At 40.4% G+C, this 120,973-nt stretch overlaps 1 protein-coding gene across 2 annotated transcripts; it reads right to left on the bottom strand.

Annotated features, from left to right (window-relative positions):
- Positions 1-11,228: 11,228 nt before the first annotated feature.
- Positions 11,229-117,628, bottom strand: synpo (synaptopodin). 2 transcript variants are annotated; one of them, XM_088343482.1, is made up of 4 exons: positions 117,518-117,628; positions 42,860-43,954; positions 20,040-21,979; positions 11,229-15,266 (listed from the first exon to the last, which is right to left on the bottom strand). In XM_088343482.1, the coding sequence occupies exons 2-4, from the start codon at positions 42,996-42,998 to the stop codon at positions 14,031-14,033; spliced, it is 3,315 nt and encodes a 1,104-aa protein (XP_088199608.1). In that variant the 5' UTR covers positions 42,999-43,954; positions 117,518-117,628; the 3' UTR covers positions 11,229-14,030. The 2 variants fall into 2 exon arrangements, with proteins under 2 accessions (XP_088199608.1, XP_088199607.1); XM_088343481.1 differs by lacking the exon at positions 117,518-117,628 and adding an exon at positions 49,761-49,878.
- Between the last annotated feature and the right edge of the window lie 3,345 nt (positions 117,629-120,973).

Raw genomic sequence — 120,973 nt, 5'->3', positions numbered from 1 at the left:
TGAGGATAAGCGGTGCAGATAATGGATGGACTAGTTTCCTAGAGAACTTTTGAAAAAAACAGCCTTATGTGAAACGATGCATTTCAAGTAGAACTTGCACTTTGGTAGATGTTTTTTTTTGCATTTGTGATGCCTCCAATATCTAAACAATGGTTTCCATAAACAACGCATGGGCACTGTGCTTGCAAATTAACATTTTACTGCATAAACACTGAAGGGATGCATTAACTTTGCAAGGACTTTGCAGCGCCTAATGTTTCTGGTAAATTGATGACACAATCTCAGTCACCATGACGATTGCGTTCCCCCGGGCGACCGCGTTCCTGCAGACGTGCACGGAACATCATCCCTCTCTGACCAAACCATGACGCTGAGACTTTGTCATCTTTTTTTGAAAGAAAAAAGCTCTTTTGAAGAGTTAGCTGCCAGTATCTGCCAATGTCTCGTGACTCATGCTCGCCACATAGGGCCACATACACATTATCATTTGCCGGATATAGAAAGTGGGTTCCCTCAAAGCCACTCCTGCCATCTAATGGTGATTTGTCATACTTAAATCATTCCCAGAGGCTTGATACTTACCAATGAGAAAGCACCAAAACCTTTATAATTCAAATAAAACGGTAAAAATATATATTTTACAGTTTGACACTAAGGGACAATGCTTTTGCAAACATTTATTTATTATGGAATTGAATAAGTTAAGCTCCTCCTTCTAGTAAAGAGACCTTAATCCATTAAAGGTGGCATTTGTCAAAAATTCAAAAATACTACTAAAGTAATGCTATACTACAAAATACTGCAAAAAGACTACAATGATATTACAAAAATACAAAAGAAATAAGAAAAAAATACTATGATGGAATTACTACAAAAATACTACGATGGAAATAAAATACTGCTTTGCAAATACATCAATTATATTTCTGTTGAAATACTAAAAAAAAACAATACCTAATGCTATGATAAAAAAACAAATAGAGAAATATTACTACAAAAATACTTCTACAAGAGGTTTACAACAGAAATACTGCAAATTACACCTATAGCGGTACTAAAAAAATGATCCTATGGAAATATCACAAAAATACTACAAAAATAAAACTACAGTAACCCTGCAATACAAAAAATACTCATGCCATGTAACATTTTTACATTCTTATATGGAAATACTACAAAATACAGCAGAGCTTGTACAACAATAAAATAAACAATACTACACTAATACTACCAAAATACTATAATCACTTACCTGTCAAGCTCCAGGGCTCCATGCCCTTACAAATTGTCGTATTTTCCCTTACAAAATACAAAATAATCTTACACTTCTTTTTTTCTGTCTTTTTTTCTAAATTTTTCCTTCCTTTTCTCTTCCTTTTGTTTATTTTTTTCTCAGCTTTTCACTACTTTTTCATTTTGGTATTTTTTTCTTTTTTTGTTCTATTCCCCCCTTCCTTTACGTCATTTTGTGCATAATTTTACATAATATTTGGTCATGTTGGGATGAAAGAAGCAAAAACAACCCGAAGAGCCGTTTAGGACCCGAAAGAGCCGGTTCCATTTAGTGAGCCGAGCCGAAGAAGCCGGTTCCCTGACAAACTCTACTAACTTTACTCAACTTCGTTCTCCTTCGAATCGACTTCAAAATACCGCATTTAGGACACAACGTCAGGGGAACCCGTGTATTTTTACTTTCATGCAGTGTAACTTTGACTTAAGTCGCTTCTTAATTAGTAATTTTGAGCCCTCATTTTTGTGCGCTGGCTAGATTTTCTTGTGCGCTGAGAATGTGCGAGCAGTGGCCCCAAGTCTACTTTTGCTTAGGGCCCTATGAAGGCTGGGGCCGGTCCTGCAGTTCTGTGTAAACCGTTTCCATCTAACTGTGAAAGTGTGAAGAAAATGTCTGTTGTAGCAGCCTGTTATTGATTCCAAGCACTCAGAACGTTGCTGCTGACCTCACTTAAGCCGTCATGTCCCCAAGAGCAGCCTCTTGTGTCTCAAATGGTTCTCTGCCTTTAAAATGAGTTCCTACTATTTTCCCCGTTTGAATGAAAACAACTGGAATAGGTTCGATTTGTGGCTCCTGTTGGCATGTAATTATTGTGTGCAATGTCCATCGCGTTTACGCCTACAAACATAGTTTTTGTTCGGAAATCTTGGCAGCCAAATGTCATTACACTACTTTTCTCAAAGGGACCAAACTGCACCAGTTTTCTTTCGTTTGTTTAGCCAACCATTTTAAACGTTTTTTATCCTGAGTACCTGTAGCAGCAAGATGGCGGACAGTCATGACAGCTTCTTCTAGGTGAGCTGGATGTTAAAGAAATACACATTTCTTGGCTTAACAAGTATTTTAAAAATGTAAATTTGCATGATAGTTTGTTTATTTTTTTTGCTTGTTACTAAAATGAATATTTTTTATGATTTATTTGAATAAAAGTTTTTCTTTTTTTCTTTTTTTACCACCAATAATACAGTGTCCCATTAAGGCTGGGGTGTCAAAAATGCGGTCTGGAACAGTTGCATTTTTAAATATGTCCACTTGATGTCGCCAAAGCCAGGCACCACTCACAAAGCAACTGCAGCTTTATATTTCTCTTTCTTTCACTCTTTCTTCTATTTCTCTCTCTGTCTCTTTTTCATCTTTTCTCATTCTTTTTTTCTCTCTTCCTTTTTTTTATCTCTTTGGCTCTCTTCTCTTTTTCTAACTATTTTTTTTCAAAGCTCTTTTCTCTCTCTCTCTCTCTCTCTCTCTCTCTCTCTCTCTCTCGTAATCTCTCTTTTTATCTCTTTCCTTTTTTTTCTCTTTAGTTTTCTCTTTATATATTTCTTTTCTCTCTCCTTCTTTCTTTCTACTTATCTCTTTATTTTTCTCTCACTTTCTTTCTCTCTCATCCCCTTTCTTCACCTATTTTTCTCTTTCTTTAGATATCTCTTTCCCTCCCTTCGTCTTTTTTCGTTCTTTTTCTTTCTTTATTCCTCCTTAATCTACTTGTCCAACTTGATGAAAGGTATTTTTTCTTCTTTTTATCCTGAATTTGACACCCCTGCATTAGAGTGAATTCAATATGATATACACAAATTTAATTATCTTATTCTTATAATACTTTTTTAAAATAAACGATCGCTCTGTCTTTTGAATATGCTAATGTGAAAACTGTCCAGACACTTAAGGGGACGGCTCTTCTTTCTTACCTCAGCCCTTTTTCCCTTTCAGTTAAACTGTATTGTGAAGTTGAGGGTTTTAAATTAATTTAACTCTGCATCTTGATGAGCAGAAAGAAAGAAATACAATATTAACAACAACTATTTACATTTTCCAAATCCAAATTCAGCGCAGTTCAACTTCGCTGCAAATTATAGTCGACAATGTTTTTTTTAAATATTCACCCAAAATAATATTCACCAAGAAGATAGTATGTTGACTATTTTTTTGCACTATGATGACTATTTTTGCACCAAATGCATAATTGCACAAACCATTACGATACCAAACTGTATGTTAGATCCTACATGCCGACATTTCTTGTGTAAATATTGTGTAAATTATAACTATATACCTCCTGTATCCTCCTTGTTTTATAACCTTATCTTCTCTGTTCCTTTATCTTCTTGGCTTTTTTACCTCACTGTGAATGTGTGAAACTGGAGTGTCATGCCCAATTTCGTTGTCACAATATGTTAACCCATTTTGTAACAATGACAATAAAGGTCTATTCTATTCTATTCTAAACCAATGTATACCTTTTCAAACAAGTGTTCTTCCATGTCACCCCAAGTGATCGTTCGAAATGAAAAAAAAAAACTGATGTGTTTGAATTTCTGCTTAAATCCTACAGGTGGCAGTCTGGGAACCTGAGATGAATGTGAATTTTGAAACTGGGGGGCTGACATTTTGGCAAAGCAAGGGACGAGGTAGGTCAACAACTTTCAAATTAAAATAGACGCCAGTGGGCCTGAGAACCATTTATACGTTTTTCGTATGCAGGTTATATTCCTACTTGGCTAACTGAGAGTGGCAGATTGGAGCTTTTCCGCCGTGTCTAATTATTCCAAGCAGATCCATTTGATAATTATTAAGGGGCTATAAATTGCCTTGGGAGCTTATAATGGCCCAAGTTAAATTGAATTAACTATCTCAAGTCTGCACTAAAACTTTTTTTAAGACATGGTTTACGGGCAGGGCCCATTGGAAGCAATTTACACCTTATGAGTTTTTTTTAAGAACCTCGATTGGTCTTTAAAATGTTGTTTTTCTTTGCAACATAATTAAAACAAGCTGGTATGTAGCGAAATACATTAACATGGCTTTCCTTGGCCCTGCCTCACTTGTCATAATTGAAAATATAAAATTAAAAACACATTAAAGGGTTAGAGTAATCAGTGTTAAACGTCTTTCTCATTTAACTTCACAATTTTGAGATTTTCTTTTTCAAAATCAAAGGATTTTCACACTAAACTGTGAATATGATTAGTACTGTCATGATTACTGATGGGACTCATCTGTGCCCTCTCATTCGGCGCCAATCGTCACGGGTTTGAACTCTGTCCTGTCAATCCCCTGTTGTCAGTCCGTCTGCAAACCTCAGTGTATACTAGGCAAGCCTTTTTCCACCCTGACTCCCACCTGTCCCGTTTTTGCTCCCGTCTGTCTCCGGCTAAGACCCATTTTGATCCCGAACCACGTCTGCTCTCCCGTCCCAGCTTACGACACGTTTCTGACCCTGACCACGTTTTTAACTCTCCTGTCCTGGCTATCGACCTGTTTTTCCGTCCTTGACACCGCCATCGCTCGCTACAGAAGATCCACTTCCGTGTTTGGATCACAATCTGATCAGAGAGCGACTTGCTTTCCGCGCCTAGCGAACGCCGGATCGTGGGCGCAGCCCTTCCTTTTTCCTTTGATAAAACTTGTGAGAAACGTAACGCAATTGGGTCCTGTTTCCGTTCTGGTCATGACAAGTACGATTTCTCTGTAATGTAGTATTGTGCTGAGTGAGGCATGCAATTCTTTGGCCTCATGGCAGAGGGCAATAGTGATACCAAGGGTGCAGTGCACACCTCAGAATCAAATAACTCTTAGCATTAGCAAGTTAACAGCAGGTCAAGCCATCCAGTTATTATTTTCTCATTGATTTGCAAGTTGTTTTCATAATGGAGGATTACGTATCTTTTATTCAAAAGTAGCAGTGCAAAGACTTCATTTATAAGTTAAGACAATAGAATGTTGTTTTTTCCTATGCTACAGTTTTTATATTGCGGGCATGCTCTGCCAATCCTTCAACATCTGCAAAAAGCTCCTACATTTTTTTTCTATGAGACAGGTGTGGCAAGCGCCCTCTTCTATGCGGCAGCGTGTTGGGGAGGCAGCGTCATAAAGAAGGATGCCTCTCGTCTCAATATACTGGCGAGGAAAGCGGGCTCTGTTGTAGGCACAGAGCTGGACAGCCTGACAACAGTAGCTGAGAGACGGGCACTGAAAAAGCTGCGGTCAATCATGGACAATTCATTACATCCACTACACAGCATTATATCCAGACAGAAGAGCAGCTTCAGCGACAGACTGCTGTCACTGTCTTGTACCACGGACAGACTGAAGAGATCTTTTCTTCCTCATGCCATGAGGCTCTTTAACTCCACCCGGCGGAGTAAAGGCCCACATTAAACCACAACCCCCACATTGCATATTACCGTATTTTATTGCAATGTGTATTCTGTGTAGCACTATCTAGATACTCTATATAACAGGCTACAGTGGGTATTAGCACGTCACATTGGGTATTTGTATATTGTATTCTTTTTGCTTTATTGCTGTATTCTCAGCGCAGGGATGCTGCTGGAAATGTGAATTTCCCTGCGGGGATGAATAAAGTATCTATCTATCTATCTATCTATCTATCTATCTATCTATCTATCTATCTATCTATCTATCTATCTATCTATCTATCTATCTATCTATCTATCTATCTATCTATCTATCTATCTATCTACCTACCTACCTACCTACCTACCTACCTACCTACCTACCTACCTACCTACCTACCTACCTACCTACCTACCTACCTACCTACCTACCTACCTACCTACCTACCTACCTACCTACCTACCTACCTACCTACCTACCTACCTACCTACCTACCTACCTACCTACCTACCTACCTACCTACCTACCTACCTACCTACCTACCTACCTACCTACCTACCTACCTACCTACCTATCTATCTATCTATCTATCTATCTATCTATCTATCTATCTATCTATCTATCTATCTATCTATCTATCTATCTATCTATCTATCTATCTATCTATCTATCTATCTATCTATCTATCTATCTATCTATCTATCTATCTATCTATCTATCTAATTACAAGTAAAATGTAGGCTTATTTATTGGTGAATCTGTCTGGGCTTCACCAGACAGTACCTCACTGCACGTCACCGGACTCACTACTTTATTATTTATTTGTTTTCTAGACGTCGTGCATGTATTGAATATGAGTTACTTCGAAAGGCGATCGCATAATTACAGAGTCGCCCAAAAAGAACTGCTCGCAAAAGTCCAAATTACGAGTGTCAGCAGTTCTCGGCCTGTCCAGAGTCCTGACGAAAGCAATCCATTGACAGCGATATCTTTAATCCCGTAGAAGGTCAACACCCAGCAGGTGTCTGTGCCTCTCAGAAAACACAAGTTGCTAATGTGTGGCGCTTGCTGACTCATGGTGTGAGATACTGTAGCTTTCAGGACGCAGGCAGAAACCACAAGGTGTTGATTTGAAGGACACAACCCATTTGGCAGTTAACTCCATTGGCCAGACATCATTTTTTGAGACTGCCAAGGCTGAATCACTCATTTTTAATCGGGGTGAAATAAAAAGTTACACAAGTGCGAATGAAATTGCTGATTAACTCATTCAATGCCAGGCGTTTTCTCAAATTGGAGGAGCAAGTGGCAGCCAGTTTTGGCCATTTTGACTTATTTTTGAAGACCTGAAGGCTGATTGAGCCCACCTGCCTACAGCCCGGACAGCTGATTGGCTGTTGCTCTCTTTTTAAACCCCCGGCTTCCAAGAGGAAGCCGTAAGATCGTTATGCGAACTGTTGCCACCAGCTCAGTAAGCCTTTTCGTCCGACTCCGTTCCTGCCCTGTTTATCCCTGCCTGACCTTCGTTGCCAACCTGTTTCCGGACCTGACTTTGCCCCGTTCTGCCTGCCTGTTACCTGACCTGTCTTGTCCCGTTATCTGCCTGCCTCCTGCTACCGACCTCGTTTACAAACTCGACACCGACTTTGATCTCCGGCCCCGGCCAACGACTCGCTATTCCCGCCTGTCTCTGATCCTCCTCGCTCGACACGGAAGTACCACTTCCGCGTTCCTGCCACCTGCTACCCGTGTTCGTCGATCCGCGGATCGTGGAAGCAAGCCTTTCTCTCCCTCTTATCAATAAAAACTGAGAAAACGAGCGCTAGTGGGTCCTGTCTCCATTCCTGGTTCGTGACAGTAGTTTGCAGTGGTCTGCGAGACTCCTTGTTATTAGGGGCTATACAAATAAATATGACTTGACTAGCATAGGATATGTCAAAAGAAAGCTTCAACCCTCTTCTTTTTGTAGAAAAAAAAATTCTTGCATGGACAACTGTTTAGTGAACAAGAGTTGAAGGGATTCCAAACAGAACTTTCCTTTCTCGCTTTTTCTTGCATTTGCGATGCTTACAATATTTAAACAATGCATTCCATAAACAACACAAGTGAACTTTGCTTGCAAAATGACAGTTTATTGCAAGAACACTGAACTAATGCATGAACATTTCATGATCTTTGCAAGAACTTTTCGTGTTTCTGGTGAATTGATCGCACGATGTCGGTCACCATGCTGATCGCGTTCCTTTGGGTGATTGCGTTCCTGCAGGCGTGCACGAAACATCATCCCTCTCTGACCAGACAATGATCATGGGACTTTGTCATCTTTTTTAAAAAAGGAAAAAAGTTCAGTTGAAAAACTGCCAGTCTTTATCCATGCTTCACGAATCTCACCACACTGTCTCATTATGCCTACCCGCGACATGGGCCGCCTACACACACTCATTTGCCGGATATAGGTAGTGGCTTCCTCGACGTGTGGACAAAGATCTGATTAAAGCTACTCCTGCCATCTAATGGCTATTTATCATACTGAAATCAGAGGCTTGATACCTACCAATGAGTAGCGCCAAACCCTTTTTAAATTACAATACGGGATATTGTCACGGTTGCCATGGCGCCCAATTGGCCCCCGCCGTGTGCCGCCAGCTTCTGTCACGGTTGTCATGGCGCCCAAATGGCCCCGCCCGTGGGCGCCAGCTGCAGTTTGTTGACAGATTGGCTCCCTGTCAGTATTTAAACTCTGTCATGTCAGTCCCCTTATGTCGGTCCGTCTGCGAATCTCCGTTTTTACATGGCAAGCCCTTTTTCGTCCGTCCTGTGTTTTTGCTCCTGTTTTTTTCCCCACTACGATCTATTTGATCTCGACCACGTCTGCTCTCCCGTCCCGAATTACGACCTGTTTTGATCTCGACCACGTCTGTTCTCCCGTGCCGAATAACGATCCATTTTCTGACATCGACCACGTTTTTGCTGTTCCACCCCGGCTACTGACCCATTCTTTTCCGCTCTCGACACCACCATCGCTCGCCATGGAAGTCCCACTTCCGCGTCTGAGCAACCTACACCCCGAGACCAGCGATCTCCAGATCGTGTGTGCACTCCTTTCCCTTCTTCCCAATAAAACTGTGAGAAACGTTACACGAGTGGGTCCTGTCTCCGTTCTGGTCGTGACAGATATATGCCAAAAAGTGAGCAAAAGACGAGCAAAACATGAAGTCTTCGAATGGGCATGAAAGGCATTGGATTGATTTGTGTGTACAATTGATTGTTGCAAGTGCTTTATGAATATATATCAAATAAACACTGATCAGACAGATAAGATGGCCCAAGACATTTAAAAAGGATTGTATTTATTCATGTATAACACACTCGCTTACCCTAATATTTTATTAAAAATGATAAATTTTTCATTTTTTTCTAGCTTGAAGCATTATAAGTGACAAACGTTGTTGATTAAAATATTTTCTTGACATTCTAAACTATAAACACAATACCAACAGAAAATTTCCAATGTATTTATTTCGTGTCAAATTATGATTCATCATCCGCTAAATCAAAGAGTTTTTTTCCCTTGACGTGCTTTCTGCCTTGATTTATTTTTTATTACAGGACGACTTTCTGTTTTCTCCATCCTCATACAGTACATTCCTCTCTTGTACGGTGAATAAAAAGTGTGTGATTAATGAAATAAAATCTAAAGCCTTTTGTTTTGTCATCTATATTACTTGTGGTGCATTTGTTAGGTTTGATGCATCCCATTAAATGGAATGATTTGCGATTGAGGTCAGTGATATTTTCAATTATTGCACAAATACGGTGTGTGTATCACGCGCACCCAAACTTTGAGTTCTTTTCTCAGGTAAAATACATTATACACGAATAAATACGGTAGATAAAGCACCTTTAAATTGATCCCGAAAGGCACGGCAAGCCAATGCAGCAATTTAAAGAATGCCGTAACCACACTCACTAATGATTTTTGCAAAAGCTGCAGGATAGCAATGTTCTTTTTGGAGAGACCGGAGAGCAGGGAATTAAAATAGTCTAAACAGGAGCAAATAAAAGCATGCATCATGTTTGTCTGAGAGAGAATTCTTCATATAACTGAACAACAATCGTAGTTATATTTTTGATATCCGCAGTGCTCATCCTCAGTAGGGTTGCGGGGGTGCTGGAGCCCATCCTAGCTATCTTCTGGCAGTGGCCAGGGGACCCCCTGAACTGGTTGTCAGCCAGTTGCAGGGCACTCAGGGACAGAAAACTCACTCGCTCATACAAACCTAGGGACAATTTGGACCGGCCAATTAACCTGACATGCATGTTTTGGGAAAGTGGGAGGCATGGGGAGAACATGAAAGTCCAGGCTAAGATAACTGGACTTGAACTCTGAACCTCCGCACCGTGGGGCTGCGCGCTAACCATTCACCTGCCGTTTTTTGACATGAGTAATAAAACTGAGCTCAAGGTAAAAAGTTCTTAACACATTGTTAAGGACTGAAATCTTGCAGTTTTGGTAAAAGTTTCTCTCTCAGGATCAATGTTTAAGATTGTTGGCTGGGGCAAAAGAAGGTTTATGTTATTCACTCATTGCATATGGAATGTTTGTATACAGTACTTTGAGATCAAGAGGTTGCAGGTTTGATTCCCGGCTTCTCCGTGTTATATGTTGAAGTGTCTTTGGGCAAGACACTGAATCCCTATGCCCCCAATAAGCAGGTAGGCGCCTTGCATGGCTGACTAATGTATTATTGCAAAGGTTGTACGGCCTACAAACGTCATCTGTTTTTACAACAATTCTTTCACAAGATTTCCATTTTTTTTTCCTGGTATCTTTTGTCGCATAATACTAACATTTTGGAAAGTCGGTTGCACGATACACAACTGTATTTAATCACATTTTTTTAGTGGAAGTGCAATGTTCGCAACAAGATTGACTTGGTATAATTGGAAATTATTTGAATGCAACACAAACTTTTTCTTCTTTTCCCTGTTTTTTCTATATTTTTTTTAAAATCCCTTTTAAAAAATGTCATTGTGTTTATTTTTTCCTAGCTGTTACTTTTTTCTTTTCGTTCTCTATTTCCTTTTTTCCTTTGTTTCTTTCTTTTCTTTTTTCTTGCTTTTTTCTGAAATTTTCTTTAGTTTTTCTCTTCCTTTTGTTTCTTTTTTCTCAGCTTTTCACTACTTTTTCATTTTGGTATTTTTTTCTTTTTTGTTCTATTACCCCTTCCTTTAAGTAATTTTGTGCCCAATTTTATATAATATTTGGTCATATAGGGATGAAAGAAGCAAAAACAACCTGAAGAGCCGTTGAGGACCCAAAAGAGCCGGTTCCTTTTAGTGAGCCGAGCTGAAGAAGCCGGTTCTCGAAAAACTCGAAAAACTCACACACGCAGCTGAGAGGGAACATTGTGCTGGCTAGATTTTCTTGTGCGCTGAGAATGTGCAGGCAGTGCGCGATTGCGCACGCACGCAGCTTAGAGGGAACACTGGATGTCACCCCAAAAAAGGATGACATTTAGTCTCAGGCCCAACCATTGTAAAGTCACACACATCTTTGAAATCTCATATAAAGCATTTAATTATTTGAGTGTAACAAGAGCACATCACATACAATTTTCTGCATCCTTGTGAAGTTTACATTCATTTCAGTAAATGCATTCGAAAGCAAACAGTATCTAAATACACTATGTTTCGCTGAATATTGCACTAAAAATTGCAATACGCCTTGCTGTGAAATATCATTTTTGACATCATCTACTGTTCAAAAGTTTGGGGTCACACAGCCAATTTGGTGTTTTTCGATTAAAAAAAGTCACAGTTTTATTCATCTAATGAGTTGAGCAATGTGTGTTTCTGTGCCTATAACTATCTTTCTTTTGTTTGCCAGTCTCAGATGTTGACACTGCTGTTTGTAGGTACTACTGTATTTAACCAAGCTGCTGGTTGAGAACCGGTAAGGTGTCTATTTCTCTCACAAGAAACTCTAATTTACTTGTCCTCTTGTATAGTTGTGCCTCCCACTTCTTTTCTACTCTGGTTAGATCCGGTTTGTGCTGTTCTCTGATGGGAGTAGTACACACCGTTGCAGGAGATCTTCAGTTTCCTGACAATTTTTCACATTGAATAGCCTTCATTTCTCAGAACAAGAATAGATTTTCTGGTTTCACACAAAAGTTCCCTCTGTCTGAAAGTTTAATCACACCCACAAATGGTTCAGTCTATTACTCAACTAGCCCAAAGGAAAGTCAGTAATTTTCCTTCAAAAATAAGGACATATATATGCGACCCCAAACTTTTAAACAGTAGTGTACACTTCAGCAATTTGTGATTGTGCGATTAACGATTCACATGTACTATGTTTACATGCAGTCAATATTTGGTTTCAAATCTGGTTTCTGCTACGCGTTAGGATGAGCCATTTAAAGGTAATCTAGAATATTATTTCAGATTTTGAAAAAGTGCTTTTTTATGTGTTGTATTGTGCTCTCAACGCGTGATTTTTTTTAATCCGAGAGGGTTATTGCAGGGGTCTCAAACTCAATTTTCTGGGGGGGCCACCAAACCTAGGGTGTAGTTGAGTTTGGGGCCAAATTAGGTTGTCCATTAAAAACAAAAGGTCTGTTAAAAACCTTGCACTGTTGAATATGTTTTTTTAAATTCCTTAAGATCTAAAAATTAAAAAAATTATGAGCAATAAATTAATCCCCAATTGTCTAGGGCTGCACTTAAACAGGACAGTGCCTCCTAGTGGTAAAAATGTAATTCATTAAAATACAGAACATTTATCTAAAATAGATAATACAAACATATAAACATGCCTTATCTATAATAATTGTAAGTCGAGAAATTTGCATTTATTTTACATAACGTGAACCTCACTTAGAGAGACCTAACATGATTGTCATCTTGCTGCTACGGAAAGGCTGGGCAAAATAAAAATGGTGATTTATTGTCACTTTGAGTCTCCACGGTTGTTATTCCTCCTTGTGCTTTTTAGCACTCGTTTTCACATGCATGACAGAATACAGCATTATCTATTCGTCAAATGATACACGGGGTCCCTTTAACATTCATATCAAGGTGGGGGTCTCAAACTATCATCCTAAGGGGCAGCAATTGGCCCCCGGGCTGGAGTTACTGACTGCATCTACACATAGTATTTGTGTTGCATAGTAGATTAAGCGTAAATAATCGATGTGCCTCTCATTGAAAAAGGAATGGTTTAAAAGTGTGTTTTTGGACCTGTAAACATTGATTATAACATTCAAAACGTAATACTCAATCATTGCAAATGAGCCAAGAAAGCTGGTCTGCTTGTTGTGAGACTGTTAAGTATAACATTCATTCAAAGTGAAGTAAAAAAAAAAAAAAAAAAACAATCTTTGGTTAATTAGCATTTTTGGTATGCCTGAAGCTTCTAAGCCACTGCAATCGTTGATGTAAAAAGCTTGTTCTTGTCAATGTGAGGCCAGAAGTCACACTTGGTACTAATTGTATTATGCATTATGAGTAATGAGTTACAGTTTACTGGTTACTTCAATCGAAATGTAACTTAGTTACCCTCCAGATTACTGACACCAAAAAGTAGCGCATTACACTGAAAGTAACTGTCTCGTTAGAAACCGACGCCCTAAAATTGCCTTGAAATAGCCACATATTAAAAGGAATAGAAGAAAATGTGTACACAAAGCTATGGAAGCAGTGAATCCTTCGTATTTATTGACTTATGGAAATCTTGAGAGTTTGCAAACGAACACTTTGCTGAGACACTCCATATCTATTTTGTGTCAATCATTCGAAGATCTCTTTCTCAATTTCTGGCTACTGTACAACACATTTTACAAATAAAAGCACTGAAATTTAGCACACATTCACCGTAAATTATGTTCTTACTTTCGCCGCATTGATTGAGTGTGTTTGTCTTTCCTGTATAAGCCTCAGCATCCATCCTGCTTACCATTTGCTACATGTGACACACAACCTTAAATGTACATAGAAGCTGACGCTTCTTTATTGTCGTAAATTTGGCTTAGAAGCAAGTATATAAGGGAGGGAGAATATCTCCGTAAGGAGAAATTCAGCGTTCTCATACTTTGTGCTTGAGACTGCACCACCATAACTGTATTCAGGTGTACTTTGTAGTTAAATGTAAACATGCCCATCCATTGATACTGGGGATACAGAGGATGTGGCAATTTATTATCCAGGAGAAATGCAGTAACGCTCCATGTTGTAACGACGCATTAGAGTACACATTACAGAGAAAAGCAGTTGCGTTCCAGGAACGCCTTCCTTTGTAACGCGTTAATCCCAATACTGATTATGAATTTTGATGGCTTCGGTCTCTGTTTACCATGTTAAAGAACTCCTAATCGTGACTCCTTCACAGGTCAGTTGAGATGGTGCTTTTTTTCACCCTCAGACTGCCACCCCAACCACGGGGACAGGTGTTGTAAGAATGCACGCCAGGTGAGCGCAGGCCAGAGTCCTCAGACTCGACGGACGCATCAGAGTCAGTCAGAGAGCGTGCGTTGTAGAACCTCACGGGAGAACAGATTGTCGGAGTTGCCGGGGGACTGGTGAAGGTCGGAGATTGGCTTCCCAGCGGTCGTGACGGGAAGGCTTTGTAGTCATATCCGTGGTGCAAATATCCCACAGGTGAGATTGGCAAGCTGTGACTGCTCAGTGCACCTGGAGATGGGCTGTTTTTACGTTTGGCTGCGTTAATGATGTTCTTTGCCAGAAGTCGGTGGTTGGCTTTGGAGTCTAAATGATTATTGATCGGGGACATGCAACGGCTGTCCTTGGTTAGGGTAACAGGAGAGGAGGTGGAGGATACGGATAGTCGGCGAAAAGAGGGGATAGACAAACTAGTATGAGAAAGTGCAGGAGATTGTGAGCGTGAGCCCCAAGGTGGTGAGACCGGGGAGGTCGTGGTGGGTGTTTTGGAGAGTTTGGAAGGGTGGACAGTGTGGCTCATCATCGGCGATTGGCACCTCGGACTCCAAGGAGGGGAACAGGGAGGTGCGAATGCGGTGGTTGGTCTGGAGGAAGGAAGTGATGATCGAGCGGAATTGTCTGAATTCAAGGTCACCATAGGAGATTGGCATCTTGATCCCCAAGGTGGAGAGATTGTGGAGGTGTTTGTGGAGGTTTTAGATAAACCACGTGAAGCATTTGAGGACTGTGGATTGACTACCGGGGACTGGCATCTTGAATTCCAAGGTAGAGAACGAGAGGACCCAGCCGTTTGTAGTCGGAAGTCTTGACGAGAGGAACTGGTGGATGACTGAACACTTTGGGGTACCACCATGGACTGGCATCTTGAGCCCCAAGGTGGAGAACATGGAGATGTAGAGGTCTGGGCTGGCTTGGTTTTGGAAGCCGATGAGACTGTGGAAAGCTGGATATTTCTATTGCTCGTAGGAGATTGGCATCTTGTAACCTTGGAAAACGGAACCGGTGATGTGACGGATCGGCTGGAGGATCCCGAGGGGCAATTCCTTTGAAGACCGGACCTCCATGTTGTACTGCCAAGACAGTCAGGGCTGCTGAACTTCCTCGTAAGGCTCGGCCGACTCTCGACGGGGGGTTCAGTTGCGGGGCATTCCTTTGGATTCTGTTGGACCATAACAAAATGTTGCTTTTTACTGTACAATCCAGAATACAAACGCTGGCCAATTTGGCAGAGCATACGCTCTGCTTCATTGATTGTTTTGTTTTTTACTAGCTCATAAAGACATACATAGAAAAAACAACACAGGGATTCCCTTTAGCCTGAATAATATTTATTCTAATCACAGCAGCATTAAGGTCATAGCTATGATTCTTAATCCGTTGCATGTGTTTGTTGACTACGCCTAGCCAATAGCCTACGCCGACCTAGTTTTATGCTCTCAGGTTACTTTAAATACAAGTGGCCTTTGCAAGCAGGGATTTGAGGTTCCTGGCTAAACAACATGAACTCGCAGTGAACACATTAAATCCTGGAACAACATGTCAATAAAATGATTTACAGAGAATTTTAGATGCTTATTATAAAAGTTAGCATTTGATTAAAAAGGAGTCAACGTGGTTCCCCCTACCTGTTCTGAAAATAGCTCGCCAAAAAAAAAATGCTTTTTGGGTCGTCCACTGAGTTTATTTAACCCTACTTCCAATAAATAATCCATTAATAACATAGTTACAACCAAGTAATTACATAATAGGTTGTTATTTCAGAAATGCATATTAAACTGGTATCCCTTTTCCTTAATTAGAAACAAAAATAGCTCTCGGCTTGAAAAAGGTTGGAGACCCGTGATATAGAGAAAATTACATTCCGCTAACAACGTGACAGGAAAAATAGGATTTAATACATCATCTTATTAAATGTACTGGTAGTTTCTAAGGTATGAATGATTTACATAAATATGTTTGTAAATCATTTTTTCACGACAAGGAATGGTACCAAACACCTAATATACAGTTTTCTGATATACTGTATGGTTTTTATTTCTGTACACTAACTGGGCCTCACAGTTTTAATTTTAAGGTATAAAGTAGTCAAAATATTTGATTTGGAGTGTATAAAATATATATGGTTTGTAGCAGCTAACCGTTTGTATTTATTATAATTATTTAAAATATATATATATATATTATTATACTTATACGTATACAGAGACCCCTCGCTACTTTGTGCTTTGGTTATCGCTGGTTTACGGCTTCGCGGTAATAGGCTTTCTATCGCCGACAAAGTTGGACCTCTCCTCCCGCTAAACCTGCTCAGGTGCCACATGCGGGTCTTAAGCACTCCTTTGTGGCTCCTTGCCTCTTTTTCAAAAATATTCGATTGTCAAAAGATACAGTATGGTTTCTGTAGGACAGAAGTAGTAGGTAAATGCCGTTTTTAATAATGACCACATGATGGCGGCAAAGTATTATGTAAAATGAAGTGGATTGGGTCCTTAATTCATAAAGCTGTGCAGGGAATCAACAGAATTCTTTTCAAAATTGTAATTTGACAGTAAAAACTTTTTAAAGTACACTACTTTTACAAGTACCGGGTACATAAAAAAAATGGAGTTTTTTACGTTTTGCAGGGCATTCTGCCCCTATTAACAGGGATAACTGAGGTAATACAGTATAGATATATGTATATTCTTTTGTGTCAAATTACACAACAAAGAACCATATAAAGAAGAATTCATTAAACAATTTGTAGTTTACATCATTAATTTTTGTCCAACCTAAAGTGTTTTTAGTGTCAGCAGAAAAGTTGCGCATTCATTATAAGTAAAAGCAAAGAATAAAATTGGAAAAAGGAGAAGAAAGTCACAGACAAGTGAAAGAATAAAGTTTTAATCAGAGAAGAAGTACTTCACCTAGGACACAATTATAACATAATGTAAATTAAGGTTATGATGTAGAACAGACATGCAAACTTCTATGGAAAGTATTTCCAATGCCGACTTGTTTCTTTTGAACCAAGGAAATTCTACAATTTTGGCTTAAATTCATGAATATAACGTAGATGCAGCTTCCAGGATGAAGTCAATTTGCATGCAGCCTGCAGATGGCAAACATCAAAGAATTCAAGTATGCAGCACAATTTTCATCGGGGGAACAAAATGGCGGCGAGAAGAGCAAATTACCCTTAAGACACAAAGACATAAAAGGAATTCAACGGCTGCATTTTCACTTTAGTGAGAAGCATTAAATTGTCAATTGCAGCTCATAAAGCAGATGCCACATCTGTCAAAGTGCTTTGTAACAGCATCACTCTCTCGGTAGGATAACTAAAAGACCGTGTGGACCCCACAGCCGGGGTTTGAGGAACATTCGATTCATTGTGTTTTAAATACTCAGAAACTGACGATATTTGGGGGATAAAGCCTCTTGCTGCAACCATCACAGAAACTCCTCCGAGCATATTAACACATATTTTTAACTCAGCGTTTTGCCTTAGGTGTTGCCTGAGGAGATAAGCGACTGGATTTCCAATTGAAATTTGCATTTTGTGAAGAAAAACACACGTAATGTCTGGCATCATTTATTATTTTTCCAAATGCAGTTATCCCTCGCTGTATCACGGTTTACTTTTTGCGGTTTCGCTCCTTTGCAGATTTTCATTGAGCATTGTGATCCATATTCCGAACAGCGGAACACGCTCCTTTTCTGCCTGTGTCTGCTTGTGTAGCAATACTGTTGCAGTCTAAGTTGTATGCGAAAGGAAAATAGCTTGATTAGCCTACATTATGTAGGTGCAAATCTTTTAAAGTGTCAAGTTTCTTTTAAAGCCGTCATGTTTACTAATACCAGAACATCTTAATTAAAGTAGTAACAGACCACCAAGGACAATTTGACTTCTATGAAAACAGGTTCCAATCGTATTATTTTTCTACATACACACTTTTAAAGGTGTAAAAAAATACTTACTTTCAGCTACATCAATATCTAACTTAATCTATGGTACAAAATACGCTCATATTTGTTTTTTGATGATTACCTTTTTTTTAAATACATTGCTTATTCCTGATAGCAATTCAATGGGATTCTCCATTAACACAAGGCCAGCAAGCTTGCACATACTGTTTAAATATTGCAATGTGTCACTGCCTATATTTAATCATGTTTTTTTATGATTTTTTTCATTTATAACTTCTGCATGATGGCTACACTCCTCACATTTAAATGGTTATCTACTACAAACTATATGGACTGACTGGTGCCGGGCACAAAATGCAGAGAAAGATGCTTTCTATCGCCAACAAAGTTGGACTTCTCACCATGCTAAAGTAGTGGTTTTGTCATGGCTGCACGGAAAGAAAAAAAAGTCTCCTTATTTATTTTCCCTTATTTATTCATGTACAGTAGCTATGCTTTTTTTTAATCTAACAAAAACAATGTCAAACACGGCTGGATCACAGTGGTGAGATCGCTGAATTCTAACTGCTAAACCCCCTAGAAATTTGACATTGGAAAAGGCATTAGATTTAATTTCATTACTCTATTTTTACACACGGTGCAATGTTGTTCAATGTTGTAACGGGGAAAGGTTTAGCCAATACAACGTTGTACTACAATAGTGTGATGGTGAAATGAAATGCTTTTTCCAACATCATCTATATCCATCGTGGTCTAGTGATTACACAGTTGATCTAAGCTTATTATTATAATTATGTTTAGCTGTATTATTATTTATGTTATTATTGTGGTGGGCTGCAAAAATACTTTCAGGCATTAAACCAGTCAATGGTACGGAAAATGTTGCAGACCACTGTGCTAAAGAAAGGTAGAAGCAGTTTTTCCATAATGTCCACATGGTGGCGACAAAATATCATCTGAAGTAATAAAGTAATGTCAGCCCCTTAGTGCAATACAGTATAGAAGCAAAATTATTTTTAAAATTGTAATTTTAATTTGACGGTACAGAAGTAATTTGGTTTTAACGAATAATAAAGTATTTTATAATCAAATAAATAAATAAATAAAGGATCCTACTTTGTAGATTTTGACTAACATAGGTTCGTTTACAATGCAACCCCGCAAAAAGTGAGAGATTGCTGTATTTCAGGGCTATGATTGCCAATTACATGGTTCATACGGGTGCTCGAAATCATTAAAAACGCTTGAATTTTTAATGTTGAATGAATGTTGTATTTTAAAGTATTGAAAAATGCTTGATTTTTGGGTGAAGTGCTTGTGAATGCTTGAAATTGTTGCCATGTTTCTCAACAGGTCTGCTTGACAATCTGTCTGGTTCTTCGCTTTGCTATTGCATGTTTTCTTCCCTTGTGATTAACGGCGGCTGGCATTAGTTTGTATGGCATTGTCCTATGAATCGGGACAGAGGACAGGTGCGTACTACACACTATGAAATGTGCATTAGTGCAAAAATTACATATCAATTTTAAAAATGTGTTATGTGCCATGCAGAAAATTAAGGTAGCGTTTCCAAGTAGTATATTGGGGAAAAACTTCCTGCAACTGAAAATATTACTGTCATTTTTACGCAACACCTAAATGTCTCCAAAAAATATATTCCCAATTTACTCAAGATCTAAAAATCACATGTCTTAATAAATGCACACGCGAGATTGAAATTCACATTTGAAAATCGCAGTTATTTCATATTCGCCTCTGCAAAATACATGATTCACATTGGATTTCTTCCCTTAATTGTAGTGTAGTAATTCAATTTTGGCCTTGAAAGTCCTTAAGAAAGTGCTTGAAATTGGCCAAGAAAAAGGTGTGCGAACCCTGAATTAGGAGGCTCTTAGAGAAAAGAGGAAAATGAAAGAAAAGTACAAGAAGGTGCAGGAAAAATATGACTTCTTTAGAATTTGATTCCCAGTTGTTTCAAAACGACCGATAAAAAACGTTATCAAAAAATAAAAGGCCTCCACACCTGTGCTTCAATCCCGGCTTTCTTGGCAGAAAACCTCGGCCTGGGTGCCTGAATCCCCAATCGATGCGATGACTCGGATCCCGGAGAAAAAGCCGTTGACGGTTTCTCACATTCTTGATATGATGGATACTCTACTCTTGTGATGGAGCCACCAGAAAGCTCCTGAGGTTGAGACTGCGTGCGAAAGAGAGTCTGTTTGGAAAAAGACGGAGGGAGCATCTGGTTTTTGGACTGTGGCGCTCCTTTGGGGAGGTTGCTCAATGGGTCCTTAACTGGTTTGAGGATGAAAAGTGAGGAGTTAAGCTGGTAGGGTCGGTGTCTCGACAGGTCCATCTCTATCTTGGAGCAACCGTTCTCGAGGGGAGGTGTCTCTTGGAGTTGTGTTGGTGGAGCCGTTTGTCTTGGTTTTGGCTTAGATGTTTGTTGGGCTTGCATGTTTTGTGCAAGTTGTGCACACATATCCGAGTTTCTCGCAATAGCTTTGACCCTCCCAGGCATATTTGATGGATAAACCCAAGATGGCGGCAAAGACATCGTTGGAGACGGGGATCGAATATTGTGACTTGCGTTTGGATTTTCGACGACATATTTCTCCATTCGAGATTTGCGCCTGGCAAAAAGATCAACGCCTTTCCCTGATGCGTCGTTGAGGGTCTGTTCCGGTATATGTTCTTCCTTTGTGTAGGTTCTAGAGCTTTTGAGACAGGAGGTCCACTCTGGAGCTTGAGCTTCTTCGGCTGCTTGGTCCTCTTTGGCAAGGAAGTTAGAAGCTTCTGCACCCAGAGCTAGTAGTTCCTCCTCTGATGCGGGTTCAGGAACCGATCTTTGCCTCTGTTTCTTCTTTTCGTCCACTCCTTGGACTAGAGAAAGCAGCTCAGGATTCGGAGCTACAACGTTCTTCTCTTTGAATGTGAACATGGACTTTTTAGTTGGCCGTTTGGCAACCGTGTCCTCGAGTAATCCTGTTTTTATCGGTGGTGTTGTCATCGACTTTCTTTCAGGAACAAAAGTAGAGGGCTTTAAGGCTGTCGGGGGTCCATAATTGTGAAGAGCTGAAGCAGCATTCTGAGATACAGTGAAGGCAGGGGGCGGTGGAGGGTTAGTAGGAGACATGACAGGTGAACTGAAGTAATCGGTCTTCGGGGGCTTGTTTGTGAAGGCTGGTAAGGCTGGTGTGGGATATGCAGGAGGCAGTGGAGGTGAAACGGCTACAGCCTTGGGAGCCGTGAAAGCAGAACGAGCCGGGAGGTTGTCCACTACGGGACTTGTCACCTCCTGAGACTGCACTGTCAGTGGTGAGAAGAAGGGCCTGGCAGTTCGATTAAGGATCTGCGTGGGAGGTCCATGACACCCATTAGAGAGCTTCTCAGGAGGAGGTGATACTGTATGATTTCCATTCATCCCTCCTTCCTTCTCCATAAGGCTCATTGCAATAGGATTGGTATTTTCTCTTTCAGGTGGAAGCTCATCCTTCACGTTGTCTTCAAGCTCTTTGTAGACGGAACCATTTTCCTCTTCTTCTAGTTCCTTCACGGGGAGAAAATGTCTTTCTTGGATCACGCTGGACTCATTGTTGTTTTCTTTGGCGTAATGCTCACGTTGATCATCCATATTATCACCTGCTTCTTGTATACTCCCGACAGGCACAAATGGTGGGCTGGTAGTGCAATTCTTGTAATTCAAGTCTTTGTCCTTTTCCTCGCGGCTTCTCTCTGCCCGGGTTAGTTTGCTACATGACGGGTCGGCTTTCAGGTCTTGGTTGGACTGCACTCCGCCGCTTTCCAGTGTGAAGGCGCTGACCCTTTGCCTGCGCCGGTTGAAGAGTTGCACGCCTCGGGAGCTGGAGCTTGAAGGGACAGTGAGTTGAGCCGCGATGATGTGACTTCTCAGGCGAGCCTCCTTTAGCTCTTTCTCAGATAAGCTGACACTTCTGGTTAAATCTAGACAGAGGGGAAAAAAGGGCGTTTAGTTTTAAACCAATGCAAAATCTAAACCACAACCTGTATTATTACAAAAAAAAAAAAACAGTTTTATTCAATAAAATATCTATGGTATTTACCGAACATTAAGGTGTACCTAAAAAGTGTCGAGAAATTTGAAAGTGCGGCTTATAATCTGTGTTCTTTATATACCGCAAAATGAGGTGGATACGATTGGAAATGCATACTGTCACGGTTGCCATGGCGCCCAATTGGCCCCACCCGTGTGGCGCCAGCTGCGGCTAGTTGACAGATTCGCTTTCCGTCTATTTAAGCTCAGTGCTCTCACTCTTCCTTTGTCAGTCTGTCAACGAACCTCTGGCTCGCAAGACGTGGGTTTTGACTCGGTCCTGTTTCCTGTTGATAATAATAAAAATAATAATAATAATAATTTCCTTGTATTGTCATTCTGTGTAACAATCTACACAGAACGAAATGTCGATTGCACCTGACCCGTTGTAGCGAGCCGATGCAGCCGCAGCCAACAGAGGGCGCCGCCGACCACTTTTTAAGTCTTAGGAATGACTCGGCCGGGGCGCGAACCACCGACCTCCCAGTCTCAAAGCGGGCGCCTTACCATCTAGGCTACTGAGCTGGTATTTCCTGTCCGGTATTGTTCCAGCTTATTTTGGCTTGTTTAATATAGTTTTCTAGTTTCGTTCCCGTCTTGTTTGTCCTGTTTATTCTTGATATCCTGTTTTGATATCTCCTGTCTGTCGCTTCCTGTCCGGTATCAACCCCATCCTTCTGATATCTGCTCGGGCAATTGCTACCGATAACGTCGGCCTCTGGCTTCCTATCGTTCCACGCCAGACTGCTGCCTAACGTGCATGACTCCCCATTTCCCGTAAAATAAAAGGCTTGTGAGAGAAACGTCACGCATTTGGGTCCTGATCCTGTTCCGGTCCATGACAGCATACAGTATATACACGTGTGTGTTACAACGCAAGGTTTTTTGGTATGCAGTAATCCCTTGTTTTTCGCCGGGATTGCGTTCCCAAAAACTCCTTTGATAGTCAAAACCTGCGGAGTAAAAACATTTATTTATTGATTAGATATCAGCAACATAAAATATATACAACCAAATAAAACTATTGATCTACAAATAAAAACACAGAACACAGAATTGCAGTTGAATAAATGGTCTTAATTACAATTATACAATAGTATGACAAAATGGATGGTTTCTCCTTTCAGTGAAAGAAAGCGATGTAGAGAGCAGCCAGCTTGATGCACGCTAGCACCGTGCATCCTCGGATTGAGCCAGGTCTTCGTGATGATTCAAATAAAAGAGTCACAAATGTAGCGGTTTCCCACAAGTTCTAGCTCCAGGTCATCCGTTTTAGGGGCAATGGATCTGGCATCGGTGAGATACAGGGTCTGCAGGGGTGGCTTTTCACATATAACGTAGTAGTAGGCTAGACCTGCTGCCTCGCTTTTGCGTTTCCTCCCAACGCCGCCAGAGTGTTTTTCCAGACCCGATAACAATCCACAGAGGACCCGGTGGTGACCAACATTTTGAATTTATTTTGAAGTACTAGCTGTCGCTTTTTTTTAGGCTTTTGGGTGGACTCATTGACCTGTGCGCCTGCCCTGCTGTTTAACTGACAGCATGCACCGACCTACCACAGTCGCACACACAGTCACCCCCGCCCGGCACACATACAAAACCTTCTGCAACCTGCTCCCCACGATAGCATTTGCTTGGTGTTGTCTGCTGCAGAACAAATCACTCAATGAAAATCCACAAAGTATCGAAACAGCAAAAGTAAACCGAGATACTTTAAGGGATTCCCGTTGCATATACCTGTAATGTTTTACAATTTTGGTTAGCGACATTTCTCGACTGATCGAGTGTTGCTCTAATTTATACCGTAATCCAGGAATAAATGCGCAAGGGTATACATGAACAAATATGGTAGCTCTTACTGTACCTTTAATTCCATGCAGTGCGCCTTATTCATGAAAAAATATATGACAAAAGGCTATTTTTTGGGGAGGGGTGGTCCTTATGTTTGTGCCTCTATAGTGTGGAAAATACGGTAATGAAATCTCAAAAGACACGTTGAGCCGAATTTGAAGGCCAGTGGTCTCCATGTGATTTGAAAGGGTTTTAGAAAAATTATAGTATCGGGCTTTCTCCTGCTTGAAATTATGGTTTGTTTCCCAAGCTTTTAAGTTTCATTCCAAGCTGCAAAGTTATTTCCTCTGCAATCTGGTCAAGTCCCTCCCTGAGCATTCTTCCATTGCGGAGAAAACCCCCTGCTTAAACTTCCAACATGCCTAGTTACAGAGACACATAGAGCTCAAACTTGACACGTTTTTTGCCATCTATTGTTTAAAACTGGGGTGCCAAACCCATTTCAGTTCGGTGGCCACATGGTAGAAAAAAACACTTTCACAAAGGCCGGACTGGTGGATTGAAGAGAAAGAAAATGAAGAGAGAGAAAGATGGAGAGAGGAATAGAAAGAGAGAGAGGAGGGAAGGTAGAAAGAGATAGAGAGAAAGAGTGAGAATGACAGACAGTAAAAGGGAGAAAAATAGACAGCGAGAGAGACAAAGGGTAAGAGAGAAGAGATAAAGGAGAGAAATAGATAAAAGAGAGAGAGACTAATATGGAGAGAAAGAAATATAGAGAGAAAGAGAGATATAAAGTGAGGAGAGAAAACAAAGAGAGAAAGAGAGATATAGATAAAAGAAAGGGAGAAAGAGGAACTAAAACAGGGGAAAAGAGAACGGAAAGTGGGAGAGAAAGAAGGGTAAAGACAGAGATAAAAGAGCAAGAGAGACAAAGAGAGAGAAAGAGAGAAAAAACAGACAGCTAGGCAGAAAGATAGAAAAAAAGAGAGAGAAATAAAGAGAAAGAGAGAGTTCCTGAGGGAAAAGACAGAAAGAAAGAGAGACAAGTATAAAGGAGAAAATAAATAAAGACAAAGGGATATAAAAGAAAGAAACTGAGCCAACTAGAGAGAAAGAGAGAGAGGAGGGAAGGTAGAAAGAGAGAGAGAGGAAGATAGAGACCGATAGAGAGAGAGAGAAACAATAATAAGGAGAAAAAGGGAGACAGAGAGAAAGAGAGTAAGAGAGAAGAGAAAACAAAGAGAGAAATTGATAAAAGAGAGACAGAAAGAAAGAGAGATGAAGAGAGTAAGTTAGGAGAGAAAACAAAGAGAGACAGAGAGGTATAGAAAAAATAAAGGGAGCGAGAGAAACAAAAAGAGGGGTAAAGAGAATAGAAGGAGGAAGAGAAAGAGGGCTAAATACAGAAATAAAAGACCAAGAGAGCCAAAAAGAGAGAGAAATAGAGAAAGAGAGAGAGTGACTGAGGGAAAATAGAGAAAGAAAGAAAGAGAGACAAGTAAAAAGGAGGAAAGAAATAAAGACAAAGGGATGTAAAAAGAAAGAAGAAACAGAGCCAGCTAGAGAGACAGAGGGCGCAAAAGACAGAAGAAAGAGAGAGAAAGACATTAAGAGAGAAAAAGAAAGGATGAGGGGGTGAGAAAGAAAGAAAGAAAGAAAGAAAGAAAGAGGAAGAAATCTAGCTCCAGTTGCTTTGCAAGTGGTTGCCTGACTTTAGCGACATTAAGTAGACATATTTAAAACGGCAGCTTGTTTTTCTCTTGTGCTTCTCTCAACGTAGTCTCGTGGGCCAGATTAAAATGTTTGGTGGGCCTTATCCAGCCCACGGCCTGCATGTTTGACACCCTTTGGTTCAAAACAGTAAAAAAAAAATTGAAAAAAGGAATTGTTTGAATTGAATGAATGGTTACTGGTTCTGATATCAAAACGTATTTTTCTCATTCTTGGGAAAAAAAACCTCGGGTTGTTCCTATGACAACCGGAGAAAGCATGACTCATTCTTTGTTTTGCACATTGATTTATTCCGACAGCGACATTATTCTTCATAATTGTGTGTCATTCAAACATAATTGCAAATTGGTCAAAACATCATTTAAAACATCTCAGCCATTGGCATAAAGTATCGGGAAGCTATTCTTCAAAGTTAAATCTGTTTCAGTTATCTAAAACCTTCGTCTAGATATGTTTTTTTAAAAATTGGAAATTTCACGAGATGTATTTTCAGGGCTATTTAACTCATGCAATGCCAGACGTTTCTCTCAAGAGGAAAGTGCGGGTGTGTTAAAGTCAATCATTATTAAGACTATTTCGTGGCCATATTTACCCAAATAAAATACATATTTATAGTTAAAATCGAATCATACCAAGAGCAGATTTCCTCACGTCCTTCATGTGATGTTGTTACAAGGGAAAGAGACCCCACCCACAACGTGGGCGTGATTTATTATACTTCAGGGAGAAAGTTCACATGAGCATTTCACAATAAAAGAATATAAGATTGATAAACATACAAGAGATGCAATTAGACTGATTATTGAAATGTTACTTCATATGTGTGTGTGTGTATGAGAAACATTGTTTTTATATTTAGTAATATAAAAACAAGCTAATTACCTTGAGACAGAAATTCAAGAGATTTACATTGAAAACCTGACAGCTAATTTGGAACATTTTGCTTTATTTTGAAGGCCTGTAGCCATAAAGATATAGGCTGCTGTATGGTGGCAGTCAAATAGCGAGCGAGCCTCCATAAACAAATTTGGGAAACATAGCAATTGCTAACTTTTAGCAGCTCAAAAATTCCTCAATTAAATCGGACTAAGGAAAGTCTGAAGAGTGATTATTGCGACGAAATTGTGATCACCAGCCGGTGCTTCGTGGATTATTATCGGGTTCCAGAAGCGACTCGGGCGGCGCAATAGAGGTGTTCCTGATCCGACCTACTGCTATCAGCATCTAACACCTCTTCGAAGCCATTGCTGCGGAACCTGTATCTGGCCAACACCAGGTCCATTAGCAATAAAACGAAGGACTTGGAGCAACAACTCGTGTGGAACCATCATAGAGATCTTTCCCGATTAGAGGACACCCTATGCTAGCGCGCTGCTAGCCTGCCGCTCTCTAAATTGCTTTCTTACACTGAAAGCAAAAGCCCTTCATTTTGGTTTATCTTTTGTATAATGACTATAAATCATTCAATCAACTGCTATTATGTGTTGTGTGTTATAATTTGCAGATCTATAAATGTTATTTTGTCACGGTCATATACTCTCAGTCGCTAATGGCGTCAATTTGAGGTCAGTTGAACCCTTTGGGGGCTTTTATGAAAGTGCAACGCTACTTTGTGGATTTTCCCTTTTGGGGGGCCGGTTCTGGTCCCCATTAACCGCAAAAAATGAGGGATCTCTGTACTCGTTTCCAAGTAAACTTTTGAGAAAAATGTCTTTTTGTGAAAGAAGGAATTTCAAGCAGAACTTTTACTTGGGTGCTTTTTCATATATATAATTTCGAAACCTCCAATATCCAAATAATGCTTTCCATAAACACGAGGGCACTTTGCTTGCAAAATAACATTCAATTGCAAGAACACTGAACCGAAGCATGAACTTTGCAAGAGCCTTTTCAGCGCCCAATGTTTTCAGTGACATGATCACATGATGTCGGTCACCATGGGGATTGCGTGAAGAAAACGTCATCGCTCTCTGAGCAGACGACGACAATGGGACTTTGTCCTCTTTTTTTGTAAAGAAAAAAAACTCATTTGAAGCGCTAACTGTCTGTACTTATCCACTACTCTGCTACTCTTACAAGACTTTTTTCACTACGCCTACTGACCACATGGGGCTCCCTTTACACTCTCAATTGCTGGATACAGGAAGCAACACTAGGTAGTTGTGCTTCCTCGATTTGTGAACAAAGCTCTGACCACCTGCCTTCTAATGGTGATTTATCATACTGAAAACATTCCCAGATGCTTGATACTTATGGATCAGCTGTGCCAAACCCTTTATGATAGTTTTGTAAAATAAAATTAAATTAAAAAACACAATGATTCTGAAAACATATTCATACGTTTTCACATTGAATGAGTTAAGAGTTAAACTCAAGCCTCCACAAATGGCTTTTATTAGGCACTATCTTTGAATAGTTTTGGTCGAGGGAAGCCATTAGAGTAGGGGTGTCCAAACTTTTCATAAAGCGGGTCAGATTTGGTAGGCTGAAAATACCTGAGGCAGAATATTCAGCCTGGCATTCTTTGAACAGTGTTTGATAAATTCACCCTCCGTGAAAGGTTTGCAATGCTTGGCGTTAAGCGTCCCGACCTCTTAGCTCGCCTTTGTAGCATTTTCATCTGACAGACAGGGTCTCGTGAAAAACTGCTGCTGTGCCGTTAGATCAAGTCAAGTCACATTTATTTGTACAACCCTTAATCACAAAATGTCTCAAAGGACTGCACAGGCCACAATTACACCATCCCTGATCTGAAACTGACATGCGGGCAAGGAAAATCCAACAGTTTCCAGTTTCTTCACCTTTATACAGCGTTTGTTTGAAGTTTGCTTTTTGTCGACAGAATGTTTCATCTGGCAGTGCTTCTTGATATTATATTCTTTGAAAACAGCCACGGTCTGGTGGCAGATTAGCCAGTTGTTTCAAAATTTGGTGAAAAAACTACTCCAATGTCCACTTGTCCTGGAAGCGGCGGCCCTCACAGTCAACTTTACTTTTTTATTTACAGTCGCTATGTCAGAAAAAGGGTGAGCTAAAATTTTTACAGAAAGCCAAGAGAAAAGTGGCAAAGGGGCTACTGCCATCATCTGGTGAAATGGGGAACTTTTTTTGGTAGCATTTTATTTTATATCATTTTATGACTGAGGCCACAGGCCAGTAAAAATTCGATCACGGGCCATAACTGGCCCCCAGGCCGGAGTTTGGAGATGATTGCATCAGAGCATCGGAGCTTGAAATAAAATGTGCTCACTGCGAACGTTTGCCGTTAGTGGGAGCCAGATTAGTTATCAGGTAACATGCAGGTGCAAATTCAGGCACATGATATTCACATCAACAACTTCTTAAAATAAATGCAATCCTCCTAGCAACTTGGTCTTTTTCTTTTTTTCATTGCTTAAATCAGAAAAAACTTCACTATTCTACCTTGGAGACAACCAAGTTTTAAAGGGAGACTGATTAATATTCATTTATAGGACTTAGTAGAGTAAAGTCAAACTGTTTTATTTATATAATTCGAATCAAGGCAGATGATGCACTCCGACAACTTCTTGAAATAAATGCAAACTTCTTAGCAACTCTGTCTTTTTGTTTTTTTCAATAGATCATTTTGATAAAATTCATTTGTGTACCTTGGAGACTGATTACAGACGCTCCCCTACTGACGAACGGGAGAGGTTCCGGACGATCAGTCGTAAGTTAAATTTGTAAGTTGCTTCAGTGCTATATTTTCTATGTTTAAGGTTTCTATAAGTATGTTTAGGCTTGTATAAGTAACCTGTATTGTTTTGTACTAAAAAATAAACATTTCATAAAATAATATGAAAGCATGCTGGTTTAAGATCAGGTAATTGTGTAATGTTGTAATTGTAATCCTGTGCAGTCCTTTGAGACATTTTTTGTGATTAAGGGCTATATAAATAAATGTGACTTGACTTGACTTGACTTAAATATGCTCTATAAAGATAAATAAAGTTGAATTTAACTTACTATTGGAAGATGCGCTCCTCCTCAGTGTTAGAAGTGGCCAAGAAAAGCGATCCAACCATTTTCTCAACCACATCAGGCTTTCTTATTCCACTTACATTTCAAAAGAAACTGCTCACCTTTTCTTTACACATTACACCAAGCATATTGAATGGATGCTCGAGATATTATATATAAATATATATATATACATATATATATATATATATATATATATATGAAATGTTTATATATATATATATATATATATATATATATATATATATATATATATATATATATAAGAGTCAAGAACATTCACATTTACTACTCTTTATGGGAGGTTGATACAGAGGAAGGGATTCCCAGCCCCCTCGCTCAACCCAACTGATGTGTTGGGAGTCATTAGGTGACCAAAACCCCCAATTCCAACCCCTAATGCCTGCTTATTGGGGGTATTAGGGGTGTCTTACCCAAGGACACTTCGACATGTTACACGGACGAGCCGGGATTCGAACTGGGATCCCTTGATCCCAAGCCGAGCGCTCTACCTCCTGAGCTACTGCCGCCCCTAGATGGCTTGAGATATTAAACTATAAAAATGTCGAAGTTCTTAGTGCGCTGGAGATACAGTATATAATGTTTACACACAACTGGTAGTAGGATTTCTTCTTCGGGGTGGATGCTGGGTGAACTCTCACAGCGCCACACGCCGGTAGAGGCGAAAAGAAGCACTACAGTACTGTCCTCTACTCGGAAAAAGGTGCACACAATACAAAATCTAACTTACAGAAATGTCCGGATATTTTTCGACATCCCGAAAAAAATGTTCGTATCTACCGTTTTACGTAAATCGAATGGTCGAAAGTAGGGGAGCGTCTGTATGACATTTAAAAATGAACAACGGAATCATTTTCATCATGATTTAGAGTGAAATCAAACTGTTTCATTTATATAATTTAAATCCAGGCACAAGATATTAACATGATCAACAGCTTCTTAAAATAGATGGAATCCTCTTAGTAACTTTATAGTTGTTTTATGGCGTAAAACAGATCAAATTGATGAAATTACCTTGGAGACATAGATAAACGTTAAAAAACGTAAACTGATTGATGTACTTTTATATGATTTAGAGCAGGGGTGGGAAAATATGCTTCCCCTCAGGCTTTTTCATCAGGCCCACCAAACGAAAGTGGTTGAAATATAATAATATATATAATGGTAAATAAAGTACTATTAATAACAGTCTACAACAAAAATACCACTACAAAAGTACTACAAAACTAACTACCAAATGTAGTGCTTTAAAACAGGGACCTAATATATCATGTGGCTTTTACTACAGTAATACCAGAATACAAAAATACTACTACATAAATTTTACAACAGAAATACTACAAAAATACAACTACTGTTAGATTAAAAAAATGCTGAATAAATACGACGGAAAAACTAAAAAAATTGACAAAAATACCTCTACAGAAATACTACTAAATTACCACTACGGTACTATCATCATACATTTGTCACGGTTGCCATGGCGCCCAATTGACCCCGCCTGTGTGGCGCCAGCTGCGGCTCGTTGACAGATTGGCTTTCCGTCTATTTAAGCTCAGTACTCTCACTCTTCCTTTGTCAGTCCGTCAACAAACCTCTGCCCCGCAAGACGTGGGTTTTGACTCGGTCCTGTTTCCTGTTGGTATTTCCTGTCCGGTATTGTGCCCGTTTATTTTGTCCTGTTTAATATCGGTTTCTAGTTTCGTTCCAGTCTTGTTTGTCCTATTTAATTTCAATATCCTGTTTTGATATCGATCCTGTCGGTCCCGTTGTTTAATATTGGTTTCCAGTTTTGTTCCCGTCTAGTTTTTCCTGTTTATTTTCGGTATCCTGTTTTGATACCAATCCTCTCTGTCTCGTCCTGTCCGGTATCGAACCCATCCGTCCGATATCTGCTCGGGCAATTGGTATCGATCTCGTCGACCTCTGGCTTCCTATCGTTCCACGCCACACTGCTGCCTAACGTGCATGACTCCCCATTTCCCGTAAAATAAAAGGCTTGTGTGAGAAACGTCACGCATTTGGGTCCTGATCCTGTTCTGGTTCATGACAGTATTACTTTATTTGCCTTATTTTCTTATTGTTGGTGTCGTCTTAGGAGCTTCGCGAACAATAACAAAAAATACACTTCCAAAAATATGTATATACTGTACTACAACAGACATCTTACGACAGAAAAATACTACCACGGAAATATTACAGCTGAAATTCAGCAAAATACAACGACAGTAATACGAAAAAAATAAACTTACTTTAGCAATACTACAGATATGTTATAGAAACACAACGAAAATACTGCTTTTTGTTTTTAACTTGCATCCCTAGCGGTCTAGTTGTTAAGTGATGGCTCTCTCCCTGCCGCAACACGTGTTTGATTCCCGTTGCATACCAGTTTTTGTGACTTGGGTCAACCATTGCATAAATAGTATACCCTAAAACCTCAAGTAGTAATAAACACATGTAAATTCTGTATATGTTTCCTGTTTTAGCCACCTCATTTTGCGGTATGTTAGGCACACTGGGTTATAAGGCAAATTGCTGGCAATTTGGGGGTTTTTAGGTACGCCCTATAGTCTGGAAAATACGGTAACTTATGAACCAAATGACAGCAGAAAAATCATCAAAATAAGTCAACGTTGTGGAATTTTTTGCTGTCGTTTTTTTCCCCATCAAAGTCCCGTGGAGACATATTCTTCAGCCAAGGGAAGGAGTTTGAGTCTAAACTTGGACTTATCAAGTTTCTTACACCTTTTCATGGCCAAATTCAAGCACTTTTTAAGGACTTTCAAATCCATTTTTTGAATTCTCAAGTACCATTAGAAGAAGAAATCCGGTGGGAATCATGTATTTGGTAGAGCCATAAGTATATCTGTGATTTATATGAGTGATTTTTAATCTTGCATGTGCATTTGTCAATACATATGATTTTTAGATCTTGAACAAACCAAGAGTATATTTGTTTTGAGACAAATCTCTCCCCATTAAGTTGTTGGGTAAAAAGGACGGTAATATGTAACTTAAATTTTCAGTTGCAGAAAGTTCTTACTACCTTTTTCTCGTGGCCCACAGTAAATGTTCATAATTGATACGTAATCTTTGCACTAATAAATATTTAATCCTGCCCTGTTTAGATGGCTCAACTCATAGGGGGCGATGGTGCTTTATAGGACAAGGCCATACAAACTAATGCAGGATGCTGTTAATCAAGAGGGAAGAAATGCAATGGCAAAGCGGAGCCACCAGAGAGCAGTATTAGCGTTATTTTTAAGCAGAGTTGTGAAGCATGGCAACAATTTCAAACAATTCCTCCCCCAAATTCAAGCCCTTTCAATATGTGAAAACACTTATACCATATATAGAGTGCACTGGACTATAAGGTGCACTTTTACATTTCTGACAAATTTGTGGTTTTTAGTTGCGCCTTATAATCTGGAAAATACTGTTAGTTAGGAGCTAAATTACAGAAAATCACAAAATAGTTGCATTATTTTGCCGTCGGTTTTTGAATCAAAGTCCCGTGAAGACTACTCTTCAGCCAAGGCAGAAAGTTGGAGTCTCAACTTGGACAAATGGATCGACTTTCTTCACGATTGAAAAATGTGACAAAGTTAAAATCCAGGGATAAGTCTCCTCAGCAGTTTCTCTTCCTATGGATGATTTTCTCTCCCTTACCTTTCACGTTAACAACTCCGCCGTTTCGTACGTCCCAAACGGTTTTTCCCTTGCACCGTATCTGCTGGCCTCTCACACCCCTTTTCCCTTTCTGTAGTGCTGCACAAGCTCCAATTTCCTTTTCTTCGCGCGTCCAGAGAGGGAGGGTGTCTGCAGCTGCAACTGGAACTCGCGCCGCCTCGCCTGTCTGCCTGCTGCTGCTCTGTTGCACTACTTCAAATACACATTCATTTCTACAAGTGGAAAAAAAAACCTCAGCTGGGTTTATGGCTTCTGTAGAGAATCTACGGACGTCAGCGCGGACTTTTTTGGGGAATTTCGTGAGAAGTAACCAATCTGTGTCAAGCGGCGTACAGTGCCTAAAGAAAGTATTCTCACTCACTCATCATCTGCACCGCTTATCCACAGTAGGGTCGCGGGGTGCTAGAGCCCATACCAGCTATCTTCGGGCAGTGGGCAGGGGACACCCTAGACTGGTTGCCAGACAGTCGAAGGGCTAAAGAAAGTATTGTTGAGGTTTTTGTCATATTGCTACATTTCAAAGATCAAACTTGTATTTAAAAAATCTGAAAATATTTTTTTCAAAAATCAAGAACGTGTGAGACACACTCGTGAAGTGGAACCAAATGGTTTCAACATTTCATATTCATGACATCCAAAAAAATGAAGAGGAGATGTTGTGAAAAATTGTCCCCCTGTTCTCTCAACTCAGCCAACGGACTTCAGAAGTCCATCCATCCATTATCTGCACCGCTTATCCTCTTTAGGGTCGCGGGGGTGCTGGAGCCCATCCCAGCTATCTTCGGGCAGTGGGCAAGGGACACCCTGAACTGGTTGCTAGCCAGTCGCAGGGCACACAGGGACAGACAACTAACTCGCTCATTTTCACCTAGTCAATCAGCCTGACATGCATGTCTTTGGAATGTGGGAGGAAACCAGAGTGCCCGGAAGAAACCCACGCAAGCACGGGAAGAACATGCAAACTCTGCACAGGAAGGTTGGTAGCTGGATTTGAACCCATGACCTCAGAACTGTGCCGCACACGCGCTAACCACTGCGCCGCCGTGCTGCCCGACTTCAGAAGTTCCCTGATCAATTTTGAATGATCCACTGTCGACCAAATGACTTACAATGACAAAACAGTGTGCACCGGTGTGACATTTAGTCTCAGTGAATGTCAAAATGAATGGAGCAAACCTACAAAGACCTGAACGTCCCTCTAAACCTTCTGCCCAAATAAGGAGAAAACTACTGAGAGAAGCAACCAAGAGCCCCATGATCACATAGGATGACCTGCAGGCACACACAGCTAAGGTGGGGCAATCTGTGCAGATGACAACTATTCGTCATACTCTGCATAAATCTGCTCTTTATGGAAAAGTGGAAAGAAGAGAGCCGTTTCTGCAAGAATAGCATAAATAGGCCCGTTTGGCATTTGCAGGAAGTCATATGTGAGACACAAATAGCATGTGGAAAAAGGTGCTCTGGTCAGATGAGACCAAAATTCAACTCTTTGGGCTGAATGCAAAGCGTTACGTTTGGCAAAAGAGTAACACTGCACATCAGCCTGAGATCACCATCCCCATTGTCAAACACGGTGGTGGCAGCATCATGCTCTGGGGTTGCTTTTCTTCAGCAGATGGCAAAATGTATGGAGCCAAATACACTGAAATTTCTGCAGAAAATCAAGTCTGTAAAAGGGACCTGAAAATGGGCCGCAGGGTCCTAAACGTAAAGCAAAATCTACAATGGAATGGTTTAAAACTAGTAACAGAACGTTATAAGAATGGCCAAGTGAAATCCTGACCTCAATCCTCTAGAGCAGGGGTGGCAAACAATATACTGTGGCTCTTTGCCTCGTTTCATGTTTAGTTGTTTTCCCCTTTTAAAACACACTTGAATCCATCAGAGTTACTAACAAATAATAAATAATATTTTGAAATTAATGTGGCAGATTTGTTGGTTTTATGCTGCCCCGTAGTTTACGTCTAATGCGGGTCAGTGAGTGGTGTGGCTCTTTGACTCTCACGGTTAAAAATTCTGGCTCTCAGTGTCAAACTTGTCCGCCACCCCTGCTCTAGAGCATTTGTGGAAAAAGCAAAAAAATGCTGTGCACAAACAATTACCATTAAACCTTAAGGAACCTGAGCTGTTTTGTATAGAAGAATGGGCAAATATGTCTGTTTCAAGATGTGCAGCAGGAGGTTGTACAAAGTATTGACTCAAAAGGGGGCAATATTTTTGCAATGCCTACTTTTCATTTTTTAAGTGTATGCACAATATAAGATGTTGAATATTTATTTATTTTTTTCTCTCGACAACGACTCCTTTTGAGCTTTTTATCTATAAGTTCGAAGCCTGAAATATGGCTATCCGTCCCAAAGTCACGGGGCGGGGGGCAGTACTTTTGCAAGGGACTGTATGGACGTCAGCACAGAATTTTCTTGGGCCTTTTCGTGAGAAGTTACCAATCTGTGTCAAGCGGCTTAGCTCAGTCTAATGTGGAGTGACAGCAGAAGAGTGTCTGAGCCTCGTTAGAAACTGAGATAGTCCAGTTTATGCGCGTATGGATTAGAGAGCTTGAGACCACAGAGCTCCGGTGGCTGACCCCTGCACCCCTCCCTGTCCGTATGTGTTTATTATGCACTCTCCCTGAGAGTCTGGCCTCTTTGAACCCTGCGGGCATAAACTCCAACCTGCAAAGGCCGATAGGAATTTCCTGTCCCGTTGCGTAGACAAAACTCCGAACCCCTAGCTATGATATCAAACGGTCCACGCCCGATCTCTCTCATCACGTTCAATTTCACCAACATATCGGCAGTGTCGGAAGTAGGGCTACAACCAGCGTTCCCTCTAAGCTGCGCGCGTGCGCAATTGCGCACTGCTCGCACATTCTCGGCGCACAAGAAAATCTAGCCAGCGCACAAAAATGAGGGCTCAAAATTACTAATTAAGAAGCGACTTAAGTCAAAGTTACAGTGCATGAAGGTAAAAATACGCGGGTTCCCCTGACGTTGTGTCCTAAATGCGGTATTTTGAGGTCGAGTCGAAGTAGAACGAAGTTGAGTAAAGTTAGTAGAGTTTGTCGAGAGCCGGCTTCTTCGGCTCGGATCACTAAAAAGGAACCGGCTCTTTCGGGTCCTAAACGGCTCTTCGGGTTGTTTTTGCTTCTTTAATCCCAACATAACCAAATATTATTTAAAAGTATGCACAAAATGACATAAAGGAAGGGGGGAATAGAACAAAAAAGAAAAAAAATACCAAAATGAAAAAGTAGTGAAAAAATGAAACAAAAGGAAGAGAAAAAAAGAGTGAAAAATTTAGAAAAAAGCCAGAAAAAAAGAAAAGAAAGAAATGTAGGAAAAAAGTAAATAGAGAACAAAAAGAAAAAAGTAACAGCTCAGAAAAAATAAACACAATGAGATTTTTTTAAAGGAATTTAAAAAAAAGTAGAAAAAAAACACGGAAAAAAGAAGAAAAAGTTTGTGTTGCATTCAAATAATTTCCAATGATATCAAGTGAATCTTGTTGTCAACATTGTACTTCCACTAAAAATGTGATTAAGTACAGTTCTGTATCTCACAACCGACTCAATAAGCCCCCAAAAATGTTAATATTATGCGACAAAATATATCAGGAAATAAAAAGAAATGGATATCTTGTGAAAGAATTGTAAAAACAAACGACAATTGTAGGCCGTACAACCTTTGCAATAGTACATGAGTCAATTCATTCAAAAGTGAAAAATGATTTTGCATTGCCGGAAACTCAGCAAAATATAAGTTGATGTCAAGTTTTAGACATGTTTGATAATGACTTAGTTGCCACACTTGGGATTGCTGTTGCTCACTGTTGTTTCAAGCGTTGCTCACCGACTTTGTGTGAACGCTCAGACCCGTGGAAAATTACAGGGAACATTGGCTACAACTGACAAATATTTTAATATTCGATGAATCGATAAATGGGATTCGAAACAAAAAAAAAATCATTTTAATTTTCCTCCTATTTATTACAGGGTTTTACACCCTTTTCATGGCCAAATATAAGCATTTTTTGAGCACTTTCAAGGCCAATTTTTTTTTTTTTTCCCACCGTACCTTTAAAGGAAGAAATCCAGAGCAATCAAAAGAACGCTTTTTTGTTGTTGTTGTCGTCATCAAGTCATTTTTATTTGTATATGTAACTCATTACATTCACCTGTGCCCGCTCGTTTAGCGCCAGCTGCTGCTGGTTACTTGATTGGTTCCCCATCCTACTTAAGCTCAGTCCTTTCACTTGCCTGTTGTCAGTCCGTCACCGAAACTCTGTTTTCACAAGGCAAGCACTTTTGACTCTGACTCCCGTCTGTCCCGTTTTGTCACCCGTTTTCCACTCGTCCGTTCCTGATTTCCCTGTTTGTCTCCTGCTACGACCCGTTTTTCGACCCCGACCATGTTTTGATCTTCCGTCCCAGCTAACGACATGTTTTTTGACCCCGACCGCGTTCTGATCTGTTGTCCCAGCTAACGACCTGTTTTTCCGTCTAAGAACGCTACGATCTCCCGCTCCGGAAGATCCACTTCTGCATTCGGAACACGCTCCGATCCCGTGAGCGGCTTGCTTCCCGCGTCCAGCGAGCACAGGATCGCGGGCGCTGCCTTTCCTCTATATTTCAATAAACCTGTGAGTAACGTTACGCATCTGGATCTTACTTCTGTTATGGTCCTGACGGTATAGAAAAAAAAAGTCTCAAAGGGCTGTACGGAGCACAACAATAACAGAAAATAAAGTCTTTAAGCTCCAAAGATTGCAAAGAAAAAAAAAACAATAAAATATTGTTTTTATCCACATTTCAATGTAATCTGTATAGAAAAGTACAAAGAGGTCATTTAAACTAAAGTTGCTATCCTGATGCTAGCAAATACTTTGTGCTGGTTTGAGCTGTTCCTATCTATGCTGCTTTTTGTTGTTGACAATGGGCTGCTATAAACTGACATGAATTCTGCTTTCATTTAAGTAATACTCCATGGCCAGAGAAAAAAAGAAAACGTCTTGGGCAGGACCTAAAAATGGAGAAGTAAATCTTTGAGTGCTCCGAAACCAAAATGGATATGGACTGTCTCGGCTAAGTGTTCTCTTGCTAGCTCTCAGCCAAGAAATGTATAAATATATATGAACATATAAGCTTCTTCACCCCCACAGGTTAGTGGACGCATTTTCTTCTATTTATTTTATTACGTGGCTATTTTCAAGCAGTTTTAATTTCATTGAGAGTATGCACATTATGTGAATTTCCCTGCGTGTATGAATAAAGTATCTATCTATCTATCTATCTATCTATCTATCTATCTGAGAGCTAGCAATTAATCTATCTATCTATCTATCTATCTATCTATCTATCTGAGAGCTAGCAATTAATCTAGCAATCTATCCAGCAATATTTCTATCTATCTATCTATCTATCTATCTATCTATCTATCTATCTATCATTAATGTGGCACCAGATAGTTACTTTCAGAGTGTCGTTCTTTTTTTGGGTGTCAGGATTCTCGGGGTTAACGCAATTATTTTTTTAAATGAAGTAACCAGTAACTAATGAAAACCTCTTTTCAGTTACGCGCCCAACACGACTCATCGGTCCCCCCCGCAACCCCCCTCCTCTGCAGAGTAGAAAAACTCCCACACAGCAGGAGGGGGATTTTCAAGTCAGAGGGCTAACCGTGCATTTTGTGTATCAAAGGTCAGATTACTCTGTCGGATGTTATCTTTCATCAAGCGCCGGCCGCAGGCTGAGCGGGATGACAGCACCGGCCCCGGTGGCTGTTGTGTGAAGCGGGATGGAAAGACCGGGATTAGCGAGAGGTCCTGGCATCTCCTGGACTCGATGTGACCTAAAGTCCAGGTGAATCCCATTGGGGGAGGCGGATAAGAGTAGAACCCGGAGGTTAAAACTAACCGTATAGTGTTTCTGTGTCAAAGGTCTGTGTAGAGATGCAGCCTACGCTAAGCGACTCTTAAGAAGTGTTCGGTGATCTGTCAGAGGAAATATACTGTTTGTGTATAAAAAAGAAATGCAGCCTTGAATTTTCAAGAAGGAAAGATTCCTTGAATCCTCATCTAACCTATAAATATGACTTCAAGGGACAGTGAAAATATTAACATAGAGGGTCAAAAAAACAGCACACTGACGACAAGTGAGAACAACTACTGCAGTTTTCATTGCACTATTATTATTATATTATTATTCAGGGCACTCTCCATGCACGACCATGTAAATATGTTTTCCTATTGATCATGACATTCTTTTATCTTATTTTATTAAGTCTTGTCACGGTTGCCCAGGCGCCCAATTGGCCCAGTTCAGTGTTCTCACTCTCCGTTTGTCAGTCCGTCAACGGACTTCTGCCCTGCAAGACGTGGGTTTCGACTCGGTCCTGTTCCTGTTGGTGTCTCCTGTACGGTATTGTTCCCGTTTATTTTGTTCTGTTTAATTTAGGTGTTATGAGTGCTCTGCAGCAAAGAGCTCTAAATATAATGGAAGATAGAGCCATTGTTGGTGATAGGAATGAGTGGAGAGGTGTTGTGAAAGGATAGTGGGATGTTTGGACGAGTTCTAAGGGATGGGCAGGGCACCCGTATGATGCGGCAGGGGTAAACCAGTGAAAGCTGTCGGGCCCTGCTGTTGAATAGAAGAGTATGTTGTTTCACTCTGACCCGAGTGACATGGCGGATTTCTTGTGTCCCGTTTCATCTGGAGAGACGAAAGCATGACCAACTTGGATGTCGAGGTGCTTAACTTGTTTGGGCATTGGATTGGCCATGGTCCAAAAATTGTTGTGTGTGTTTTTTTGCTACTTTTTCCCTTTTTATTGTATTTTTTAATTTTATTTTATTGATATTTGTATGTGGTGTCTTGCTGTCGGTCACCCCTCTCGAGGGATATGACCAGGGTAGATAGATAGATAATTTTAGTTTCCAGTTTTGTTTCCGTCTATTTTTGTCCTCTTTATTATTTTCTCCAGTTTTCGTTCCCTTCTAGTTTGTCCTGTTTATTTTCAAAATCCTGTTTCATTATCTATCCTGTCTGTCCTGTCCTGTCCGGTATCGACCCCATCTGTCCGATATCAACTCGGGCAATTGGTTTCGATCTCGTCGGCCTCTGGCTTCCTATCATTTCACGCCAGACTGCTGCCTAACGTGCATGACTCCCCATTTCCCGTAAAATAAAAGGCTTGTGTGAGTAACGTCATGCGTTTGGGTCCTGATCCTGTTCTGGTTTTATTTAGTGTTTATCCTGGAGTACAGGGTCTAATCTTGTTGCAAACGATATTTACTACCTTATTATCAATGATTTTAAAGGACTATTCTATTCTTGTGCGTTTTAGCCTCTTGGTTGCAGTGTAGAGTCGTGCATGCATGCTGTAAACGGTTATAATGAAAAAAAGAAACCTCTAATTGAACTCAATTACAATACAGTAAGCCCTTGTTGTACCACGGTTCAAGATACTTCGCGTATCTTCATCGTGCATTTTGTTCTGCATTTTGATTGGCTGAAGAGAGGAAGATGCTTTCTATCGCCAACAAAACTGGAGTTGTCGACCTGCTAAACTCGATCTGCGGCCATATGCAAGTCTTTGGCGCTCCTTGGCACTTTTTGAAAAATGTTTGATATTGAAAAAATGGATGGTTTCTGTATGACAGAACTGAAAGTTAAATGTAGCTTTCCATAATCTCCAAATGATGGCGGCAAAGGGGATCGGTTCTTGATCCCTACGGTTGTGCAATAAAACAGTAAGATTATTTTTAAAATCCTAATTTGACAATGCAAAAGGTATTTATAAAAAAAAAACTTTTATAAAGTATAGTCTTTATATTTGTTAAACAAATACTTGGGCCTGTAAATTGGGTTAGTCCTTGAGTACTAATTAAATAATTCAATAAAGGTTTCTACTCCGCGGGTTTTGACTATTTCAGGACATTTTGGAACGTAACCCCTGCGAAAACAAAGGGATTACTGTAGTTCGTTTTTCAAAGGTTGTGAAGACATTGTCTCTTTTAGGAGTGTTTTCTTATCCGCGAGTATGTTTTTCCAAAGTATTTTTTTTTTAATGTGCATATTTCAAAAGAATACCAATCCCAAGATCGATGCAAATTCCCTGTGAGGACTTATCACAGCATTAGGCTAACAGTATTTTGAAAACAAAACATGAATTATATTGCTCTGTGCATTTATTTATGTCTTATAAAATACTTTTTATAATTATCTGCATCTATTTTCAGTGAATGCAATTGTTTTAGTTGTGTGTTAACTCAAACTTTAGTGTCATTTAATAAATAATAATAATAATAATTTCCTTTGTATTGTCATTCTTGTAACAATGTACACGGAACGAAATGTCGATACACCTGACCCGTTGTAGGGACAGTGTGTAATATTTAGCGCCCCTAAGTCAATTCAATAATAATCAAAAATACATAAACTATCCTATAAATCTGCATTTCTTTAAATATTCTTTGAATATTCGCTATTATTTGACATAACATGAGCCTCGATTAGAGGGAGCTGACAAATGGATAAGCCATTTTGCTGCTACGGGTATCCGAAAGCTGAGAGAACGCTGGGCAAAAATAGAGACGTTAAATGGTGCAGTTTGGCCACTTAAAATCTCCATTGTCTGTAACCTTCCTTGTGCTTTTTAGCACTCATTTTCAGTTGCCACATCTCGTGGTCAAACAACACACGCTGTGCCTGTAATAGAAAATGTCAACTCAAGGACAGTAGAATTTAATTTAGGGCAATAAGGAACTTGTAGATCAAGGCGCTTTGAGGAATGAGAATCAATGTAAACACCATCCATCCATTATCTGCACCGCTTATCCTCAGTAGGGTTGCGGGGTGCTGGAGTCCATCCCAGCTATCTTAGGGCAGTGGGCTGGGGACTCCCTGAACTGCAGTCGCAGGGTACACAGACAACTTACTCGCTCAGTCACACATAGGGGAGAACGGGGAGAACATGCAAACTCCACATGGGAATTCTGCGGACTTGAACCCTGAACCTCTGCACTGTGAGCCTGTACGCGAACCACCCATCCACCGTGCCGCCCGCAATGTAAATACTATTATTTTCATTCTATTTATTGTATGGCTTTGCAGCAGAGCCCTCTTTGTCAATTTGTATTCTTGGCAATGACTCAGTGTCCATATGGCCCCCTTCTTTACCATTTGCAGGAAGGTAATTGCAATTTTTTATAGTGCAAGCGTACCCAATCAAGTGTGTGACAGTGCAATGTTTTTTTTAAAGTCAAAGCCTCTTAAACAGCTTTCGGTCACTCTGTTGTAGATTCCATTGATTACATTTCCATAGCCTACGGGCGTGTGTGGGTTTTGACCGTCCGGGAACAGATGTTTCTTGAAGCATTTTTCCATCTCAAATTACACGAGAGGCGGACCTTTTGGTCTCTGACGTTCCTCTTCGACCCCTTTTCCTCCAAGTTTTTTTTTTTCAAACTAACCCGTCACATTTTCACTTCTCCTCAGGCGAGGAGAGAAAGCATAGAATGAAACAAACACTCACTTGTTTTGCCGCTCGTGTGTTCTTTTTTGAGGACGGTGGTTTCTTCGGTCATGCAGCGATGATCTTCTAGGAGGGTTTTGGAAAGTCCTCCTGGAGTCCAGACCTCTTCTCTACGCAGAGACTTGTTCCCCGTCTCCATTGTTACTCCAAGTTAATATCACTCTTCTGCAAGTTCTCTCTCTTGGTTTGGGTCCAGTTGGATCAAATCTCTCTTGGAGTCATTAGTGGTATCGAAGGAAAAAAGGGACAAGGAAAACAGCTCAGTTCTCCAATTGGCTACTAATGACCACTGAGCGAAATCTGAGTGTTTTCTTGTCTTCGACTCCAAAACGTTTACAAAGCGCGCTCTGGCTTTCGTCTTCATTAAGTCAAATCCCCAATCTAAGTGGACCTCCCTTCGGGGCCTAGGCAGCGCTCCCAAAATGAGTTTCAATGGACGACTGCCACGTAAAAATTGCACAATTTTGGCACGGGGAGCCGAGAAACGGCCCAGTCTGTTCTAATACTCCTTTTTTTCCCCCAGACGTTGTTCTTCCTCCGCCCTGCTATTTCTAGCACCAAAGCATTCTCTCCCTTCTGTCTTCATCCAAATCTCCCCCCTCAGATTATTTTTCTTTCAGGAAAGAGATCTGCTCTTTATCTTGGCTTTCATAACTCCAGAGTGACATGAAAAGGGAGCTGAGCGTAAGGCGGTTTCCTGCTGTTAGGTGCATGTGAGGAATAACAGTTCACTCTGCAAAGGTCATTCGCAAGATGGCTTCGCATTGAAGTTGTTCAGCGATAAAGAGATCCCGCTCTGCGGTTCGGATTTTACAGCCAAAAGTGTTTACAACAGACTGCTTGTTTTTCCTCTTGATGATTGGGGAAAGTACGTAGTCAGTGGTAGTTTGAATTTACCACCGTAAAGCAGTAAAGTGAATTGGGCTGTCTTCACTTTGTTTGTTTGTATTCTCCCCAGTTTGGGGAATGTTTTCTTTTTTCTTGAGCCTGTTTTGGCTTCGGACTGAAAGTCTTGCTGAAGGAAATTCGGTGCCAAAGTGCAAAAAGGCAACTTTATCTAACCCTTCCACGAAAACATGTCCTCTCCAAGGTAACCTGCAAAACAAAATAGAAATGTTTTATAGTTGTGGTAGAGCACCTGGCCCAGAATCTATGAGATATAAATTGAGTTATAACCTGATGTCAGCATTTGATTCAAAAATACATGAATACTGTAGATGTTTGACGAATTGACTTTCTCTAATCTCAAAATAGGAATGAACCCTCCTAATTAATCATTTTATGCAACTCCAGGAAAACTGAAGATTTTAGAGAAAGTTATTTGGTTTTATGTTGAACTAAACAGAACTTAAACACAGGAAGGTAGATTAAAGGAAAAAAATCTTAGTGGCCATTGTATCACTCTTTTTCTTTGTGGCCCCCAGGGAATAACAGTTATTTATACCTCTGCCTTGATGATATACGCCATATGCCATTCCGGGGTTGCCACCAGTAATATATAGGGCTGGCGGACCTCCTGGTTTTTCTAGTCCCCTAACCAGGCTATCGATAATTGATAATAGCTGACCAATGTGCTTCTTTCTCTGTTGGAAACCGAATTTGTCAAACTCATGGACCGTGGGCAAAATTTTATCAACCACTTCATTGTAACCAGCCTGCAATAGCTTAAAATGTCTGAGCGTCTAAAATGGTCAATAGAGTGCTTTGATCAAAAACTACATTTCCAACAATGCCCATCAAAATCTGATATATATTTGTGTTGTTGAGTTGGTTGAATTGCGAAATAAATTATCCTTAAAATGCTCAAGAATATTTTGTCATGTCTCTTCTACATATGAGGTTCATTTCTTCCCAGATCGCGCTCTTATCTAAAATTGCTCATATCTGGAGCAAATTTTCACGGTAAAAAATAACTGAAAAACAGTTTTTTTGTTCCTGGCCTCCCAAAGCATTGAAGTAAACCCTTAATAGATATCAATCATATCTTCCTATTTACTAAAAACACATGTAAATACTAATTGAACATTAAAATACAGTAATACAATGAATAAGATGACAATAAAATGACTTAAAAGACCGGCTTTTAGTGGTAATGTCTGGAAATCTTCATAACTTGGATTTTCTCTCGTATGTCGGGCAAAGTGTTTGCTCGAAAGATCTTGTATCTTGAATTACTCATAGCTTGTATGTAGAGGTTTTCACGGTATTTAATTTATAATGTGTTACATTGAAAAACTGAAGTAGTTTTTAAGGAGCGAAAAGCGATAGTCCAACGCGTAAAGGATGGTGTTGGCAAGTACATTACGGTGGGGTTCAGTTCATGTCAGCACCCCACCTCTCATTCCCCTTTATAAGCATTTCCCAGTGTTGAAAAATGTGCCCAGCCTTGTCGCTGACCACCAGGCTTGACAAGTTTTCTAGGGGAAACCCTGCCTCTCTATTGTCCCTTTGTGTTATCACAACTGCACCACAGCCCTCAGTGATAGCATAGTGTTAATAAGGATAAGCACTCTGCGATATGTCAGTAAAGTCATAACCTTGAAGACAGTCAAAACAAAACCCTGCCCGGCAACAAAAAAGCTGCACAGTTTGGCAAAGTGGTGCGATGTTAGCGAGAGAATGCAGATGAAGGCGGGTACTGTTTGGACTCCCTGACAACAGCTCTTTGAGTCTAGCAGATGTGTCATGGATTGAAATATCACTGAAAGACTAACATTCTCATGTCCATCCATGATTCCTTGTGGCATTGCTTCAAAGCTGGAGAAATGCACACTCGACTAATCGTAGCAGTATGAGCTTTTCATACTTGACAGCTGAAGTCATCCCTTCTCTTTTGCTTCTTTCTAGCCATCAATTACCTCCAACTTCAAAAGCTACAGCACTGTGCCAACCTGTGCAGCTCAGCAGTCACCACCCTGAGCTACCCGTGGCCTCTGTGATTAGAGGTAGAGGTATCATTTACAGTCTGGGGACGCTGGGGGCCACTTTGTTCATTGTTCTGTTCAGTGAGTGGTGCATCCACACGTGGACAGCCTTATAAACTGTAATTAGTCTCCTTATGCTAAAAGGTACGAAATGCATCAGTGGGCTGAAGATGCTGGCGGTATTATGATTCCCTTACCTGTATTATTTAAATGACTTGGCTGTACACCAATTTAGATGTGGGATATGATCTTTTCAATGACTAAGCCTTGAAGGTGTATCACCTGACATGGACAGAATTGAGACCCGGAGGGGCTGCTATACTTCAAGCTTCTACTGTACAGTATTCCATTAATTTTCATGGTTAATCCATTCCATAAATTCCACCCACATTGAGTGAATTTCTGTGAAGTAGACGTCATAGAGATATATGAACTCTAGTGTAACACAAGGGTGTCAAAGTCGTTTGAGCTCAAGGAGCGCATGGTAGGAAAAGCACTCTCTCGAGGGCCAGACTAGTAGATTAGAGAGAGAGAGAGCGAGAGAGAGAGAGAGAGAGAGAGAGAGAGAGAGAGAGAGAGAGAGAGAGAAAGGGGGAGAGACAGGGTAAGAGAGAAAGGCAGACAGAGAGAGACAGACAGACAGACAGACTGGCAGGCAGAGAAAGACAGGCAGGCAGACAGACAGAATGAGAGAGAGAGAGAGAGAGTAAGAGAGAGAGAGAGAGAGAGAGAGAGAGAGAGAGAGAGAGAGAGACAGAAAGGGGAGAGACAGGGTAAGAGAGAAAGGCAGACAGACATGCAGGCAGACAGACAGACAGGAAGGCAGGCAGAAGGACTGACAGGCAGACAGAGAGAGACAGGCAGACAGAGAGAGAGAGAGACAGACAGACAGACAGAGGCAGGCAGACAGAGACAGACAGGCAGACAGGCAGACAGACAGACAGGCAGACAGAATGAGAAAGAAAATTTGAGTGGAAAGAGACAAAGATAACAAAGAGAAAGAGAGAGGGATACAAAGAGAGAAAAAGGGAGAGAGAAGCAAGAGAAAGAGAAAAGAGAGAGAGAGAGGGCTTCACGTTTATATCTTTCAGGACCAAATTTCTGTTTTGTACTCGAAATACAAATTATTTTTACATTTGTTTCTGGTACCGTGAGTAAAAATGGTGTGATAATGAAATAAAATATAATGCCTTTTCATTATTTACCTGCATCATTAGTGGTTTTGTGGTAAGGTTTTTGCACTCTCAATCGCATTATTATATATTGTACGAAACTAATAAATGCGCAAAGTGTATACCCCCAACGGGCATATGCAAATACGGTAGCTCTTACTATAGTTTTAATTCCATGTGCCTTTTTATATGTCATCTGTATCACTTGTGGTCCAGTGGTGAAGAGTCGGCCTCCTCACCACTGTAACTCGGGTTCGATTTCCATTGCAAGCCAATGTTTTTCGGTAGATCAATCATTACACAAATGTGTAATGTAGTAACGCATGAATAATGGATGCATCTCCAATTTTATCCAACACATTAGGTGGTATATAAGGCAGAAAGCGTCGATTTTGTTTTTTTTCAGCTGCGCCTTAAAGTCTGGAAAATAGGGTAAAATAGACAAATCTAACTAAGCAATGGTTTTTCTACTTGAGGGGGTCACGACAGTCAACATGCCTCAGCTTGTGCCGGGCGATGACTGACATCTGAAATCATGGCAGACTTCCAATTATTCTTATGACTCCTCACCAAAGTATTATTTAGTGTCCGGATACCATGGGTGGGGGGAATAAAAGGAATCTGGTTTGCAGCACATTCCACTCCCCCTGTTCACAGGTGGTAAAGTTCTAGTGACAAAGATTAACACTCGAGGGGGTTGTACATCTTCCAGTGCCAAAAAAGGAGGCGTCAAAACGGGAAAACTGTTAAGACTTCAAATCAGTATTGGGATATTGGTTTATTTAGACGTACATTAGAAATACATACGGTATTCATTATATTTCCACTTCATTAGCATTTGAGGAACTATAATGACAAGACTGGTATCCCTCGTTTATCGCATGGTTACGTTCCAAAAAAATAACTTGTGATCGGCAAAATTAGTGATGTAGAACCATACAATTATTATACGATTAAATACACTGAAACCCAAGAACAAACCCTTTTTACAGGCTCAACAAGTAAAAGTACTGTATAAAACTTTATCTTCTTTACAAATAATAATAAGTGGGCCAAAACTGTTTAGCCAATCACAATGCAGAACAACATGCAAGATGAAAATTCGTAGCAAAACTATAAAAAGTTAACCGTGTTATAGCAAGGGATAACTGCATTGCAGTTTTTTTATTTAAATATGAAATTTTTAAACGTTATGAATAACTTACAATCCATTCATCCACCCATCCATTATCTGCACCGCTTATCCTCAGTAGGGTTGCGGGGGTGCTGGAGCCCATCCCAGCTTTCTTCGGGCAGTGGACAGGGGACAGAGATAGACAACTCACTCGCTAGGGAAAATTTGGACCGACCAATTAACCTGACATGCATGTTTTGGAATGTGGGAGGAAACCGGAGTGCCCAGAGGAAACCCACGCAAGCACGGGGAGAACATGCAAACTCCAAACAAGAAGTTCGATCTCATGACCTCAGAACTGTGCCGCACACGTGCTAACCACTGCCCCGCCGTGCTGCCCAGTTTACAATCCACACTGGTAAATTCTCGTTCTACTTATGGGTAAATTTTCTAAATTATTTTTAACCTCAAAAAGGCATTTCAACTATACGTGTTCCTCATTTTAATTTGTTTCCTTTTGTAGTTTTATTTTTTTATTTTTAGTCTTTTTTTTTATTCAGCCTGACAAAATGAGTTGAAATTGTTAATTGTGAAAAACCTATACATTTTCTGATAAAGAAGCAATTCTGCACTTGGATTAAAATAAATGTTTATCATGAGCGAAACTGTCATTATTTTACTATTTTGTATACAAACACATAGAGAACTTAAAAAATGCCAAATTGTTTTGCAGATATCATTTACAATTTATTTCACCTGAAAAATTAGTTGAAATAGTAATATATATATATAAAAAAAAACATTATCTAAAAAAGACAATACTGCAACTGAAATATAAAAAAAAACCTTGAAATTATCAAATCTATCTTGCAAATTTTAAATAAATATAATTAGTTTCACTGTTTTGTGTTAAAAAAACATAAAAACACTTTTTTTTAAATAATCAAGTTAGCTAAAATGATAAATGCCAGATTATTTTGCATATTTTCATTATTTACAATTTATTTTACCTGGGAAAACGAGTTGAAATTGTAAAATATGAAAAAAGAATTCTGTACTCGAAATACAAATGCTTCAAGACTATCATGCACATTTTTAGTCAAATATAATTGATTTTACTACATTGTGCAAAAAAACAAAGACAACTTGAAAACAAAATACTTAAAAAAACAAGTTAACCAAAATACCAAATGCCGTTATTTTATCTAAAAAAAGAGTGGACATTGTAACATTAAAAAAAATACTGTACTTGAAATAAAAATGCTTTAAATGAGCAAGACTATAATGCACATTTTAGATAAAAATAATTCATTTTAAAATTTTGTACAAAAATAAAACAATACTCAAAACAAGCAATGTATCCAAATTCAAAGGCCAAATTAATTTGCTTATTTCAGACAATATTTACAATTTATTTTAACAATTATTTTAACAGTTATGATTATTTTTGTAAAAACTGGAAAAAATATCCTTCAATAGAAAATGAGAATTGTGCATTGAAAGAGTTATTTTACTTACTTGAACAGTACCGTTCTGGTTTCCAGAGTCGTGCCATTGAGACAAAGAACCCTGCAAGTCCCCAATGAATTCCCAGATGTTTGCTATCTCCTCAAAACTTTTCATCCTTTTATTCCGATAAGCTATCCCCCCCACCCCCGTCAGCTCTCCTTAAACAAAAGAAAGCGACTTACCCCGTGAGGATAAAAGGAAAGTCCTGCAGGTAACAACTGTGCAGCGGTGTTACTCCTCGTTGTGAGGCCTTTGCTGGTCTGCTCCCTGCAGCTCACCTGTACTCTGCAGGGACTTTCTTCTTGAGGCAAAGTGGACCGGCCCCCTTTTTGCAGTTTCCTATATGACTCCGCACACACACCCAACCATTGCCCCCCCTCTCCACTCACTCACTAGTGAAACAGACGATGGATGGGGCGGGGTGGAGGGTCAGCTGGAACACAGAGGCCTCTTTGTCTAGAATCTTTCTCATATGGTTTCCTTCAAGCTTGCATACTCAACACATTATGCTATAATACTTTCATATTCAACGCTAGGATGCCGAGCACATCGTGGACCCTGCCTCCTTCCGTTTTTCATTCTTGACCCAGTTTCCCGCCAAATGCAAACTGCTCCGAAAAGAACTGAAATGGCAGGATTCATTTGAACAAGACATCGGGGAACGGGAAAGTTATGTAATTTAATCCTTATGTACAGGATAAGCATAGGCTTGCTTCTGTGAGATGGATTCAGGATATCTTGGACTGCGAAATCATTAGAATCTTACCTCCATACATTTTTGTTGTTTAAAATATGCCGTATTTATTCATCTATGAAATACTTGAGCATGACACTTTTTTTAAATAAAACATGAAATGAAATGAAATGATCTGCATTTATATAGCGCTTTTCAAGTCAATGACTTCCCAAAGCGCTTTGCAATGTGCTCCACATATCCCAATAGCGGCCTTGCAGCCATGTAAGTCGCTAACCTGCTTATTGGGGGTATTAGGGGTTCAGTGTCTTACCCAAGGACACTTCGACATGTAACACGAACATCAGTACAAAATTTTGTCTACCTGTAAGTGACAAACGTTGCTGAATATGTGCAGCCATTGATACAATCATTTATCAAACACAATATTAACATTTACAAAGAAAAGTTGGATTCGGGCAGCACGGCGGCGCAGTGGTTAGCGCGTGTGCGGCACAGTTCTTAGGTCATGAGATTAAACCTCCTGTGTGGAGTTTGCATGTTCTCCCCGTGCTTGCGTGGGTTTCCGGGCACTCCGGTTTCCTCCCACATTCCAACAACATGCATGTCAGGTTAAACTGGCCAGTCCAAATTGTCCCTGCGAGTGAGTTGTCCATCTCTGTGTGCCCTGCGACTGGCTGGCAACCAGTTCAGGGTGTCCTCTGCCCACAGCCCGAAGATAGCTGGGATGGGCTCCAGCACCCCCGCGACCCAACTGAGGATAAGCAGTGCAGATAATGGATGGATGGAAGTTGGATTCATCATTACATACAAAGACTTGTTTCCCTCCTTTTAGGACGACTTTGTTTCCTCCATTCTCCAACATTTGTCCCTGGTACTGTGACTAAAATGAGTGTGATAATGAGAAAATCAAATGTTTTTCCGTATGCCGTCTATCACTGGCGGTTTAATGGTAAGTATACAGACGCTCCCCTACTTACGACCATTTGACTTACGCAAAACGGTCGATATGAAAAGAAAATCGGGATGTCGAGAAATATACGGACATTGCTGTAAGTTAGATTTTGCATTGTGTGCACCTTTTTCCGAGTAGAGGACACTACTGTAATGCTTCTTTCCACCGCTACCGGTTTGTGGTGGCGCTGAGAGAGGTCACCCAGCACCCACCCCGAAGAATAAATCCGACTTCTATTTCCTAGTTCGCGTAAACATAACATGTACTGTATCACTAGAGCGCTAAGAACGTTGACATTTTTATTGTTTAATATCTTGTGCATCAATTCAATATGGTTGGTGTGAAGTGTAAAGAATAGTTTCTTTTGAAATGAAAGTGAATAAGAAAGCTTGATGCGGTTGAAAAAATGGTCGGAACGCTTTTTTTTGGGCACTTTTTACCACAAGGATGACCTCTTGAAGAGCATCTCCCAAAAGTAAGTTAAACCCCACTTTATTTATCTTTATAGAGCATATTATTTTATCAGATGTTTTTTCTTAGTACAAAACAATACAGGTTACGTATACAAGCCTTAAACCTACTTATATAAACATTCAACATACAAAATATAGCACTGAAGCAACTTACAAACAAATTCAACTTACGAACGATTGTCCGGATCGTTCGTAAGTAGGGCAGCGTCTGAACTGCTCTTTCACAGTCGCAACCCATGTTGAATTCCTGTTGCATCCAAATTTTTAGTGATTGTGGTCAGCAATATTTATCGACTGATCAATCTTTGCACAAATACTGTTGTTAAATTTGGAGGATTATGGACCCCTACGGGGAAGGCAGGAATTGCGGGCAGGGGTGCTCAAAAAGAAGGTTTTATTTGATAACAATACCAGCGCCAAAGTTGCAAACAAAGAAGTGAGCACAAAGCAACTAACAAAATGTCCAAGCAAGAAAACCAGAAACAAAAACCAAACCTGACAAAGTTTAAACAAAAAACAAGTACCACAACTAGAAATGGAAATGGAAAGTTAAAAAGAAACAGCAGAAACAAACACAAAACAAGCCTTTTAAAAAGGTGCAGGCTAATTGTGTCCAATTATCACACACATGTGCCCAGTTCGAAACCCGGTTGGGGTCCTCTGATGGTATGAGGTGTGTCAGACCCTAACAATGGTAATATATTACCATAAAACCTCGAGTATAACCTGCACCCAAAGGTAAAAAAAAAGCAATAATGCGTTTAACTCAAATAAATACAGTAATTGAATCCTAAATTGTGTAAAGAGAATAACCAAAAGCATGTTTCCGTGTGATACATTCAAGATCTGGGCATGAATTTCACATCAAAACTTCCAAAAATATTATTCTATTGGCAGAAATGTTTTTATTTTGAATTCTGTATGTTTTTCTTATTTGATTACCGTAATTTCGGCACTATAAGGCGCTCCTAAAAGCCTTTATTTTTTTCAAAAGCTGACCATGAGCCTTATAATACAGTGCGCCTTATATATGGATCAATATTAAGTCGCAAAGTCTTGCAACTAAAGCAAGCAGCCGCCGACTAGGTTTTCCCCGAAGGCGAAGTCGTCCGCGGTGTATGCTGGGATTTATATACCGGCGTTTCATTTCCTAACCAATGTGTCAATCATCATTTGAATCAGTCACTATTGGCTAAAGTTATTCGGAGATAAAGGGGGCGGATCCTTTTTATCATTTACAGGCTTGCATAGGCTAAAGGGGCGAAACAAAGCCTGCAATTGGCCGAAAAAGATGAATGTGAATCACACGTTGGTTGGGTTGCACTACGGCATAGAGAAAACATTTTTTAATATTCTGTATTTGTAAATATTTTACTCTCCTGGATTTACTACACTCACGGTTGTAAGAAGACCATGGTTACGTATCATTAATGAACGTGAAGGCTGCAAGAGAACTTAGGTGAGCTATGCGGATTTATATTTTCCCGGTATATTCTTTTAGAACGATTTTGATGTTTCTGTGATGAGTCTATTTTTAAACTAAATTCAATTCAAAGTGTTTATTGTCATATGCACAGTAAAGAACCCCGTTTCCCTGCACAATAAAATTCTTACTTTGCTGTCCACACAGTTGCCAGCAAAAATTAAAATGGAAACTAAGAAATGTTTGTTTGGTGACATCGTACGGACACCGCATCCGCACGTGTCTACGACACGTATTTGCTTCTTCACAAGCTTTGGGAATGTTAAGGGGGTAATAAGTTTGACTGAACTATCTGACTGTTTTGTCGACGTTCCCATTGTTGCGCCTTATAATCCAGTGCGCCTTATGTATGGAAAATATAGGACCAAAAACCATTTTTTGGGGGTGCGCCCTATAACCCGGTGCGCCTTATAGTGCGAAAAATACGGTATGTTTTTCTTGAGCAATTGATTTTCCTTGTTGAATCTGGCAAAGGGACGCTTGTTATTCTCATTTTTAGTATGTTTCTGCTTGGTAGACAAGGCAACTTAGCTTATTTTAAGGAGTTTTTGAGTTATTTAATCAAGAAACAAGATAAAGTATTTTATAATTCTGTATATGTATCGACAATATCACATACATTAAAACATTTAATGTTCACTGCCAAATGTTATTGCACTATTTTTCATTGCACTCTTGTTATAATGCACTACAGTATTTTTATTGCTCTACTGTTGTGATGTACTTATGATTTAGGTTCAGTCTTCAAGCACTACCTTGAAAATATGTTTACTTTTTTATCCCATTTTTCTCTTTTAAGTCTTATGTTTATCCTGGAGTGCCATGTCTAATCATGTTATTAACAATGCACAATGCATTGTTATCAATCACAATAAAGACAATTGTATTTCTATAAAAAGGAAAATAAATACTTAAATGAGCAAATGCTTCTGCCAGTAAGGTAAGAAGATGCTCATCTTTTCCCCTCTTCAGCATCTAATGTGCTAAATGCCTTAGTGAGTACATTAAGAACAATGACAATGAATGTTTGTCTTGATTCCGTAGTAGAGGCGCCATATGACTGAAATGTATTCCGTAACTGGTGCGTGAAATCCGGAGTGGGATTAGTTTATTTATGTCAACCTTAACCCGAAAACAGTAGGGATAATTCCAAACAGACCTATCGTCGTGAAAGACACACGCGGCGTGCAGGTTTTTTCCCGGTAATCTGAGAAATAACCGACAGATGTTTTGCACGGCGGTCTGTTTTAACCTCAATCCACTGAATTAAAACCTAGATGTCAATTAATCTTTATTGAAACGAATTGAGATTCATTGAAATAGAAACATTAGAAACACTTAAGGAGATTATACTTGTTACTACCCTGTGGTATTAAAACAATAGAAGGCTTTAGGATTTTGTATACAACATGCATAGAGAGTTATAATATACAAATATATATACAGACGCTCCCTACTCACGACCATTCTACTTACATAAAACGATAGCTACAAACATTTTTTTCGGGATATCGAAAAATATCCGGACATTGCTGTGGGTAAGATTTTGTATTGTGTGCACCTTTTTCCAAGTACAGGACATTACTGTAGTGCTTTTCTCCGCCGCTACCGGCATGTGGCGCTGTGAGAGGTCACCTAGCATCCACCCCGAAGAGGAAATCCGGTTTCTACTTCCTAGTTTGTGTGTAAACATACTATACTGTCTATATTATGTCTATACTATCTTCAGCGCGCTAGGAACTTTGACATTTGCATTGATTAATATCTCATGCATCCATTCAATTTCGTTGGTGTAAAGCGTGAAGAAAAGGGGAGCCGTTTCTTTTGAAATAAAAGTGGAATAAGAAAGCTTGATGCGGTTGAGAAATTGGTTAGATCGCTTTCTGTCGGCCGCTCTCATGGAGAAGGACCTTTTGAAGCTTATCTTCCAAAAGTAAGTTACACTTAACTTTATTTATCTCTATAGAGCATATTTTTGTCTGGCTTATCATTTTCTCCAATTCTCGTTCCCTTCTAGTTTGTCCTGTTTATTTTCGATATCCTGTTTCATTATCCACCCTGTCTGTCCCGTCCTGTCCGGTATCGACCCCATCTGTACGATATCAACTCGGGCAATTGGTATCGAGCTCGTCGGCCTCTGGCTTCCTATCATTTCACGCCAGACTGCTGCCTAACGTGCATGACTCCCCATTTCCCGTAAAATAAAAGGCTTGTGTGAGTAACGTCAGACGTTTGGGTCCTGATCCTGTTCTGGTTTTATTAAGTGTTTATCCTGGAGTACAGGGTCTAATCTTGTTGCAAACGATATTTACTACCTTATTATCAATGTTTTTATAGAACTATTCTATTCTTGTGCGTTTTAGCCTCTTGGGTGCAGTGTAGAGTCGTGCATGCTGTAAATGGTTATAATGAAAAAAAGAAACCTCCAATTGAACTCAATTACAATAGAGTAAGCCCTTGCTGTAGCACGGTTCAAGATACTTCGCGTATTGTCATCGTGCATTTTTGTTCTGCATTCTGATTGGCTAAAGAGAGGAAGATGCTTTCTATCGCCAAAAAAACTGGAGTTGTCGACCTGCTAAACTCAATCTGCGGCCATATGCAAGTCTTTGGCGCTCCTTGGCACTTTTTGAAAAATGTTTGATATTGAAAACATGGATGGTTTCTGTAGGGCAGAACTGGAAGGTAAATGGAGTTTTCCATAGCATCCAAATGATGGCGGCAATTGGTATCGATCTCATCGGCCTCTGGCTTCCTATCATTTCACGCCAGACTGTACGGTCAGAAATTATGTATGGTTTCGTTTCAAAATGGGGTACGTTTTTCAATATTGAAGGAGAGTTTCGAAAACGAATTGCAATGTTGGGTAAGGTTATCTAAGGATTGTCACTTTAAAGTAGGGTTAGGTTTCAAAATTAGGGTTCCAAGGAAGGGTTATCATTTCTGATTTGCACAGTCCTAAAATTAAACTATCCTTGTTGTTTATTCATTGAACACCAACTGACATTCAATACAAGAAACTAGGTGCTTCACAAGAGAGTTAAAGGTCACTGTAGGAGATAGATGCTCCGTAAATCTGGAGGCTTACAGCGGAAATGAAGTTTTAGGTGGAAGAAAGTTTTGTTGGGAAGGTCCAAGGGGGTTCAGCAAAATGTTTTAATTACCCCCCAAGCTGGCGGATAAGCCCGATTTTAAAGTGTGTTGCTCCTGGCTGTGGTTTACCCTGCTAACAAAAAGAAGGTTTCTTGAGGCCAACGTTTACAGGGACAAAAAAAGGGACTTATGCATATATATATATATATATATATATATATAAGCATTTCAATCAATTTTAAAACTATGATGGATTGTATTTATTAGATTGTTCTCTAGTTCTGCCATACTTAACATATTGTGCAGAAGTCTGGGGCAAGTATTACAAAAGTTCCCTACAGCCCCTTTTTAACCTCAAACGTGCAATTAGAACCATTCACAGGGTAGGATATCGCGATCATACAAATATTTTATTCCTGCAGTCCCCTTTATTAAAATTGGATGATTTAGTAATTTTTTTTACTTCACAACTGATATTTAAGGTCAACAAAAACACAGTGCCAGAAAACATCCAAAAATTATTCACTCGGAAAGAGGGAAGTTACAACTCAAGGGGCTGTAGTAAATTCTATATCTCATCGGTGAGAACCACCAGGAAAAGTATGTGTGTGTCTGTGTGCGGAGTCAAACTTTGGAACAATTAACAAGACGAGATTAAACAATGTCCAAATATTCACCTGTTCAAATCCAGATCCAAAAAACAATATTGGCAGAATACAGAGATCAAGAAAATAAGGTATGAGTGATACTAGAGATTGGAAATACTGTGTTTACAACTATAGTGAAAAAATGATCTGCATTTTTACAGCGCTTTTCAAGTCAATGACTTCCCAAAGCGCTTTACAATGTGCTCCACATTTCCCAATAGCGGCCTTGCAGCCATGTACGGCGCTAACCGGCTTATTGGGGGTATTAGGGGTTCAGTGTCTTACCCAAGGACACTTCAATATGTTACACGGACGAGCCGGGATTCGAACTGGGATCCCTTGATCCCAAGACGAGCGCTCTACCTCCAGTTAATCTTGTTGTTATTGTTACTATTATTATATCATAACTGTTATTATTGCTATTGTTGTTATTATCATTGGTGTCACAATGATATTTAGTGACTAGTAGCATTATAACGTGAATAGATGGATACTATGATGATTGGTATATTACATATGTGACTATTGTTATTATTAAAATTATTGATATCCGACCTATGTAATATGTATATCCATGAGATTTTGTTATCTTAGATACAAGAGGAAAGGAGGATTTGTAAAATGTATTTATTAGGGAAGATAAAGGGGTAGGGAAAATAAGCATCTGCTTCTGACTACCCCTTTTCGAACATGTTATCTTAACATTATTTTTGTTGCTGCGTCATTGTTTTTGTCCTGTTTTTATTTTATAATGTCCGAAAAAAAGTTCTCATTCATATATATATTGATATTTTAGTAGAAAAAGTAGGAGGATAAATAGTCAGATGGCAAATGCAGAAGTTTACAAAGGGATTTCAAAGCGCACAGTGGAAACGTTTCTTAAAGGCGAGAGCAGAAACGTCTTAATGACCCTCAGGCTGCTGGATAAGTCAACTTTGAAAGTATATTTCTTCCTACGATATTTCAACCTTTCATGAAATAGAAGGTCGCGCAAGGTTTAGCGGCAGATTTCAAAAGAAACGGCAGGATATTAGATGAGTTTCTCCATGCTCGGATTGAACCTATGGATAAAACACTCGCCCTCTGCGCCACCTCGTAAAAAAAGACGCGAGGAAAATGGTTTTGGCACGGCGTCTCGTCACACCTATGTCTTTTTTTATGGTTATTGCTTGAAAGCATCCAGCGACTCTGTTTTTCAGGAGTAGAGGTTGGTCTGTCGTACCATGCCTAAGGACACATGTGTCAAACTCCCGGCTCGCGGGCCACATCCGGCCCGCTGTGTAATCATATCCGGCCCGCAAAACCATTTGACATTATTGTTATTAATGGCCCGTCAATATGAACAACGCCGTCTCATCCCTGGACATCATATTCTGACGATTTAGTCACTGGACCTATTCCTTCATATATGACGCATACTATACTATATACCAGGGTTCGGGAACCTATGGCTGGCGAGCCATATATGGCTCTTTCTACGAGTACCTATGACTCAGAGACAAATTTAATTGCAAGCAAACTTTCTCCATCTCGTTCAAAACTTGAGCCATTGATCCTGTTCAGATACACGCAAAGCCAAACCAAAGCTGAATTGCAAAGAAGTACTTTTCAGAATATATAGGGAACGTTGTCATTACGATTTACAGTCAAGGTGTCACACAAAATAAACTCGTTTTGGCTGTACAACGCTAAAGAATTCTTTATATAAAAGCTCATTATATAATCTGTGTTCAGTGTTCAGATACTTTTTGATGAATCCATGGAACAAATTGTAAATACGCCAAAACACCGGAAGAGAAAGAAAGTTATTTTGATTGGGTGAGTGGGATGGATGGGTGGAGTTGTGCAAAAAGTGCAAGCACTCCCTCCCATCTCTCGCCCTACTCCGTCTGCGCCAAAGGTAAGCACATCAGGCTCCCTGTTCTCAGAATGTTGTGACGTTTTTACTAAATAATTTGTGTAGCATTTTCATATTTCGACTTTTGACAGGAGATATATTAAGGAGAGCAAAATCTTTTGGGATATTTAAGTTTTTTTTTAATATATACGTTGACATAGGAACAAAGGAATTTGAATGTTATTTTAATGTTAAGTTGTTTAAGTTAAGTCCTAAGTTGTATAATTTAACAAGATATTTTTATTTACAGCAAAATAATAAATACTATATAAGCGATTTAAGGTTTAAATTTAATATTCTTGTCTGTTTTTATTCATATTTATGTTTTAAAAACATTCAGTTTAAGTGTGTTCAATAAATGTTTTTCCTGGTTGGCCCGCGACCTTAAGTGTGTTTTGAATTTTGGCCCCTCGTGCAATTGAGTTTGACATCCCTGCTCGCTGTACAATAGCTAAATGTTGTTTTTTCTATTCACAACCTTGTCCAGCATACTAACATGCAAGCGAGGAGAAAATAACCCTTTCCTGCGTTTAATTTACAACATAATTTCTTGGTGTTTGCTTTTGCTTTATGGTTTCGGGTCAGAGTGACACAACGTCAATTTATTTCTCGTACTCATTTGCTTGCCTACAGCCAATACGTGTCACAGACGGATGACACAATTTTCCACACTGTGATTGGCAGCTCATTAATTAAAACCGTATTTAATGCCCTTGTGTGTATTATGAAACGACCCCCGGTGGTGTAAAAACACTTCATTTATTTGGATAAAACGCTAACGATTTAAATTTAAATTATATGGAAAATACATCTGCAGCTTCTTTGATGCCTTTGCAATCGTATACTTTTTAGTAGTTTCTCCCGCTAGCTTCTATAGTTAGCCTCTTACACCAGCTCTGACAACTAAAACCAAGAGAGAGAGTGAGAGAAATGGAGGGAAAGAAAAGAAGAGAGAGAGAAATAGAGGTAGGGACAGAGAAATGTAGAGAGGCTAGAAAAAAAAAGAGAAAGAGAGAAATGGAGAGTGGGAAAGAAATAGAGAGAAAAATGGAGAGATAGAGATAAAATAGAGAGGGAGACAGAAATGGAGAGATAAAGATAGAAATAGAGAGAGATAGGAATCGAGAGAGAAAGAGAGAAATTGAGAGAGAATGAGAGAGAGAAATAGAAATTGAGAGAGCGAGAAATAGAAATAGAGAGAGAAAGAGAGAGGGAGGGGGAAAATGAGAGAGAGAGAGATGGAAATAGAGAGATAAGAATATAGAGAGAAATAGAGAGACAATGAGCAAAATAAATCAAAATTGAGAGAGCAAGAAATAGAAATAGATAGATAGAAAGATATAGATAGATAGATAGATAGATAGATAGATAGATAGATAGATAGATAGATAGATAGATAGATAGATAGATAGATAGATAGATAGATAGATAGATAGATAGGTAGGTAGGTAGGTAGGTAGGTAGGTAGGTAGGTAGGTAGGTCGATAGATAGATAGATAGATAGATAGATAGATAGAGGGAGAAAGAGAGAATGAGAGAGAAAATGAGAGAGAGTAAGAGGAATAGAAATAGAGAGATAAAGATAGAAATAGAGAGGGATGGGAATCGAGAGAGAAATAGAGAAAGAGAATGAAAGAGATGGAGACAGAAATAGAAATTGAGTGAGCAAAAAATAGAAATAGAGAGAGAGATAGAAAATGTGTGAGAGAGAGAGATATAAAATGAAAGAGAAAGAGAGAGAGAGAGGAATAGAAATAGAGGCAAAAATAGAGAGAGACAAAGGGACAAGGAGAGAGAGAGGAATTGAGAGCATTGTCTTGTGGGTCAGGGGTTAAATCCCTCTTCAGGCCTGACCAGGCCCGCGGGGAACATGCTTGACACCCATGCTTCGACGTAATTCACAATCTAATATCATCACGCTGCGCATCCGACGGAACGACCTTTTAAATAACAGACACCCAAACTGTGAGGCGGACAAGCTAACCGCTAGCTACTCGAGCTGCCCTCCAACGGGACGGCAAGGGGAAGAAAAGGATAAAGTGGAGGGAAAAGCCGTCCGCCATGACGGATGGCTGCGCGGGGCGAGGAGATGAAAACGATAAGGTTAGATAAATACAGAGAGGATGACAGAAAGCAGGAGGGAAGAGGTCTTGAGGGAGAAGAAGTGGCAGGGATGTTACTCAAGAAGCCTTGAGCTGACGGATCGGATCAACGTCTTGCTGAGACCATCAATCAGCTCGGCGAGAGTGGAAGGCGAAAACAAGCTCCGACATAAAAATCGCCATCAACACCCGTTCAATCCCAAATGATACCATTACCGTAAATTCCAGACTACGGGCCGCTACGTTTTTAACACTGTGGCCTACGATACGTATTTTCACGCCCATAGGTGTTAAAAGGCACAGTCTCGATAGCTTGTTTTATTTTTGTATTTAACACACACTTCTATTCCAAAGCTTATGATTGATGCCCATTTCATATTCTGTATTGTCCTGTCTTTTTCCGACTGCCTGCCTGGTGGTGATATGAAGGAGAAGGACGATTTGGAGATGAGTCAGCGGACCAGCATTTGACCTGAAGCATGTGAACGCCCGCATGGACCAGCTGGCAGAGATGGAAAACTGTGTCATGGCCGTCATAGACTTTTTAGACTAGTTTACAGTCTGGGGGCATCGCTGCTGTCATACACTTTCTGGACACATTTTCAACATTGTTACCTAGTATTTACTATGCTTGTGTATAGTAATGCTAATTGTGATTCACCCTGGTCATCCTGGAAGGGGGATTACCACTTGTGAGGTCCTTTCGCAAGGCTTCTCTTTTTCCTCACGCTGAGGTTTTGAGTTGTTCCTTGCCCGCATGTTGGTTTAAGATCAGGTCATTGTGTCTTTGTAATCCTGTGCAGTCCTTTGAGACATTTTTGTGATTAAGGGCTATATAAATAAATGTGACTTGACTTGACTTGACTTAACACTACACAGGGCGCACCGCACAATCGTGCGGCCACTTGACAGCAACACATGCAAGCATACAAGTGTGCGGATTTAAATATACAGAGGGAGAAAACCTAACCCCTAAACTTAACCCTAAACCTAACCCCTAACTCTAACCTCTAACCCTAAACCCTAACCCTAACCTCTAACCCTAACCTCTAACCGTAAACCCTAATCCTAATGAATGCTCAAATAAGGTTAGTTTTTCAGCTTCCTCCACTTGCGAACCATCGATTCATACATCTTACTATTCTCTTGCAGCTACTTCGGTTCCCATGTTTTTCCGTGTAGCGTAGAAATCAACACATCATGGCGGATGAAAACAGAAAGCATTCAATGGAGGTAAAGTGAGGCTTTGGAATTAATTCATGTTTGGAGGGACAATTCTGTTCAGTAGCATAATAACTTTCAAATTGGGTTAGCATCCAAGACATGGTTCCTACAGCTTAAGACAAGTTAAATTTAAGACTTTTTTAATGACTTTGAAAATAATTTTAAAGACCAAGTTGTCCCAAAAAATAATCACAATTAAAACACAAAACAAACAACTTCCCTTCAGCGTAGTGGGCACGTGTGAGAGAAAGGAAGCGTGCTGTCTTGCAAAGCTCCGCCCACCTCTACAGCTCCCCTAATCAAATAGTTCTGTTCTGTAGCGTTTGTGGGTAATTACAGTTTGTTGTGTGGGTTTTTATCATGAATTGTCTCCACAGTGGACATACATTATTTAACGAGCTTCAATATAAAGGATTCTGTAGCGAAGAAAAGCGTAAACGGGGTTTGTTGGTGTGACAGATTGACCGTAAACTGCAGGTAAAACTGTGCCCTTTATTTATTGGACCGAACGGCGTTCATAATTAAAGTAGCTTCGGCCAAGCACGCACCAAACCCGACACTGAGCTTACTAGAATTGGAATGATGCGGTAGATTCTGGATAAGTAGCCTTTTAACCCAGAGCCATATTGACTCATGAAAATAGCCATATATGGCTCGCAAGCCATAGGTTCCCGACCCCTGTGTCAGACCCTGTGATCCAAGAGAAACTATTTGTGGAAAAGTCTGCTTTCTCTTCCCTCCTTCCCCCCTTTGCGTCTTACTTTTCTTGTGCAATGGCGTGACTCGGTGTGTGGGAGCTCAGGGGAATCGTTTGCAGACCTTCCTTGGGCTTCTTGTGACAAAAAGCCCGGCGGTGGAATTTCTTAAGCGATCTGTTTCGCATTGCCTCTCTAGTTTGATCCCTCAACATGGTTCCGACAGAAGTTATTAGATGTCGTTTCATTGATTGGAATCATACGCGGGCCCCGCTCCGTCGACCCAGGTTACGTCCCCGCGGATGTAACGGGATACAGTGTTCAAAGGCGAAGCTTCACGGAGAGAAACGGAGAGAAACGGATACAATCGTGCGTGTTTTTCCATGTTTTGGTGACTGGGGTACCTGGCGATGATTGTTGATGGTTTGAGATCCCAGTCGGTCCAAAGCTAGAACTACAGGCAGGCAGACAGACAGACAGACAGACAGACAGACAGTGCTAGAGCTACAACTATAGATAGATCGATAGAGCTAGAGCTATAACAATAGATATATCGACAGTACTAGAGCTGTAACAATGGACAGACGGACAGACAGACAGACAGACAGACAGACAGACAGACAGATTTGGGGCGGCAGTGGCTCAGGAGGTAGAGCGCTCGTCTTGGCATCAAGAGATCGCAGTTCGAATCCCGGCTCCTGTCGAAGTGTCCTTGGGTAAGACACTGAACCCATAATACCCCCAATAAGCAGGTTAGTGCCTTACATGGCTGCATGGCCGCTATTGGGAAATGTGAAGCAGATTGTAAAGCGCTTTGGGAAGTCTTGACTTGAAAAGCGCTATATAAATGCAGATCATTTCATTTCAACAGATGGAGCTAGAGCTATAACTATATATAGAGAGATAAATAGATAGTGCTAGAGCTGATAGATAGATAGATAGATAGATAGATAGATAGATAGATAGATAGATGTAACTATAGATAGACAAATAGTGCTAGAGCTATAACTATACATATACTTCCCTACTTACGACCATTCGACTTTCATAAAACGGTATATGCGAACCTTTTTCTCGAGATTTTTTTTAAATAAAAGTGGAATAAGAAAGCTTGATACGGTTGAGAAAATGGTTGTATTACTTTTTTTTGGCCACTCTCTAACACCTCTTAACTTCTTGAAGCTAAACTTCCAAAAGTAAATTACTCTTAACTTTATTTCTCTTTATAGGGCATATTATTTTATGAAAGGGTTATTTTTTTAGTACAAAACAATACAGGTTACTTATACAAGCCTGAAACATACTTAAATAAACCTTAAACACACATTCCATACAAAATATAGCACTGAAGCACCTAACGAACCAATTCAACTGATGAATGATCGTAGAGAAACTATCTCGTTCGTAAGGAGGGCAGTGTCTGTAGATATATAGACATAGATAGATATATAGTGCGAGAGCTATAAATGTAGATAGATGGATAGTGCTAGAGCTATAACTATGGTCGTTTCATTGATTGGAATCATACGCGGGCCCAGATAACGTCCCTGCGGCTGTAACGGGATACAGTGTTCAAAGGCGAAGCTTCACAGAGAGAAACGGATACATTCGTGCATATTTTTCGATGTTTTGGTTACCGGGGTGCTCGGCGATGATTATTGACGGTTTGAGATTCCAATCGGTCTGACAAGCCGGCCCTCTGGGTACTCGATATGCATGTTGAAGGCTAATTTTGTTCAGGCACGCTCGTGTTTCACTGTTTCCTGTGTTTATTTTCTGGAGAAGACATCTGTATTTCTCATAAACGGCCTCGGATTCGTCTGAAAATTGTAAAAATGTTTTTTTGTGGTTTTGGGTCATGGGTCTATGTGGGAGACACTGGAGGGAAAGTTTACTGTGTATTAAACAAAAGCTCATGCTACAGTCAGCTGAGTACTGTGCTCAACAACACTAGGACAATTTATTGGTGATGTATTCAAACTTTACAGTGTTTTTAATTTAAAGAACCTTTAAGATTGAAAAAAAGAGAAAATGGAAATATAAGACTTACAATGCAGTGCAGATAACCAAGCAAGAAGACTTTTGTCTAAGCTAGCAAAAACCATAGCTAGCTAGCTAGATGGATGGATTTAAATCTTGCTAGCTCTCAGATAGATATATTTGTAGCTTTTTAGCTCTGGACAGATGGATAGATGGATGGATGGAGAGAATGATGGATAGATGTATAGCTTGCTAGCTGTCAGATATGTAGATTCACAGCTTTCTAACTGTCAGATAGATAGATTAATAGCGCGCTAACTCTTGGATACATAGATGGATAGATAGAGGAATGAATTTATAGCTTGCTAGCTTTTAAATAAAAAGGTATATAGCTTGCTAGCTCTCAGATAGGTGGATAGATGGATTAATAGCTTGCTAGCTTTCAAATGGAAAGATTTATAGCTTGCTAGGTCTTAGATAGATACATATATCCGAACGGACGGATACAAATTTATAGCTTTCTAGCTTCCAGATAGAAGAATTTATAGCTTGCTAGCTTTCAGATAGTAAGATGTATAGATTGCTAGCTCTCAGATAGATAGATAGATAGATAGATAGATAGATAGATAGATAGATAGATAGATAGATAGATAGATAGATAGATAGATAGATAGATAGATAGATAGATAGATAGATAGATAGATAGATAGATAGATAGATAGATAGATAGATAGATAGATAGATAGATAGATAGATAGATAGATAGATAGATAGATAGATAGATAGATAGATAGATAGATAGCTTTAAGATAGATTTGTAGATATATGCACAGAGCTATAGACAGATTTATTGATAGATTCATAGCATGCTAGCTTTTAGGTAAATACATTTATAGCCTGCTAGCTTTTAGATAGACAGTTTGATAGCATGCTAACTTTTAAATAGATAGATGGACAGATAGATAACTAGATGGATGGAGGGATGGATGGACACATGAACGGATGGACAGTCGGATGAATGCCATCACAATATTTCTATTACAGTTCATTTCAATCCAATTTCCTATCCTAAAATATCCTACAAAGTCAGTCAGTCCAGGTTTTAGTTTTGTGGTTTGAAATACTTCCACAGACTGGGCAGGGCACCTAAAACTGAAATGATTTTCAAGACGTGTTCCCCTCCCACAGACCCATTAGCGCACTTCAGCGTTTACAGTATACTACTCGTACCCATGCTAATAGACTCAAACCACAATCAGTTCAGATTGTTCTGGCTAAAATTGAAAACACATGGGGCTGTATTCTGTAATTACGGGGAAATACTGACCGCATAATTAAGTTGTTTTTCCTGATACTATAAAATCCTAAATCCTATGATAGGGGTGTCCAATTTTTCTGAAGGACGAACAGATTTGGTCAGCTGAAAATGTGTGAGGGCCGACGATTTAGCCTGGAATTCTTTGAACTGTCTTTAATGAATTCACCCTGCGTTAGAGGTTTGCGGTGCTTGGCAATCCGCGTTGCGACATCGTAGCTCACTTTTGGAGCCTTTTCATTTGACTTGCAGGGTCTCATGAAAAAGCCAGCTCTGCCGTTAAAACAGCTTCCAGTTGATTCACCTTTTCACAGCGTTGTTTCCAGTTGGCTTTTTGTCGTCAGCATGTTTTGTCTGTCTGTGCCCCTTGATTTGAAAACAGCCACAAATTAGGCACACACAGTTGTTTCAGGTCTCTGTAAAAATATTACAATATCCACTTGTCCTGGAAGCAGCGGCCTTCACAGTCAACTTTCCTTTTTTTATTCACAGTCGCCTTGTCAGAAATTGGGTGGGCTAAAATTCTCACGGAAAGCCAAGGGTAAGGTCATCCTGTGAAATGGTGATTTATTTTTTTGATTTTACAATTTTATTTTCTGCATCGGTCAACATTACTGGTTAATTTTGAGGCCAGTAAAAATTGAATCACGGGCCCTAACTGGCCCGCAGGCCGGAATTTGGACTTGATTGTCCTATGACAACATTTTAATAGAATTGATTGAATTAATACAATTTTTCCTGATACCAGTAAGAATATCCAACACAGCAGTAAAAAAGGTGAGTCTTGTGCATTGTTTTCATATATTAAAAACTTGTTCAAAATACATTGAACCCTCGCTGTAACACGGTTCACTTTTCACTGTCTCGCCAATTCACTAATTTGAATCATTCATTCTGATTGGCTAAAGCTTTTTGAATCCTTCAATTCAGAATATGAATAACACCTTATTTGACAGTCCATTAGTTATTTTTATAGTACTTTTTGTGTTACAAAAATGCTTGATCCTGTTCTTTGGTTTTAGTGTATAACATAATGGTTACTTGTAGAATGGTTGGAAAAAACATACATATTTCTGCTTCACGTACTTTGCCTATCACGTATAGTTTTGTCTTTTTAACATGAATCCCCTCTCCTGTAAACGAGGGTTCACTGTATAGCATTTCACGAGCAGACGTCTACGTAATAAAAGTTCTGCCTTTTATGGGGTAAACGTTCTGTTTACACAACCGTAAAAAATGGGGGATAAAAAGTATTGTTTTAATTTATTGATATGAAACTGAAAATTTTGCACTACCGCATATTGCACTAATACGATCCCAAAACTGTATGTAACATCCTACATGCCCACACTTTCTTGTGTAAATATTGTGTAAATTATAACCTTTATCTTCTTTGTTCCTTTATCTTCTTTGTTTTCTTTTATCCCCACTGTTAAATGTGAACCTGGAGTGCCACGTCCAATTTCGTTGTCACAATATGTTCAACCCATTTTGTAACAATGACAATAAAGGTATATTCTATTCTATTCTATACTAAAATATTTAGACATGCTTGCATACATTTGGACTGTACTTATTACTTTCACCATGCTTTCATGCTAGATTAACAAATAAATACCCAAAAAACATAGGAACGAGAATAATGTCACACTCCAGGACTCCCTCCAGACCTGATTCCTCTTACCCAAAGTGTTACGGCCCGAGCAGCTTTGCTAAAAGTAAAGTACATAAAGCAATAAGGGAGGGCAGCACGGCGGAGCAGTGGTTAGCGCATGTGCGGCACAGTTCATGTCATGGGAACCTCCTGCATGGGTTCAAATCCAGCTCCAGACTTCCTGTGCGGAGTTTGTATGTTCTCCCCGTGCTTGCGTGAGTTTCCTCCGGGCACTCCGGTTTCCTCCCACATTCCAAACACATGCATTTCAGGTGGATTGGCTGGTCCAAATTGTCCCTAGGCTGGCAACCAGTTCAGGGTGTCCCCTACCCACTGCCCAATGATTGCTGGGATGGGCTCCAGCACCCCCGCGACCCTACTGAGGATAAGCGGTGCAGCTGATGAGATGAGAAGCAATAAGTGCTCTTTGAACTCAGTTTGACATCGGTAACACATACTTATTAGATAAAATCTTTAACTTTTTTCCGGACACCTCAAACGACGAAACCCATCTTGAAGAATGTGTACTACCAACGTTTTCTTTTCATTTTTGGAGGCTCTCTAAAATTCCGACTCAATCCCAGTGTGTTTTTGAAACTCGATTGCTGTTTTCTTTCATCCCGACCTTCTCTGCTTCTCATCACATTTAAATCCAATACATAAAACATGAAGTGATCCGGTCGAAAAGCCTGCTCATGAGTGTCGGTATGCCGCCGGGATCCAATTCAAACAAAGGCCGGATGTTGCTTTTTAGCGCATTGTTTCCATGTGAGAACAATCCAGCAGCACCTAGTACACGGACTGGATGTATTAATGTCTCCCGCGGGATTTTTTATTACGATGACACAAGAGAGGTTTGGATACGTCACTCAGAGACATACTGCTCATTTAGCATTAAAAGTGTATGCGGTATTCCATCAGGCCAACACATGATACGTATAAATCAGATGTGAACATTAACATTAAAGTGAACCGATCCGATCCGACTGTAATCCATCAAAAGCGGTGCGCAAACATATGGATGATTGCATATGACATGGCTAGTGCTTCTGTGTGTTGCGTGTCGATTGTGTGGAAATGCCTGGGCCTCACTGCGGATCGAGGCCCAGCTCGGAATGAAAATGACAAAATGCAAGCCAGATAGAGAGGGAAATGAACATGGAAGGAATAATGCCAGTTAGCTTCGTTTTAGTGCGGTGGGGTTCGTGTCTGGCGAGGCACAGTCTGATTTGCATTAAAGGAACCTACATCGAGCGGCTGCCTTTCCAGCAGCTCCCCTGTTATCTCTCACTTTTTGTAATTTTTTGTTTTATTGTCTGCTTCTATCTTCGGTTTTTTTCTTCCCGTTTTTGACAACTACACTATGGATTACTTCTATCCTACTGACATGGGTTTTAGCGCACAAAAATGCGTTTATTCAAGGAATCAACTCCTTGCCCTGAAGAATTCTCGTGCCGGCGTGATGCAGGGGCCTATCGTGGAAGAAGAGCCGGAGCTAGCTAAGCGGCTAGCGGCGTTATAAGTCTTCGGTACCATCCGTAATCATGGTAAATGCGAACTCACGACCAAATAAGACCAACGAGTGCTGGTGGAAAACATCGAAGCGCACAGGGAGCGCAGTTGCTGTGTTTTGCGGAAACGTGGCTCACGTTTAGCATTCCGGACGCTAACGTGTAGCCACCCGGAGTTACCCGGAGCAATCTGGCTTCAGCGCCGCTATACAGAGACACGAAAGCCTGGGGAATCGGAGAGGAGGCGGACTTGCTAACACGAGGTGGTGTATCCCTGGACACAAAGAAAAGATTTCCATCTGCCGCAGGGATGTCGAACTTTTGGACTGCTTGTGACGTCATCCACTCCGCTACAAGCACCCCTAGGGCATCATGTTAATCTGTTAATAAACAACAGGGTAGACTGCTGGAAGTGTGAATTTCCCTACAGGGATGAATAAAGTATCTATCCATCTATCATCTATCTATCCTGTTCATCATTTGATTGGCACAGCACAAAAGCAATATACAGTGGCTGGCAAAACTATTTGGCCTATTCAACTTTGTGACCTTTTGCCACAGTTCAGACTTCAAACGTAAAGATATAAAACTGTAATTTCTTGTGAAGCATCAACAATAAGTGGGACACAATCATGAAGTGGAACACACTTTATTGGATATTTTAAACTTTTTTAACAAAAAAAAACACACAAAAAAGTGTGTGCGCAAAATTATTCAGCCCCTTTACTTTCGGTGCAGCAAACTCTGTCCAGAAGTTCAGTGAGGATCTCTGAATGATTCAATGTCGATCTAAATGACTAACGATGATAAATGGAATCCACCTGTCTATGTATAAATGCACTGTGATAATCTCAGAGGTCTGTTTAAAGCGCAGAGAGCATCATGAAGAGCGAGGAACACACCAGGCAGGTCCGAGATACTGTTGTGGAGAAGTTTAAAGCTGGATACAAAATGAATTCCCAAGCTTTAAACATCCCAAGGAGCACTGTGCAAGCAATAATATTGAAATGCAAGGAGTATCCGTTTTATATTTTTATCTTTGTAGTCTGAAATCAAGTCAAGTCACATTTATTTATATAGCCCTTAATCACAAAAATGTCTCAAAGGACTGCACAGGATTACAATTACAAAATTACACAATTACCTGATCTTAAACCAGCATGCAAATGTGGCAAAAGGTCACAAAGTTCAAGGGGGCCAAATAGTTTCGCAAGCCACTGTATAAACTTTACAAAAAAGTGACATTCTATTGCCTTACCCTAACTTATTAACAAAGTCTATGTGCTGCGACTTTTGAATAAAAGCATCAATAGAAAGGTAATGTCTGTTACTGGGGTACACATAAAGGCTGTCTTTTGTAATAATGTCTAAGTTAGACAAAACTGTGTAAACAGAGTCACTAAACAACGACGAGTGGATTATAAAAACAAAAATAAGCAGAGAGACTCATGTTGGGTTAGGCAGAGCTTCTCTCTGCTGACCATCCCAAAATTCGTATCGGGTCAAGACAGACTTGGGCTACTTGGGCTCGGGCTTTAGACTCTTACCTCTGGGCTGTAAGTGGCGGACAAAACTTGCTTGCTTTGGAGTTGTCCAAGTTTTTGCTCCTATATCAACACAACAGTGTATTTTTTTGTCTAACGGCAAAAACAACTTCTGCTCCTGTGCCAATTTACTCAAAGCACAGCTTCTCTAAGTGGCGAACTCAACCTTTTTCTCTCACCCAGCGCTCATGGCTACTCTCTAGGTTTATGCCTGAGTGTGCGACTGACAGATTTGCACTGACACTTTTAGTACCTCTCCCTACCTGGCCTGTTACTGCATCCTGCCTGCTAAGCACAAGAGATGGTCAAACCCATGCGACCACCCCTACCAGAAGCTAAAAATGACAGGGACAGATAGCAAGCGCAGCACAGTGTTGACTCCAAGCTTAGTAAAAAACAATGCTAAATGTCTTTTGTTTGTTAATGTGGTCTGCTACTGTGGCAACCCCAACAATTGACATAAACACTCCGGAAAAAGCTCCCCTGCAGAGAGCAAAGTAACCGTGTTACTGTTCCTGAACAAAAACATTTAAATCTGTTGTTAATATGGCAACAAAGCCATTAAGAGACAAAATATATTTAATTTCAAAAATTGGGCAATGGGCAGTACTTATGTTGACATAGTTTAACAGTATTTGTATTTTCTTTACATCGCTGCGTTTTTGAGTTTGACTCTCTCGGCTTTTAATTCTGAAACATTTGTAATAGAAATATTTCTATATTTTTAAACTTTAAAAATAGCAATTTAGTTAGTTAATAAAGCATTAAGCATTTTTGGTGTCTTGAGGGTTTGTATATATAGAAAACAAAAGAAATCTAACTCAAGGAAGGAAAGGTTCAATTATTATACTATATTATATTCATACGAATGGCAGCCACTCCAGCAGCTCCCGTGTTATTTTCGATTGTTCTCGATTGTTCTCAGCTCAGGGATGCTGCTGGAAAAGTGAATTTCCCTTCGGGGATGAATAAAGTATCTATCTATCTATCTATCTATCTATCTACTAGGGCAGCACGGCGGCGCGGTGGTTAGTTCTGAGGAAGTTCTGAGGTCATGGGTTCAAATCCAGCTATTAACCTTCCTGTGTGGAGTTTGCATGTTCTCCCCGTGCTTGCGTGGGTTTCTGCCGGGCACTGCGGTTTCCTCCCACATTCCCAAAAAAAACCTGTGTGCCCTCCGACTGGCTGTCAACCAGTTCAGGGTGTCCCCTGCCCACTGCCCGAAGATACCTGGGATGGGCTCCAGTGCCCCCGCGACCCTACTGAGGATAAGCGGTACAGATAATGGATGGATGGATATTCATACTACATTATATTGTATTGTACTGTATTTTATTGTAGTCATGTCATGTTTATTTGTATAGCCCTTAATCTCAAAGGGCTGCACAGACCACAGATTATTGCAAACTACAGACTATTATTATACCATCCCCTGATCTAAAACCTACATGAGGGCAAGGAAAAACTCAAAAACCTCAACATGAGGAAAATGAAGAAACCTTGAGAAGGGACTGCACATGAGGTAATCCAGGATGTCCAAGTTGTACTGTATTGTATTATAATATCATGAAATTCCTGAGCAAAATGTATCGGATTGATCGATACCAGGGTTGGGTAAGGTTACTTTAACTGGATTACTTTCAATTACTTTTGGATTACTCCAATACCAAATATGCTAATAAAAGACAAAAGAAACTAAATATGAATAAAATGACTCAATTTTGTGCAGGCTTGGGGAGTAACGGAATACATGGAACGACATGATGATACCAGCTCAGTAGCCTAGATGGTAGGGCGCCCGCTTTGAGACTGGGAGGTCGCTGGTTCGCGCCTCGGCCGAGTCATACCTAAGACTTATAACATTGGTAAAATGACGGCGCCCTCTGTTGGCTGCGGCTGCATCGTCTCGCTACAACGGGTCAGGTGTATCGACATTTCGTTCTGTGTACATTGTTACAAAGAATGACAATACAAAGGAAATTATTATTATTATTATTAATTATTATTATTATTAATAATTATTAATTATTATATTAATTATGTTGGCAAGCTGTTTGGATTTATTTTCATTTTGTTTCTGTCGCATTTGATGTTCGTTTTGCGATCAAAGAGGTCAAAGCCAGGAGAGAAAGCTTACCACGTGTTATGAGTCATCATTTTATTCATATTTAGTTTCTTTTGTCTTTTATTAGCATATTTGGTATTGGAGTAATCCAAAAGTAATTGAAATTTACTTGGATGGGATACCAACATTTCCAGTATCGCCCACCCCTATCGTTTGATTCACCAATAGCGACATCACTCCAAATCAAAGGACCGAGGCAAACGTTTCTAAGTCGTGTCGAGAAACCGCCGATTGAGGGTTTATGAGAAAAGTGACTTCATTTGGATGTTTACCAGTGCTTTACTCCTTGCTGACCCGATTTTGAACAATTATCACTTGAATCCCGGATTGATTTAACATTGTGATTCAATAAGTCCACACTTAAAACACCACCAACTTCCTCTTTGGAAATTCTACCCCCACATACACAAACAAGACTCTTTCGCTCGCATTGCATCTGCAAGCAATTAAACGGATTGGTTCATAGCTCCAGCCATCTGCTCCGTTTGCTCCGAATTAAGAATCTACACTGGATATTTTCCGTTCCGAAGGCTTCATATTTTCCCCCTTTTTTTTCCAAGGACACAAGAAGCTTTGTTAAACACACGCCAACGCCGTCTTTCTTCATTTTCTTAGGGGCAAATAAGCCACTGGAGATCTGTTCCTTCACGACTGGGAATCATTTACTATAATAAGATTTGCTTAGAGGAGTTTAAGATGAAATGAAACATTCTTGGATATGGGTGTTTTCGTTTAAAACGCGAGACGTTTGATACAAATATTACTACAAGTACTTGAAGGAACCCTTGAGTTGTCATTAAGACCGATAGGAAGGGATGCTAAAAACAAAAACAAAACATTTCTTCCTCATAATTAATATCCAAAAATTTGCTATAAACATTTTAAGCTAGGGGGACTTTGTCCTTGTGAGACCTGAAAAGATTCCATGGTGTTAGTTTAGGTTACTATTTATGTTTCAATGTGTAAGTGTCACGGTTGCCATGGCGCCCAATTGGCCCCACCCGTGTGGCGCCAGCTGCGGCTCGTTGACAGATTGGCTTTCCGTCTATTTAAGCTCAGTGCTCTCACTCTTCCGTTGATATCGGACAATTGGTATTGGCAATTGGTATCTTTCTTTCCTTTGCCACATGCGCAGTCCCATCTCAAGGTTTCTTCATTTTCCTCATGTTGAGGTTTTTTGAGTTTTTCCTTGCCCTCATGTTGGTTGCAGGTCAGGGGATGGTGTAATAAGAGTCTGAAAAAATAGTCTGTGTAATAACCTGTGAAGCGCTTTGAGACTCTTTGTGATTAAGGGCAATACAAATAAAAATGACTTGACTTGACTTGTCAGTCCGTCAACAAACCTCTGTCCCGCAAGACATGGGTTTTGATTCTGTCCTGTTTCCTGTTGGTATTTCCTGTCTGGTATGGTTCCCGTTTAGTAAACCAGAGAAAGCTGTCGGGCCCTGTTGTTGAAGAGAAGAGTGTGTTGTGTCACCCTGACCCAAGTGACATGACCGCTTTCTTGTGTCCCGTTTCATCTGGAGGGACGAAAGCATGACCAACTTAGGTGATGAGGTGCCTAACTTTTTTGGGTGTTTGGGCATTTGGGTTGGCCATGGTCCAAAAATGTTTGTGTGTGTTTTTTGCTATTTTTTTCCCTTTTTTAATTTCTTTGTTATTGTATGTGTTTGTCTTGCTGTCGGTCACCCCTCTTTAGGGATATGACCAAGGTAGATAGCTAGATAGGTAGTTTAATATATGTTTAAAGTATTGTTGCCGTCTAGTTTGTCCTGTTTAATTTCAATATCCTGTTTCGATATCAATCCTGTCGGTCCTGTTATTTAATATCAGTTTCCAGTTTCGTTCCTGTCTAGTTTGTCCTGTTTTGATACCAATCCTATCTCTCCCGTCCTGTCCGGTATCGACCCCATCCGTCCGATATCTGCTCGACAATTGGGATCGATCTCATCGACCTCTGGCTTCCTATCATTCCACGCCAGACTGCTGCCTAACGTGCATCACTCCCCATTTCCCGTAAAATAAAAGGCTTGTGTGAGAAACGTCACGCATTTGGGTCCTGATCCTGTTCCGGTTCTTGACAGTAAGAACGTGGGCAGCTAAATGCAGCTAATGCTAATCTAAACTAATTAAGCTTACTACTTGTTTGATAATTATGTACAAGTAGAATTGGTTACCTTTTGTTTTGTTACTTTCATAGAGTGCATTTAATGTGTACAGAGTGAAACTGTGTAGAGTAAGACATCTGTTGGTAATAGTGCAACTTTGATGCAAGCTAGCTATTCCGGGGATGCTATCATTTCACATTACAAGTTTTTCTCATAAATATGTTTAACGTGCTACAGACACTTGGGGGACATCAAATTTGTGAGTACTGCAAAAATCATGTTATTATTTACGTTTTAATTTATAATAAAGTGTGCAGCTAATACAGCTAATGCTAAGCTAACATATATGTAGGCTTCCTACCTGACTGGTAATGATGTGCATGTAGAATTAGTTATCACTGTTGAGAATAAAGGGCTAATAAAAAACGCCGTTACGTAATAGCATTATGTTTTCAGTAATGGTGCAATCTAACTTATTATTTTTTTAAGTTGTTACTATTACTGCCGGTCAAAAGTGGTGTGTTACTTTGGCTGCAAAACGTCAAAAGCAGCCTGCCCCAGCAAACCTCAGCGGCGCGGTTTTCCGCTCTCCTCTGAGTTGTTTATGTCACGTCTTTTCAAATCATGTCACCATTTAAAGTAGCGACTAGCATATAATTAGAGAGCAATAAAAAAAAATGTATTTCCTAATGCGCCGAAAGAAAAGGCGAATGAGGGCTGGTGCTTAGAGGTAAGATCGGGCCCAAAAAAAGCACCCGAGCCCGACGCAGGCCCGAGGGGTATTAAACCCGACCCGGACCGAGCCCGACTAATTAACTGGATTTGCTGGCCCGGCCCGAGGGGGCCCGAAATTACATATTTTATTTATAAGGAGGGGTGATTTATGATAACAAATTAAACTCTGCCTTTTGTTACAACATCTAGGCCTAAGTTAAATAAAACTGTATAAACATTTACATCTTTTATATTTCTGTGTCTGCACTGCAGATGTTACATTAAGCGACAATCTGTCATTGACGGGTTTTTTTTTTTGAGGTAGCGAAAACATTTAAGGGCGTCCGTCATTTTGACGACTTGATCATTGGGCCATAATCCACAGCAGCAGTAGTAGTACGTCCTTAAGATTTTAGCGCGGCACTATCATTGAGGGGGTGTTGACGTGTTGTGCCCTTTTCCGACTCCTATGCAAATCCCCCCCCCCCCCCCCTGATCGTATTCTATATAAAACGCTTATTAAAACAATAAAGCGAGCTAATTATAATAATTGGGAGATCCTAGTCTATATAACGCGTTTATTTAAACAATAAAGCGTGATTTTATTCTGCAAATTGCGTTTTTTAACGCGGATGAAAATGTCACCAACGTCAATGTACACTTCCGACAAAAGCGATCGTATTCTATATAAAACGCTTATTAAAACTCTTACCAGAGTGCGTTTTCCTCGTCAGTTCTCCTCTCTTGAGTTTATCCTTAACTTCTTGTTGGTCCGACTCCATATCGGGGATACCAGGCCAAAATCACGCGAATTTGCGGAGGGGAAGATTATTAAGAGGACAGCATTCACGTCACGTCACGTGCACAGAGCATGCTCTGGCTCCGTTAAAAGCAATTACAGCTCCTTCTCCGTTTTATCCAAATTATTTATTTTATAACAAGTATTCCTTGGTCTAGTATCCATACATAGTTTAAGTATATATTTTTAATGAACATATATTTATAATTATTAATTAATTAAAAAAAAAAAAAAAAAAAAAAAAAAAAAAGCAGGACCGAACCCGACCCGACCCGACCGTATGACTGACATTTCAGGCCCGACCCGGCCCGAAATTGCCTCGGGTTCGGGTTCGGGTTCGGGCTCGGGCCATGAATCTTAGCTCTACTGGTGCTGCAAAATAGAGAGTGAACAAAGGGAGCCGGCTCCCAGCAAATAAACAGCTTGTTCCATCTGAGATGACATATTTCTCTTTTTATTGGTCAATATCCATTTGCACGTGCATTCTCTGTTCTTGACTTTAAATTCGTTGAGCAGAAAAAAGGTTGTTTTGTTTGTTTTTTATTGTATGTCAGGACCAGAACGGAGACAGGACCCACTTGCGTGCGTTTCTCTTAGTTTTATTGGTAAGAAGGGAAGGGATAGTACACACGATCTGTAGATCGCTGGTCGCGGGGAACAGGTTTCTCAGACGCGGAAGTTGTATTTCTGTGGCGAGCGATGGCGGTGTCGAGAGCGGAAAAAACAGATCAGTAGCCGGGATGGGGGAGCAAAAATCGTGGTCGAGATCAGAAAAGGGGTCGGAGCCGGGAAACAGACGGGAATCAGAACAGGGGAGAGTCAGGGTCGAAAAGCTTGCCTAGCGTAGGCTGAGGTTTGCAGATGGACTGACAACCGGTGACAAGGAGACGGGGGTATAAAAAGTGACAGGTAGCCAATCAGCGTCCGAGGCAGTTGGCGACAAAGGAGCAGGCTCAGGTGTCTCGTATCAGTAATCATGACATTTTATGTTTTTTTTTGTAAATTTCTAAATATTTTAATTTTATTTCCTGTGTTTCTTCAGTGTTTGTATAAAAGTGTAAAGTTTATTTGTCTTTCTTCTTTTACCTCTCTTTTTTTCGATTTGTTATTGTACTTTTTGGTTTGTTTTTCCTTTTTTTCTTTATTTAATTCATTAAACTCACCCTATATTGTCTGCTGTTGATTATTATTTTATCATAGTGTTTACTGTTTATATTTGATGCACTTCAAGTGTAGAATGTCAAATTTGCCATGGCGCTCAATTGGCCCCGCCCGTGTGGCGCCAGCTGCGGCTCGTTGACAGATTGGCTTCCCTTCCCTTCACTCACCTTTTGTCAGTCCATCAACGAACCTCTGCACCCGCAAGACGTGGGTTTTGACCCTGTCCGGTTTCCTGCTTGTGTTTCCTGTCCGGTATTGTCCCCGTCTATTTTGTCTTGTTTAATTTCGATATCCAGTTTTGATATCAATCCTGTCTGTCCCGTCTTGTTCGGTATCGACCCCATCTGTCTTATATCTGCTCGTGCAATTGTTATCGATCTCGTCGGCCTCTGGCTTCCTGTCATTCCACGCCAGACTGCTGCCTTACGTCTTCCGCCCAACAATCGCCGAATCACTGGCGTTTGGCTTAACGTGCATGACTGCCCCATTTCCCGTAAAATAAATGCTTGTGTGAGAAACGTCATGCATTTGGGTTCTCCTCCTTTTCCGGTTCTTGACAGTAGAATGAATCTGTTAATGATGAGGTGGAGTAAATATTACAAGGTTCTATAACACAACTACCTGTCTGTTCTTCTCTATTGAACTGACTCAAATACTGTTTAGAAAATTTCAAATTCATTGATATGCAACTACTTATTTTTAAAGTAGCAGAGATAGTTACTTTTCCTGCTAAGTGATTACTTTTACTATAGAGTAATTCAAATACTAACTCAGTTGCTTTTTGAAAGAAGTAGTGAGTAACTAAAACTAATTACTTTTTAGTTATGTACTATATATAGCTGGGTTTATTTTACTGTTCCCATGATACATACTGTACTTTATATTCCTTTATATCTGTAAGAAAAGTAGTTAGAATGAAAGACCAATCTGAACTTAATGTCAATTCCTGAAAACTGAAGCTCTGCAGGGTGAAGGTGAATGTTTTTCCAGCTTTGCGGTAAGGGTTGTTTCTGCTATTGACGTTAAAATTCCTCAGCGTAGTCTTCCCCCATCACGGGACAGGTGTAATGAGCTTACACTGACCTGCAGAGGATCCCATTACTTGCAAGATGAGTCAAGCTACGGCAAGGGACACGTTGTGGTCATTAAAGAGAGCCAATGGAGGCCAACGGATGGGTCACGATGAAGCTTCGAACTACGTCATTAGATGTTTTTCGACTAGTATTTATGGTCGAGAGTTAGGAGATGAGGAGAGAGGAAGGTTCTTTTTTTTGTCAATGCACCAATGTGAGCCATTTACCATCTGCTTGACAGAGGGGATTATGGGAAGGTGTGTTTTTTACTCCAACCTGGTAAAGTCGTTTTCTATTTTCATGGTCAGCCATAGTTTTTGTATACAGTGGTACAGCTTCTGCTTGAATTCAGCCATGAAAAAGCTGTACAATAAGCAGCGAGGAGTGCCCTTGCTAATTTACAGATGACTTGTTTGTTTTAAATCTGTGTTTTGTGTTTTTATTTAAAGTTTTCATTTGGTTGCATTCATACATCTTATATATTGCTGATATCTGAGAAAAAAGGAAATGTTTCTACTTTTCTGCTTTTGACCAATGCATGGCTTTTTGGAACACAACCCCTGCAAAAAAACAAGGGATTACTGTACTTGGTGATTTTTTTTTTTTTTTTTACAGGAAGTTATGATGAATGAAAACTTTTATTTCGAACATTATAATAAAAACAGGACAAAAACAACGAGTCAACAACAAAATAATGTCACCTAACATGTTCGAAAAGGGGTAGTCAGAAGCAGATACTTATTTTCCCTACCCCTTTATCTTCCCCACTAAATACATTCCAGAAATCCTCCTTTCCTCTTATGTCTAATATAACAAAATCTCATGGATATACTTATTACATAGGTCAAATATCAATAATTATAATAATTACAATAATCACATATTTCATACACTAATCTTCGTAATACCTATCCCTCAACGTCATAATGCGCTAGTTACCAAATGTCACTGCAGCACCATTGATAATAACAACAATAAAAATAAACATAATATTTATAATAACAGTTCTGATATAATAATAGCAACAATAACAACAAGTTAACCATAGTTTTAAACGCAGTATTTCCAATCTCCCTCATATCCCATTTTCTTCATCCCTGTATTTCGACAGTAATGCTTTTTTGTATTTAAATTTGAACACATGGATAGTTGGACATTGTTTGATCTCATCTTGTAAATTATTCCAAAGTTAGACTCCACACACAGACACACACATACTTTTCCTGGTTGTTCTCACCTTTGGGATTTTGAATTCACTACCGACAAAGCCCGTCCCAGTTGCTTTAGCCAAATTTGCCTTCTGGGTCGCCCGTCATCTGCTTAGCATATGGAGTCAAGATATATAGATATAAAAACCGGCTTACCGCTGTGTGAAATGACCAATTAAGAAAAGGTTTTTCCACCTGATACAATTTGTCACGGAAAACCTCTCCTCCCTCGATAAACCCGTCATGCATTTGCGCGATGGCGCAGCCACCCACCTTGCCGGCCGCCGCCGGGAATTCCAGGCAGACGAGAGCTCCCTACCTAGTTTTCGCGAGCATGACGGAGCAACAAGGCCAGAGTGCAATTTGTGCAAAACGCGGACTATCGGCGGCCTCTCTTGCCTGCAGCTGTCATTATTTCTCTTGCAGTCAAACGAAAGCATTCCAGACAGGCAGCAGCGACCGTGTTGTAAACAAACGCAACACGCTTCAACAGGCTTTGAAAAGGCGTCCTTCTTTTTAATGTCTTTAGTCCCTGCAGCCTTCGGACGGAAAACATTGCACCGACAGCGGGGTGAGAATAGAAGTATGTTGTTTTTTTTTTATTGGAGACATAATAGCTTGCACTCTTCTGGGAAAACTCCTAAAAGATGGCGGGAGTGAGTGGGCTTGTGGCATTTTCGTTTTGTGTAATCTCCCTTTTTCTCTTTCATCCCCAATGTGTGTAATGGGAAATGTTAGCGAGGCGGTGGAATGCAATCAACACCTCGTGACACTCGATCTTTTTATGACTACAGACTGTGACCAAAGCGGTTGCGTATGCAAACTTTTTTGCAGCACGTGTGAAAAAATTCATTGTGTCCAGCGAATGATTCAATGCCGCCCCAAGCTCAGGGGCTGTTTGAGCTATTGGGGTGCAAAATTCCCCTCTTTTTCATGAGGGTATGACTGTACATTTTTGGAATGGTAAATGGTAAATGGTCTGCATTTATATAGCGCTTTTCAAGTCAATGAAGACTTCCTTAAGCACTTTACACTTACCCATTCACACACTCACACACCAATAGCGGTCGTGCAGCCATGCAAGGCGCCGACTTGCTTATTGAGGGCATTAGGGATTCAGTGTCTTGCCCAAGGACAGTTCGACATATAACACGGAGGAGCCGGGAATCGAACCTGCGATCTCTTGATCCCAAGACGAGCGCTCTACCTCCTGAGTTAATGTTTTGTTTTGGTTTCGGGTGCTTTGGTATGGGCATCATTTTTAGTTTGTTATTATAATTGTTTGTTTGTTTGTACATGATTCAAATTGAATCGTTTCTCCGGCGCCGTCACGAATGGCAGCCACTCCAGCAGCTCCCGTGTTATTTTCGATTGTTCTCAGTTATTTTCGATTGTTCTCAGCTTAGGGATGCTGCTGGAAAAGTGAATTTCCCTTCGGGGATGAATAAAGTATCTATCTATCTATCTATCTATCTATCTATCTATACATTGTCCACCAGGGTAGGTCCCCTTCCCCTGCCCCTATCCCAGACTCAGGGGAGGACAGTCATCCACTCCCGCAAACCCAACGAAGGACACCATCCCACCCCCAATTGAGCGCAGTTCTATATCTCCATTAACACGTAACAGGTAAAAATAAAACAGAGGACCTTTTCTTGTATGTACAGACACTGCCCCACTTACAAACGACGTTCCGGACGATCGTCTGTAAGTTGAATTTGTTTGTAAGTTGCTTCAGTGCTGTATTTTGTATGTTTAAGGCTTGTATAACTAACCTGTGTTGTTTTGTACTAAAAAATAAACATTTGATAAAATGATATGCTCCTTATGTCACAGTTGCCATTGCGCCCAATTGGCCCCGCCCGTGGGCGCCAGCTGCAGCTTGTTGACAGATTGGCTCCCTGTCAGTGTTTAAACTCTGTCATGTCAGTCCCCTTTGGTCGGTCCGTCTGCGAATCTCCGTTTTTACACGGCAAGCCGTTTTTTTCGCCTGTCCTTTGTTTTTGCTCCTGTTTTTCTCCTGCTACAATCTGCAGTAGCCTAGATGGTAAGGCGCCCGCTTTGAGACTGAAAGGTCGGTGGTTCGCGCCCCGGCCGAGTCATTCCTAAGACTTAAAAAGTGGTCGGCGGTGCCCTCTGTTGGCTGCGGCTGCATCGGCTCGCTACAACGGGTCAGGTGCAATCGACATTTCGTTCTGTGTACATTGTTACACAGAATGACAATACAAGGAAATTATTATTATTATTATTATTATTTTAAGCTAAACCTCATCTGTTCTCCTGTCCCAAATAACGACCTTTCTTTCATATTGACCATGTTTTTGCTCTTCTACCGGCCCGTTTTTTTCCGTTCCCGACACCGCCATCGCTCGCCACGGAAGTCCCACTTACGCCTCTGAGCAACCCACTCCCCACGACCAGCGATCTCCCGATCGTGTGTGCACTCCTTTCCCTTTTTCCCAATAAAACTGTGAGAGACGTTACGCGAGTGGGTCCTGTCTCCGTTCTGGTCCTGACACTATAAAGATAATTAAATTTAAGTTTAACTTACTTTTGGAAGATGCGCTTGAAGAGGTCCCCCCATCAGCCGCATGGTTGAAAACTTGAAAACTGAAAAAGTAATTCCCACGGTCAAACATGGTGGTGGCAGCATCATGGTTTGGGCCTGCTTTTCTTCAGCAGGGACAGGGAAGATTGTTAAAATTGATGGGAAGATGGATGGATTTCTACGATTTTTACAGTAAATAGGACAATCATAAAACCATCGTGGAATTAAGTGGTCAGAAACTAATCTCTGTAGTCACACTGAATATTTCCTAGCGCTATATCAATTTTTTTTCCAAGCAAAAATGTATATTTAGGGGGAAGTAAATTCACAGCTGGCAAAGATATGTGTGTGTTAGCGTCACTTACACGGCACTCCATGAAGGATCTGTATAAAACGACGATGCGTATCTGTGCCCCCGCATATATACGACTGTGTATAAACAACAGAAGTCTCTTAAGTGTGTTTTATATAGCTGTGTGTGGCGGCTATGGTTTTGCATTAGGCACTCGCTGGCCTCCGTGTGTTTAGTCTACTCTGAGAAGAAAGCTCGCTTTGGAGAACTGGATCACTTTGTGACCACCTATCAGTGGATGACATCATTGCTTATTTTTTATGCTGGTCTCTTTAATGTGGGTAGGATGCATGAGCGCACATGAGTTAGTTTGGCTGGCTAAATATACGGTGATGTTTTTTTATTATGTGCAAAAGTAAGAATCATTGTCGTCATTAGTTGTTGAAAATCACCAATGGCATAAATAAAGTGTTGGACTGCCCTTTGTCACCGATTCTGTTCATAACTTTTATGGACAGAACTTCTAGGCGCAACCTTGGTGGAGGAGGGGTCCGGTTTGGAGGCCCCAGTATCGCATCTCTGCTTTTTGTACATGATGTGGTGCTGTCAGCTTCCCTTAGGTCGTGATTCTCAGCTCTCACTGGAGCGATTCACAGCCGAGTGTGAAGCGGGGCACCTCCTAGTTGAAGACCAGCTGGAAAAGGGTGCCATGTTCCTTCCAGGTTGGGGACGAGATCCTGCCCAAAGTTAAGGAGTTCAAGTATCTCAGGGTCTTGTTCACGAGTGAGGGTAGGATGGAACGGGAGATCGACGGACGGATCGGTGCAGTGTCTGCCGTCATGCGGACTCTGTACTGGTCCATCGTGGTGAAAAAGGAGCTAAGCCGAAAGGCAAAGCTTTCGATTTACTGGTCGATCTATGTTCCTACCTTCACCAATGGTTGTGTGGATTATGCTGTGGATTATGACCGAAAGAACACGATACAAGTGGCTGAAATGAGTTTTCTCCGCAGGGTGGCTGGGCTCTCACATAGAAATAGGGTGAGAAGCTCAGTCATCCGGGAGGGACTGTAGAGCCACTGCTCCTCCACATTGAGAGAAGACAGTTGAGGTGGCTCGGGCATCTGTTAAGGATGTCCCCTGGACGTCTCCTTCGGGAGGTGTTCTGGGCATGTCCCACCAGGAGGAGGCCCCAGGGATGACCCAGGACATGCTGGAGAGACTACGTCTCTAGGTTGGCCTGGGAAAGCCTTGGGATCCAGCCAGATGAGCTGGATGAAGTGGCTGGGGATAGGGAGGTTTGGGCTTCCCGCCGCCCGACCCCGGATAAGCGTAAGATAATGGATGGATGGATAAATAAACGCAAAAAAAACACGGCGAGGGAAACAACTCTTTGGTGTATCTAATGATGAATCGGACCTTGCGTCTATTTTAAGGTCGACTTTTGGTTTCTCCATTCTGGCACCATGAGTAAAAATATTGTGATATGAGATAACATCTAATGCCTTTTCGGATGTTATTTGTATCACCAGGGATTACCATTTGGTGCACTCACCACCGCAATTTAGGTTGGATTCCAATTGAATACAATGTTTAGTGATTTTGGTCAGAGATACTCAATCATTGCACAATTACAGTAGTACGTCTACCATAAAACCTCATACGCATAAATACTGTACGCATCTCATCTCATCAGCTGTACCGCTTATCCTTATTAGGGTCAACTCACTCGCTCAGTCACACCTAGGGACAATTTGGACCAGCCAATTCACCTGAAATTCATGTCTTTGGAATGTGGGAGGAAACCGGAGTGCCCGGAGGAAACCCACGCAAGCACGGGGAGAACATACAAACTCCGCACAGTAAGGTAGCTGGATTTGAACCCACGCAGAACTGTGCCGCGCACGCGCTAACCACTGCGCCGCCGTGCTGCCCTACGCATTTCCAATTATATCCACCAGTGTATTGAGGTTTATAGAGCGCACGGTTTCACAAGGCGGACTCTCTAATTTCAGTCCATATTGAGGTTTTGAGGTGCACCCTACAGTCTGGAAAATACGGTAATCATTTTTAAATAATTGGTATCATTTTTTTCTAATGTATTTTACTTGTTCATTGTAGGATTTCACATGTTTGATTTATATTAAAGAAATGCAATATTATTTTGACAGTAGTGTCTAAGCTAGCTTAGTTGCATGCAATGTTTTAATTGGAAATATGCAGTATATATATACATGTTTTATTTCCTCGTGGGATTGGCTTAAACAACGCAGGCAGACGATAAATAGCCCATTCCCGGTATAAATCCCACCTCATCATTTTAACTCTTGCACGGACAGTGGGCCCCTAAAACGACTTTATTTCAGAGATCATGGAAATAACGTACGATAATACGTATCCCTTCTACGTTTCGATGGACGTGGCAGATGGTATTACGATTGAGAGTGGGGGAAAAAACGTATAATGTCTCCCTTAAACATACCTGACCTTTTTTGTATTGAGTTCATGTTCTATTAATGATGTCAAGGGGGTTCCAATTACATTTTAAAGTCTCCCAAATGTGGGATTCCATCTTTTTGAAACACCAAAGAGGTATGTTGGTCCTCTATAAACTGCACTATTTCATCATATTATTCCTCCTTCACCCCTCCCAAAGGAATTCCCTTTTGAAGACTTTATCATAACATAAAACTCGACTTGGGAGTCATGTGCGGGAAGTGGAATTTATGTATTTTAGGGGTCCCAGAAAAGACCCCGCTAAATTGATTTGCTCGCACCCCTCTTGGAAGTTTTTTTTTTTTTTTTTTTTTTAAATCCACCCTCATGTTTTCCACCGTTAATTGGATTTGCATTGCTGACATGTTTAAAATCATAACATTGCCATCTAAAAGCCGGGCTCCAAAAAAACGTAATTACCTTGTTATGCTCAACACTGAGGGTGGGCGATACAGACGCTGCCCTACTTACGAACGAGATCGTTCGTAAGTTGAATTTCTTCGTAAGTTGCTTCAGTGCTATATTTTGTATGTTTAAGGTTTATATAAGTGTGGTTAAGGCTTGTATACATAACCTGTATTGTTTTGTACTAAAAAATAAACATTTCATTAAATAATATTCGCTATAAGGATGAATAAAGTTTAATTTAACTACTTTCGGAAGATAAGCTTCAAGAATTCCTTGTTAGAGAGTGGCCGAAAAAAAGCGATCCAACCATTTTCTCAACCGCATCAAGCTTTCTTATACCACTTTCATTTCAAAAGAAATGGCTCACCTGTCCTTTACACTTTACACCAACCTTTTTCGAATGGATGCGCAAGATATTAAACAATAAAAATGTCAAAGTTCTCAGTGAGCTGGAGATACAGTATATAATGTTTACAGACGAACTAGAATGTAGAAGCCAGATTTCTAAGTAGCCTGTATTGTTTTGTACTAAAAAAATAAACATTTCATAAAATAATATGCTCTATAAAGATATACAAAGTATATATAAAGTTGGAAGATGCGCTTCAAGAGGTCCTCCTCCATGGTAGAAGTGGCCGAAAAAAAGCGTTGCGACCATTTTCTCAACCGCATCACTCTTTCTTATTCTACTTTCATTTCAAAACAAACGTCTCACCTCTTCTTTACACTTTACACCAACAATATTGAATGGATGCCCGAGATATTAAACAACAAAAATGTCAAAGTTCTTAGCGCGCTGCAGATAGTATAGACATAGACAGTATAGAATGTTTGCACATTAACTTGGAAGAGGAAGTGGATTTCTTCTTCGGGGTGTATGCGGAAAGAAGCACTACAGCACTTAACTTACAGCAATGTCCGAAAAAATTTCGACATCCCGAAAAAATGTTCGTATCTACAGTTTTTTTGTAAGTAATTAAAAATACATGTTTTCATAAAAATTAGTAAGTTTCACTTTTAATATACTTAAAGGGAACGTGTGTATTATTTAGCCCCTCCTAGTGGTGAAAAAGTGTATTCATTAAATACAGACAGTCCCCTACGAACGACCATTCAACTTACGTAAAACCGTAAATACGAAAAAAAAAAATTGGTATGTCGAAAAATATCCAGACATTGCTGTAAGTTAAATTTTTAGAGTAGAGGACATGACTGTAGTGCTTCTTTCCGCCGCTACCGGTGTGTGGCGCTGTGAGAGGTTACCCAGCATCCACCCGGAAGTGAAAAAAGAAGAAAAGGCGAACCATTTCTTTTGAAATTAAAGTGAAATAAGAAAGCTTGAAAATGGTTGGATCGCTTTCTTTCTGACACTTTTTACCACAGAGGAAGACCTTTTGAAGCGCAAGAAAAAATTTAAGTAAAACCTCACTTTATTTATCATTATGGAGCATATAATTTTAGGATTTTCTTTTTCTTAATACAAAACAATACAGGTTACTTATACAAGCCTTAAACATAGGGTGGGATGGCAGAGCTATGCCTTTGCACAATAGTATTGCCCTTTACACGTTGGTTAACTACTGTTAAAAGATAATAACTCTGAAATTGTTTAATTGATGTTGAAAATGTCAGGAAAAAATGTTAAAACGTCATATCGTCACGTCATATTGTCAGATATAACAAAATTGTGAATATGCTTGATGGCTGTTGAGATTGTCGTGTTTGTTTTGCTGCTGTTGGTGTCGGTGGATTTGTTCAGACCAAAGACAATCGACTTTGGCCTGGACGGATCTATCGACACTAACAAAGATGTTATAGAATGAAATTGTGAATATGCTTGATTGCTATTCAGATTTTCGAGAAGGGTTGTTCAAACCTCACATTGTGTTTGCTGTTAACAACGTCATATTGAAATATAATATTGTGAATGTGCTTAATTGCTGTTGAGATTGTCATGATTGTTTTCTGTTATTAGTGTCAATAAATTTGTTCAAACCAAACCAAAATACAAAATATAGCACTGAAGCAACTTCGAACGATCTTTCAAAACCTCACTTGTTCATAGGTCTGGAGGGGTCCGTAAACCATTTCTGATGTGACTAATAAGCAAACTGAACCATCATATAAACCTGCTTTTGTTCAAAAAAATTACATGACATAATATGAGCCAAAGAAGCTATCAGAAGTTGACATCATTGTCAACCGTCTTGCAGCTACCGGTACTTCAAAAAATCTCAAAAAGGCTGGGAAAAAATAAAAAGAAACATGGTGACATGGAGGGCAGCACGGCAGCGCAGTTAGCTCGTGTACGTCACAGTTCTGAGGTCATGAGATCGAACCTCCTGTGTGTAGTTTGCATGTTCTCCCCGTGCTTGTGTGGGTTTCCTCTGGGCACTCCGGTTTCCTCCCACATTCCAAAAACATGCATGTCAGGTTAATTGGCCGGTCCAAATTGTCCCTAGGTGTGAATGAGCGAGCGAATTGTCTGTCCCTGTGTCCCCTGCCCACTGCCCGAGGATGGCTGGGATGGGCTCCAGCACCCCCCGCGAACCTACTTAGAATAAGCGGTTCAGATAATGGATGGATGGATGTGACATGGTATTTTTCCTTGTGCTTTGTGCTTTTTAGCAATCATTTTCTGTAGCATTACACAGTATATCATCATGAAGTTGTCAAACAATACACGCTGTATAAAGGAATAAACCATTCTACTGTATAACGTTGTCAACAAGACAATTAAAACTTTCCTTTCACAATATTTGGAAAATGAACTCATCACAATACATTGTAAATCCAATTTGAATGTAATCATGTACCGTATTTTCCGCACTATAAGGCGCACCGGGTTATAAGGCGCTACAATGGGAACGCCGACAAAACAGTCAGATAGTTCAGTCCAACTTATTACCCCCTTAACATTCCCAAAGCTTGCAAAGACGCAAATACGTGTCGAGAACACGTGCGGATGCGGTGTCCGTAAGATGTCACTCAAATGCATCTTTCCATCATTCGGAAGGTTAAAGTCTTGGGATTCAATAAATGATAACCATTCCTTCGTATCTATTTTCTTTTTCGCTCGCAACTTTACTGTGCATATGACAATAAACACTTGGAATTGAGTTGAATTTAAAAATAGACACTGCATTCCATCCATTATCTGCACCGCTTATCACAGAAACATCGAGTTCAGTCTGAAACAAGATACAGGGATAATATAGAAAGCCGGAGTAGCTCACCGAAGTCGTTGTGTTCATAATAATGTGCAGGCAATGTCCTCTTATATCCGTGAGGGTAGTAAATCCAGGAGAATACAATATTTACAAATACAGAATAGAAAAAAATGCTTTCTCTATGCCGTCAGCCACATGCTATACGCATACGTATTTTCGGCCAATTGCAGGCTTTGTTTCGCTGTTTAAGCCAATGGCAGCCTGTAAATTATAAAAAGGATCCGCCTCTTGACCTCCGAATAACTTTAGCCAATAAAGATCAATTCAAATGATGATTGACACATTGGTTAGCCAATGAAACGTCGGTAAATAAATCCCAGCATCCACCGCGTACTACTTGGCGTTCGGGGGAAAATCGAGTCGGCGGCTGCAAGTTAGTTGGAAAACTTAATGTTGATCCATAAATAAGGCGCACTGTATTATAAGGCGCATGGTCAGCTTTTGAAAAAAATAAAGGCTTTTAGGTGCGCCTTATAGTGCGGAAAATACGGTATGTATAACCTTACTAAGAGCATTACTATTGTGCGAGTTGAAATGATAAGACAGTATCGAATCCAAGACGATAGAATCGATCCGATCCAAGTACTCGCTCAGTATCGATAAGATCGATATTCGGACCGCGCCGCCCACCCTGACTCAACACAAGCTCATAAATTAAACAGCAGTCAAGTTCCAGGATCAACGGCGTGCCAAGAGCATATTTGTTAGACTCTCTGAAGCGCCTGTAATTTGTTGCCCTTATCGTGTTTCCTGCATTTCTTATTCACTCGGCCTCCTTAATGTTTCCCACCATTTTCCTTCGATTAGACGAACATCTGACTCGCGTTAAAACTTCCACTGGGACGTCCAAGAGGCCGACTCTCTGCATTTTTCGCTTCTTTTTCCGTGCGGCCAAGGCCGAGTTAAAGCCCTTGAAAATGACTGACCCACGGAAAACTTGTTGACATCCGAGAAGCTGTTTTCTCAACAACGCAATCCAGGGTCACTCAATTCGCTTCCAGTTGAACTTTACGGAATAAACCAAGCAGGGGTAACCTTTTCACGCGGCTAGCTAGCTATTCAGCGTCTGGGAATGACGTTATAATGACAGTTCTATCGCTCCTGGCTCTTCGGTCTCGAATTTTTAAGTGATGTTGTGCTTCCTTTTTCTCAGGGCGCGCATGCAAATTCGGTAACTGAAGTCCTTGAACGTCTCGCACGACGTGAGAAGAGCCGGGGAGGTCATTCTAATGAAGTCGTGTTTGATTATATTGATGTTAATGTACACCGTGATGGTTAACATGATCTTAGTGTCTTTGTGCGCTTGTTATCCTTGTTAATGTTAAAGGTGAAGTGTCGTATTTTTTATAGGTTGGCGTTGCCTGAGGCGTATAATCTTGAGTGATTTATGCATAAGGGAATACCGTAAATTCCGGACTAGAAGCCGCTACTTTTTTCCCAATCCTTCAACCCTGCGGCTTATTCAGTGATGCGGCCAATTTATGTAATTTTTCTAACAGCCGCCAGCGGCGCTCGAATACAAAAGGTAAGATTTAAACCGGTGGAATATATGCGCCGAGGAAGACTGCAACTTCTTGGTATGTGCACAAATTAAATTAGCGTAGACATATCCTCATCATGCAAATTGCAAAAAGAAAGGCACATGACGTAGCTTTCAAGCTAAAAGCATATAACCAGTCCGATAAAGAAGGAAACAGAGCTACTGTACGTAAACTTCACTTTGCGAGCATGTTGCTAGCGTGTTTTTGAATAAGGGAGCGTGGGACGACGTCTATATGACATAGTCTCTTTCCCAAACTGGGGAATACGACTTTGATGACGCCAGTTATAAGGAGGAAGATGAGGACGGTTTACCGTGGTTTCTACAAGTACGGTATGTTTTTTTTAACAGACCCGTTTACTGTGTTGCGAGCGTGTTGTTAGTAGCGTTTTGCTACCCTCCACAGGCACAGTTTGGGATGAAAGTCATAATTTTATAATTAAAGCTTTGAAAACTCTCTCGGTGTACCGTCTTTCTTTGTAAATATGTGTAACCGATGTATAATATGTATTTGCACCTGTATATTTTTGTAATGTATTTGTTTGAGACACTTATTCTGATGTTTTGCGAATTAAAAAAGAGGGGCGGAGCAAACGCAGGCTGACGGGAAGTGGGGTAAAGGTGAGTGAGACCTGTTGTCGCGGCGCACAATAGTGGATATATATTTTTCCCACCCTTACCTTTGGAAATATAGACTTTTTTTCCTTGGATTAGTTTTAACGGGTACCCGGACTCTGCAGGTCTGCATCAAGCCTTAAGTACCGGTATAATTTTCTGTTCATTTTGCCGGCCGCAGTTTATAGACTGTGCACTTGATATTCAGTTACAATCGCGGGACACAAAGCCGGGGTTGAGTTAATTTTGTGATTATGTTACATGTTTTAATGTAGGCGCATGCGGCTTATATACAGGTGCGGCTTGTGTAAGTACAAAATCGGTTTTCCTCTTAAAATGTGGTGGGTGCGGCTTATAATCAGGTGCGCTCTATAGTCCGGAATTTACAGTAGAAATGATTTAACAACAAGGACTATACACCACAGATATACAGACACTGCCCTACTTACGAACGAGATAGGATCGACGATCGTTCGTAAGTTGAATTCGTTCATAAGTTGCATCCGTGCTATATTTTGTATGTTTAAGGTTTATACAGTATAAGTATGTTTAAGGCTTGTATAAGTTACCTGTATTGTTTTGTACTAAAAAAATAAACCTTTCATAAAATAATCTGCCCTATAGAGATAAATAAAGTGAAGTTTAACTTACTTTTGGGATTAGAGCTTCGACAGTTAGGCGACTTTCTCCTCTGTGGTAAAAAGTGGTCGAAAAAAAAGCGATCCTACCAGTTTCTCAACCGCATCAAGCTTTCTTATTCCACTTTCGTTTCAAAAGAAACGGCTCGCATCTTCTTTACACTTTACACCAACCATATTGAATGGCTGCACAAGATATTTAACAATAAAAACGTCAAAGTTCTTAGCGAGCTGGAGCTAGTATAAACATAGTATAGACCAGTGGTTCCCAAAATGTGCGGTACCGCCCTCCTGGAAAAATCTTAGGGGGTGGTGAGGAAGAAGAAGGCAGAAGCACTGCGTTTTTTTCAAGGTTTTGTAGCGAGTGATGGAGTTTTGTCCAACCACAATAGTTACTGTTCGAGTTTTAAAAGCGCCGACCAATCAGAGGTAAGTTTTAATAATAGCACAAGCCAATAAACATGATTCAAAGTTCGCAAGCACCACACTATGTCACATCCACCGTGTGTGCTCATTGAGTGTCATGGCGGCCTCCGTAAACATAGTCCCAAAGTCAACAAACGAGAAGGTAACGAAGCTTGCACCGAAGAAGGGCGGTACATCACTTGTTTGGACCTATTTTGGTTTTGACGAAGCGGACATGGAACTGAAGAAAACACCCGTTGCAAAATTTACTTTCGCTCAGTCGCTAGGTCCAGAGGAAACACAAGTAATTTGTAACAGCATCTTGAAAATTATCACAGCATGTAAAAAGTATTACAAGTAAAGGACAAATAAGGCACTAGCAGTACACTGGGAAGCCAAGGAGGCGCCAGCCTGCAAAAGTTAACCATTGGTATAGGCAGTATAGAGTCGGGACAGGAGAGCAAAACATGGTCGGGATCAAAATAAGTTATAGCCGGAGACAAACGGGGAAATCAGGAACGGACGGGCGGAAAACGGGTGAAAAAAAATCGGGACCAATGCGATTCAAAATGCTTGTCTTGTAGAAACAGAGGTTTGCTGAGGGACTGACAACAGGTGAGTGCAAGGACTGAGCTTAAGTAGGACGGGGAACCAATCAGGGAGCCAGCAGCGGCTGGCGCCAAACGAGCTAGCACAGGTGAAACTAGTCAGTCATCATGACAAGGCATCCTTCAGTTTCCTGCCTAAACAAGTCTTTTTTTACTATGTTTAGCATTTGGCAGCCCATGCTAACCCAGCTAAATCATGTCTAAGTTGTGGTGCCGGACACATGATGCCATTTTGTTGGATTTGACCAAACCACCAGAAAGGATTTGTGCTTGATTTCACCCTACATCTCGCTGTTGCGTCATACATGCTCCATATTTACCCTTTCGGATACAACGTCAACCTTACATAACGTTAAAGTCGAAGAAAAGGAAAAAAAAACGCACCGTTGGTCCGAGTGTTTCGAGTTTAAACACACAGGGAAAAGCAAAGCAAAGGTTTTCACACTGCGTTGGGCAGGGCTCACCACAGAAATAGTCCCGGACAAAGAAAGGCCGAGTGGGCGGCTCCTTGGCAAGGACAATAGGAAGTGATTTGCCTGATCTATGGGGAGGAAATGACACAGTGTGGAAAGCCTCAGAGGCCTTGAATCCCACAGACCGGCGGGTTTGGGTTCAACCCTGATGAAAATTTCAATCTCTACGCCAAGCTTTCCGCGCTGCTACGGGGGAATAGATCGAAAATCAATACTCCGCATGTGCTGCGCCGTTTTCCCCTAGTTAGTCTCACGCACGGGGCGTTATTCCCGTAAAAGAGCCGGCCGAGAAGGAATGTCCGGGTGAGGTCAGCAAGGAAAATATGCCACGCACTGAGCAAGCAATCCTTCTATCTCAAATATTTCCTGGGCTGAAACGCTCAGTGGGCCGGTCTCGCTTGTAGAACTTTCTGTCCTCGTTATTATTTGTTCTAAATCTGTGCCACCTAAATGTAAGATTTATAGAGTAAGGGTTAGATAACGAAAGAGTTTATGTGCCGAGCCTCAGCTGAAAGTCTATAAACTCCCTTTGAGGTTGGATAAAAGCGAACAAGGCCACATGGAACGGATTACTCTTCACACCCGGTTCCATATTGGCCTGCTACTGCATCTGATCGGATTCACGGCAGTGACACATAAGCTATTTCGGATACTGCCAGAGCATAGCACTCGGGTAGTAATTTGAGCCTGTCACCGGAGCTTAATTGACTTTTTTTCGCTGGTAAACTTACATTTAGCCTCTGTATCTTTTCGACTGTCAGTACATGTGACAATTAGCCTAATGAAATGCTAGATTTGGGTAGTAATCAACTAGGAAACCAATGTTTGGGAGTAATCATTAAGTATAGAGTGAGGCTTTGAGATACACCCAAGTCAGGTTAGGAATTTTGAGTTGCTAGTCTTAGTTCAGGGGTGTCAAACCCATTTTACTTCGGGGGCCACACGATAGACAAAACATTCTCTCGGGGGCCGGACTAGTAGATTAGAGAGAAAGAAAAAAGAAAAATAAATAAAAGAAGGAGAGGGAAAGAGAAAGTGTGGGGCAAGGAAAGAGAGAAGGGGAGAAAAACAGAGGGAGAAAGAATGTGCAAAACAAAAGAGATAAAAAGAGAAATAGTAAGGGAGGGGGGAAAGAGGGAGAAACAAAGAAATCCAAAGAGAAATAGAGAGGAGAAAAAAGAGAACGAGAAAGGGAAAGCAAAAGAGAGAGAAAGTGAGAAAAGAGAGAAAAGGAAAAAAGGAGGAGAGAGAGAAAATATTGTAAAAAGACAAAGAGAAAAAGAGAGACGGAGGGAGTGAAAGAGAGAGAGACAGAGTGAGTGAAAAAGGGAGGAAGAGAGAGAGAGAGAGAGAGAGAGAGAGAGAGAGAGAGAGAGAGAGATAGAAATAAAAGGACAGCGTCTTTGTAAGAGGCACCTGGCTTTGGCAACATCAACTGGACACATTTCCACCTGCAACTCATTTTTCTCCTGCGCTTCTCTCAGCGTTGTCTTGCGGGCCGGATTCAATCCCTTAACGGGCCTGATTCGGCCCACGGGCCACCTGTTTGACACCCCTGCCTTAGTTGAACTGGAGAAGTGAAGAGAGAAGTGTGGGTATAAACTCCGAGCAAGTTGCGGTAAACAAAATGCCCTCCGAAAAAGCTTCAAGCTGTTTATTGAGTGTCAACAAACAAACTATTTAAAAAGAACACGTTGGGTCTTGATTATGACCACATTCTTCATCCGGAGTTTGCTAACCTATTATTAATGCGTAGGTGGAAACAGCATAGCCCGACTGGAATTATCCCCTGTAAATACGTTAAATTGTTTTGCATTTTTGTAATATATCACAGGCATACATTCTTTATCCTCTGTGTTAAAGTTCTAGAAGGGTCCTTAACCTTTGTCTTTATTATAACCAAGTTCTTAATTTGGCTGATTGCTAACCTATTGGCAAAGTCTAGTGGATTAGCTGGACTAGCATTAACCCCTGTAAATACCTTAAATAATTTGCCATTACATCATAAATCACAGGCATATATATTCTTTATCCTCTGTGCAGTAGGTCTCGTAGGGGCTCTAACTTTTGTCTATATCATTATGTAACAGGTGTGTGTTTTTGGTAAGTGTCCTGCAATGATGAGTCCAACAGTGCCACCTGCTGGTATGGGGTAGGGTTTGTTTTGGCGTTTGACATGTGACCGGAAGGCGGGGTTTTGTTGGCAGTCTACAGAGCGAGCTGCCAACGGTAAGACACATCTTTTTCCACAAGAAGAGTTAATTTTAAACATTATAACCACAGCTGACAAATCTCTCAACATGCACAGTAATGTGATTGATGTTGTCAAGGTGTTTGGATTTATTTTCGTTTTGTTTCTGTTGTGCTAAAATGTTAATTCCCCTTGTAGAGATCAAAGAGATCAAAGCCAGCAGAGAAGCTATTGTTGTGACTCATTTCATCTGCAGGTAAATCAGTTTTTATACTCATTATTGTTATTATTTCTATTTTCTCATATATATATAAAAAGGATGATGTTGGTTAAAATTCAGACTAAAGAAAAATATGTTGAATTCATTGTAAACGTTAAAAAAAACGTCTATACAATCTCTTGATAAAAGTATCTTGTTAAAATGGATGTAAAAATGTATTGTGATATTCTAAAATGTCTTATGTAAATTGAAAAGAAAGCTCTTTGATATGCTTTGGGCAGTCTACAGAGCGAGCTGCCAACGAAATCAAAGAGATCAAAGCCAGCAGAGAAGCTAATGTTGTGACTCATTTCTTCTGCAGAAACTGTAATAAAAACCTCGTCATCCAGTTCAGCGTGAATGTGGATCTTTGGTGGGACAGGTGCACCGCGGTTACAATTATAACTTTAGGCAGTTTGGTAACCTTTAACGTGTCGCAGAACACAGCACAGATTAGCTGGATTAGCATTAGCCCCTGCAAATACTGTACTTCAAATGGGTTTCATTTTGAATTATATATCAAAAGCATGTATTCATATATATATAACATATATGCAGAAAGTGTAGTAGGTTCCCCAACCATTGTCTTCATTTTGATAACACTCTTTGTCTGCCAGTTTGCTAACCTATTGCTAACGCATAGCAGGAAACTGCATAGAGTAGCTGGACTAGCTTCAGCCCTTGTAGATACCTTAAATTAGTTTCCCTTTACATTACACATATCAGGCATAAAGTTGTTTATCCTTTGTACAGAAAGGGTCCATAACATTTGTCTTTGTCATAAAAACATTCTTTGTCTGGCAGTTTTCTAACCTATTGCTAATGTGTAGCGGGAAATGGCAAAAATTAGCTGGAATAGCATTAGCCCTCGTAAATAAGTCAAGTCAAGTCATGTTTATTTGTATAGCCCTTAATCACTAAGAGTCTCAAAGGGATGCACAGACCATTGATTATTGCAAACCACTGACTATTATTACACCATCCCCTGATCTAAAACCTACATGAGGGCAAGGAAAAACTCAAAAACATCAACATGAGGAAAATGAAGAAACTTTGAGAAAAAGACTGATTAAGTATTTTAAACGCAGATACAAGCAAAGTATTTGAGATAAGGATTTTAATATGAAAAAAGCCACAGATGTGATGCATTTTGGATTTCATTAAAAATGCATTACAGGGAATATTATAATTTAATATCAACATTCTTACTACACCAATTTTTATTGCACTATTGTTACAATGCACTTGTCTTTTTGATCACATTATAACTTGGGCCAGTTTTTCTAAGCACAACGTTGTGATTATTATTTTTTCTTGCCTATTCATCCTAATAATCCTTTATCCTTTTTTCTCTTTTAAGTCTTTACCCTGGAGTGCAATTTCTAATCTCGCTGCATACAATGTTGATATCCATGATAATTAAGAGTATTGTATTTTTACTTGAAGTCCTTTTGGGTTTGTTGATACATTTTTACATGTGAATAAATTCTACTATACAGTGGAACCTCGGTTCTCGACCATAATCCGTTCCAGAACCCTGTTTGAAAACCGATTTGTTCGATCACCGAAATCATTTTTCCCATTAAAAATAATGTAAATCGTTTTAATCCGTTCCAACACCCCGAATGTTTACCTTGAATGTTTAATGTAAACATAAAGCTAACCCAGGCTAATCGTACGTTCGCGTTATCGTAATTTTCTGTACGAAAGATAACGCTAACATGAACGTGTAAAAATAAAAAAATCAGGTCATTTACAAGTCATTTAGCACCCGGGTCTCTACAACAAGTGATGAGCGGTTCATTGGAAAGGGGGCTACGTTCCAACACCCCCAATGTTTACCTTGAATGTTTAACCTAAACATAGAGCTAACCCAGGCTAATCGTACGTTCGCGTTATCGTAATCTTCCGTACGAAAGATTACTCTAACATGAACAAGTAAAAATAAAAAAAAGGATAAAGAAAATAATTATGGATAGGATTTCTTACATTTGTGGTGGTCAGCAGAAGGCGCAGGTGGACGGCCGTTGCTTGCTTATAGCACTCACTCCGAATTTCTCGAAATTTTTGGTCGGACTCCGATATGTTCGAACTGAGAGGCATTCGAAAACCGAGGTTCCACTGTAATCATGCAGTTTATCACAGACATTCATTTTTTTATCCTCTTTGGAGAATGTTTAGTAGGGTCTGTAAAATTTTTGTCTCCATTATAACCTCATTTTTCTTCATTTGAGCTTGAAATGGCATAAATTAGCCGGAGTTGCCTCAGTACATACCCTAGATTGGTTTGACTTTAAATTATATATCACAGACATACAGTCTTTATCCTCTGTGCAAAAGATCCAGCAGGGTCCTTTACTTTGGTTTTAGATTCCCCCATAGTATTTACGATTGTAATACTTGGTTCACAGAACAATTTAAAACCATGCGGGCGTAATAATAATATTAAATAGAAATAGAAGACTCATTTATGCGCACTGCCATTCAACTTGTCCTTGCTAAGAATTCCATTGAGTAATACCGCCTGCACTAACCTAACAAAGCTTGCTTTTGCACTTGAAGGCTAGCATAAAAAATGGCCTCCGAGAAACAACAATAAAGTCAAAACATATCAAATTATTATATGGTTTATTGTTCCATAAGTGCTTCTATTTCACGTCGGAGTTTAAAATGATAACGTTCACACACACACAATCAAAATTAACGTATTCATAATGAATAAGGCTGACAGGCCCTGGTGCTTATTTTCCCGAGTTCCTATTTCCTGAACGTCTGGCACTTTTCTGAAGTTTGCTAAGTGTTTGCAAAGTCCAAGAAAAACAAAAAGGAACATGGAGCAGTGCCTGGGCCCACCGTACCGCATATCTGCTGATCTGGGCCCAGATCCTGTCCAGACAATATGCTGCTTTCCACTGCTACACCAATCCAAACATGTGCCCATTATATGGCAGCAGCCAAAACAAAACACAAAAAAGAAATAGAGGAGGTGGTGTTTTGTGTTCTTCCTCCATTCTTTCCCTTATTTACAGCCGGTCCAGTTAAAAATGGATCTTTGGCGTCGATGGGGGTTAATGAGTTATGTCCTCAAAGACATTTGCATGAAGAATAGAGGGATATTTTAGAACATAAAAAAACGATTTAGGCCTTAAATCTGAAAATTCAAATGTCTAGGAGCAGCATGGTGCCCACAGGCACCAGGTAGCCTTTTAAGAACACTTGAGTAGCCAGTTCTGAAAACACCAGTGATGGGTTGTTCTGATTTTCTAGGAAATTTGATTTCTATCTGGCATGATAGTTGACATCTCCAGTGCCTTTAAATCTTTAGATTTATATATGTAGATCACTCAGTGTTTTTGTGGTGCAGTGGTTAGCTCAATTGTCTAATACACAGGCAGGGTTGGGTAGGGTTACTTTAACTTGATTACTTTCAATTACTTTAGGATTACTCCAATACCAAATATGCTAAGAAAAGACAACTAAATATGAATAAAATGATGACTCACAACACGTGGTAAGCTTTCTCTCCTGGCTTTGATCTCTTTGATCTCCGGCAAAACTCACATAAAATGCGACAGAAACAAAATGAAAATAAATCCAAACAGCTTGCCAACATCATTTTTGCCGTTCCATGTGTTCCGTTAATCCCCAAGCCTGCACAAAATGTAGTCATTGTATTCATATTTAGTTTATTTTGTCTTTTATTAGCATTTTTGGTATTGGAGTAATCCAAAAGTAATTGAAAGTAATCAAGTTAAAGTAACCCTACCCAACCCTGCACACAGGTGTCAAACAGGGGATTGAATCCGGCCCGCGAGACAACACTCAGAGAAGCGCAAGAGAAAAAAAAGCAACTGTACTTATTTCTCTCTCTCTCCCTCTCTCTCTTATTATTTTCCACCCATTTTTTTCCCACTCTCTCTCTGTCTCTTTCCTTCTCTGTGTCTCTTTTTCTCTTCCTTTGTTGCTTTTGCCTCTTTCTCTCTCTGTATCTTTTAACCTCTAATTTCCTTTTTTCCTTTTCTCTCTTTTTTCTTTCTCTCTTCATACCCTTCGCGCTTTCTTTTCCCTTTTCTCTTTTCTCTCCTTCTGTCTTTTTATTTCTGTTTGGATTTCTTTCCTCATCGCCCTTTCTTTTCCCCCTCTCTCACAACTTTTTATCTTTTGTTTCTCACGCTCTCTCCCTCTTTTTCTTTCTTTGTTCTGCCCTCTCTCCTTTTCCCTTCCTCTTTCTCTTATTTCTTTCTCTCTCTTTTTCTTTCTCTTTAATCTACTAGTCTGGCCCCCGACAGAATGTTTGTACTATCGTGTGGCCCCCGAGTTAAAATGAGTTTGACACCCCTGGTCTAACACATGAAGGTCTCCAATTCGTTGCCCTGGAGAGGGATGGGCACCACCAAGCTGGACTTGTCCAAGACACACCTCAGGAAATGGTGCCCCTACGACAGTTTCTGTCATGTCATGTCTCCGATATCCCGTAGTTTTAACTAAGACAAGAATCACAATACTCTAATTTGGCTAACCTCCATTGACTGTTTATGATGTGATTATGAGGTTCTGTTGGTATTATACGGATTTAATTTAGATTTTTGATCTGCAACCTGTTTAAATCTAAGCTTAAAACACACATATATTCTATAGCATATGAATCACCTATATTTAAAGTTGATGATTTCTTTGTAATGTTTGTTGATGCCCTTGCAACATCCATTGCAGCCTGGCCCACTCTAAATGTTTCTTAATTTTCTCATGCAGATGTTTTGAGTTTTTCCTTGCCCTTATGTAGGTTGTAGATCAGGGGGCTGTGTAACAATAGCATGTAAGTCGGTACAGCCCTTTGAAACTTCTTGTGATTAAGGAATAAACAAATAAGCATGACCTGACTCTCTAAGAGGCCGATGTTTTAGTGGTTGACTGAGTATCTTGTAAACGTACTTCTACGAATTAGAACCCAGTAATAACATGATAACAAGCTTGTAACAACATGATAATAACATGTAAAGTTGTTATTTTAAAAATGCATATCAAACTGTTAGCACTTCGCACATAAAGCAGTTTTCGGCTTCTTAAGGGTTGGTAAACCAGAAGTCTCTGACAAGGGTCATCAATCTGTAGCTCTAGGATTATAGCTGTTGCCATTCGAAGATTGGGATGACTATAGAAGTAAGGAGATGATTAAAGCAACAAAGTACCGTATTTTCCGCACTATGAGGCGCACCTAAAAGCCTTTATTGTTTTATAATACAGTGCGCCTTATATATGGCTCAATATTAAGTCGCAAAGTCTTGCAACTAAGGCAAGCAGCCGCCGACTAGATTTTTCCCATAAGGCGAAGTAGTCCGCGGTGTATGCTGGGATGTATATACCGGCGTTTCATTTCCTAACCAATGTGTCAATCATCATTTGAATCAGTCACTATTGGCTAAAGTTATTCGGAGGTAAAGGGGACGGATCCTTTTTATCATTTACAGCCTCGCATAGGCTAAAGGGGCGAAACAAAGCCTGCAATTGGCCGAAAAAGATGAATGTGAATCCCACGTTGGGTTGCACTACGGCATAGAGAAAACATTTTTTACTATTCTGTAATTGTAAATATCTTACTCTCCTGGATTTACTACACTCACGGTTGTAAGAAGACCATGGTTACGTATCATTATTGAACGTGATGGCTGCAAGAGAACTTAGGTGAGCTATGCGGCTTTATATTTTCCCGGTATCTTGTTTTAGAACGATCTTGATGTTTCTGTGATGAGTCTATTTTTAAACTAAATTCAATTCAAAGTGTTTATTGTCATATGCACAGTAAAGAACCCCGTTTCCCTGCACAAAAAAATTCTTACTTTGCTGTCCACACAGTTGCCAGCAAAAATTAAAATGGAAACTAAGAAATGTTTGGCATTTCTTGAATCCCAAGACTTTAACCTTCCGAATGAGATGTGGAACTATGCATTTGAGTGATTGGTGACATCGTACAGACACTGTTTCTGTACATGTCTGAGACACGTATTTGCTTCTTTGCAAGCTTTCGGAATGTTAAGGGGGTAAGTTGGACTGAACTATCTGACTGTTTTGTCGACGTTCCCATTGTAGCGCCTTATAATCCGGTGCGCCTTATCTATGGAAAATATAGGACCAAAAACTATTTTTAGGGGGTGCGCCCTATAACCCGGTGCGCCTTATAGTGTGGAAAATACGGTACTCGAAGGGCATGACAATTCTAGCAAGTGGAAGTGTAAAATAAGTTTTAATTTTTAATCCGCTGTCTCCTCCGCCCTGTATACCTAAAAACTGTAGGTCTAAAATGCACATAGACCAAAAACAGCGCACTGAATTACATTTAGCTAACGTCTCTTCAGTGGGTATAATCCTTAGTTATCACCTCACGGGTGTGACTCTGCCGACATCATCATCTCCTCTCCACTGAGTTGAAAAACATCATAAAAATAAATCCTCATAGGGACAGGGAGCAGTCTCCGGTCTCCTTGGACCATCGCTCTGCTGATGGCAGCCGGGCGAGGGCGGTGAACTCCCTGACAGGGTTTCAAAACATGCCGCGGTCGGGTCCCAGCTGACAAAGCCGAGCTCTGCGTCTTTGATTCCAGCCACTGCGGCTTTTCGGTTTTAAGCTTTAACAGATGTGAGGCGAAAGTGGGTACGGAACGGACCGACTTTTTGTTTTTACAACAACCTGATGGACCTTTATGTCCGCTTCCCGTTGCTGTATGGCATAGCTAAGGAAACAAAAGATTTGTATGGCCGGGAAGTGCCCGCAGGATATTTCCGATACAGCTACGGCACATTTTGGATGTGAGGACAACTGAGTCTGGTACTTGCTTGTTGTTTACAGAGCTAGTCAAGTGTCTTATCAGTTTGGATTTTGTTTCTGCCTTCACGCTTCCTGCCCGGATACAGAATTATCGTATTTTCCGGACTATATGGTACAAAAAAAAAAAAAAGAAAATTCCAGAAATTTGAAAGTGCACCTTATTATCTTGTGCCACTTATATAGAATAGAATAGAATATACCTTTATTGTCATTGTTACAAAATGGGTTAACATATTGTGACAACGAAATTGGGCAAGACACTCCAGTTTCACATATTCACAGTGAGGCAAAAAGCCAAGAAAATCAAGGAACAGAGAAGATAAGATATAAAAACAAGATATAAAACAAGGAGGATAAGGCTATAGTTATAATTTACACGATATTTACACAAGAAATGTCGGATGTTACAGACTATTATTACACCATCCCCTGATCTAAAACCTACATGAAGCAATACAGTGCTTCATCGTAAGGGTTGTGCAATTTTGCATTTGGTGCAAAAGTCATCTTGGTGCAAAAAATAGTCAACATATGCATTGGTGCAAACATAGTTATCATAGTGCAGAAAAAAATGGTCAACATTGTGCAAGGTGAGCACTAAACATAGTGCAAAAACATAGACATGAGTACCATTTTACATTCGTGTGAGGTAGTGTTTTGCAAGAGTTTTTCAGGTTTTTTTTATTTACCAGAAAATACAGCAGATACAATTAGAAAAGCACAGTTACAATTAAATTATACTGTATATGGTAACTGTTCTTCCTTTGGGAAACATATACAGTGGTATTAAAGTGCCCCTTGTGGTTAATATGTTAATTGTTTTTTGCTAGGAGGAAACAAAAGCAAAGCACAGAAAGTCAATGGTAGCTCAGACGCCAACTTTTTAAATTCTCATTGCATATCCTTTTTAGCTATTTCTTCAAAGCACTACGTTGTAAATATTTGTTTCTGCCCTTTATCCTGAAAGTCTTTCTATATTTTCATCTCCTTGAAATTTTTATCACATGTTTACCCTGAGTGCCATGTCCAGTCTCATTGAATACCATTTATAACAATGTTGATATAAATGACAATAAAGACAATTAAATTCAACTAATGGTACATTGTGTAATATTTGACCACTAGATGGCACTGTATTGCTTCATGTAGGTTTTAGATCAGGGGATGGTGTAGTAATAGTCTGTAATAGTCTGTGGTCTGTTCAGCCCTTTGAGACTCCTTGTGATTAAGGGCGTCACAAATAAACATGACTTGACTTGACTTAATGCGATCAAAAAACAGTGCCAAAAAAGCACAGCATAGTAGCAAGATGCCCGACAAACATGGCTACATGGCTAAGAAATACAAATGTCTTGATCTTTGAATATTTATAAAAGAATAACGTTGGTATTATAGTTCATGTATTTTTGCCTATTAATCAAATCAATATTTTTTACTGAATGAAGGTTTTTTTTGTACCACTAGGAGGCACTAAATATTGCACAGTGTCCCTTTAAAAGTCTCATCTCATCTCATTAGCTGCACCGCTTATCCTCAGTGGGGTCGCGGGGGTGCTGGAGCCCATCCCAGCCATCACCGGGCAGTGGGCAGGGGACACCCTGAACTGGTTGCCAGCCAATCGCAGGGCACACAGGGACAGACAACTCGTTCGCTCATTCACACCTAGGGAAAATTTGGACCGGCCAATCCACCTGAAATGCATGTCTTTGGAATGGGGGAGGAAACCGGAGTGCCCGGAGGAAACCTACACAAGCACGGGGAGAACATACAAACTCCGCACAGGAAGTCCGGTAGCTGGATTTGAACCCACACAGGAGGTTCCCAAGACCTTAGAACTGTGCCACACACGCGCTAACCACTCCCTTTAAAAGTAAGGTGCATTATTTGAGGTGCCCTTACAGTTAAATATTTTCTCTACTAAGTATGTCTTAGCATTCACTGCACAACTGAGTTCAAAGAGCCCCTAGGCTTTATTTTCCATTGCGCCTATCTGCTTTTATCTTACTTTTATAAGGCTTGTTCAGGACGGAACAAACCCCCAAAAGATTTTTTTCGAACGCGTCTAGGAAATGCACGCTAATCGTGTTAATCTGCCACCATCTCCTGGCTCAGACTCATGATTGCAGCTTTAAGTTTTCAAATGCCGAATCCACCTAAAATGGTGTAACACATAATTTACGTGCATTTCTATGACGGGCTTGAATAAACTCTTCTTTTTTCATCTTTTGGGGGGTTTGTTCCGCCGCTTTAACGCTGGGGTGCAGCTGTGCAATCATCACTAAATATGGGCAGAGACATATTTCACCATTACAACATTAGCAAGCTAACGGGACTTTTTGTACCTTGTTTTTAGTTTCACAGTGACCTTATAAGGGTAACGGCTGAGGCCATTGTCTCAATAAACAGCAACAAGAGAAAGAAGTCTGTGAGGGAGTAAGGACAGCAAAGAAAACATTTATGACTTAATTAACTCTAATGGTGAAATCAGATCTCATGATGTTAATTTATGTTCTGAAATAATTATTTTAATTTAAATGTATTTTTAATGCAACCCTAGTTCTTACTGTAGTTTTATTTCCATGCACCTTATAGTACAGTGTGCCTTATATATGAAAATATACCACAAAAAACTGTTTGCGCCGTACAGTATGTGCCCCCCTCAGATTTCATCATAATGTTTAATTAAACATCGCTTTGACACAATGAAAGGTAGTCTGCGTAAAGCTTATACAGTGCATCCGGAAAGTATTCACAGCGCTTCACTTTTTCCACATTTTGTTATGTTACAGCCTCATTCCAAAATTCTACACAAAATACTCCATTATGACGATGTGAAAACGTTTTTTTTTTACTTTTTTTGAATTGATTAAAAATAGAAAATTAAGAAATCACATTTACATAAGGATTCACAGCCTTTGCTTAATACTTTGTTGATCCACTTTTGGCAGCAAATACAGCCTCAAGTCTTTTTGAATATGATCCCACAAGTTTAGCACACCTATCTTTAGGCAGTTTTGCCCATTCTTCTTTGCAATAAGTCTCAAGCTCAATCATGTCGGATGGGAGACGTTTGTGCACAGCCATTTTCAGATCTCTCCAGTGATGTTCGATCGGATTCAAGTCTGGACTCTGGCTGGGCCACTCCAGGACATTCACGGAGTGGTTCTGAAGCCAATCTTTTGAGATCTTGGCTGTGTGCTGTGGGTCATTGTCCTGCTGAAAAATGAACCTTCGCCCCAGCCTGAGGTCAAGAGCCCTCTGGAGCAGGTTTTCATCCAGGATATCTCTATATATTGCTGCATTCATTTTTCCTTCTATCCTGACTAGTCTGCCAGTTCCTGCTGCTGAAAAACATCCCCACAGCATGATGCTGCCACCACCATGCTTCACTGTAGGGATGCTATTGGCCTGGTGATGAGCGGTGCCTGGTTTCCTCCAAACATGGCGCCTGGCATTCACACCAAAGAGTTCAATCTTTGTCTCATCAGACCAGAGAATTTTGTTTTTCATGGTCTGAGAGTCATTCAGGTGCTTTTTGGCAAATTCCAGACGGGCTTCCATGTTCCTTTTACACCTTATCGTGGTGGGGCACTTTGCGCGTTTCCATGACCCCTAGAGCTATGTCGAGGGAGTCTCGTACTCCTGGTAGGGTTACCCAAGCCGAACAGGTCGAAGGGTAGAGTCCAGACTAAGAGTGATCCCAAAAGCTGGTGGCGGCACGCTTTGAGGCGGTTTCCTACAGACCTGGATCCCGGCAGCCGCCTGCAGTTGTAGAAAGATGCCGGTCGTCTAGGGTCTCCCTTGCCACTGGAACCATCTTCTTTACAATCAAGATAGTGGAATTGGGGAAAGCGCACCCCTTACTTCACTTTAAAAACCATCATTGCGCAGGTATACTCTTTTACCTGAGTCTCCGACCACAATCGAGGATCGGACTGTTCAAACATCAGCAGACTCACAAATAAAAGAAGATGGTCATCATCGAATCGATGGACAACCCCAACTAAGGAGTGGCTTTCGTCTGGCCACTCTACCATACAGGCCTGATTGGTGGATTGCTGCAGAGATGGTTGTCCTTCTGGGAGGCTCTCCTCTCTCCACAGAGGAACGCTGGAGCTCTGACAGAGTGACCATCGGGTTCTTGGTCACCTCCCTGACTAAGGCCCTTCTTCCCCGATCGCTCAGTTTAGAAGGCCGGCCGGCTCTAGGAAGAGTCCTGGTGGTTCCAAATGTCTTCCATTTACGAATAATGGAGGCCACTGTGCTCATTGGGACCTTCAAAGCAGCAGAAATTTTTCTGTATCCTTCCCCAGATTTGTGCCTCAAGACAATCCTGTCTCACAGGTCTACAGACAGTTCTTTTGACTTCATGCTTGGTGTTTGTGCTCTGACATGCACACTCAACTGTGGGACCTTGTATAGACAGGTGTGCCTTTCCAAATCATGTCCAATCAACTGAATTTACTGCAGGTGGACTCCAATTAAGCTGTAGAAAGATCTCAAGGATGATCAGTGGAAAAAAGATGCACCTGAGCTCAATTTTGAGTTTCATGGCAAAGGCTGTGAATACTTATGTAAATGTGATTTCTTAGTTTTCTATTTTTAATTAATTCAAAAAAAGTTAAAAAAAAAACGTTTTCACATTGTCATAATGGAGTATTTTGTGTAGAATTTTGAGATAAAAGATTAAATTAATACAATTTGGAATGAGGCTGTAACATAACAAAATGTGGAAAAAGTGAAGCGCTGTGAATACTTTCCGGATGCACTGTATAGCTTATAAAGCGAGCGGCAGCCTTTCCAGCAGCTCCCTCTTGTTTCGCTCTTTTTGTGATTTATTGTTCTAAATGTCTGCTTCTATCTTCTGTGTTTTTCGTCCCGTTTGACAACTACACTTTGGATTACTTTCTATCCTATCGTTATGGGTTTTAACGCACAAAAATGCATTTATTCGAGGAATCAACTCCTTGCCCTGAGTAATTCTTGTGCCGGCGTGATGTGGGGCCCTATTGTGGATGCAGAGCCGGAGCTAAGGCTAAACGGCTAGCGGCAACATTAGCCTTCGGTACCATCCGTAATCATGGTAAATGTGAACTCTCTACCAAATAAGACCGACGAACTGACTGCGTTGGTGAAAAACATCAAAGCGTACAGGAGTGCAGTTTGCTGTGTTTTACGGAAACGTGGCTCACGTCTAGCATCCCGGACGCTAACGTGGAGCTACCCGGCTTCAGCGCTGTTAGGACAGACAGAGACACAAAAGCCTGCAGGATGCAGATAGGACGTGGACTCGCTATCTACGTGAACACGAGGTTGTGTAACCCTGGGCACAAAGATTTCCATCTGCTGAAGGGACGTTGAACTTTTGGCCTAGCGTGTGACCTCATCCACTCCGCTGTTGCTAAACTACAACACAGCACCCCGAGGCCGTCCTGTTAATCTGTTAATAAACAACAAAAGGATACTGCTGGAAGATGAACAAAGTATCTATCTATCTATCCAAATGTATCCCCGCCCCCCCAAAAACTCAAAATGTAGCCTTTAGAAGCTAAACCCGTGGTAACAAAAGTGAGTACACCCTTTAGTAAACGTTCTTTAAGTTAAATAATTTGTGCGGCCACCATGATTTTGCAGAACCACTTTAATCCTCCTGGCCATGGATTTCACCAGAGCCTCACAAATTGCCACTGCAACACTCTTCCACTCTTCCATGACAACATGAAGGAGCTGGGGGGATAATCGAGATCTTGTGCTTCGCCACCTTCCGATTGATACTGCCCCAAAGATGTTCTTTTGGAATTAGATCTGGAGGCATGCTTGGCCAGTCCATCCCCTTATCCATTAGCCCCTTCAGAAAAGCATTGGTCATCTTAGAGGTGTATTTGGGGTCATTGTCAGGCTGGAACATTGCCCCACGACCCAGTTTCTGGAGGTAGGCGATCATTCTCTGCACCAGTATTTCATAGTACATGCTTGAGTTCATGTTTTCCTCAATGACATGCAAGTCCCCAATTCCAGTTGCACTCATGCAGCCCCAAACCATGACATTCCCAACAATATGCTTGTCTCTAATGTTTGCCGCCACACATGCTTCACACCATCTGAGCCAAGTTAATTCATCTTTGTCTCATCAAATAATAGATATCTTTTCAGTAAGCCATGGCCTTTCGTAACATACTTATTTTTATTATGTCAAAATGATGCTTCTTCAGTTATGTTCTAATAAACATTATCCTAAAATCTCTGCAGAAATGTAAGGGGTGTATTTACTTTTGTGATATACTGTTAATCCGGTGCACCATATAGTGTGGAAAATACGATAAGTTAAATCGGGCTAGATTTTATCCCAAATTCTTCTCGAGTGAGGTCTACCACTGGAACCTACCAAAGTATGTGAAATAAGCAATCATGGAAACAGGATAAAAACTAAAACAAGGGCTTTGGTAGAGGACAGTTCAGTCACCATCATTGCAATTAAGTTATTTCTCAAATGAGAGTACTGGTCTTGAGGAATGCCAGAAATGTTTTAAATGAAACAATAGTAATTGGATAAATTAACAACCATATATTGAGCTGTCACATTTATGACTTGTTTACTACTCCAATGTAGTCGATTATAGCCTTAAATCTGGAGCCAGATGCTCGTTTTCATTCCTGGGGATGTTCTACTAGGCTTCTACTGCAACTGTCTTCGGTTCCCGCTTTTTCTCTGTGATTTCCCTTCAGTTTTATTTTTAGGTAATAGAATGTCCTTCGTAAGATGCTTTGGGCCATTGTCCAGCTCACTTCTCAATGATGTAGCGGGTTATTGAGCGGTAAATTGCCTGTAAGACAGTCGGAATCCATCAGCAATTTAAAGGGAATGAGTTCCAGTTCTACACTTGTGATGCAGCCCAAATGTACCTGTCATAATTGACACCAAAATATTTGGTATAAAAGTCTATCTTAGGATGAAAAAACATACATAAATTGCACTTGCACAATGGATGTGGTAAAATATTCCAAAAGGCTATGCTACTTTTTGGCCCTGAGGACGTAGAAGACCTTAGTTGCCTAGGTGAAAAGGAAACATGAGTTTTGGGCAAGGTAGATGATGTTAGCTGGCAAAATAAGCTTGTTTTTCATGTAGAAGGAATTATTGCTTCAGAGCAGATACGGAAGATTACGCTAACGCGAACGTACGATTAGCCTGGGTTACATTTATGTTATTTGTGTCTTAAAGGTAAACAAAGGTAAACATTCAGGGTGTTGGAACAGATTAAAACGATTTACATTATATGTAATGGGAAAAATGATTTCTGTGTTTGAACAAATCGCTTTTCGAACAGGGTTCTGGAACGGATTATGGTGGAGAACCGGGGTTCCACTGTATATTTTATATAGCTCTTTTCAGGCAATAACTGCAACTCCAAGTGTTTGTTGTCAGTGTAAAACAGTGGTTCTCCAATAGTGGGGCGTGTTAAGGGGGCGCTTCATTTTTTTTTTACTGTGATAGAATAAACTGCAATTGTGCACCCCCACTACTCTAGGGGGCCGTAGCGTTCTCATTGGCAGAGTGTGCGCTTATGGTGAAGAAGCTTTGTTTACATTTAGCTTTAGCGCTCTCACTGAGTGTGAAGTGTTGACACAAAGTGTAGCGGACCCTCAAGTTAAACTTCGGAAACGATATTTAACAGAAATGAGAAAAATGGCGGAGTTGACGGAGATAGAGAGAAATGAACGTCTCCCGAAAGCCAATGAAATATGACGAAGCGTGACTATGAACGAGGAAAAGATCAGTGTCCTTATTGTGACTAAAAATGTTGGCAGCAGAGGGAATGAAGCCAAAAAACTTTGCCATTCATTTCACGCTGAGCCGCTTTAGGTTTTTTATCTCTTTTCTTTTTTATGTGATGATCCAATGCGTAGATTCAGCACAGATTACCACTTGTGAGGCCCCCTTCTCAAGGTTTATTTTTTTCTTCACGCTGGGGTTTTGAGTTTTTCCTTGCCCGCATGCCGGTTTCAGATCAGGGGATGGTGTAAATGGGGCCTGTGCAGTCCTTTGAGACATTTAGGGATTAAGGGCGTCACAGATAAATGTGACTTGACTTGATACAACACATACCTAGGTGAACAATATCGCGCAGTCACTGTTTTGTCCCTGCCAATATTATGTGATCACTTCAAAAAATGATCGATTAAAGCAGAAAGGGTTAAAACCAGTTCTCTCCTCAAGCGCTGAGGCACAGCACAAATGCCTTTCCTATATTTCACGAGAGCCTCGTGCTTTTTTTGTGGTTTGATCCACAACAATGCCCAACAATCATTTCGGACCCTTACTTCAGTAAACCTGCAAACGTTGTTGGCATCATATACAGACGAGGCCCTACTTACGAACAATTGTTTGTAAGTTGAATTTGTTCATAAGTTGAAAATATGAAGTGAAAGTGAAATGATCTGCATTTATATAGCGCCTTTCAAGTCAAGACTTCCCAAAGCGCTTTACAGTGTGCTTCACATTTCCCAATAGCGGCCGTATAGCCATGTAAGGCGCTAACCTGCTTATTGGGGGTATTAGAGGTTCAGTGTCTTACCCAAGGACACTTCGAAATGTAACACGGAGGAGCCGGGATTCGAAATGCGATATCAAGACGAGCGCTCTACCTCCTATAGCCCAAAGTGCTATATTGTGTATGTTTAAGGTTTATATAAGTATGCTTAAGGCTTGTACAAGTAACCTATATTGTTCTGTACTGAAAAATAAATTTTTAATAAAGTTAAGTTTAACCTACTTTTAGAAGATGGGCTTCAAGAGTTAGGCGACTTCCTCCTCCGTGGTCGAAAGTGGCCAACAAAAAGCAATCCAACCATTTTCTCAACCGCATCAGGCTTTCTTATTCCACTTTCAAAAGAAACGGCTCACCTCTTCTTTACACTTTACACCAACCGTATTGGATGGATGCACGAGATATTAAAGAATTAAAGTGTCAAAGTTCTTAGCGCGCTGGAGGTACAGTATAGAATGTTTACACATGAACTAGGAACTTTGGGGTGGATGCTGGGTGAGCTCTCACAGCGCTACCACACGCCGCTAGCGGCAGAAAGAAGCACTACAATAATGCCCTGTACTCGGAAATAGGTGCACAACACAAAATCTAACTTAAAGCAATGTCCGGATATTTTTCGACATCCCGAAAAAAAAGGCCTGTAATTGAGAAGGAGCTTAGATTTGGTATGCGCTGCTTCAAACCCTGCCTCAAAAAGTAGAGTATGTACTGAAAATTTGGCTCGTTTTTAGCCATTAATCCACACATCATTTATTAAAAACAATCTGCAGCCATGAGGTTTTAATATCCAAAGAGGAGGCATGGCAGAAAATAATTGAGCGCGCCCTACTGTTTTAATAGAAAATAAGCCCCATTTTCTGCATAGAAGACGTTTGTTTTGAGTGTATGAGAAAACTTGAACGCCGAAATAACAAAATATCCTTATTGTTTTCAACAAAGAGGAAGAAGTGTTTGTTTTTACTAGATTAAGCTTGTTTTCAGCCAAGAAAATGTTTTTTACTTGATAAGAAAAAGTTAGCTTCTTCATGCTAGTTTCTAGCATGCTAAAAGTACTAAGTATCCCGATGGTTTTCACCATAGAGGAAGAAGATGTTTGTTTTCAGAATAGAAGATGAAGCTGGTTTTGAACCTTTGGGACACTTGTTTTCAGCATATAATGAGAAAATGCTAGTTTTTAGCGCACTAAAAACACAAAGTAACCCGAATTGCGAATAATTGGTTTCTGTCTTGTAGACTGATTTATTTCACCTGTGCCCGCTCGTTTGGCACCAGCTGATGCTGGCTACCTGATTGGTTCCCCGTCCTACTTAAGCTCAGTCCTTTCACTTGCCTGCTGTTAGTCCGTCAGCGAACCTCTGTTTTCACAAGGCAAGCATTTTGACTCTGACTCCTGTCACTACCGTTTTTTCACTCGCTTTCCACCTGTCCGTTCCTGATTTCTCCGTTTGTCTCCTGGCTAACGACTCGTTTTTTGACCCCGACCACGTTCTGCTCTCCTGTCCCAGCTAACGACCTGTTTTTCTGTCTACTACACTACGATCTCCCGCTCCAGAAGATCCACTTCCGCATTCGGAACATGCTCCGATCCCATGAGCAGCTTGCCTCCTGTGTCCAGCGAGCACCGGATCGCTGGCGCTGCCTTTTCTCGATATTTCAATAAACTTGTGACTAACGCTACGCATCTGGGTCCTGCTTTTGTTCTCGTCGTGACAGTTTTCAACTCTTGGCAATGCCGATACTGCCAACAACTTCACTAATGAAAAGAAACAGTCAGGTGCATCAATTTTGGCACATGGACAATATTTTTAACTGTGTGTTTCAAAACATAACATATTTTCATAAAAGCCAAATATTATTTTCAATGCACTGAGGGCAGCACGGCTAGCGCGTCCGCGGCATAGTTATGGGGTCATGGGATCAAAGCCAGCTATCAGCCTTCATGTGTGGAGTTTGCATGTTCTCCCCGTACTTGTGTAGGTTTCCTCCGGGCACTCTGGTTTCCCCCAAAAAACATACATGTCAGGTTAATTGGCTGGTCCAAAATTGTCCCTAGGTGTGAATAAGCGACTGAGTTGTCTAGGATGGGCTCCAGCACCCCCGCGACCCTATTGAGGATAAGCAGTGCAGATAATAATCAATGCACTGCATGTTTTCCCCTGGTTGTCATGAAAGTGATTCATGAAGATGCCTTATATTTTCTGGTTTATCCAGGTGCCAAAAACATCTCAATATAATTTTAAGATAAGGTAAACCCCACACCCTCCACTGAATAAATATGAAATATGTTGATTCGAATTTGACACGATCCAAAATCAACACTTAATACAATGGAGTGATTAAGTATGGGAGGCGACAGATGACCGAGGTGGAGCGGGCCGACACAAGGGTGTGAGGGTACGAACGAGCAATGCGAAGCAAGGAGATGAATGACAGTGTCGTGTTTTGGCAGAAGGAGAACGGCAAAATTGGGTTGGACGCTTTCCCCGAGTTACATCCTGGCCACTGCAGGGCCGGCGGCCATTAACAGGAGGATGCTTGTCCGATAACCTCAACAACACCCTTTCCTCTTCCTCCGGATCACAAAGTGACATCGAGTGCACACTTCACTCGGGAAATTCAAAAACAATTGAGGCCCTTCCATCCTTTTATAAAATTCCAGTGCGATGAAATGAGGTTATATAATATTTTACTTGTAGAACCAGCTTGGAATATTCTTAAAAGTGAACCCAAATTTTTACAAGATGACAAAATGATATAAAGATTTCTCCTCCCTCGGTTTTTTGGCAGAACTACAGGGGAGGGGGAGTAGTTTAAGAAAGAAATGAGAAAAAAGATGGCTATTATTTTTTATTTCATAACATTTATGTTATAAAAATAAGATAAAAACATTAGGATGGGTAGGTAGTGGTAGTATACTGGTCTAAATTGTATTATACATCAGAAAAAATATACAATGAGATTAGCAGGAACATTGTCCAGAATTAAGAATCAAGAAATATATTAAGTGTCATGATTACTGATGTGACTCAGCTGTGCCGGCTCATTTGGCGCCACCCACCTTGGGTTCTGATTGGCTCCCTGTCAGTATTTGAACCCAGGCCTGTCTGTCCCCTGTTGTCAGTCCATCTGCGAACCTCAGTTAACACTAGGCAAGCCTTTCCCACCTGTCCCGTTTTTTGCTCCCGTCTGTCCCCGGCTTTGACCCGTTTTTTATCTTGATCACGTCGACTCTCCCGTCCAGGCATTCGACCTTTTTTTGTCCCCGACCACGTCCTCTCTCCTATTCTGGCTTACGGCTTGATTCCGACCCCAGTTTTGCTCTACTGACCCGTTTTTCCTTCTTTGACACCGCCATCGCTTGCTACGGAAGATACACTTCCGTGTTCGGATCACAATCCGAGTACGAGAGCGACTTGCTTCCCGCGCCCAGCACACACCGGATCGTGCACGCAGCCCTTTCTCTGTCTTCCAATAAAACATGTGAGAAACGTAAAGCAATTGGGTCCCGTTTCCGTTCTAGTCTTGACATTAAGAATATAAAGAAACTGTTTATTTACCTTAGTCTTCGTTTTGACAATGAGTTTGTCAATGTAGATACAAATATTAATAATAATAAAATATTATAGTAGTAATAACAATAAGAAAAGTCCTATTTGTGTCTGTTTTTAAGGTGTATAGACGATCAAAAATAAATGTCAACTCCCTCGCAGAAAAAAACAAGTTGTTTTTTAAAATACTTGTTCTCATTTTACTACAGACGCTGCCCTACTTACGAAAGAGATACGTTCCGGATGATGGTTCGTAAGTTGGATTTGTTAGTAAGTTGCTTCAGTGCTATATTTTCTATGTTTGAGGCTTATATAAGTATGTTTAAGGCTTGTATACGTAACCTGTATTGTTTCGTACTAAAAAATAAACATTTCATAAAATAATATGCTCTAAAAAGAGAAATAAAGTGAAGTTTAACTCACTTGTGGAAGATGGGCGTCAAGAGTTAGGCGACTTCCTTCTCCATGGTAAAAAGTGGCTGGAAAAAAAGCGATCCGACCATTATCTCAACCGCATCAAGCCTTCTTATTCCACTTTTATTTCAAATGAAGCGGCTCGCCTCTTCTTTACACTTTACAGCAACCATATTGAATAGATGCACGAGACACTAAAAATTCACACACAAACTAGGAAGTAAAAGCTGTATTTCTTCTTCGGGGTGGATGCTGGGTGACCTCTCACAGCGCCACACGCTGATAGCAGCGGAAAAAAGCACTACAGTAGTGTCCTGTACTTGGAAAAAGGTGCACACAATACAAAATCTGACTTACAGCAATGTCCGGATATTTTTCGACATCCCGAAAAAAATGTTCGTATCTACCGTTTTTCGTAACTCGAATGGTCGTAAGTCGGTAGCGTCTGTACAGTTCTAATTAATAATTTTAAATTCTTTAGTAAAATAACATATATGTATTTTTTAAATTTTATTTTCTCTAATGTTTTTTTTCCCCACGGTCTGACTAATAAAGACTATGTTTGCATATTTTAAAGGAACACTGAGTATTATTCTGCCCCTCCTAGTAGTGAAAATATTTTCAACCATCAAAAAAACCCAACATTATCGATTCGAAAAATAAGAAAAAATACATAAATGATCATATTATTGTGCACTTTCAAAAAGATACTATATAATAAGTCCCTCATTCTTTTCATACAATTCCAGAGCAATGAAATAAGGTCATATAAAGCTGTACTCGTAGAGCCAGCATGAAATATTCTGAAGAGCTTTCCCAAAGTCTGAAGATGTTAAACTTTTTACAAGAATGATGTGAAGATTACGAGCGATGTTTTACGGAGTGAGATGAGCCTCCGCTCTTGGGGCATCTGCACAGAGAAAGAAATGAGAAAAAAGGAGCTATCATTTTTATTTCTTTTTAACCTTTGTGAGTCACTTGACAGCAACGATAAACTGACGAGACTGAAGAACAAATAGTGAACTAACCGAGAAGGCAACGTAGATTTGGAGTGTTTGTAAGGAGCCTGATGATATAGAGTCAAGAGAACGTGTGGAAACAAAAACCGTCGGCAAGACAAATATGTCTATTGTAACTAAAGACACAGATCATGGCTTTTTCCCCCGACGATGAAAGTTTCAGGCCCGGAGGAAACCTACACAGGCAAGGGGAGTCAAGTCATGTTTATTTCTATAGCCCTTAATCACAGAGAGTCTCAAAGGGCTGCACAGACCACAGATTATTGCAAACCAGACTATTATTACATCATCCCCTAAAACCTACATGAGGGCAAGGAAAAACTCAAAAACCTCAACATGAGGAAATGAAGAAACCTTGAGAAGGGACAGCACATGAGGTAATCCCCTTTCCATGATGACCAGGCTGCAATGGATGTTGCAATAACAAATAATACACAGATATTATCAACATAAAATATAGGTTATTCATATGCTATAGAATAGAAGTGTGTTCTAAGCCTAGATTCAAACAGTTCCACTGAGGTTGCAGATTAAATCTCAGGGGGAAGAGCATTCCACAGCACCAGGGCCCGGATTGAGAACGCTCTCGAACCTGCGGATCCCTTCTTGGCTCTTGGGATCACTAGTAGGCCAGCATTTTCAGAGCGAAGGCTCTGGACCTGAACATAGGGGGGAGATAAAATCTGAAAGATATGAGGGCGCAAGTCCATGCATGAGCTTGTATACTACCAACAGAACCCTAAAATCACATCTTAAGCTAACATCGAGCCAATGCAGATTAGCTAAAATCAGGGTCATGTGATCAAACTTTCTTGTCCTAGTTAAAAGCCTCACTGCAGCATTTTGTACCAGCGGAAGGCTCTTGATTTTGGACTTCGGGAGACCGGAGAGTAGTGCATTACAGTAATCGAGACGGGAAGTAACAAACGTGTGAATTATAATCTCCGCATCCGCCTGAGTCAGCATAGGATGAATTTTAGCAATGTTGCGAAGATGGAAGAAAGCTGTTCTAGTAATATTCTTAAACTGTGTTTGAAAGGACAGATCGGGGTCAAATATGACACCTAAATTTTTACTCTGGGTGATTTTACATTTGTCAATGTTCAGAGCAGTTTTCAAGAACAAGTCACGGCATTTAGATGGACCAATAACTAGCATTTCGGTCTTTTCAGAGATAAGACGCAAGAAGTTGAGTGACATGCAGGCAGGCAGGCCTCCAAATTTCCACAGTTTAGTGTGGCAGATTCCTCCATCGGAAGATATAGTTGAGCAAACATCACACTGGGAGGCCGCAGTAGCTGGACTTGAACCCAGAACCTCCACACCGTGGGGCTGTATACTAACCACCCAGCCGCCATGTCGCCCCCTGATACAGATATTTGGGTTGTTTTTTACCATACAACATAAAATAAGAAAAGTAAATTCATACAATGGATGGAAAAAACAGTCTGGTGTTGAAATGCAGGTAGCTGCTGTGATGCAATAAAGCAATCACGCACTCAGGTGGCCTTTCGGAATTCGATTCTACCTTTTTCGTCCCCGTTGTTTGCCTCTCCTAGAGTAGACGAAAGGTCAAGAAAGGTTCAATGGGCTTCCGTGTGTTATGACAGAAAATAATGGCTTTTTTTTTTGGTTTTACATTTCATAGAGAATAAAAAATCAATAGTCCGTGCGGGGTTGCGACGGCTTTCGAGATCATTTCTGAAGATTTTCTACAAAGGAGTCATACAACATTTTATAAAAACGTATTTGCTTGCAAATCTTTGTTTGTTTGCTATTCATCAAAAACGTTAGGTGCAAACAGCAATCCCAGTTAACAAGCCTTGCATCAAGACAATTGGGACACAAAGTTAAAAAACATTTCAACTATTAAAATAAAAATGACCCTTTTGGGGAAGAAATGCATTTTAAAAGGTTGATAAATAGGCGTTTTTTGGTTTGTTTTCATCAAGGCCCTGTCACTGAAGGGGACAAATAAAAGTTTGAGTGACAGATTATTTACACTTGGGAATAAATCGTGACAACCTTAAAATAATTGAAAAAAACGCCCTTCGGGCTTGGCTGCTTAGCAACACGGAATATCATCAGGTATTGGGGTACGAATAATAGTAAAAATATTGGAGATAAAAAGTCACACCACACGTATTATTTAATAACAAGCTTGACAACAATTATGATCGTACTCAGAATTAAATGTCAGTGGATTCATAAACGGAAATGGAAGTAAGTCAGCAGTGTCGGGCACAGATACACACTTGGTGGTGCAAAAGCTACTGCTTTGATGCAAACTCAAACAATTGTGTTTTAAGGGTTTTTTAAATGTATATTTATTTAACAGTTAACTGAAGTCAATATCGCATAATTGGGTCTTCTGTGTGTATGATTTGACCACTAGATGTCGCTGTACAGAGTTCCCTAGATTTTCACGGTTAATGGGGACCAGAACCACCAGCGAAAAGTGAAAATAGCGGACCTTCATAAAAGCTCTGAAGTGTTAAACTTAGCTCAAGATTACGTCATTACCGACTCCAGGTATTCGATCGTAAAAAATATATATATATATATATATATATATATATATATATATATATATATATATTATCGATCTACAAATAATAACACACAACACATAATAACAGTTGAACGAATGGTTTTATTATACAAAAGTTAAAACAAATTTGAGGGCTTCTCCTTTAAGTGTAAGAAAGCAATTTAGAGAGTGGCTGGCTAGCTGCGCGCTAGCATCGGGTGTCCTTGAATAGAGACAGGTCTCCCCAATGGTTAAAGTAAGACTGTCCCGAATGTAGTGGTTTCCAACAAGTTGTGGCTCCAAGTCATCCATGCCAAGATACACGTTCTGCAGCGGTGGCTTCGAATACTTGTTAGCCTCGCTGCTAGCAGTTGGCTGAATCAGCAGCACCGCTATTGCCTTCTACCTGATGCCGCCCAAGTTGCTTCTAGAACACGATAATAATCCACAAAGCACCAGGTGGTGATCACAATTTCATACTTTCTTTATTCTGGTATATTTGATGAATTTCTTTTTAAAGTATCAAGCCGCTAAAAGTTAGCGGTCGCTATGGTTCCCAAGTTTGTTTACGGAGGCCTGTTTGACAGATACCATACAGCAGCCTATCACACACAGACAGTCACACCCACCCCCAACACAGAGCGCCCCCTTAAGCTCTCCCCGCTGAAGACAAATGGTAAAATGGTAAATGGTCTGCATTTATATAGCGCTTTTCAAGTCAATGAAGACCTCCCAAAGCGCTTTACAATGTGCTTCACACTTACCCATTCACACACACACACACCAATAGGGAGTCAGCCATGCCAGGCACCGACCTGCTTATTGAGGGCATTAGGGATTCAGTGTCTTGCCCAGGGACATATAACACGGAGGAGCCGGGAATCGAACCTGCAACCTCTTGATCCCAAGAGTCATCATACACAACAGCTGAACTGCACTGAAATGTTTTATATAGTATATATTTTGTTTTGAATTTACATGACTTCAGTTAAAATAAAGTAGCACAATTTAATCAGATTTTAGACATAAATAGTTCGTGATTAGGTCTATTTTTAGAACGGGCCCGCGGGCATCAGTGTGCCCATGGGCACCGGGTTGGCGACCCCTGATCTAAAGTTCATAAAACAAATTAAAACTAACTAGTTGTTGTGAGAAGGTACTTTTGTTTTTTTTTTGTCATATTTCCTTTACAGTGACACTGCGTGATATTTGATATGCCGGTATTAGATGCCCCTGCATTGTGTCGTGCAACCAAAAACGAAAGCTACAAAGCACAAGGAAGAATACAAACTACAGAGACTTAAAGTAACTCAAAAGCACCATCCCCCCCAACCTTTAACCTTGTTTTTGTTTTTTTGGGATAACTATATTTGTAGAAGGGCAGCACGGCATCTGAGAGGTTAGCGCGTCCGCGGCACCGTTCTGAGGTCATGAGATCGAACCTTCCGGTGTGGAGTTTGCATGTTCTCCCCGTGCTTGTGAGGGTTTCCTCCAGACACTCCGGTTTCCTCCTACGATCCAAAAACATGCATGTCAGGTTAATTGGCCGTTCCAAATTGTTCCTAGGTGTTAATGAGCAAGCGAATTGTCTGTGTCTATGTGCCCGTCGACTGCCTGGCTACTAGTTTAGGGTGTCCCCTGCCCACTGCTCGAGGACAGCTGGGATGGGCCTCAGCACCCCCGTGACCCTAATGAGGATAAGCAGTGCAGATAATAGATGGATGGATGGATGGATATTTGTAAAAATAAATCGGCTTACATGAGAAAAAGTACATGGTCATAAAATAGGTGAGGGTGGCCTCAATTGTTAGCCAATGAACACAAGACGTAGGAGTAAGAATTCCTTGTTTAGCTTTGCGTGAGGTCGTGTCATGATAACACTCCACGTTTAAATGTTTATGATTTCAGTATAAAAGGGGAGGCAAAAAGAAAGACTAATAACGGATCATGTTGTTCTTCTTGGCAGCCGAATTCCTACAAAAATGTTAAATAAGCTTGGCGGCAAAGCGAGGTTAGCGCTAAATGAGGTTTTCGCCCACATGTTGACTCCCAATAGTCTGACCTCCGAAGCGATAAGGACAGCGCAATGGAACATAGAAAGATAAAACGCATCTCATTTCAGGATGATGTCTGACCTCTCTTTCCCTGTAAAAATGGTTTGGAATCTTGAAATAGCATCGCAAAAAAGACTCTCATAACCTCAGATTGTAATAAAAGCTCATCAAAATGTACTTACAGGTATGTTTAAAACAGGGAACATGATAAAGGAACTTCTGAAAAGCGTCACCAAAATACACTAGACCAGGAGTCTCTATCCTTTTTCAAGCTGAGAGCACCTTTTTATTATGAATTAGC

This window comes from Urocampus carinirostris, chromosome 9, assembly GCF_059441175.1.
Source record: "Urocampus carinirostris isolate Australia breed hairy pipefish chromosome 9, RoL_Ucar_1.0, whole genome shotgun sequence".
Lineage (NCBI taxonomy): Eukaryota > Metazoa > Chordata > Actinopteri > Syngnathiformes > Syngnathidae > Urocampus > Urocampus carinirostris.
Note: the sequence above shows the minus strand (reverse complement) of the source record. Positions and strands in the feature narration are given on the sequence as shown.

What these genes read in the sequence shown, in the direction of transcription:
- synpo (XM_088343482.1), bottom strand. Translation starts at nt 42,998, where the DNA reads ATGGAGACGGGGAACAAGTCTCTGCGTAGAGAAGAGGTCTGGACTCCA. An exon ending in ACACACGAGCGGCAAAACAA is followed by an intron (nt 21,980 to 42,859) that starts GTGAGTGTTTGT and finishes CCCTCTGTCTAG; the next exon opens with ATTTAACCAGAAGTGTCAGC. An exon ending in AAGCCGGGATTGAAGCACAG is followed by an intron (nt 15,267 to 20,039) that starts GTGTGGAGGCCT and finishes ATGGTCCAACAG; the next exon opens with AATCCAAAGGAATGCCCCGC.